The sequence below is a fragment of the Anolis sagrei genome, chromosome Y (assembly GCF_037176765.1).
Source record: "Anolis sagrei isolate rAnoSag1 chromosome Y, rAnoSag1.mat, whole genome shotgun sequence".
Lineage (NCBI taxonomy): Eukaryota > Metazoa > Chordata > Lepidosauria > Squamata > Dactyloidae > Anolis > Anolis sagrei.
Window position 1 is genome coordinate 71,975,344 of NC_090035.1, and position 143,249 is coordinate 72,118,592.

Consider the following 143,249-nt stretch of genomic DNA (forward strand, 5'->3'; position numbering starts at 1 on the left):
ATCAGTTATCAGTGAAGGTCATCAGTTATACTATGGAACAAAATTTGGAAAATGTTCTGTTCCTGGTTTTAAAGGGTTATCTCCTGTTTCATTGTGCAATATTGGCTTTGAAAGTAGTTATTATACTCCGGAAACTTCATTTTTGTGGCTGCCACAAACTATGTTGAATTGGTTGCAACTCTAGAGGATATTTATTGAAAAATGATAGCAAAATGTACTGCAGGGTGTCCTGCAAAAACAAAGTTTTTGAAGTTTAATAAACCTTCTCCTTGTTTTTTAAACAATAAAGCCAATCAGACAAGGACATTTATAATCTAGGATCAAAAATCGTGTTACATAGTATTATTAGTGAACTTCAAATATCCAACTAGGAAAGTCATGACAACATCTCCAAGTGAGTAACGTGAAAAGTGAATCACTGAGGATAATAATAATAATAATAATAATAATAATAATAATAATACTTTATTTATACCCTGCCACCATCTCCCCAAGGGGACTCGGGGCGGCTTACATGAGGCCACGCCCATCAATACAATATACACAATATAACACAAAAACACAACAAAAAATAAAAGAATAAAATAACCTAAAATACAAAACCAATGTATATAAGCGACACAACAATAAAAAGTCAAAAACATTACGACATTTCATTACGACGTTAAAGTGATCCCCATGGGCAGGGCCAAATTCAAGGATAAAAATTTTAAAACACTGGGAGATAGGGCAGTATAAGATATCAGGGACAGACTCCGGGGATGAGGTAGGATTTAATTGCACAAGAAGAGAATAAAGTGCTTCTGAGGGCATTTTATGCAAAGTTTGGTCAGAGATTATCATGTAATCAATCATTGAAGGCACATTGGAATAGCCAAATTTTCAGGCTCCTCCTAAAGATTGCCAGAGTGGGGGCTTGCCTAAGGTCTCTGGGGAGCGAATTCCAGAGCCGAGGGGCTATTACAGAGAATGCACTCTCCCTCATCCCCACCAGTCGCATTTGCGATGGAGGCGGGAGCGAGAGGAGGGTCTCTCCAGAAGATCGAAGAGATCGTGTGGGTTCATAAATGGAAATGTGGTTGCGCGGGTAGGCAGGTCCCAAACTGTTCAGGGCTTTGTAGGTAAGAACCTGCACCTTGAATTGGGACTGGAAAATAAATGGCAGCCAACGGAGCTCCTTAAACAGGAGGATTGACCGCTCTCTGTAATTAGCACCAGTTAGTAATCTGGCTGCCGATTGTTGGACCAGTTTGAATTCCCGGGCCATCTTCAAGGGCAGCCCCATGTAGAGTGCCTTGCAATAGTCCAATCTAGAGGTAACTAAGGCGTGGACCACCATGGTCAAATCCGACTTCACGAGGTATGGTCGCAGCTGGCGCATAAACTTCAATTGCTCAAAGGTCCTTCCAGCCACCGCCGATGCCTGAGCTCCATCAGTCTCCTTGGGCGGACCATCTTAGTAGGTCCACCACCCCTGCAGAGGTTAGAGGTCGCAATGAGCCTGAAACTGATCAGGTGATGGTCAGACCATGAAAATGGAAGAATGTTTTGCTCTTCCACCCTGACCACTCCGCTGTCCGCAGTGGAAACTAGGTCAAGTGTATGTCCAGCCTGATGGGTGGGTCCAGATATTACTTGTGATAGCCCCATGGTCATCATGGCAACCATGAAATCTTGAACCACTCCTGTAAAAGTGGTCTCTGTGTGAATGTTAAAGTCACCCAGCACAACCAAATGCTGGGAGACCAGGGCCAAATTTGAGACCATGTCTGCTAGCTCTGGAAACTGTAAAAGGAATATCCTAACAATGTGTTACAAGATGTATTTATTTACTTATTTATTTTATATGTCCCCTTTTCCTTGAGTAGGACCTAAGATGGATTCGAAGGTCAATATCCAAGGATAACATTTCCCAGCAAAAGTAAGTTCTTACATTTATGTATTTAATCGATTACTTAGCTACTTCATTCTATCATTCTCTTCTCATCCCTCAGGGGACTCAGAGTGGTGTACAATATATTTATTTATCATCCCAAAGGCAACTCAAGGTGGCTTACAAATTGGCAGCAATTTGATGCCATACCAGTCCATAGTATACAATTAAAAACAATTAGAACAACATTATAAAATCCATACAAACCTGTTAAAAATATATACGAAAGTTAATAATAATCATGTGTTGAAGACTCAGGAAGACATCCAAAAATCATACGGCAAATTATCATGGTTTCAATACAGACAATTGAATGAGGTTCTTGTGGGTTTTTTTGGGCTATAGGGCCATGTTCTAGAGGCATTTCTCCTGACGTTTCGCCTGCATCTATGGCAAGCATCCTCAGAGGTAGTGAGGTCTCACTACCTCACTACCTCTGAGGATGCTTGCCATAGATGCAGGCGAAACGTCAGGAGAAATGCCTCTAGAACATGGCCCTATAGCCCGAAAAAACCCACAAAAACCTAGTGATTCCAGCCATGAAAGCCTTCGACAATAAATTGAATGAGGTCTTTAGGAAAGATAAAAAAAATGTTTTTCAAAGAAAAGAATAAACTTTGGGATAGTATCATGACAGTGGAGAGGAAAATAATTACAATACTATATAAGACCCTTTTATTATGGAAAACAGAAAAAGATCAAATTAAAGAATCCATGGTAAAGTGGGCCCAGAATATCGGACACAACATTAGAATATCAGAGTGGGAAAAGATTTGGAATACTAAATTTAAATATATCATCTGTTATGAACTCCGTGAAAACTGGTTTAAGATGACGTACCGCTGGTACATCACTCCAAGCAAGCTGGCGAAATGTTATAAACAACTTTCTGATAAATGTTGGAAATGTCACGCAAATACAGGAACATTTTTCCACCTATGGTGGACATGCGGCAAAACAAAAAAGTTTTGGAAAATGATTCATATTACAATTCAGTCAATTTTAGAGGAAAAAATGGAATTAAAACCAAAGTTTTACCTCTTAAGAATACTGAATAAGGAGATCGATAAAAACAAATACATACTTTTTTTTCATATGGTCACAACAAAGAAATTGAAGTCTAAAGAATCTCCAACGATTGAAGACTGGTTACTCAAAATATCAGACATTGTAAACACAGACTGTTTGACACAATATCTCAAGGGTCAACAAAAGGTTGAGATGGATTGGTCCATACTTAGACGTTACCTTGACACATATAATCCACAAGGCTGCCTGAAAGCAGATATGCCACAGAAGGAGGAAGATAAATAGATACTTGGAGCTCATGCTAGAAACCTACATTTCAACGTGCTTCTCTGTTTTTGTTTTGTTTTGCTTTTTGTTTCTTTTTTCTTATTTGTCTGATTTTATTATATGTAAAATAAGCTTCACAAAAAATGTACCCTCAACCCCCCCCCCCACACACAGACCTTATCAATATATATATATATATATATAGATATAGATATAGATATAGATATATAGATATATATATTCCTGCTTTTGTCTGATGAGATAGGATTGTTTTTCTTGTGTGCTTTCAAGTTGTTTCAGACTTAGGTTGACCCTGAGTGAGGGCCGGGTAAATGACCTGGGGCGGGGGGAACCTGAGCCCCGGGCCTTAGTTTGAGGATCCCTGGTCTATACCAATGGTTCTCAACCTGTGTGTCCTCAGATGTTCTGGCCTTCAACTACCATAAATCCCTATAGCGGCTAAACTGGCTGGGATTTCTGGACGTTGAAGGCCAAAACATCTGGGGACCCACAGGTGAGAAGCACTGGTCTATACTGACCATACAATGCAATTCCAAATTGTATTATTTGGCGCCGTAGATCCAGCCACAGAGATTCAAAAATAGCATCTGAATGCTCCGATAGCCTAGAAAGGAAACTGTAATGCTGGTTTAACTTTGTTTTCTATCCCAATGACAATTGGATTATGAATTGTTTGTGTTGTCATGAAAACAAAGATTGGAGACACCGTTTCCCTATAATATCTTTTGCAGGAGTGAATTTCCTTTCCTGGGAATAGATTTCCTCTCACTTCTTTTTTGTCTCATTTCCACTTGTAACTAGGAGTTATATACTGTTCTGGTACAGCTGTACCAGGAGCTCCAACTTCTTTTTCTTTCTTTGAGTGTTTGCATGTATTCCAAGGTTCCATGCATTTTGCAATAAGGTGGCTTCCCTTGGTTTGCAATTATAGGGCCAATGACTCATCAATCATCATTAGGTTCTTTAGTTCTTCCCCTTTTTCTGGATTAAGGAGGGAAAAGGGAGACCTCTAGTTCAGTTCACACAGATAAGCCTTTCATACAGGACGTGAATCAGTTCCACCTACAGAAAGCTTCATCTTTTACAGCTTTTGCTGGGGGGAATCCAGTCCCACAGCTCTACAGCCAGCCTTCGCTGGGAATTGAAGACCTTCATTCCTCTTGGAAATCTACAAAAGGACTCTGTTTGGTAAGGACCACTCGCGGCAGCCATAACGCAATTTGGACCGGGTGTAGGGGCCCATGCCAGCAGAGCCTAAGACAAATTGCCCAGGTAGAGGTCAAAGATTTCCCTGATAGTGAAGAAACAGTTCATGAAGATAGTTGCCTGTCCCTTGTGGACAAGATTAAGAAAGCCACCAGTTGATTCAAAGCCTTGAAGTATTTGTTTGATTTATTGAAGACCTAAGCAATAATAAAGAACTTTGTTAAACTTTCCAAGTTTCTAAAGACTTTGTTTAGGGAAATCTATAGGGCTTCTAATCCGAGGCACCCCGGGCATCCTGTTGGGCATACAGAAAACACGTCCTGTCTACAGACCTTTTCACAGGCCCAGCACGTGACATCACATATATAACTCAAATGTTTGTAACTTGGGGCAGCTGCACATAGTAAATCAGCATCAGAACGTTTTATCAGTAAGAATGTAACTTCAAAGAAACCGTTTTAAACCTAGTAATTAACCCAAGGCACTTAATTCAAGGTTATTTTCATTCTTCTGAGAATGTGTTATTGTACAATCTTCTCTTTTGTCTGAGGCATGTAACACAACCAGATTCTGCTGGGTTTTTTTTTCACAGCCTCTAAATCCTGCTATGCAGACATGGCATGAATATAAGACTCCTGACAAAAAAAGAATCTGCCTAATTATAGATTATTTATGAAAATCATCATTGTCGATGAAGGTCAAAAACCCAACTAGTAAAGTAACTTCAGCACCTCCACCCTAAATGAGTAACATGTAAACAGGATTGCGGAGGGTCAGAGGACTTAAAAAAGGAATATCCTGCATTTCTTACAAAACTGGCAATGTGGCACAATATTTTATTTATGTGCTTACTGCCTTGCTTATTGTATATGTCATTTATATATCATTTGCACAAAATATCTCCGGTACAAGGAAGAACCCCAACAGGAACATTACATTTGACTATCATACTGGAGATCTCTCATGGGAGAGAGTGTAACTATCTGTCAGCTGCTGCCACAGAAATGGGGATTTGGGGCAATGGGCTGGGAGAGTCAGTGGACCTTAGTGCAAGTACAAATCCCATTCTCACACAACCCCCCCCCCCCTTTTTTTTTCAAGGCTCAGTCTCTAATGCTTTGTGGGTTTCTCCCCTCCAGTGAGATCCAAGCCAACTGTGGGTTTAGCCTGGTGAGAAAAAAGAAGCCAGTATTACAGAATAAATCTCATTGAGTTATTTATTTCTGTTCCAGCTGGAAAAGGATGGCGGCTGCAGTAATCTGCTGAAGAAACTGCCATGCCCCAGTACAAGAAATCACAAATTTTATACAGTTTCCATGTTTGAATTGCTGCAGGAATCTGCTGAAGAAACTGCCAATCACCCAGATCCTCTATCAATGGGCCCAGGAATGGCCAGCCATAATCCAACCGTTAGACAAATATTTCTCTTTGTTGTACCATTGCCAAACCTACATAGTTGCTATTGGCTGGGAGGGGAGGTGGTGTCAGAAGTGGACCTTGGGCTCTCATTGGCTGAAACACACCAGCGCCCATCTGCTCCTCCCAGCCCAATGATGTCAGGGAGTCCTCTGACCAATCACAGAAAAGCCGGTTCTGGAGGCAGGCGCAGAGAATTCAAACATGGAAACTGTATATAATAGGTAATTTCTTGTACTGGGGCATGGCGGTTTATTCAGTAGATTACTGCAGCCATCATCCTTTTCCAGCTGGAACAGAAATAAATACCTCTGTGGCTTCTGCTTCAACTTGGTGAGATTTATTCTGGAATATTGGCTTCTTTTTTTCTCACCAGGTGAAACGCTTTTTTCTCACTATCCACAGCCGTTCTAAATTGCTCGACATCATTAGTAACTGCCAGATCCACCTCCTTTGGATATCAAAACTCATGGATGCTCACATCCCATTATATTCAATAGCATGGTAAAATGATGTCCCTTATATCAAATAGTAAGGTCAAGATTTGCTTTTTATTTAATTTAAATATTTTGAATCTGTGGATGGTTGAATCCATAGATACAAGAGATCATTTGTAGTGTGCAGTTATGGAATTAAGGTGGCTAAACATTAGATAGTCTGAAGGCATCCAAAACACTTCATAAACAATAGCTATAGAGACATACATAAAAATAAAAAGGCATCACCGCTTGTAATTTTTGAGCAGATAGGAAATGGTGGGATGGATCAAAAGCATCCATGTTATCCTGCTGGGATATCAATATGAATCCATTACAACAAGACCTAATCCCAGGGTGAGATATGGATGCTATGTATTATTCTTTTAAAAAAATACAATCCTGTGCATGGGAGCCAAAGAACAGAATATAATTGCACGTCCTTCTCCTAGTGGAGTCTGTAAATGCAGCTATGCAAGAATCCCAAGGTGAAGGAGAAAGGGGTCTTGGGGTCAGCGAGGGATGACGGAGAGCTCATACAAGGGTGGGATGTTGGCAAAGCCACTCTCACAGGGGGTTATGTCAAGGTCCTCTGGAGGCACAAGGGGCTTCAGTTGGAAATTCTGCAGGATGGTGGTGAAGAAGAGGAAAAGCTCCATGAGAGCCAGTGCTTCTCCCAGACAGATTCGTTTCCCTGTAATAAAAATATGAGAATGTGTCAGGAGGCAAGGACAGACACATTTAATTTTATAATTAGATGCCTGTGAGATACAACTAAAAGAGTGTTTCACCTCACTTCCCCCCATGTACCTTGTCCACAGCATCTTTGGCTTTTAATGGTTTTTATATATGTTTTACATTGTTATGTTGATTGTTTTTAACTGCACTTTATGAATGCATGATATCGAATTGTGTCAACCCGTAACTCGCCTTGAGTCGTTGTATGGTTGAGAAAGGTGGGCTAGAAATATTGTAAATAAATAATAATAATTAAATTTTATAGTCTTTCCACTCCAACCAGCAAATCATTGTTTTATATCTATTTGTAAAATATTTCCCTTATCTCCACCTTGTAACTGGTTTCTGGACGGTCTCATTGTTAATTTGAGGAATCCTAAAACTCATAGGTTCCTTTTCCCCAAAGTCCTCTTACCTTGTTAATAACATACTTGGCTTTTCATGGACTTTGCCTTACAACCAACAATCATACTGTCTTATATCTATTTCTAAAATAACCCGCATAATATCAAGGTCCTCAATATACTCCCATAATATGGAGACCTACTGCAATAATTGTAAGTTTGAAAGGAGTTGAGATTTAGGAAGGGGTCAGATGGAAGGAGCAGCTAACGCTATAAAAATATGACAGAGGCTGGATGGACATCTGTCAGGGGTGATTTGAATGCAATATTCCTACTTCTTGGCAGGGGGTTGGACTGGTCTCTTCCAACTCTTTGATTCTATGATTCTATGTCCTCTTGGGAGGAGAGAAATGTCCAGTCTCAATAAAATCGTAAAGAGTAGAGACATCACACTGGCAACAAAGATCCGCCTAGTCAAAGCCATGGTATTCCCTGTAGTAACCTACGGATGAGAGAGCTGGACCTTAGGGAAGGCTGAGCGAAGGAAGATCGATGCTTTTGAGCTGTGGTGCTGGAGGAAACTGCTGAGAGTGCCTTGGACTGCGAGAAGATCCAACCAGTCCATCCTCCAGGAAATAAAGCCCGACTGCTCATTGGAGGGAAGGATACTAGAGACAAAGTTGAAGTACTTTGGCCACATCATGAGGAGACAGCAAAGCCTGGAGAAGACAATTATGCTGGGGAAAGTGGAAGGTAAAAGGAAGAGGGGCCAACCAAGGGCAAGATGGATGGATGGCATCCTTGAAGTGACTGGGCTGACCTTGAAGGAGCTGGGGGTGGTGACAGCTGACAGGGAGCTCTGGTGTGGGCTGGTCCATGAGGTCACGAAGAGTCGGAGACGACTGAACGAATGAACAACATGTCATAGAATCCACAAAGTATATGGGAAAGATCTTAAACCTGGCCCATTTTTGTGTATTTGCTATTGGTGAATAAAGGGACCCACAGTAACAAATTCTGAAAGCAAGCATGGGATATCAAACAAACAAGAATGTGATTATTTAGGAGATTTTTACCTGCGGAAAATGGCACAAAGGCCTCATTCTTCTTGAAGCGTCCATTCTCATCCAAGAAGTTCTCTGGGTTGAAAGCATTAGGGCTTTTAAACATTGTGGGGTCATGCAAGACACTACTGAGCACAGGGCAGACTTCCATCCCCTGGGATAGGAAAATTAAAGAACAATGAGCTCAAAACTGCAAAATTTGAGTTCCGGAAGAGAACTTCCTGCATGGCATTCTTCAATTGGCTCATGGAACCCTAAACTGTGAACTTAGCCATTTTTGCAGGCTGTGAAGTTTCATTTAGGTAATCCATGAGAAGATGACAGAATGTTTGAGATTGCCTGCATTTGACAGCCCTCCTCACTTCTTTTCTGGATTCAAGGCCAAAGCCAGAATTAGTCTATCTACACTAAAGTCCTATGTGTCCCTGGGAAAAGGAAAAAGAGCAGGTTCAGTGGAGCCCTTCACTGTAGGCTCAGGAATAAGCAAACTGCTACAATCTCTCCAAGCATGTGTTCTTCCTCACAAACATTTTTGGCCATCTTAGCCATGCTCCGATATTTCTCATACTTAGGCTACATATATCCTACTTTTCTCCAGTGAAACATTTTATGGTAGGATGACTGCTGCTCATAGTTTCAAGACACCACCTGCCCGGGCCTCCTGCTTTCTTTCCTGGTTACCCCATTACTGTACCTTAGGGAGAATGTATTCTCTGAATTCAGTGTCACGAGTAACCATGTGGGCCACACCCATAGGTAAAATATCACTGCATCTCTGTACTTCATGGATGACGGCATCCGTATATGGCATCTGACTCCGGTCTCCAGTGTTGGGGACACGATTGCGGCCAATCACTCGATCAATTTCCTCATGCACTTTTGCTGTTAAACATATGTATAGAATTAACTCCTTGGGTTTCTGACTTTCAAAAGGAGATGAGGTAGGAGGGAAGCTATAGCGGAGTGGGCACCTCCAAGATCTCCATATTTTGCGGCAATACCCAATTATTCTGGCAGCACGTGTGACAAGACCCTTTGATAATTTCTGAACGTTCTAGTTATTTCTTATACTATCAAGCACACTATTGGTATGCAATGCCTCTGTGGTCATTAAAGTTTTTTTTTTAATCCAGTCGTTCCTCAATGTCCACTGAAACCTGGTTCCAAGATATCCCATGGATACCCAAATCTATGGATGCTGAAATCCTACTATAGACAATGGTGCAATAAAAAACATCCCATATATAAATTGATAAAATACTAAATTGAGTGATGGAGAATGTTTGAGATGGTGGAAGACTACAGCACAGTTTACCTACATACATGGTGCTCGGTAGGTGGCCAAATCAAGGTTCACTTTTTCCCAAGTACTTTCAAACCATGGTTGGCTAAAGCCATAGAGATACAGAACTGATGGAGGCAGAGGACTGACTGACATGTGTGAAGAAGTGGAAAGTAGGGTGATATTTGATCATAAAGCTGATAGAATAGCCCCAGAGGTCCTAGTGATTCCTAGGGAAGTGTTCTGTCTGGGAATCTCTAGGTCTTCCAGTGTGGCTCTATGGTCAACTTCCAACAGAGATAAAGATTCAAAACTGCCAAGGTTAAACCTGCAAATGTGAGCCAATTGTAAGTGATAACAATACCTTGAACCTCAGGATACTTCATAAGAAGCAGGCACCCATATCTCAGGGTTGAACTGGATGTCTCTGTTCCAGCATAGAACAGATTAAGTGTGGTGAGCTCCAAGTTCTTGACGTTAAATTCACTGCCTGGGTTGTCTTTTTCCTAAAAGCAGAAAAGAACATGACATCATGAGTGATTCCAAGAAGAACCACTACCAGGTTGAATGGGAAAGGGCAATCTGTTCTGGACTGAAAATAGTCAAAACATGTGCTCCCTTCTATTAAAACCTGGTTGCCCATCTATGCTTCAGTTGCAAAGTAGGGAAAAGGCAGCCTGGCATTCAAAGATATTTAGGCAGTCAAAGATATTTAACCTAACCTAAGATTCTAGAACCACAATTGCTCCATATTTATTAACAATAACATTTTGAGATAAAATATCCCAAAATTGAGATATAGGAGAATGGTGTATCTGCCAGACCCCTTCTGCCTGGGAGGCCATGACAATCAAATACAGGATCCCTCCTCTATTGCCATGTCATAGCTTTACTCTCTGACAGGAGGCAGAGAGGTGTCATCCAGTAGGTCCAGATCATCAGCAGGACAGTTCTCCATCTACATAGAAGTTGCTTTAAAAAAAACAAACAAACAATATATGCCACAATTAACATATATTCAAAGAGCTACTTTTACTTTGTATCAATGAAGTCCCAAAGCTTGGGAGCAGATACGGAGGAGGCTTCTCTCACCATACTTGCCTGGGAAGGTTGTAGGAGTGATAGAAAGGCCTTATCTAAGAGTCCCGACACATTTATGTTGTTTATTCATTCAGTCCTTTCCAACTCTTCGTGACCTCATAGACCAGTCCACGCCGTCATCACTCCCAGCTCTTTAGAGTCAAGCCAGTCACTTCAAGGATACCATCCATCCATCTTGCCTTTGGTCGGCCCCTCTTTCTTTTTCCTTCCATCTTCCCCAGCATCACTGTTTTCTCTAAGCTTTCCTGTCATCTCATTATGTGGCCAAAGTATTTCACATTTATGTACTGCACATTTATGCCGAAAGGTATTGTCCTGTTCCTATGCTTCCTATTGCCAGTCTCAGTCAATCAACTGACTGAAGTTCTTTGGACAAAATGAAATTTCTGCTCCCTTTCAGAGCACTTTGGAATCATTCAAGATATACATCACTAGGCTTGCTAAATCTCAGAATCTGGCCCTGAATCTACAGGTTTGTTTGGACATCTCCAGGGGTGCAAATTCTCCTGTTTTCTGGGCTCAGATCTGTTCAAGATGTAAAGGGCTTTGTGCCAATCTCTAGCTCTGGCTCGTTCAGCACCAGTTTGTGACAATTTGGAAGGCTTAAGTGATTTGTTAGTCCAACTCTCCAAGAACACTTAAAGTAAACCCTTACCAGCTTCATGTAACAAAAGGTACCTTTTCCATCTGGATGAGGAAGCAGTCAATAAAGTCACGTGGGAAGTTGGGATCAAGGGTCTTTTGGTTCTCCTCGATTCTCTTGCCAATGAAGACCCTCACACCTACCAGCAAGTCATAGACCTTGGTTTGGGGCCCTGGAAAGTATTTCAAGAAGCTGGCATATATGTTGTAGAACTGCACAAGGAGAGAAAAATCGTGGTGTATTACTTGCCATTTCCCAACAATCATTAAAAAAAACCAAATGAGATAGTTACTTGAATTTCTGTACAGTGAGACAACATAAGCAGGGTATCATTTCAAGAAGCTGGCATATATGTTGTAGAACTGCACAAGGAGAGAAAAATCATTGTGGTTTACTTTTCATAGTCCAACCCAGTATCAGCAGCAATTTTAATTTGCTTTGGAAAGGGGATATCCAAGATGGCTGTTTTCTGCAGAAATCAATTTTATTTCATTTTGAATTTTAGATGCCCCTGACCCGCTTTGGGAAGATTCGGAGGGGGTGTTTCTATTCAGAGTTTGAAGTTTGAAATTTTGTGATTGTGTCAGTAAGATTTGGTTGCACTAGCACAAACGGGAAAACTTGCAAGGCATTTTTTTCTATCATTTTTATGGTTATCAGGATGAAACTTACCACACTTGTAGAACATATTTCCAACTGTAAGCCCGCCAAGTTTTAGAATGTTTCAGTCTTACAAAGAAATTTTATTTTTTAAAAAACAACGAGGTGTCTACTTGAATTTCTGCACAATGAGACAACATGAACAGGGTATCATTCCTGCCAAGTTTCATAATGACTTTAAGTTGACTTCAGCAAAACACAGTCTCTCAGTCTCAGAGGAAAGCAAAGGCAACCCCATTCTGATTATATCATTTCAAATTGTCCAAAAGAGACACGTAGAGGCTTTGTGGTGAAAAGGTGTAGTTGGTGATTCCAAGATACAACTCAAAATAATGGATGTGCCTAGCTACACTGTATTATAAAGTATGATTATGGGAGGGATGATTCTCAAAGCTCCTTCCTGGCTACACTGCATAACAGTGTATGATTTATTGATTGATTTGGAGGAGAAGGGAAGAACTCCCCCCCCCCAAAAATGAACAACTATTCACACCTCCCTAGAAGAATTTGGAAAATAAAAGATGTCAGAAAAAAAGAATTCTCAAAAGGCTAGTAGCCAGAGTAGCACTCCTAAACAGGCACTATAGGCAGAAAGAAATTGAACAGAGCTAAGGAAATATTCCCCTTCCAACACCACACCACTCACAGAAAATAGAGGACTTCCACCCAAGCATTTCTAAATGACCTTTGCAGATAGCCACATGATCTGCTTTTTTCTTCTGATTGGCTGACAAGGAAAAATTTGTGTGCAGATGTATGTGTCGATCATGCCAACCAGTCCCCATCCAGGCCGGCAGCATTTTTTTAAAAGTGTGAATCAACAAATTTTCCCATATATACAAAAGATTTGGAGGCTTCTGTTTAAATTCATAAATGCTTTGGAGGGCCCTTCCCACATTATATTTTGGCAGGTTGTTTCACTGACTTGCCAAAATTGTCCAAAATCCGAAACAATGTCTGTAATTTTGCACACTTCTACTAACTGGGTTGTTGTGACAAGAGAAGAGTGAAAGTAGAAAAACAAGAAACCTGTGATAGGAAAGCAGAAGTTCAAAAGATATGAAGAAAAGCATGGAATCCATGAAAAGCATGCCTTTCCTAGGAGCTTTTACTTGCTATTGTGCATCTTGGAGTAAAGATTTTGTTCAAACAGGGAGGAGAAGAAAATGAGGATAGTGATTAAGACTTACTGTTTTCTAAGCAATTTTAAATGGAGCATAACTTTAAGAGGAGGAGCTTTGGAGTACCTGAGACCAGGCTGTGCTAATCTCCCGAAAGTTGTTGCAAAGCATCTCCATGAGAGCCTGGAATTCCTTGTCTTCATAGTCAAAACGATCCCCAAAAACAATGGAGCAAACAATATTAGACAACGCACGGCTGAAGAGGTGTGTTGGATCAAAAGGCTTTTCTGTAGCACAACAGTGAAGAGAATGAATGACGAATCAGTCTACAGAAGGTCCTTCTGGTGCCAAAAATACCACACAAACACACACCGTGTCTGCTAAGGAACTCACCACATGGGAGGAAATCCCCATCATAGAACACTTCACTAACATAGGACAAATTGTACCAGATCTTATCACATTATGCACAGCTGCTTCCGGTGGGGTTTCATAATGGTTGCATTGGCAAAGTGTTCTGCAAGGGGGAATACAGCAGACTACCTGTGTTCATGTAGAAAATATTGAGGACAGCGCAGGAACATGCCAGAAAGGAATTTTTTTGCAGAGAGTGATGGTCAAGTGGCCAATGCAGGCAATGCAGGGTGCTGGGTGACAGATTTGCCCTGGTGCCCCATGATTTCCACCCATGCCCTACAGATTCCCCTGCTGTCCCTCACAACACAAATCTCCATATTATGAGGGCCTAATTGTCAGGCCAAGTGAGATGTTGTCATTCTTCTTGCTTTAAAGATTTTGGTACTTTTACTCATCATAATAAGTTCAACCTGTCTGGCACCTCTCTTACCCTTCGTCTTCCGCAATTCCTCCAGCAGGAATTGGGCTTCCTCTTGGATTCGTTCCTCAATAGACTTTTTCCCCATTCCAAAACTCTTCAAGATGGTGAGGGAGAAGCGGCGCAGTTGCTTCCAGCGGTTTCCATTGGAAAAGATCACCCCTGAGGGACACAGAAAAGAAATGACAAGTGAAGCAGAAGAAAAAGTGGGATCAATTGTTGCCAAGGTTGCTAGGGTGCCTCACCATATCCTTGGAAGGTCTGCTCAAGTACAGGCAAGGTAGACCTTCCGCTGAACTCTTCTGCTTTGTCTATCAGGGCCTCCTTCACAGCTTGATGTCCACATAAGACCAGAACCGGATGTGATCCAAAATAGACTGTGAAAACAGGGCCATATTTTTCCTGCAGCTGTAGGGGAAAATATCCATCAATATCTCTCACAATGCTGATATTTTGTGAGGTTTTCTAAGAAATGCAGAAATGTAGTTCTGCACAACTACAACTATCTCATAAAGGTGTCAGGAGAACCGATGATGATGAAAGAAGACTTAAGGAGACAACTCAGAGTCTTTGTGAATCTTAACCTTTTCGTTATATTTGCCATTAGAACCAAAATGTCCAGGTTGAATTCAGCAGGCATCTTAAGTGGAGATTTATATCAACTTTGTTTATTCCATATATATAGAAAGAGGGAGAGAGAGCGAGAGTAGTAGAAGAAGAAGAAGAAGCAAGAAAGTAAAGAAAATGATATAGAAGATGACTTCTGATCTTCCTTACAGCTGTAATATACACATTTGTAATTGTTCTTACATCTCTTTCTGTTTAACAAATTCACTTCTTTCTGAAACCACTCCTTTTTAATCAGGTCTCCTTTTTCCATAAGAGACCAAAAGAAAGAAAGAAAAAGCCATACCTTGAGAAGAGATTTTAAGGTTTGGGATGCTTTGATCTGCAGGAAGTTCCCAATCAGGGGCAGAGGAGTGGGTCCCGGAGGAAGTCTCCCCTTGTGCCATAGTTTCCTCTTAGATGATATGAGCAGATAGCAAGAAAAATATACAAGAAGGAGAAGGACGATTGTACCAACCCATTCCATGGCATGGGTTATCACTGTCAACTGTCCTTCTCTTTCAGCAGAGTGTGGACATCTGGCTGGGGTTCGACAGTCTTTTCTTAAGGCTGTCTGAGCACTGCCTTCTGCATTACATAATTGAACAGACTTGTTGCACAAGCAGGGGCGGCTCAACGTATTACGCAAAGTAAGCATTTGCTGTATAGTTTATTTTTCCAGGGGTGCTCTTGGGGGAAAATAGACCTTGACATATGCAAGTTGTAGTTATTGGGATGTATAGTTCACCTACAATCAAAGAGCATTCTGAACTCCACCAATGATGGAATTGAACCAAATAGGGCACACAGAACTCCCACAACGAACAGAAAATATATGATTGGTGGGGGGGGGGGGGGGAGGGGCGCCAAAAGTTGGGGGGGGGGATACTGTTTCCTTACCATTGAAAATTACCTAGGGCCGCCTCTGTGCACAAGTCAACAATATGAATAGCTGGGATCTAACCATGTTGACAATAAGGTAGCTGAACCAGTCAACTTCATGGTGCCTGCATTTTTGGGCACATATGCCCTCTTATTCCGGTTCATCATACTTTAACAAGATTGGATTCATCATCAGCTTCAGCAAGATGTAATAATTATTACACCAAGACAAATGTATTGAGAAAGAAGCAAATTCTGCCCAGGTCTTAATAGTACAGTGACTATTTGCTCTGAAGAACATATAGATTAGCAGTTCATCATTTCTTTAGATCTTCAGAATGAAGATCCCAGGCTACAGTGTAAACATAGGTACCACTATAACTTTGCTAGTACTGACTTATATATCAGAGCCTTTATTGGATCTCAGTCTAGACTTGTTGGATTGCATTGTGTTGGTGACATAGCAGCATTCACATGGGGGGGAAAAAAACCATCTGGTGAGACACTCCTGACAGAATATTTCATCTCTAGGCATTTTCTAGGTCCTCCAGCAGAATATAGTATTCTTCGGCAAGGAGTCTTTCATTTCAGTGAGGTTTACCATTATCTAGCTTTGCTGATAAGTCTGGGAACTTATCCCTCATCTGTATGTAGCTTCAAAGAAAGATGTATGAAACCCAGCAGTTCTTAAAATCATAAGCCATGGCACATAATTCAATATTATTTGAAATGTGTTGTCATATGACATTGTCTTGTATCTCAGGCATGTAATAAAATCTGTTTGTGCTGCCAAAACCACCTCTAAATCCTATGCAGACAAGCAATGAATACTGGACTCCTGACAAACCAACACCTGTTATCAGTGAAGGTCATCAGTTACACTATGAAACAAAATTTGGAAAATGTTCTGTTCCTGGTTTTAAAGGGTTATCTCCTGTTTCATTGTGCAATATTGGCTTTGAAAGTAGTCATTACACTCCAGAAACTTCATTTTTGTGGCTGCCATAAACTATGTTGAATTGGTTGAGACACTAAGATATTCATTTAAAAAACTATAGCAAAATGTGTTGCAGAATGTCCCACAAAAACAAAGTTTTTTGCAGTTTAATAAACCTTCTCCATGTTTTTTTAAACAATAAAGCCAATTAGACAATGACATTTATAATCTAGAATCAAAATCGTGTTACATGGTATTATCAGAGAAGTTTAAAAATCCAACTAGTAAAGTAACGGCAACACCTCAAAGTGAGTAACATGTAAGGTGAATTACTGAGGGCCAGGAAACTGTAAAAGGAATATCTTAACAATGTGGTACAAGATGTATTATTTACTTACTTATTTTATATGCCCCCTTTTCCTTGAGTAGGACCTAAGGTGGCTTCCAAGGTCAATATCCAAGGATAACATTTCCCAGCAAAAGTAAGTTCTTACATAGCAGTCAACCCCATAACTAATTAATACCAAGCATGGGGATGGTACCTTATATGAGTAGCGTGGAACCCCAAACAGGTTGTAATTTTTTTGGTGTACCATGCCATTGAAAAGGAGGTGAACATCTAGTTCTTTTGAGAACAATCATCTGATTTTAGACCTCTTCAAAAACAGTGATGCTTGCCAATTTTTTAAAGAGCACATCATAATTTTCATAGGACAATGAAACCTCAAACAAGAACAAGGAGACACTTAATGGCAAAGTCTGACTATGGGGTTTATTTATTTATTTATTTATTTATTTATTTATTTATTTGCGGCATTTGTATACCTCCCTTCTCAATCCTGAAGGGAAGTCAGAGCAGTTCACAGTTGAAACAGGGATTAAAACAGGTATTCAACAATTTCCCAAACAGGATTGAACTTTGGAGTTACTGGCTATTTGGGAATATTTGTAGGAATTAAAAGAGCATGCAGAAGTCTGTTGCTGTTGCTGTTGTTGTTGTTGCTAGTGCTACTGTTGGCACCATGAAACCTGCACTTCAAGGTAGTTAAACCACATCACAGGGACTATATCAGTGGTTCTCAACCTGTGGGTCCCCAGGTGTTTTGGCCTAGAACTCCCAGAAATTCCTGTTGTTTGGATTTCTGGGAGTTGTAGGCCAAAACATCTGGGAACCCAGTTTGAGAACCACTGTTCTATACTGACCATATAATGCAGTTTCAAACTGTATTACATGGCAGATCGAGTCACAGAGATACAAAAACAGCATCTGAATGCTGCGATATCCTAGAAAGGAAATTCTAATGCTGTTTTCGCTTTGTTTTCTATCCCAATGACAATTGGGTTATGAAATTTTTGTGTTGTCATGAAAACAAAGATTGGTGATAAAACTTCAGTGGAGGCACCTTCTCCCCATAATACCTGTTGCAGGAGTGAACCTCCCTTCCTGGGAGTAGATTTCCTCTCACTTCTTTTTGTGTGATTTCCTCTTGCAACTAAGAGTTATATATTACTCAGATGTTTGTAACTTGGGGACAGCTGTACTTAGTAAAACAGCATCAGAAATTTTATCAGTAAGAATGTAACTTCAAAGAAACCTTTTCAAAAATCCTGGTAAAATAACCTATGGCACTTAATTCTGGGTTATTTTCATTCTTCTGAGAATGTGTTATTGTACAAGCGTCTCCTCTATCTGAGGCATGTCACACAACCGGATTCTGCTGGGTTTTTTTCCACAGCCTCTAAATCTTGCAAAGCAGACATGGCATGAATACAAAACTCCAGACAAAAAAGAATCTGCCTAAATAGAGATTATCTGTGAAGATCATCGTTGTCAATGAAGGTCAAAAACCCAACTAGTAAAGTAACTTAACCACCTCCACCCTAAATGAGAAACATGTAAACTGGATTACTGAGGGTCAGAGGACTTTTAAAAAAAGAAATATCCTGCATTTCATACAAAACTGACAATGTGGCACTAAATTTTATGTATATGCTTACTGCCTTACTTATTTTATATGTCCTCGCAAAGTCAAATGGATGGTTCCTGGTTGAACCCCATCATGCCTTGGAACCCTTCCCCTTTCTCAAGAGCTTTTGCTTGCTATTGTGGCCCTTAGAATAAAGGTTTTCCTCAAAGAAGCATAGAAAACACCTCTTTGCATTGCCTGTAATTTTACTTAGACTGCTGAAGTCTACCTACAAATCTCAACACAGGAATTAGACATTTCTTTGGCTGTGGAAAAGGATGACAAGAGGTCTACTGACGTCTGTAGATCTGAGCAAAATAGTCTCTCCTAAGCCATAGATATAGATTGGTTTATTGATTAGCCCACTGACCACATCAAGAATAAAAGACAAAAAACAAAAATACACAAATAGATACTAATCACTATTCTAAAGAAAAGTGGTTTCTTAAGTCTGATGTCTTAAACCCAGGTGTTATTGAAGAAGTAAAAAGGATCCCAGCAATGATGTTTCTTATGTCTGATACCTTAAACCCAGGATATAACGAGAAAGGATCCCAGAAATGATGGTTTCTTAAATCTGATGCCTTAAACCCAGTTCTAGTTGAAGGATATGAGGAGGAAAAAATGAGAGAAAAGGGAGCTTAGGAAGTCCCAGCATTGCTGTCGATGGGCCAGATCTTCCTGCAGCAAAAACAAATCTTTTGGCTGCCAGATCAAAAAACAGAATTTTGTATGCCAAGATTTGGGAGGCTCCCGAAAAAATGGATCAGGGGGCCAACAAAATCCGGATACCAAAAACAGCATGAGGTTTAGCCGAATTGCACACCCCTAACTCAAGAGGTTTCACCCTCTCATGCTTCTCCAAGAAATAGTCAAAATGAGTCAAAAGCATCCCTCTTGCCCAGAAAGGAAATTAATATTATCTCAGGACAACAATCATAAAAAGAGAGATAAATCCTGAAGTCATCTACTTATTTTTCTTTAATGTTTTCTGTTTATGAGTCAGAAAACATAGGAAGTGCCCTTCCTTCTCTTTGTGGAGTCTGTCAAGACAGCTTCTGCAAGAGTCCCAGACTGAAGGAGAAAGGGACCTCAGGATCAGCGTGGGATGACGGAGAGCTGGTAAAAGGGTGGGATGTTGGCAACGCCACTTTCTTGAAAAGTGAGGTCAATATTTTCGGGGGGCACAAGAGACTTCAATTGGAAATTCTGCAGGATGGTGGTGAAGAAGAGGAAAAGCTCCATGCGGGCTAAGGATTCACCCAGACAAATCCGTTTCCCTGAAAGAAAAATACGATCATTTATCAGGAAGTAAAGGCTGGCCCCAGTGATGCAGTGGGTTAAACGGCTGAGCTGCTGAACTTGCTGATCAAAAAGTTGGTGGTTTGAATCTGGGAAGTGGAGTGAGCGCCCACTGTTAGCCTCAGCTCCTGCCTATCTAGCATTTTGAAAACATGCAAATGTGAGTAGATCACTGGACACCACTTTTGTGGGAAGGTAACGGCGCTACATGCAATCATGCTGGCCACATAACCTTGGAGGATCTACAAACAACACCAGCTCTTTGGCTTAGAAATGGAAATTAATACCACTCCCCCCAGAGATGGACATGACTAGACTTAATGTGAGGGGAAATCTTTTCTTTTACTAAAGACAGACGCGTAGGCTATCTAATCAGATGCCTCCTAAGATGCAACCAAAATAGTAATTTCGCATCCTGTTGCCTTGTTCATGGCATTTCTGGCTTTATGTGGTGTTTTCCCTCCAACCAGCAATCTCATTGTCTGCAAAGATTTCTTTCATATCCAACTTGCTAGTGGTTTGTAGCTGATCTTAATCATTTGGAATAATCATTTCTGCCACCTTGTTATGGATATTTGGATGGCCCAATTGTTCATTTTGGGAAACCTGAGTCTGGTGTCTCTAAATAAGGCAGTCAAGATCATTTCTAAATTTGCCAATCTTGATGATACAGATTTTGATGCAATTCTTCACTCAGTTGGGTTTGAAGGGAGCAATGAGAAATTTTAGCAATTTTCTTTTCTCTGCAAGAAATTCTCTCCAAACTCTGCAGTCCATGAATAATACTTGTCCATGGAAGAGGATTAAATGGGCAACAAAGGCTATGCAATTATGAAATATGATGATGATTATGATGATGATGATGATGATAGACTTTATTTGTATTCTGCCCTATCTCTCCGAGGGGACTCAGGGTGGATTCCAACATAATAATGGCAAACATTCAATGCCTTCGTAAAACAAATACTAACATAAAATCTCAGAGAAACCCCCATATGAAAATAACATTAAAACCTAACATCAAATTAAGGCCTAACATCAATAAGTTAAACCTAACATAAATAAATTAAGCAACACGTAGTAAAAAAAATTATATAATAACATGGAATCTAAACAAACACCCACATTAATTTACAACAGCCAACTAGGGTTCAAAAAGGGGGGTGGGCTGTGTAGTCAAACGATTGGGCTGGCATGGACTAGGGGAGTCCAAATACGAAATAGTTCTCAACAAGTAATCTTTCAATATCTAACCCTCCTCCTCTCCATATCCTAGTGAAATGTAATCCAGAGAGTACATGACAAAGCTCTTAACCCCTACATTATTGTGCATGTTTGCTGTGGGAAAATAAGAGACCACAGTAGCAAGCCCAAAAGCAAGCATGGGATATCAAGTAAATCAACTAACAAAACTGAATATTGGAGTTTTTAGTAGATTTCTACCTACGGACCCACCAGAATATTGATCCTGGAAGACTATCCTACTCGGCCAACGAGGGATCGCCTAATGAAAAATGAATCTACCTGAGGAAAAAGGCACAAAGGCATCATTTGTCTTGAAGCATCCATACTCATCCAAGAAGTTCTCTGGGTTGAAAGCATCGGGGTATTTAAACATTGTAGGGTCATGCAAGACAGTGCTCAGCAATGGGAAGACCATCATCCCCTGGGAAAGGAAAGAGTTAGGAGTTCAGAATGGAGTTTGACACCAATTGTAAAAGTACAACTCTCATGATTCCATTGCATTGACTTATGTCAAACTGCATGAATTCTTCTGTGTAAATGCACCCAATATGGGATCTGTTGTTCTTTCTTCTAAAACTTACCAAAGTGTTTCTTCTTAGTTGTATCACCTAGAACTAGTGATTGTAACCTCTAGAGATTTGTTATTGCTATGCAAGTGGAATATAGGCTCAAGAAGTAACTATGTCTAGGTAGAGCTAATGTGCATCCAGCTAGGGGTATGTACGAGATCGTTTTTGTCTACTGGATTCGGGGTATTTGACTGCTGAATCCCCCAAAACAAGCCTGACAGGGGACAGCCAAAGCCTTAGCTGATACAGATCACAGCAGCCAGATCTTTTTGGATAATGGGGGGCTAATGGGGATGAGCAGCACTCTACCTGAAGAAGAGGCGGTGTGTTCGCAGCCTTGCAAATCAAGCATGCGGTTGCTCCTCCTTTCTCCCCCAGCAACCTACTCCATCCCTTCCCAAAGCCCCCCCCCCCCTGTGCCTGCTTGAGGCAAATGGGAACTTGCTTTCCCAGCAGCACTTTGTGTGGTGCAGGCACTGAAGGAGCCTCTGTGTTCCTTCCTGGGTATCATGGCAGCTGAGATTTCAATCTCTCTGTGTTTCAGAAGCCTAGTTTGTGTCCGTTCTCCTACCCTCTTGTGACATGCACTTGGGACTTCAATTCCTAAAACTCTCTCTTGTGGGGTTTTTTTAAAAAAATATATGGTAAATTAAAAAAAATCAAAAATCAGTGGATTTGTGAAACGTTTTGAAACCTGGCAGGCTTGCAGTCAGAACTTTGGCCTAAAAGTGAGGCAAGTTTTATGCTGATAGGCCTAAAAATGATGGCGGAATGAGCCTCTAAAGTTTCCCCATTGGCATCAATGGATCAAATCTTACCAGAACGAAAACAAAACCCCCCTCCGGATTTCTAGAAGGGAGTGATGGGATGAAAATGCAACCCTTCTTCTCCCTCCCCAATATAGAAATAAGGGTCACTGGGACACTAAAGAGGTGGGTTATCATTGCATCATTATAACAGAATATCCAATAAATTTTGTTATATATCTCTGAACCCATCCTATACTGTTTCCAATATTTTAAACAGTGTATGATGGGTTCATAGACTGGACTTATACCATCATGACTCATCTGCAGTATAGTAGTTGAAATGAGGAGATATTCCTATAGGTGGGATAGAATCACAGTGGAATGTCCCATGAATACCTTCAATTACTCATATCCTTGTTGCCCCTTTACTGTACCTGAGGGATATGATATCCTCTGAATTCAGTGTCACAAGTGACCATGTGGGCCACATTCATGGGAATGACATCACTGTATCTTTGCACTTCATGGATCACGGCATCTGTATATGGCATTTGTCGCCGATCTCCAGTGTTTGGGATACTATTACGGCCAATCACTCGATCAATTTCCTCATGCACTTTTTCTGTTAATGATATGAGGATAATTAACTCCTTGGGTTTCTGACTTTCAAAGGGAACTGAGATTCTATTTCCAATGAGACTAAAGGGGAACATGAAGTCCCTTACTATTCATTGCAGGAAGACGGACATCTCATCCCAAGCAATAACCTGCATGCCCTGGTTGAGGCTTCCTCTCATAGAGAGAGCATCATGTACTAGTTTTCCTCATACCTTGCACCTCTTCAATCATCTCTGATTCCCCTTTGGGGAGATGGTGGCAGGGTATAAATAAAGATTTATTATTATTATTATTATTATTATTATTATTATTATTATTGATGGAGAAGATATAGATACAGGGCTGACCATTCTGAAAAGATTATGTGGAAGTGAAAATTAGAGTGAAATTTGACCAGAGAATTTGACCAGATGTTGACCATAGAAATATTAAAGATTCTTAGCAAGAGCATATTATTTGCATCTGTAAAGTTCGATCTGCCACTTTGGCCTAACTGTTAATGATACTAGCAGCAGCAGCAGCAACAACAACAACACCTTGCACTTCAGGATATTTCATAAGAAGCAGGAAGCCATATCTCAAGGTGGAACCTCCTGTCTCTGTTCCTCCGAGGATCAGATTAAGAATGCTGAGCTCCAAGTTCTTCATAATAAATTCACTACCTGGATTGTCTTTTTGCTGAAGGCAGGAAAGAACAAGACATCATGAGACAATTCCAACTCTTATCGCATTTCTATTGGAAGCAAGTAGGATAGATTAAAGATTTCTTATCACATTTCCCTAGTGAGAATTATTAACAGTTTATGCAGATACCTGCTACCTTCATGCACCAACAAGGTACCTTTTCCATCTGGATGAGAAAGCAATCAATATAGTCACGTGGGAAATTGGAGTCAAAGGTTTCTTGATTCTTCTTGATTTTCTTGGCAATGAAGAGCTTCATGTCCATGGCATCATAGATCTTACTGTAGATTCCCGGAATGTAATCCAGGTAGTTGGAATAGATGTCATAGAACTGCACAAGGAGAGAAACCATACTGAACCGATAGATGTTGTATTCCATCTAAGCATCAACAGGATTTCTGCTGCTAGTAACAAAGGAATCATCCAAGACCACAATTTTGTTATGGATAGGATGAAGCAAATACATCCCACTGATTTCAAAAATATGTGAGCCTCCCAGGTTTAGTGGCTGGGTTACTGTGACCGCAAATATTATTTGCAAATATGTCACCTTAGCATTCGGGACTTTTGGCCCCTTGCTAATCTTTGTGGATGGAGCCCTCTGAGCACCATTACATGACACTGGCTTGGCTCCTTCCCACTGGGTTAAAAGGCAATGCTCTTTCCTTAGTCACCTTTTCCCTAGTCTCATCTGTGGCAAGCATCCTCAGAGGTTGTGAGGTTTTGTGGAAGGCTTTGGCAAAATGAACAGGGGACAAGAATGAGCAACAAAATAGCTGGTATGGACAGGAAATGGAGCAGTGAGAAAGAAAAATATTGTGGGTGGAGTGTAGGAGGAGAAAATAGGGGAAAGAGAAAGAACACTAATGTGAAAAGAGAGAAATATTATCCTCATGGAAAGCGCAAGAAGAGGAAGAGCACCTGGATAGGTGTTGGGATGACAAGAGCACGAGGATTGTCAGAGCTGTAGCTGGGGGAGCGGGGAAATGGTAGGGGTTCAACCCCCCCCCCCCAAATTTCAGATTTTTAAAAAACTGGTTTACTCATGAGTTTAAATTGTTCAACCAAATTCCCATGCTAAGTCTATAAGAAGTAGAAAAATTAAATTGATTTAATTAAGTCTATATAAAATACAGAATGAACCATACTATTTAAATTATTTTGTTGTGGAACTACTCTTCATGGTTCTCTAAGACAAATTTCAACAACTTCCTGCCCCCCCCCCCAAAAAAAGAAGAAAAAAAAATCTGTCTATGGCCCTCTGTGAGATGAACATCTAGGTACCTGAGAAAAGAAGAGGAAGAACTCAGGGGAGTTCTGCAAAAGGAGTACCTGGGCCCAGGAGGTGCTCATTTCCCGGAAGAATTTATGTACCATCACCATAAGGGCCTGGAATTCTTTGTCCTCATAGTCAAAACGGTTCCCAAAAGCAATAGAGCAAATGATGTTGGAGAATGCACGGCTGAAGAAGAAGGTAGGATCGAAAGGATTTTCTGCAAGGCAAAGAGAATGAAGAATCAGTCCACAGATGATCTTTCTGGTACCAAGAACAGGACCAAATGCACACTATGTCCACTAAATTAGCATACAATGGGAGCTGTAGTCAGGCCCATAACTAGAAATGAAATTGGGGAGGGTGAGTTGAAACATTCTTTTAAACTAATCATAGCCCAAAATAATTAAAATAGTATTATTCATTCTATATTTTATATAGACTTAATTAAATCATTTTTATTTTAGTTACAAAGTTTCAAATCTTTAAAAAAAACTGAATATGACTCTTAATTGCTAATTTAGTGGTTACAAAAAAATACTACATCATCTGCTGGAAATACTTGAAAACTGTGTCAAGACAGTTTTGCAAAATTCAGACTCCATCAATAGACTTTGATGGACACAGATAATTAAATGAGTAAAAAATGAAACTGCATCATAAAATCTATAATTATGTTCAAATTTCACTTAATGTTGATTAGAATAAGAAATACAGCATTTGGAAATATCACCTATATGGAAACCGGAAGTCCCTTTGCCCCTTCGAAGCTTTTTCCGGCATTTCTGTTACGAAGCAGTATGTGAGTCGGAAATGATTCTGTTTTCCCCCGCTTCTGGTTCCTGGCCTCTTTCAAGCCAGAGAAGCTGTTTTAAACCAGAGTGGATGAATCTCCTCTCTTGATGAACTGAACCACCTAAATTAGACTTTACAGGCCAATGAATACTCCACCTCAGACATCAGAAGAGCTGCAAGTCCGAGAACAAGCCACAAGAGTAAAGACAAAGATCCACCAAGAGGAAAAATTGCCAGGCCATCAAATGCTAATCAAGGTGGTCAGTTGAAACATTCACACCTAGCTCCAACAGACAAGAGTTATTTGTCCCATAGATATATAAACCTAATTTTCCTAGTTCCAACAGACCTCACAACCTCTGAGGATGCTTGCCATAGATGCAGGCGAAACGTCAGGAAGAATGCCTCTAGAACATGGCCATATAGACTGAAAAAAACTACAACCCCAAAAAATGTTTAAAACTATTTTTCGGATGTATGGGGCACTGGTGGTTCAATTCTAAATTTTCACAGAAAAAAATGTTAAAAACTTTTTGAAACATCCAAGATTTCTGAATCCTTTTGCTAATGGTTTGAAAATGTTACTTCCTGTTTCATTTGGTGGTCTTTACTTTGAAAGTAGTTGTTTTACTCCAGAAATGGGGAAAAGCAAGTGAGAGAAATTTCTTCCTTTTAAACTGGCTTCTCTGGCTTTAAAACTGACTTCTCTGGCTTGAGCTGAGGCCAGGAAATTCCTTCCTTCTCTAATTTAAAACTGGCTTCTCTGGCTTCAGCCAAGGCCAGAGACCAGAAGCAGGAATAATTTCCAATTCACTTCATGAGTCATAACAAAAATTGCGGAAAAAGCTTTAGAAGGGTAAAGAGACTTCCAGTTTTTTAAAAAACTTTGAAATCGCTTCAAAAAGATAATTTTTCCAACATTATTCCTAAGATTCCAACGGTACCTGACCATGCCTATTTCTTACTCTTTGTCTTGCAAAATTCCTCCACCAGGAATTGGGCCTCCTCTTGGATTCGCTCTTCAATAGACTTTTTCCCCATTCCAAAACTCCTCAAGACTGTGAGGGAGAACCGGCGCAGTTCCTTCCAGCGTTTTCCATTGGAAAAAGCCACTCCTAAACGCAAAAAGAGATAAATGACATGGCAAGCAGAAACAAGAATGAATCATTATTGTAAATGTAATTGTGATGCCTCACCATATCCTTGGAAGGTAGGCACCATTGAAGGCATGGTAGTCCTTCCACTGAACTCTTCTGCCTTGTCTATCAGGGCCTCCTTCACAGCTTTATGTCCACATAAGACCAGAACTGGACGTGTCCCAAAATAGATGGTGAAAACAGGGCCATATTTCTCACGTAGCTGTAGGGGAAATCAACCTTTCACATCTAGCAAAAATTTTTTGGTAGACAAATATGTTTTAACAGTGACCTTTGAAGTAGATGACTCTCCATCATTTGGGGTCAAGTAGCACACTTCATTGTATGCTGAATCTTGATGCGGTGTACAGTTTTTAAAACAAGCACTTATTCAGAGTAGTGATCCAATGGGACGAACATTTGGTTCCACATGCTCGAGCCATCCCAGTTGAAGTGATGTATGAGTTCTGTGGTACAGATGCGCTCTAAGGCTTCTTCTATACTACAATATAATCCAGGTTATCAAAGCAGATAATCCAAATTATCTTCTTTGAACTGGATTACATAAGTCTATTCTGCAATGTCATTCAGTTAATGTAGATAAATCTGGATTTTATATGGCAGTGTAGAATTGGCCTAAGAGTTTTTAAACATTTTTTTTATACACAAACACAACAGTTACAATTCTCACCACCACTACAAGGATTTTTTTCACATATTAATCCTTTTGGAGACAAGTCTTCTAAATTTACATACTGTATAACATTTGTATTCTGTTTCTTATGACCTGATCTCTAGACTTATTCATAATATAATTCTTGACCTTAAAGATTCAAAATGTAATGAAAATAGAATGCAAGAAGTTGAAGAAAGATGGAACCAGGTCAAGAATTGGCCTAAGAGTTCTCTAGTATTCTCTCCTGAACATGTGGTCATCTGCACTGTAGAACTGATCCAGTTTGACACCACTTTAACTGCAATGACTCAATGCTATGGACTCATGGGAGTTTAGTGAGACACCAGCACTCATTTGCAGAGGAGGCAAAAGACCTTGTAAAACTAAAGCACTGTACCATATCAATTAAATCATAATCACTATCGAATTCTAGCAAATAATTCTAAGTCCCTCACCAAACTATAAATTCCAGCTTTCTATAGAGTGGAGCCATAACAATTAACAAATCTCAGAAACTAATCCAGACAAACAATAGTATTTGCACTGTGTGGTGTTCTTTAGCATAGATGTGAGTCTTACCATAAACAATGCACTACGAGACAGAGGGGAGGGAAGATAGCATTTTGTCCAGAGATATATATATGCAAGAATATCTAGAATATATATATATATATATATATATATATATATAGTGAATAAATCGGGACTATGTCTGTTCTTGTTTTATTGTATTTTAAAGTTAATTGTATTGTTTTAATCTACTGCTGTAAATCGCTTCGAGCCAAATTGGGAGTAGTGGTATACAAGTCAAATAAATAAATAAAAGTTTAGGGTTCCCCTTGGAAAGTAATTTTTCTCATTTCTTATTTGTTACAGATTATAACCATGCAATAGAAAATTGCATGGTTATAAGAGAAAAAAGTAAAGATAAAGATAAAGAGGATAAAGATAGCTACCACTGTTCCAGACATACTGCTTTCCACAACTAATCCTTTCTGATCATTAAACATAAATGTCTTTTCCCCCCATAAAAGGTCTCATAGAGTCCAAAAAAAGTCCATACATTGAGAAGAGATTTTAAGGTTTCGGCTGGCTTGATCTGCAGGAAATTTCCTATCAGGGGCAAGGGAGTGGGTCCCGGAGGAAGTCTCCCTTTGTGCAATTGTTTCTTCCTAGATGATATGAGCAGATAGCAAGAAATGATGAAAATTAGGAGAATGAGTGTAGTAGCCCATTCCATGGTGCAGGTTGTCAACTGTCCTTCTCTTTTGGCACAGTATAAACACCGGCCTCATTGAGCTGGGGCTTTCTAGTATTTTATTGAGGTTGGTCGGGCACCGCCTTCTGTGTTTCATAACTGCTGAGACCAAGTCAGCAGTAAGAGAAGACAGAAACCAACCATATTGACCATTAACCTGTGGAACCAGGAAAAAATATTGTTTATTCCTTTACAGCAAGGGATTGGACATGAAATGAATAGCTCTTGTGGTCTCTTCCAACTCTAAGATTTTGGAACAATTTCTTTCCTCATAAATCAGTGTTGTGGATATTTTGTCCAGAAGGTATATGTGTTTTAATGTTTGTACTGCAGCAGACATTCTAAGATGTCTTAGGCAAATTACCCATTTTAATTAGCTTTAAAATTCTCATAAGATGATAAACCTCTGACAAAAACAAGGAGACATTAATGGCAAAGTCTGGCTGTGTGGGATTTAAAAGGTTTCCCACCCAAGATTGAAATTGGGAATCCTGACCATTTGCTAACAGTTGCAGGAATTTAAAAAGTACTCAGAAGGTTCCTTCAATCTTTTGTTGTTATTGGCACAATAAAACCTGTGCAGTTGTTGAGAACCACAGTTTGAGAAAATGTACAGCTTTCCAAAATCAAATATCCATTGATTTCATTGTCATATTTTCACATACTTTGAATGCCTGGGAGGGAGAATTGCAATGGGGATGATTTGGTGGCTCCCCTCAAAGAAGCACTGAAAGCGTTGTGGGAGCCAGTCCTTCTTTAAGTTTCAGACAAGGTTCATGTCTTAGAGAACAGGGTGAATCCTTTTGTTTTGTAACTGTTGATACTATATATAAAGAAATAGACATAAATACACACATCTGGCCTCAGCTTATACCTGATGCAATAATGCATCAGGTATAAGCTGCAATAACAAGAACAAAGGCTGGCAAAGTACCTGGACCAGATGGTATCACAGCAGCCTATTACAAATGGAGAATTATAGCCTATTACAAATGGAGAATAATCACTTACCTCCTAATGTTTATTCTGATGGCAGAAGTACCACTGAGAGCCATCTGAAATGAAATAATATTAAGGTAAAGAAACAAATGTTCAAATTCAAAGCCTATGCATATGATGTAATCTTGGTTCCAGAAAACCTGGTAGAATGTATGGAAGTATTATTGTTGTTTATTCATTTAGTTGCTTCCGACTCTTCATGGCCTCACGGACCAGCCCATGACAGAGCTCCCTGTTGGCCATCACCACCTCCAGCTCCTTCAGAATCAAGCCAGTATTTTCAAGGATGCCATTCATCCATCTTGCCCTTGGTCAGCCCCTCTTTCTTTTTCCTTCCATTTTCCCCAGTATCATTGTCTTCTCCAAGCTTTCCTGTCTTCTCATTATGTGGCTAAGTACTTCATCTTCGCCTCTAATATCCTTCCCTCTAATGAGCAGTTGGATTGGATCTTCTCGTGGTCCACTCTCAGAATTTTCCTCCAACACCACAGTTCAAAAGCATCTATCTTTCTTCGCTCAGCCTTCCTTATGGTCCTTCCTATATGGGTGGGTTGCCATTACCTTCCCCAGGGATTACATTTGGTCTGACTTCTCTGCCATGACCATCCCATCTAGGGTATCCCTTCACGGTTTCACTCTTGGCATCATTGAAGTGCTCAAGCTCTAGCGCCGCGACAAGGCAGCGATCCTTTGCTGGAGGGTTGTACCGTATTATTAAACCCATCTAAATTGCCAGAAATGTACAAAGGCAGTAATAATACATGTTTGAAGTCTAAACAACAAGGGAAATATTTTTGAGTTGGAGTAATGTGTCCAAAATATCTATTGCTAAATTGGGGTCATTCCAAGATAACTGATAAATGCACAAAGGTCTGTGCAAGAGAAGGAATGGAGATGAAGGGGGAATAAGAAGACAGTCCATTGCCTCAGTGAATCCTGATGGTCTCCTAAGATATAATGCTATTTATGAAATGTCCAGAATGTTTCGAGGAGAGAGTTTATGGTTTCTGATTACTCGATCTGTGGAAATTCCCAAACAAAGGCAGGGGATTGGGTCCCTAAGGAGGACTCCCCTCGCGTGATAGTTTCATTATAGCTGGCAGAATAACAAGAGAGAAAAGGCAGATGACAAAAAAGAAGGTAACTGAACCAGCAAACTCCAAGGTGAAGATTTTGTGGTCATGTATCCACTCTCATTCAGTTCCACATATTTTATCAATTGTGGGTTTCTTTGGTAGGATGTAATGGTTTAGAAGCAAATATGTTGAATGCTTTTCCTGTGAGATGTAAGTCAAATTCACTCAGCTATTCCTTGTCACATCAAGAACTGTGACAATTAGGTCTAGAGGAAAAGATATAGATTTGCAAAATAAAAATAAAAGGATTTGCTTTCATGAATCTTAGGAATGAAGACCCACCATAATGTAACCCTAGATTACATTACAACTCTGCTAATCAAGATTTATATTCTTTTAAAGCCTTTACTGGATCTTAGTATAGATGTGCTGCACTGCATTGCGTTGAGACACAATAGCATTCACATGGGAAAGTATCCAAATCCCATTCTAAGTTGTTGATACATCGAACACTTCAAGGGTATTTTCAGTCAAATATGTTGTTATGCAACTTTCTGCTGTATCCAAGGTATGTAACACAACCTGATTGTTCTGCCCCCGCCCCCCCCCCCCGCCCCGTGACCTCTAAATCCTGCTATGCAGACAACCAATGAATATAGGACTCATAATAGACAAGGATCAGTTATTAGTGAAAGTTATCAGTTGTCAATGATGGTCAAAATTCCAACTAGTAAAGTAGCAACATGTAAGGTGAATTACAGATGATCAGGAGAATGAAAAAGGAGTATCAATGCTATTAAAAAAAACCAAAGTGGTATAACATTTATTTACTTACTTGCTTATTTCATGTACCATCTTGCCCTATAGAAAGAGCTAATATGGTTTCCAAGGTTAATAACCAAAGATAAACTTCAGCAACAAAAGTAATTTCTTACAATAGCCATCACCCATAACAAATTTTTCCCAGGCATGGGGGTGATATATATCCTATGCCACTCTCAATGCAGACGGCACCCAATTTCTGTGAGAACAATGATCTTCCAGGAGTGAGGATAGAATGAAAAGAAAATGTGTCAGCGGCAGGGGAGCATGACACGTAAGAGCCTCCCCTAGTTTGATAGTTTCTTCATAGCTGATGGGATGACAAGATAGGAAAGATAAATAACAAGAAAGAAGGATACAATGATGTGGAAGCAAAAAATGTTGACTGCTCTGCCAGTGAGATAGAAGTCAAATTTGCTCATCTCTCTCCTTGTTTAATCAGAGTTGTTGGTCCATAGGAGATATGGATTTGCAGTTCATTGTTTCTGCAGATAAAAGGCGTACTTTTTGGAGGGGACGGGGACGGGACAATAGGAATGAAGATCCAAGGCTACTATGTAATCCTAAACTATAGTGCAATCATTTAAATACAGATGTATACTACATATGTCAGAGCCTCTATTAGATTTCAGTGCACATAATGGATTGTGTTGTGTTGGAGATACAGCAGCATTTACATGGGGAAATAACTATCTTGTAAAACATTTGGATATTCCAGACCAGCTAAACTCCATTTGGCTTCTTGTTACACCATAAAAATGCTGCTAACATCCTTCTGTCATGCCTTAAACCCAGTTCTAGTTGAAGGATATGAGGAGAAAAAATGATAGAAAAGAGAGTATGGGAAATCCCAGAACTGCTTCCAATGGGCCGGAAATGGGCTCCTGAAAAATTGATCGGGTGGGGGTGGGGGGGGCAACAAAATCCTGACACCAAAAACAGCATGGGGTTTAGCCGAGTTGCACACCCCTAACTCAAGAGGTATCACCCTCTCATGTTACTCCAAGAAATAGTCAAAATGAGTCAAAAGCATCCCTCTTACCCAGATAGGAAATCAATAGTATCTCAGGACAACAAGTCATAGAAAGGGAGATCAATCTTGAAGTCATCTATTTATTTTTCTTTAATCAGCCCTGTTTATGAGTCAGAAAACAGAGGAAGTGCCCTTCCTTCTCCTTGTGTAGTCTGTCAAGGCAGCTTTGGCAAGAGTCCCAGGCTGAAGGAGAAAGGGACCTCAGGGTCAGCGTGGGATGACGGAGAGCTGGTAAAAGGGTGGGATGTTGGCAAAGCCACTTTCTTGAAAAGTGAGGTCAATATTTTCGGGGGGCACAAGGGACTTCAATTGGAATTTCTGCATGATGGTGGTGAAGAAGAGGAAAAGCTCCATGCGGGCTAAGGATTCACCCAGACAGATCCGCTTCCCTGAAAGAAAAATATGATAATTTATTAGGAACTAAAGGCTGGCACCCTGGTGATGCAGCAGGTTAAACCGCTGAGCTGATGAACTTGCTGACCAAGTTCCCCAAGTTTGTGTGGTGTTTCCCCTCCAACCAGCAATCTAATTGTCTCAAAATATTTCCCTCATATCCAACTTGCTAGTGGTTTCTGGTTGATCTCAATCATTTGGAATACCCATTTCAAACACCTTGTTACGGGTATTTGGATGGCCCAATTGTTCATTTAGGGAAACCTGAGTCTGGTGTCTCTAAATCCAAAGGCAATCAATATTATTTCTAAATTTGCCAATCTTGATACAGATTTGGATCCCTAGAGATGCAATTATTCACTCATTTGGGTTTGAAGGGAGCAATGAGAAATTTTAGCAATTTTCTTCTCTGTGCAAGAAATTCTCCCCAAATTGTGCAGTCCATGAATAATACTTGCCCATGGAAGAGGATTACATGGGCAACAAGGGATATACAATTATGAAATTGTATATCCCTGGCGTGGACTAGGAGAATCCAAATACAAAATAGTTCTCAACCAGTAATCTCTCCTTATCTAATCCTCCTCCTCTCCATATCCTAGTGAAATGTAATCCAGAGAGTACAAATATCTTAAGCCCTACATTTTGTGCATGTTTGCACAAAAATAAAAATAAAATAAAATAAATAAAGAGACCATAGTAGCAAGCCCCAAAAGCAAGCATGGGATATCAAGTAAATTAACTAACAAAACTGAATATTGGTGTTTTTAGTAGAGCTCTACCTGAGGAAAAAGGCACAAAGGCATCATTCATCTTGAAGCATCCATACTCATCCAAGAAGTTCTCTGGGTTGAAAGCATTGGGGAATTTAAACATAGTAGGGTCATGCAAGACAGAGCTCAGCAATGGCAAGACTATCATCCCCTGGGAAAAGAAAGAGTTAGGAGCTCATATTGGCAAAAATGGAATTCCAGAACAAGTATCTTGAACAGCATTCTTTCATCCGCTTGCAATCCATCAAGGTGTACTATGTAAAGATCACAAACAGTTGGGTTAATTGGAACTAAGCTTTGCATTTAATGAGCTTGTTTGATGGTTCATGGTACAATCTTCTTTTGAGAAAAAAAAGTAACAGATGCGCAAACAAGCTAACTGTCCTACCAAAACAGAGTTAAGATCAAAACTGGGAAGATTCAAGGAGAGCATCCACAAGGCTCTAATCTGTGGTTGTGGCAAGCCCTGGTGGCTCGTGAGACTCAGTTAGGTGTTAGATGAAAGGAGAACATTTCATATTGCTTGCATTTGATTGCCTTCATCGCTTGTTTCTTAGATTGAAGGCTGACTACATGGAAGCACGTGATTCCATGATGGGTGCATCTACACTATAGAAACAATGGAGTTCGACACCAATTGTAAAAGAACAACTCTCATGATTCCATTGCTTTGACTGATGTCAAACTGCATTAATTCTGCTGTGTAAATGCACCCAATACGGGATCTGTTAATCTTTCTTCTAAAATTTAGTGTTTCTTCTTACTTGTATCATCTAGAACTAGTGACTGTAACCTCTAAAGATTTGTTATTGCTTTGCAAGTGGAATATAGCTTCAAGAACTGACTATGTCAAGGTAGAGCTAAAGTGCATCCAGCTAGGGGTGTGCATGAGATCGTTTTGGTGTACTGGATTTGGGGAATTTGGCTGCTGAATCCCCAAAAACAAGCCTGATAGGGGACAGCCGAAGCCTTAGCTAATACAGATCACAGCAGACAGATCTTTCTGGATAACCGGGGACTAATGGGGATGAGCAGCACTCTACCTGAAGGAGAGGCGATGTGTGGGCAGCCTTGCAAATCAAGCAAGTGGTGGCTCCTCCTCTCCTTTCTCCTCCAGCAGCCTACTCCATCCCTTCTCAAAGCCCCCCCCCCCCCCGCCCCGTGCCTGCTTGAGGCGAATGGGGACTTGCTTTCCCAGCAGCACTTTGTGTGGTGTGGACATTGAAGGAGCCTCTGTGCTCCCTCTCGGGGCATCATGGCAGCTGAGATTTCAGTCTCTCTGTGTTTCAGAAGCCTAGTTGACTGTGTCTGTCCTCCTAATCTCTTGTGACATGCACATGGGACTTCAATTCCTAAAACACTCTTTTGTGGGTTTTTAAAAATAATATGGTAAATTTTTAAAAAATTCAAAAATCAATGGATCTTGTTCTGAAACCTGGCAGGCTTGCAGTCATAAATGTGGCTTAAAAGTGAGGAAAGTTTTATGCTGATAGGCCTAAAAATGATGGAGGAACGAGCCTCTAAAGTTTCCCCATTGGCGTCAATGGACCAAATCTTATCGGAACGAAAACAAAAACCTCCTCCGGATTTCTGGAAGGGAGAGATGGGATGAAAATGCAACCTTTCTTCTCCCTCCCCAACATAGAAATAAGTGTCAGGGGCACTGGGACAATAAAGAGGTGGGTTATCATTGCACCATTATAACAGAATATCCAATATATCCTGTTATATATCGCTGAACCCATCATACACTGTTTCCAATATTTTGAACAGTGTATGATGGGTTCAGAGACTGGAATTATACCATCATGACTCATCTGCAGTATAGTAGTTGAAATGAGGAGATATTCCTATAGGTGGGATTGGATCAGAGTGGAATGTCCCATGGATCCCTTCAATTACTTGTACCCTTGTACTACTGTACCTTAGGGATATGATATCCTCTGAATTCAGTGTCGCAAGTGACCATGTGGGCCACATTCATAGGAATGATATCACTGCATCTTTGCACTTCATGGATCACGGCATCTGTATATGGCATTTGTCGCCGATCTTCAATGTTCGGAACACGATTAGGGCCAATCACTCGATCAATTTCCTCATGCACTTTTTCTGTTAATGATATGAGGATAATTAACTCCTTGGGTTTCTGACTTTCAAAGGGAACTGAGATTCTATTTCCAATGAGACTAAAGGGGAACATGAAGTCCCTTACTATTCATTGCAGGAAGACTGACATCTCATCCCAAGCAATAACCTGCATGGCCTGGTTTTGGCTTCCTCTTGTAGAGAGAGCACTCTGAACTAGTTTTCCTCACACCTTGGACCTCATCAATCCTTTCTCTCCTTTCCAGGTCCTACTATGGACAGTGGTGTAAAATGGCATCTCATACATGAAAAGCCAAACAAAGCTGCTGAGAACCTGAGGATCAGTAAAATGGTGGTAGGATATAACCACGCTTACATCCATGTAAGGTTTGATATGCAGCCAAATCAAGGTTTGCTTTTTCCTAAATATTTTTGAGCCATTATTAACTAAATCTATAACCTCATCTCCTTCCACAAACTTGCATGTTCCCTCCGATCCTCGGGGGAGGCCTTCCTCTCACCTCTTCCTCTATCACAGGCACGACTTGTGGGAACACAGGAGAGAGCCTTCTCCGCTGTAGCCCCCCGGCTATGGAATTCGCTACCTGGTGAGATTAGGCAAGCCCCCACCCTAGCAAAGAAAGATCTAAAGACTTGGCTTTTCCGAAATGCCTTTGGAGAGTGACCATATATTCCAGTCCTGTTGTTTCACCTAAACTGTTTCCCTCATACTGCACTTATTGAAAGTCTAATTCCACTGTTCAGTCTCCTATGAGCTCCACCCCCAAAAATGTACCTTTTCATTGCTATCTCATACAGTGTTCTCTCATTTTATGTCGTGTATTTGGTCCACCCACTGTGTTTTATTCTCCATTATGTTACTTTGTACTGTTTATTTTCCTTGATTGGTTTATTTAATTTATTGTGATGTTATTTTGTTGTTTAAACCGCATTGAGTCACCTATTATAGGTTGAGAAACGCGGTATAGAAATAAAGCAAATAAATAAAATAAATAAATAAATATATTTTATGTTGCTGTAATGTATTGCTGGGCTTGGCCTCATGTAAGCCTCTCTGAGTCCCCTTTGGGGAGATGGTGGCGAGGTATAAATACAGATTATTATTATTATTATTATTATTATTATTATTATTGATGGAGAAGACATAGATACAGGGCTGACCGTTCTCAAAAGATTATGTGGAAGCGGAAACTAGAGTGAAATTTGACCATAGAATTTGACCAGATGTTGACCATAGAATTTCCCTGGAAATATATAAGATTCTTAGCGAAAGCATATTAACCACATCTGTAAAGTTCGACCTGCCACTTTGGCCTAACTGTTAATGATATTAGCAACAGCAACAACAACAACACCTTGCACTTCAGGATATTTCATCAGAAGCAGGAAGCCATATCTGAAGGTGGAACTGCCTGTCTCTGTTCCTCCGAAGATCAGATTAAGAATGTTGGCCACCAAGTTCTCCATAATAAATTCACTGCCTGGATTGTCTTTTTCCTGAAAGCGGGAAAGAACAAGACATCATGAGACAATTCCAACTCTTATCGCATTTCCCTAGTGAGAAAGATTATTAACAGCTAATGCAGATACCTGCTACCTTCATGCGCCAACAAGGTACCTTTTCCATCTGGATGAGGAAGCAATCAATATAGTCACGTGGGAAATTAGGGTCCAAGGTCTCCTGGTTCTTCTTGATTCTCTTGGCAATGAAGAGCTTTATGTCCATGCAATCATAGATCTTACTGTAGATTCCCGGAATGTAATTCAGGTAGTTGGAATAGATGTCATAGAACTGCACAAAGAGAGAAACCATTTTGTAACCAATAGTTGTTGTATTCCATCTATGCATCAACAGGATTTCTGCTGCTAGTAACAAAGGAATAATCCAAGACCTCAATTTTGTTCTGGATAGGATATTATTCATCGTGTCATCAGCAACCATACCATTGTATTACATTTCTAACAGAACAAAACAAACAAACAGATAACAAACCACAAATTTTGCAAACTTGATAGTTGATTAACTGTCCTTTGACCAGTATCTGGCCACTTGGAGTGCCTCTGGTGTTGCCGCAAGAAGGTCCTCCATTGTACATGTGGCAGGGCTCAGGTTGCATTGCAGCAGGTGGTCAGTGGTTTGCTCTTCTCCACACTCGCATGTCGTGGATTCAACTTTGTAGCCCCATTTCTTAAGATTGGCTCTGCATCTCGTGGTGCCAGAGCGCAGTCTGTTCAGCGCCTTTCAAATCTCCCAGTCTTCTGTGTGCCCAGGAGGGAGTCTCTCATCTGGTATCACCCACGGATTGAGGTGCTGGGTTTGAGTCTGCCACTTTTGGACTCTCGCTTGCTGAGGTGTTCCAGCGAGTGTCTCTGTAGATCTAAGAAAACTATTTATTGATTTAAGTTGTTGACGTGCTGGCTGATACCCAAACAAGGGATGAGCTGGAGGTGTCATTGCCTTGGTCCTTTCACTATTGGCTGCTACTTCCCGGCGAATGTCAGGTGGTGCAATACCGGCTAAGCAGTGTAATTTCTCCAGTGGTGTAGGGTGCAAACACCCTGTGATAATGCGGCATGTCTCATTAAGAGCCACATCTACTATTTTATCATGGTGAGATGTGTTCCACACTGGGCATGCATACCCAGCAGCAGAGTAGCATAGCACAAGGGCAGATGTCTTCACTGTGTCTGGTTGTGATCCCCAGGTTGTGCCAGTCAGCTTTCATATGATATTGTTTCTGGATAGGATGAAGCAAATACATCCCACTGATTTCAAAAATATGTGAGCCTCCCAGGTTTAGTGGCTGGGTTACTGTGACCACAAAGATTATTTGCAAATATGCCACCTTAGCATTCAGGACTTTTGGCCCCTTGCTAATCTTTGTGGATGGGGCCCACTGAGCACCATTACATGACACTGGTTTGGCTCCTCCCCACTGATCCCTGAAGTGGCAAGGATGTATTGCAAGATGATTCCTCACCAACAAAGCAAGGTAAGTCTCGTTTTTCTCTCCTTTCCCCCATTTGATGGGTTAAAGGGCAACATCTTTTCCTAGTCTCATGGGGACAGGAACAAGGGTGGCTTGTCACATCCTGCCATGTGATGGTCAAGATTGGGGGAGGGAGGCTCATGTATGTGATTGAGGTCCCAAGACATTGAAAAGCAAAAGCAGGGGAGCAAAGAACCTGGGATAGAAAAGCTAAAGTTCTACAAATATGAAAAAAGTCTTGGAAGTCATTTTTATATCAAAACATAATAGATATAACAGGGGCAAAGGCATGATGTAAAATTATAGAATCATTGAGTTGGAAGAGTCCCCAAGAACCACTTAGATTTGTAGGCTTTTTTTTAATATATCACAACTTAATAGAAGGAGACTCCAGCACATTCTGAGGAGGCGTATTCCACCGCTGAACAGCTTTTACTGTCAGGAATTCTTCCTCATGTTTAAATGGAATCTTTTCCTCTGTCTTCTGAAGCGATTGCTCTGTGTACTGGTCTCCATAGCATGAGAAAACAAGCTTGCCCGCAGATCAATATGGTTTGCCATATCCCTGCTCAGCCTTCATTTCTCTAAACTAAACATACTCCCTAATGCAGTGGTTCTCAACCTTTCTAATACTGCGACCCCTTAATACAGTCCCTCATGTTGTGGTGACCCCCAACCATAACATTGTTTTCGTTGCTACTTCATAACAGTCATTTTACTACTGTTATAAATCATAATGTAAATATCTGATATGCAAGATGTATTTACATTCACTGGACCAAACTGGGCACAAATACCCAATGCAACCACATGTAAATGCTAGTGGGGTTGGGGGAGGATTGATTTTGTAATTTGGGAGTTGTCGTTGCTGGGATTTATAGTTCACCTATAATCAAAGAGCATTCTGAACTGCACCAGCAATAGATTTGAACCTAATTTGCCATACAGAACTCCCATGACCAATGGAAAACACTGGAAGTGTTTGGTGGGTATTGACCTTGAGTTTGGGAGTTGTAGTTCACCTATATCCAGAGAGCACTGTGGACTCACGCAATGGTGGATCTGGACCAAACTTGGCACAAATACTCAATATGTGCAAATGTGAACACTGGTGGAGCCTGGGGAAAATAGACCTTGACTTTTGGGAGTTGTAGTTGCTGGGATTTATAGTTCATTACAATCAAAGAACATTCTGAACTCCACCAACGATAGAATTGGCTCAGACTTCCCACATGGAATCCCCATGACCATCCGAAAATACTATGTTTTCTGATGGTCTTTGGCGACCCCTCTGACACCCCTTTGCGACCCCCTCTGGGGTCCCGACCCCCAGGTTGAGAAACACTGCCCTAATGGGATCCGAATAGGACTCAGATTCCAAATCTTTAATCATTTTGGCAAAACTGGAGAGACTTGGGGACAAGAGATATACCGGGAAGAGTGAAACCAGGATAGAAAGTGAAATAAATGTTCTATTACTGTGTCTGTGAGTCAAGGAAAATGCTACTTCAAGACCATAGAATTGAGAAACCTAAATATGACACATATGAGCAAAGGAAACCACATGTTTTATATTTTAAATTAAATTCAGATCTCTTCATTGACTACAGTATTATCATCAGTCAATAGATGGGAAGTGTTCCTAACCAGGAAAGGGGAATCTGGAATCAAGACCGACTCCTTTATTTTCTCAGAAGGTCAAAATCTTGGTAGTAAAAACAAATTGGCTTGGCTTCCCACACTAAGAATTATGAAATCTTCACAAAGGGAGTCTAGAAAGGGTTGTTGTAGGTTTTTCAGACTGTATGGCCATGTTCTAGAAGCATTCTCTCCTGACATTTTGCCTGCATCTGTGGCAAGCATCCTCAGAGGTTGTGAGGTTTTGTGGAAGGCTTTGGAAAAATGAACAGGGGACAAGAATGAGAAACATAAAAGCTGAATGAGTACTTTGGTAAGGACAGGAAATGGAGCAGTGAGAAAGAAAAATATTGTGGGTGAAGTGTAGGAAGAGAAAATAGGGGAAAGAGAGAGAACACTGATGTGAAAAGAGAGAAAGAATATCTTCATGGAAAGCACAAGGAAGAGGAAGAGCACCTGGATAGGCAATGAGATCAAAAGAGCATGAGGACTGTCAGAGCTCTAGCTGGGGGGGGGGGGGGGGGTATGGTAGGGGTTCAACCCCCCTCCCATTTTTCAGATTTAAAAAAAAACCTGGTTTACTCATGAATTTAAACTGCTTAACCAAATTCTCATACTAAGTCTATAAGAAGCAAAAAATTAAATTGATTTGATTAAGCCTATATATAATACAGAATGAACCATACTATTTAAATTATTTTGTTATGGAACTACTCTTCATGATTCTCTAAGGAAAATTTCAACCCACCCCCCCCCCCCAAAAAAAAATCTGGCTATGGCCAAGGAAGAGGAAGGACTCAGGGGAGTGATGTAGACAAATAGTTTTGTTATAATGTAAACTGAGTATTACTGCAAAAGGAGTACCTGGGCCCAGGAGGTGCTCATCTCCCAGAAGAATTTATGTACCATCACCATGAGAGCCTGGAATTCTTTGTCCTCATAGTCAAAACGCTTCCCAAAAACAATAGAGCAAATGATGTTGGAGAATGCACGGCTGAAGACGAAGGTAGGATCAAAAGGATTTTCTGTGCAGCAAAGAGAATGAATGAAGAATCAGTCCACAGAAGGTCTATCTGGTGCCAAGAACAGGAGCAAATGCACACTGTGTCCACTGATTAACATACAATGAGAGCTGTAGTCAGGCCCATAACCAGAAATTAAATTGGGGAGGGCGAGTTGAAACATTTTTTTTAAACTAATCGTAGCCCAAAATAATTAAAATCAAATATTTTAAAAACTGAATATGACTCTTTATTGCTAATTTAGTGGTTACAAAAAAAAAATACTACATCGTCTGTTGGAAATACTTGAAAACTGTGTCAACACACTTTTGCAGAAATCAGAATTCATCAATAGACTTTGGTGAACACAGATAATTAAATGAGTACAAAATGAAACTACATAATAAAATCTATAATTGTGTTCAAATTTCACTTAAAATGTTGATTAGAATAAGAAATACAGCATTTGGAAATATCACCTATATTGCACGCACACACACACACACACACACACATATATATAGACACACACACACACATACACACACTTTAAATTGGAAGATCTAAAAAATCAAGATCAATGACCCATATTACATATTATCAATTTTTCAGAAACTACGTAAAATACTAGGCATGGTTAGATTCAGTCGGAATCTTTGTAATTTGGAATAAATTCGGAAAGATTTGCTTTTTGAAGCGATTTCAAAGTTTTGAAGGAAACTGGAAGTCCCTTTGCCCCTCCGAAGCTTTTTCCGCCATTTCTGTTACGAAGCAGTAAGTGAGTCGGAAATTATTCTGCTTTTCCCCATTTCTGGTCCCTGGCCTCGATTGAAGCCAGAGAAGCCATTTTAAACAAGAGTGGATGAATTTCCTCCCTTTCCTCTCCCCCCACTTCTGTCTCAAGCCTGGGCAGCCTTTTTAAACCAGAGTGGATGAATTTCCTCCCTTTCCTCTCCCCTGCTTCTCTCTCAAGCCTGGGAAGCGGTTTTAAACCAGAATGGATGAATTTCCTCCGTTTCCTCTCCCCCGCTTCTGTCTCAAGCCTGGGAAGCTGTTTTAAACCTGAGTGTATGAATTTCCTCCCTTTGCCCCCCCTCTCGCTTTTGGAGTAAAACAACTACTTTCAAAGTAAAGACCATCCAATGAAACAGGTAATCACACTTTCAAACCATTAAGGACAGAATCAGATGTCTCTGAAATTTTGAAAAGTTTTGAACTTTTTTTCTGTGAAAATCGGAATTGACTTTAGAATCGAACCACCAGCAACTACATCCGAAACAAGTTTTGAACCATTTTTTAAAATCAAACAAGCCTATAAAATACCTTCAATCTGATATCTAGTTATTCAAAAATACTTGATAGTTTAGGAGAAATTAAAGTGTAAACTTTTAAAACTAGCACAAATTATCAGAGTTGTTATATATCTGGAAGCATCGTAAACTGTATGTAAACTTAAGTTTTTCTTATGGACTGTTTTGAGACTAAAATCACCCAAATGGAAGACAAAAGTACTGCCCTGGAAAACACTGCCAGGATATTCACCATAATTAAGTAATATAATGGAGATTTATATTTAATCTGAGTGTGTATAAGTTACTCTATGGCTGAGAAACTATAACTGCTGAAGTGCTGTGACTTTCAGGGGATTAGACTATGAACCTGTCAACCACCCACACCAAATCAGGTCTCCTTCATGAGGACGTTCTAATTCCCCACAGTGCCTTAGGCGTTGCCTACAAGACAACAGGTCCACTATTACCCAAATAGAATAATACCAAGCATGTATTTCACAGCTTGTACAAGATACAGTAAGCAAAAATCTACAATAAACATAAGTATGTTAAGTTCACAATACTATTACAGTCTTTTAATAGTTTCATGTTTGTATTATATGAACATACTTGCTATTAAGAAACCTTCTTATCTTTTCGTTCCCTTTAGGTCCACTTTATTTTGTATTTCTCCACCTGAAGAAGACTTTGTATAAGTCGAAACCGGTAATGAGGAATAAGAGAGTAAACAAAACTATTACTTTGAAGGAGGAATCTGTTCCATAGAACCTGTGACTGCAAACTCTCTCCTACGAGGAAGATTTACCTTTTGGTACTGTGAATGCAAGATTTTTGCTTGTTGTATCTTGTACAAGCTGTGAAATATATGCTTGGTATTGTTCTACTTTGATAATAGTGGACCTGTTGTCTTGTTGGTTTTAGGGAATGCATTTCTTTTCAATTTGTCGCAACCTTAGGCTTTGCATGCCAGTTATGGTTGGGCCAACTTGCTTGTTTCCATTATATCGGCTATTGCAGTATAAATTAGTTGAAAGGTAGGTAATGACAGTGTGAACAAATTGCCAAAATTTGGTTGAGATAGTGCTTGCAGTTCAGGGGGGTCTTTTAATTTTTTCCTCTCATAGACTTCGCATAGGGATGTGGTTAACCAGTTAAAATCATGAGTGAACCTGGTTTTATTTACCTGATTTTTTTTGGGAGTGGTTTCAACCCCTAACTCTTCTCCCTTGACTACAAGGCCTGGCTGTGGTCCCTCTTGCTTTGATGATTACAGTACTTTTACTGAACAGTATTGCTTCAGTCTGTCTTTGCCACCTTTCTTACTAGGCTTGGTTGATCCAAAATAAATGGTTCAAAATATATTTTTTTATTTATGATTTTTTTGAAACTTCCGAGACTTCTGAATCCTTTTGTTAATGGTTTGAAAATGTTATTTCCTGTTTCATTGGGTGGTCTTTACTTTGAAAGTAGTTGTTTTACTCCAGAAGCAGGGAAAAGCAAGCAGAGGAAATTCCTTCTCTGGTTTAAAACTGGCTTCTCTGGCTTTAAAACCGGTTTCTCTGGCTTTAAACCTGGCTTCTCTGGCTTGAGCCGAGGCCAGGAAATTCCTTCCTTCTCTGGCTTAAAATGGCTTCTTTATTACGACTGAGAAATGGCTTCACTGGCTTGAGCCAGAGAACTCCAACTGACATTATGAGTCGTAATAAAAATGGCAGAAAAAGCTTCAGAAGGGCAAAGGGACTTTCAGTTTTCTTAAAAACGTCAAAAATCGTTTCAAAAAGGTAATTTTTCTGACTTTATTCCAAATTACGAAGATTAATGGTACCTAACCATGTCTATGTCTTACCCTTTGTCTTCCGAAATTCCTCCACCAGGAATTGGGCCTCCTCTTGGATTCGCTCTTCAATAGACTTTTTCCCCATTCCAAAACTCCTCAAGACGGTGAGGGAGAACCGGCGCAGTTCCTTCCAGCGTGCTCCATTGGAAAAACCCATTCCTAAAGGCAACAAGAGATAAATGACATGGCAAGCAGGAACAAGAATGGAACCATTATTGTAAATGTAATTGTGATGCCTCACCATATCCTTGGAAGGTAGGCACCATTGAAGGCATGGTAATCCTTCCACTGAACTCTTCTGCCTTGTCTATCAGGGCCTCCTTCACAGCTTGGTGTCCACATAAGACCAGAACTGGACGTGTCCCAAAATAGACGGTGAAAACAGGGCCATATTTCTCACGTAGCTGTAGGGGAAATCAACCTTTCACATCTAGCAAAATCTTTTTGGTAGGCAAATATGTTGTAACAGTGATCTTTGAGATAGATGACTCTGCATCATTTGGGGTTAGGTAGCACCCTTCAATGTATGCTGAATCTTAATGTGGAGTTTCGTTACAGTTTAAAACAAGCACTGGATCGGAGTAGTGATCCAGTGGGATGAAGATTTGGTTCCACATGCTTGAGCCATCCCAGTTGAAGTGGTGTATGAGTTCTGCAGTATAGATGCACTCTAAGGATTCTTCCACACTGCAATATAATCCAGGTTATCAAAACAGGTAATCCAAATTATCTGCTTTGAACTGGATTATATGAGTCTACTTTGCAATATCATTCAGTTAATGTAGATAAATTTGGATTTTATATGGCAGTGTAGAATTGGTCTAAGAGTGTGTGTATGTATGTATGTATATATATATATATATATATATATATATATATTAGGACATACACAAACACAACAGTTACAATTCCCACCACCATCATGAGGATTATTTTCTTTCACATATTAATCCTTTTGGAGACAAGTCTTCTAAATTGACATACTGTATAACATATGTATTTTATTTCTTATGGCCTGATCTCTAGACTTATTCATAATATAATTCTTGACCTTAAAGATTCAAAATGTAATGAAAATAGAATGCAAGAATAGTTGGCCTAATAGTTCTCAAGTATTCTCTCCTGAACGTGTGGTCATCTACACTGTAGAACTGATCCAGTTTGACACCACTTTAACTGCAATGACTCAATGCTATGTACTCATAGGAGTTTAGTGAGACACTGGCACTCATTGGCAGAGGAGGCAAAAGACCTTGTAAAACTAAAGCCCCCAGGATCCCATAGCATTGTGCTAAACCAGCTCCTTGGTTCACCGAGGAGTAGGCAGTGATGAAGCGAAGGAAGAGGGAACTAGAGAGCGTGTGGCGCTCGGACCCAAGCGAATCAAATCGAACACGGTTTGTGTCCTTTCTAAGGGCATATGCCGTGGCAATAAAAGCCGCAAAGAAAACTTTCTTTGCGGCCACTATTGCGTCCGCAAAAAACCGTCCGGCGGAGTTGTTTCGGATTGTCAGAGGTCTTTTAACTCCCGCCACCTCAGGTGGGAGCCCTGACAATTCGGTCACGCGCTGCGAAGCATTTGCTCGGTTCTTTGCGGACAAAGTCGCCTTGATCCGTTCTGTGCTGGACACCATGTTAAACGCAGTCTCCGAGGATGTGACACGAGCACCTGCTTGTCCTATTTTGATGGATTCTTTTCAGTTCGTGAAGCCCGAGGATGTGGACAAGATACTCGGAGGAATGAGGCCCACCACGTCCATCCTAGACCCCTGCCCATCCTGGCTTCTGAAGGAGGCCAGAGGGGGATTGGCTGAGTGGGTAACGATGGTGGTTAATGCCTCCCTTCGGGAAGGCAAGATTCCAGCGAGCTTAAAGCAAGCTATTATAAAACCGCTGCTGAAGAAACCATCATTGGACCCCACTAAATTCGATAACTTTCGGCCTGTTTCCAATCTCCCCTTCTTGGGCAAAGTCATGGAAAGCGTGGTGGCCTCACAACTCCAGGTATTCTTGAGAGACACAGATTATCTGGATTCGGCACAGTCTGGTTTCAGACCGGGACATGGAACCGAGACGGTCTTGGTCGCCTTAGTGGATGATTTGCGCCGGGAGCTAGACAGGGGGAGTGTGTCCCTGTTGGTGCTCCTGGACCTCTCAGCGGCCTTCGATACCGTCGACCACGGTATCCTTCTGGGGCGCCTTGCGGAAATGGGTCTTGGGGGCACTGCTCTGCAGTGGCTCCAGTCATTTCTGGAGGGTCGTACCCAGAAGGTGTTATTGGGGGACTCCTGTTCAACACCACAGCCTTTGACCTGTGGGGTTCCACAGGGCTCCATACTGTCCCCCATGTTGTTTAATATCTACATGAAGCCGCTGGGTGAGATCATCCGGAGTTTCGGGGTGCGGTGTCATCTGTACGCAGATGATGTCCAACTCTGTCACTCCTTCCCACCTGCTACTAAGGAGGCTGTCGAGGTCCTGAACCGGTGCCTGGCCGCTGTAATGGTCTGGATGAGGGCGAACAAACTGAAATTAAATCCAGACAAGACAGAGGTACTCCTGGTCAGTCGCAAGGCCGAGCAGGGTATAGGGTTACAGCCTGTGCTGGATGGGGTCGCACTCCCCTTGAAGGCGCAGGTTCGCAGCTTGGGTGTGATCCTGGATTCATCGTTGAGCCTGGATCCCCAGGTTTCGGCGGTGACCAGGGGAGCATTTGCACAGCTTCGGCTCGTGCGCCAGCTGCGCCCGTACCTCGGGAAGTCTGACTTGGCCACGGTGGTACACGCTCTGGTCACATCCCGCCTCGACTACTGCAATGCTCTCTACGTGGGGCTGCCCTTAAAGACGGCCCGGAAGCTTCAGCTAGTCCAGCGCGCGGCAGCCATGTTACTAACAGGAGCGGGACGCAGGGAGCACACAACGCCCTTGTTGTTCCAGCTCCACTGGCTGCCGATCTGCTACCGGGCCCAATTTAAGGTGCTGGTGTTATCCTACAAAGCCCTAAACGGTTCCAGCCCAAAATACCTTGCGGACCGCATCTCGGCCTATGAGCCCACGAGGGCCTTGAGATCGTCCGGGGAGGCCCTTCTCTCGATCCCGCCTGCTTCACAGGCACGTCTGGCGGGGACGAGAGAGAGGGCCTTCTCGGTGGTGGCCCCCCGGCTGTGGAACACCCTCCCTGTTGACATCAGACAGGCGCCCTCCCTTATGTCTTTCCGTAAGGGCCTAAAGACGTGGCTATTTGAGAAGGCATTTAACTGAGTGCTACATCTACTGGTAATGACAACTGGAACGGAATATGGTTTACGAGCTTGGTTATGATTCTGTGATAAGTCGGAGCGGATTATTTAGTGTAATATATTATTGTGTATTAGTGGATTATTGCTTATTGTAAATGTGTTTTTATATGTTGTTCACCGCCGTGAGTCGCCCTAGGGCTGAGAACGGCGGTCAACAAATGCAGCAAATAAATAAATAAAATAAATATGTCAATTAAATCATAATCACTAGAGAACACTAGCAAATAATTCTAAGTAGCTCACCAAACTACACATTCCAGGTTTCCACAGTGTGGAGTCATAGCAATTAATGGAGTATCACACTACAAATCCTAGAAACTAATCCAGACAAAAAATAGCATTTGCACTGTGAGGTGTTCTTTAGCATAGGTGTGAGTCTTACCATAAACAATGCACTACAAAACAGAGAGGAGGGAAGATAACATTTTGTCCAGAAATATATATGCAAGAATATCTAGATATGTCTAGGGTTCCCCTTGGAAAGATATTTTTCTCAGTTCTTACTTGTTACAGATTATAACCATGCAATATAACATACAAAGAAAGAAGAAAGACAAAGAAAGTAAAGAAAGAGATAAAGAGGATAAAGATAGCTACCACTGATCCAAGCACACGTCTTTCCACAATCAATCCTTTCTAATCATTAAACATAAAAGTCTTTTTCTCATAAAAGTTCTGAAAGAGTCCAAAAAGAGTCCATACCTTGAGAAGAGATTTTAAGGTTTCGGCTGGCTTGATCTGCAGGAAATTTCCAATCAGAGGCAGGGGAGTGGGTCCAGGAGGAAGTCTCCCCTTCTGCAATTGTTTCTTCCTAGATGATATGAGCAGATAGCAAGAAATGATGACAACAAGGAGGAAAATGAATGTATCAGCCCATTCCATGGTGCAGGTTGTCAACTGCCCTTCTCTTTTGGCAAAGTACGAACTCCGGTCTCATCGAGCTGGGGTTATGATGTTTTATTGAGGTTAGTTGGGCACCGCCTTCTGTTTCATAACTGCTGAGACCTGGAGCACAAGTCAGCAGTAAGAGCAGACAGAAACCGACTATATTGACCATTAACCTGGACATTAACAAGGAAAACATATCATTGTTTATTCCTTCACGGCAAGGGATTGGACACGAAATGAATAGCTCTTATGGTCTCTTCCAACTCTAGGATTTTGTAACAGATTTTTTCCTGGTAAAACAGTGTTGTGGATATTTTGTCCAGAAGGTATATGTGTTTTAATCTTTATCCTGCAGCAGACATTTTAAGATATCTTATGCAAATTACCCATTTTTATTAGCTTTAATTTTTTCATTGGATGATAAACCTCTGACAAAAACAAGGAGACATTAATGACAAAGTCTGACTGTGTGGGATTCAAAAGGTTTCCCACTCAAGGTTGAAATTGTGGTTCCTGACCATTTGCAAACATTTGCAGGAATTTAAAAGGTCCTTTGTTGTTGTTGGCGCAAAAAACCTGTGCATTTTGTGAAAGCCACAGTTTGGGAAGATGTACAACTTTACAAAATAAAATGTGCATTAATTTTACTGTCATATATTCTCTCTCTTTGCTTTGAATGCCTGGGAGGGAAAATGGCAATGGGGACTATTTGGTGGCTCCCCTCAAAGAAGCACTGAAAGCATTGTGGGAGCTAATGCTTCTTTCAGTTTCCAGCAAGGCTCATGTCTTAATAAGAGTTGATACTATATATAAATAAATACACACAAATACATGGTGTGTATATATACATATAGTATTATATCTGCCCTCAGCTTATACCCGAGTGTACCTTAGAATCGCTAATGCAATAACAAGAACAAAGGTTGGCAAAGTACCTGGACCAGATGGTATAATGACAGCTTATTACAAATGGAGAATAATCACTTACCTCCTAATGTTTATTCTGACAGCAGAAGTACCACTGAGAGCCATCTGAAATGAAATAATATTAAGGTAAAGAAACAAACCAAATTCAAAGCATATCAATGATGTAATCTTGGTTCTAGAAAACCTAGTAGAATGTATGGAAGTATTGTTGTTGTTTATTCATTTAGTTGCTTCCAACTCTTCATGACCTCATGGACCAGCCCACGCCAGAGCTCCCTGTTGGCTGTCACCACCCCCAGCTCCTTCAGAGTCAAGCCAGTCTCTTCAAGGATGCCATCCATCCATCTTGCCCTTGGTCAGCTCCTCTTCCTTTTTTTCCCCATTTTCCCCAGCACCATTGTCTTCTCCAAGCTTTCCTGTCTTCTCATTATGTGGCTAAGTACTTCATCTTTGCCTCTAATATCCTTCCCTCTAATGAGCAGTTCCATTGGATCTTCTCACGGTCCACTCTCAGTTCAAAAGCATCTATCTGTCTTCGCTCAGCTTTCCTTGTGGTGCTTCTTTATGGGTGTGTTGCCATTACCTTCCCCAGGGATTGCATTTGGTCTGACATCTCTGCCATGACCATCCCGCCTAGGGTGTCCCTTCACGGTTTCACTCTTGGCATCATTGAAGTGCTCAAGCTCCAGCGCCGCGACAAGGCATCGATCCTTTGCTGGAGGGAAGTACCGTATTATTAAACCCATCTAAATTGTCAATAATAATACATGTTTGAAGTCTAAACAACAAGGGAAATATTTTTGAGTTGGAGTAATGCATCCAAAATATCTATTGCTAAATTGGGGTCATTCCAAGATAACTGATAAATGCACAAAGGTCTGTGCAAGAGAAGGAATGGAGATGAAGGGGGAATAAGAAGACAGTCCATTGCCTCAGTGAATCTTGATGATCTCCTAAGATATAATGCTATTTATGAAATGTCCAGACTGTTTCGAGGAGAGAGTTTATGGTTTCTGATTACTTGATCTGTGAAAATCCCAAACAAAGGCAGGGGATTGGGTCCATAAGGAGGACTTCTCTTGTATGATAGTTTCATTATAGCTGGCAGAATAACAAGAGAGAAAAGGCAGATGACAAAAAAGAAGGTAACTGAACCAGCAAACTCCAAGGTGCAGATTTTGTAGTCATGTATCCACTCTCATTCAGTTCCACATATTTTATCAATTATGGGTTTTTTTGGTAGGATGTAATGCTTTAGAGAAGACAATGATGCTTGGGAAAGTGGAAGGTAAAAGGAAGAGGGGTCGACCTAGGGCAAGATGGATGGATGGCATCCTTGAAGTGACTGGGCTGACCTTGAAGGAGCTGGGGGTGGTGACGGCCGACAGGGAGCTCTGGCGTGGGCTGCTCCACGAGGTCATGAAGAGTCGGAGATGACTGAACAAATGAACAACAACAATGCTTTAGAAGAAAATATGCTGAATACTTTTCCTGTGAGGTGTAAGTCAAATTCACTCAGCTATTCCTTGGCTAGCAAGTACTGTGACAATCAGGTCCAGAGGAAAAGATATAGATTTGCAGTTTGTTGTTTCTGAAAATAAAAGGATTTGCTTTCATGGATCTTAGGAATGAAGACCCACCACAATGTAACCCTGGATTACATTACAACTCTGCTAATCCAGATTTATACTCTTTCAGAGCCTTTACTGGATCTTAGTATAGACGTGCTGCACTGCATTGCGTTGAGACACAGTAGCATTCGCATGGGAAAGTATTCAATTCCCATTCTAAATTGCTGATACTTCAAGGGTATTATCAGTCAAATATGTTGTTATGCAACATTCTGCTGTATCCAAGGTATGTAACCCAACTTGATTGTTCTGCCACCCCCCCCCCCCCGCCCCGTAACCTCTAAATCCTGCTATGCAGATAACCAATGAACACAGGACTCATAAAAGACAAGGATCAGTTATTAGTGAAAGTTATCAGTTGTCAATTATAGTCAAAAATCCAACTAGTAAAGTAACAACATGTAAGGTGAATTACTGATGGTTGGGAGAATTAAAAAGGATCAATGCCATTTTAAAAAAAAAAGTTGTATAACATTTATTTACTTACTTGCTTATTTCATACACTATTCGGCCCTATAGAAAGAGCTAATATGGCTTCCAAGGTTAATAACCAAAAATAAACTTCAGCAACAAAAGTACTTTCTTACAATAGCCATCACACCCATTACAAATTTCTCCCAGGCATGGGGGTGGTACCTTATATAATAGTGGAATCGTCCCTAAAAGAAATGGCAATTTGTAATGTAGTAGTGCTGGTCATTTGAGGACGAGGGCTAAGGAATATATCCCATGCCACTCTCAGAGCACATGAGCACCCAATTCCTTTGAGAACAATGATCTTCCAAGTGTGAGAATAGGTTGAAAAGAAAATGTGTCAGTGGCAGGGGAGTGGGACACCGCAAGAGCCTCCCCTACTGTGATAGTTTCTTCATAGCTGATTTATTTATCGTGTCAGGGGCAACCAGACTATTGTATTACATTCCTAACAGAACAAAACAAACAAACAGACAAAACACAAAATTTGCAAACTTGGTAGTTGATTATCATAGCTGATAGGATGATAAGATAGGAAAGATAAGTGACAAGAAAGATGAATGTAATGATGCAGAAGCAAAAATGTTGATTGCTCTGCCTGTGAGATAGAAGTCAAATTTGCTCAACTCTCTCCCTGTTTAATCAGAGCTGTGGCTATTGGGTCCATAGGAGATATGGATTCACAGTTCATTGTTTCTGCAAATAAAAGACTTTTTTGAATCATAAGATTGAAGATCCAAGATTGCTATGTAATCCTAAACGACAATGCAATTCTTTAAATATAGAAGTATACTATGTCAAAGCCTCTATTAGATCTCACTGCAGATATGCTGGATTGTGTTGTGTTGGAGATATAGGAGCATTTACATAGGGAAACAACTATGTTGTTAAAAATCTGGATATTGCAGACCAACTCAACTCCACTTGGCTTCTTGTTACACCATACAAATGGTGCTAACATCCTCCTGTCAGGCCTTAAACCCAGTTCTAGCTGAAGGATATGAGAAGAAAAAAATGACAGGAGGATGTTGGGCTGGATCTTCATGGATCAAAAACAAATATTTTGTCTGCCAGTTCAAAAAACCAGAATTTTGCATGCCAGGATTCAGGAGGCTCCCGAAAAATGGATCTCGGGGGGGGGGGGGGGGGCAACAAAATCCGGAAACCAAAAACAGCATGGGGTTTAGCCGGGTTGCACACCCCTAACTCAAGAGGTATCACCCCCTCATGCTTCTCTAAGAAATAGTCAAAATGAGTCAAAAGCATCTCTCTTACCCAGACAGGAAATCAATAATATCTCAAGGCAACAAGTCATAAAAAGCCATCTATTTATTTTTCTTTAATCAGCTCTGTTTATGAGTGTGAAAACAGAAGAAGTGCCCTTCCTTCTCCTTGTGGAGTCTGTCAATGCAGCTTCTGCAAGTGTCCCAGGCTGAAGGACAAAGTGACCTCAGGGTCAGCGTGGGATGACGGAGAGCTGGTAAAAGGGTGGGATGTTGGCAAAGCCACTTTCTTGAAAAGTGAGGTCAATATCTTCGGGGGGCACAGGGGACTTCAATTGGAAATTCTGCAAGATGATGGTGAAGAAGAGGAAAAGCTCCATGCGGGCTAAGGATTCACCCAGACAGATCCGTTTCCCTGAAAGAAAAATATGATAATTTATCAGGAAGTAAAGGCTGGCCCCCGGTGATGCAGCAGGTTAAACCGCTGAGCTGCTAAACTTGCTGAGCAAATTCCCCAAGTTTGTGTGGTGTTTCCCTCCAACTAGCAATCTCATTGTCTTAAAAGATTTCCCTCATATTCAATTTGCTCGTGGTTTGTGGTTGATCTCAATCATTTGGAATAACCATTTCAGCCACCTTGTTATGGGTATTTGGATGGCCCAATTGTTCATTTGGGGAAACCTGAGTCTGGTGTCCCTAAATTCAAAGGCAATCAAGATAATTTGTAAATTTGCCAATCTTGATACAGATTTGGATCCCTAGAGATGCAATTTTTCGCTCCTTTGGGTATGAAGGGAGCAATGAGAAATTTTAGCAATTTTCTTCTCTGTGCAGGAAATTCTCCCCAAACTGTGCAGTCCATGAATAATACTTGCCCATGGAAGAGGATTAAATTGTCAACAAAGGTTATACAATTATGAAATATAATAATAATAATAATAAACTTTATTTGTATTCCGCCCTATCTCCCCGAGGAGACTCGGGTCTGATTCCAACATAACAACGGCAAACATTCAATGCCTTCATAAAACAAATAATAACATAAAATCTCAGAGAAATCCCGCATATGAAAATAACATTAAAACCTAACATCAAATTAAAGCCTAACATCAATAAATTAAACCTATCATCAATAAATTAAACTACATGTAGTCAAAAATATATAATAACATAAAATCTAAACAAATATGCACATTAATTTACAACAACCAACTACGGTTCAAAAAAAGGGGGTGGGTTGGGTGGGTTGTGTAGTCAAACAATTTGGCTGGTGTGGACTAGGAGAGTCCAAATACAAAATAGTTCTCAACCAGTAATCTCTCCTTATCTAATCCTCCTCCTCTCCATATCCTAGTGAAATGTAATCCAGAGAGTACATGACAAAGCTCTTAACCCCTATATTTTTGTGCATGTTTGCTGTGGGAAAATAAGGAGACCACAGTAGCAAGCGCCAAAAGCAAGCATGGGATATCAAGTAAATTAACTAACAAAACGGAATATTGGAGTTTTTCGTAGAGTTCTACCTGAGGAAAAAGGCACAAAGGCATCATTTGTCTTGAAGCATCCATACTCATCCAAGAAGTTCTCTGGGTTGAAAGCATTGGGGTATTTAAACATAGTAGGGTCATGCAAGACAGTACTCAGCAATGGCAAGACCATCATCCCCTGGGAAAGGAAAGAGTTGGGAGCTCAGATTACTAAAAATGCAATTCCACCATTATAACAGAATATCCACTATATTCTATTATATATATATATATTCTGTTTCCAATATTTTGAACAGTGTATGATGGGTTCAGAGACTGGAATTATACCATCATGACTCATCTGCAGTATAGTAGTAGAAATGACGAGCTATTCCTATAGGTGGGATTGAATCATAGTGAAATGTCCCATGAATCCCTTCAATTACTCGTACCCTTGTGGCCCCACTACTGTACCTTAGGGATATGATATCCTCTGAATTCAGTGTCACGAGTGACCATGTGGGCCACATTCATAGGAATTACATCACTGTATCTTTGCACTTCGTGGATCATGGCATCTGTGTATGGCATTTGCCGCCGGTCCCCAGTGTTTGGGACACGATTAGGGCCAATCACTCGATCAATTTCCTCATGCACTTTTTCTGTTAAAGATATGAGGATAATTAACTCCTTGGGTTTCTGACTTTCAAAGGGAACTGAGATTCTACTTCCAATGAGACTAAAGGGGAACATGAAATCCCTTACTATTAATTGCAGGAAGACTGACATCTCATCCCAAGCAATAACCTGCATGGCCTGGTTCTGACTTCCTCTTGTAGAGAGACCATCATGTACTAGTTTTCCTCATACCTTGCACCTCATAAATTATTTCTCTCCTTTCCAGTTATTTCTGTAACCAACAACTATTGGAGGGTCTCTTTGTAGTTGTCAAACATGTTAAAGTCCATTGGGCTCTCAGTATTCACCAAAGTTTTCATCCAGGACATTTGGACAGTGGTGTAAAATGGCATCCCATATATAAAAAGCCAAACAAAGTTGCAGAGAACCTGAGGATCAGTGAAATGGTGGGGGAATATAAGACTTGGTATGCAGCCAAAACAAGGCCTGCTTTTTCCTCAATATTTTCAAGTCATTGTTAACTAAATCTATAGATGCAGAAGCCATAGATACAGGGGGCAGACCGTTCTCCAATGATTATGTGGAAGAGAAATTAAAGTGAAATTTGACCATAGAATTTGACCAGATGATGACCATAGAATTTCCCAGGAAATATTAAAGGTTCTTAGCGAGAGCATATTAATCACATCTGTAAAGTTTGAGCTGCCACTTTGGCCTAACTGTTAATAATATTAACACCTTGCACTTCAGGATATTTCATCAGAAGCAGGAAGCCATATCTCAAGGTGAAACTGCCTGTTTCTATTCCTCCGAGGATCAGATTAAGAATGCTGATCTCCAAGTTCTTCATAATAAATTCACTGCTTGGATTGTCTTTTTCCTGAAAGCAGGAAAGAACAAGACATCATGATACAATTCCAACTCTGATTGGAAGCAAGTAGGATAGATTAAAGATTTCTTATCGCATTTCCCTAGTGAGAAAGATTAACTGCATTAACAGTTAATGTAGATGCCTGCTACCTTCATGCGCCAACAAGGTACCTTTTCCATCTGGATGAGAAAGCAATCAATATAGTCACGTGGGAAATTGGAGTCAAAGGTCTCTTGATTCTTCTTGATTTTCTTGGAAATGAAGAGCTTCATGTCCATGGCATCATAGATCTTACTGTAGATTCCCGGAATGTAATTCAGGTAGTTGGAATAGATGTCATAGAACTGCACAAGGAGAGAAACCATGCTGAACCGATAGATGTTGTATTCCATCTAAGCATCAACAGGAGTTTTGGTGCTAGTAACAAAGGGACATCCAAGACCTCAATTTTGTTCTGAATAGGATGAAGCAAATATATCCTACTCATCCTCAAAAATATGTGAGCCTCCCAGGTTTAGTGGCTGAGTTATTGTGGCCTCAAATATTATTTGCAAATATGTCACCTTAGCATATGAGACTTTTGGCCCCTTGCTAATCTTTGTGGATGGGCACCATTACATGACACTGGCTTGGTTCCTCCTCACTGATCCCTGAAGTGGGAGGGATGTATTGCAAGATGATTCAAGGATGTATTGCAAGATGTAATGCAATACATCCTTGAATCAAGGATGTATTGCAAGCAGAGGTGGCCCTAGGTAATTTTCAATGGTAAGCAAACAGTATTTTGCCCCCCCCCCCAACCAATCACTGATACATATTTTCTGTTTGTCGTGGGAGTTCTGTGTGCCATATTTGGTTCAATTCCATCATTGGTGGAGTTCAGAATGCTCTTTGATTGCAGGTGAACTATACATACCAAATGCTTACTTTGAGTAATGGGTTAAGCCGCCCCTGATTGCAAGATGATGACCGACAATGCAATTGGACTACTATTTCAGTAAGGGGACGCTGAGGATTTTGTTTTTATCGATATTACTGTTTCTTTTATATTACATTTTTAATGTTGAATTGGTTTTATAATTGTTTTTAACTCTACTCTGATATTTGTTGTGGCATCAAATTGCTGCCAACTGTGAACCGCCTTGAGTCACCTCTGGCTGAGAAAGGCAGTATGCAATGCAGTAAATAAATAAATAAACAAACAAACAATTCCTCACCGACAAAGCAAGGTAAGTCATGTTTCTCTCTCCCTTTCCCTAACTAATGGGTTAAAGATCAATGCCTTTTCCTTAGTCACCTTTTCCCTAGTCTCATGGGGACATGAACAGGGGCACCTTGTCACGTTCTGCCATGTGATGGTCATTGCCGGTGAAATGGAACAAGATGGGGGGGGGGGCAGGCTCATGTATATGATTGAGGTCCCAAGACATGGAAAAGCAAAAGCAGGGAACCTGGGATAGAAAAGCTAATGTTCTACAAATATGAAAATAGTCTTGGAAGCCATGACTTTTTGTTTTCTTTATTTTTTGCATCAAAACATAACAGATATAACAGGGGGAAGGGCATGATGTAAAATTGGAGAATCATCGGGTTGGAAGAGACCCCAAGAACCACCCAGACTTGTAGGTTTTTTATTTTTATTTCACAACTTAACAGAAGGAGACTCCAGAACATTTTGAGGAGGCATATTCCACTGCTGAACAGCTTTTACTGTCAGAAATGTTTAAATTGAATCTTTTTCCTGTCTTTTGAAGTGACTGCTCTGTGTACTGGTCTCTATAGCATGAGAAAACAAGTTTGCCCTCCTTTCAAATATTTAAACCTGGCTCACCATATCCCTGCTCAGCCTTCATTTCTCCAAACTAGACATACTCAACTCCCTAATGAGATCCTCATAGGACTCAGTTTCCAAATCTTTTATCATTTTGGCAGAAACTGGAGAGACTTGGGGACAATAGATATACCGGGAAAAGTGAAACCAGGATAGAAAGTGAAGTAAATGTTCTATCACTGTGTCTGTGAGTCAAAGAAAATGCTACTTCAAGACCATAGAATTGAGAAACCTAAATATGACACATACAAGCAAAGGAAACCACATGTTTTATATTTTAAATTTAATATAAATCTCTTCGCTGACTACAGTATCATCATCAGTCAATAGATGGGAAGTGTTCCTAGCCAGGAAAGGGAAGCTGGAATCAAGACTGACTCCTTTATTTTCTCAGAAGGTCAAAATCTTGGTAGTAAAAACAAATTGACTTGGCTTCCCACACTAAGAATTATGAGATCTTCACAAAGGGAGCTAGGAAGGGTTGTTGTAGTTTTTTCGGACTGTATGGCCATGTTCTAGAAGCATTCTCCCCTGACGTTTCGCCTGCATCTGTGGCAAGCATCCTCAGAGGTTGTGAGGTTTTGTGGAAGGTTTTGGCAAAATGAACAGGGGACAAAAATGAGCAACAAAAAAAGCTGAATGAGTACTTTCGTAAGGACAGGAAATGGAACTGTGAGAAAGAAAAATATTGTAGGTGAAGTGTAGGAAAGCAAAAGAAGAGGAAGAGCACCTGGATAGGCGATGGGATCACAAGAGCATGAGGATTGTCAGAGCGGTAGCTGGGGGGGGGGGGGGAGTAATAGAGGTTCAAACCCCCTCCCAAATTTCAGATTTTTAAAAAACCTGCTTTACTCATGAGTTTAAATTGTTTAACCAAATTCCCATGCTAAGTCTATTAGAAGCAAAAATTAAATTGATTTAATTAAGTCTATATAAAATATAGAATGAACCATACTATTTAAATTACTACTCATCATGATTCTCTAAGACAAATTTCAACCACTACCACCCCCCCCCCCCAAAAAAAAAAGAAAAAAATCTCGCTATGGCCCTGTGTGAGATGAACATCTAGGTACGTGAGAAAGGAAGAGGAAAAACTCAGGGGAGTAATGAAGAAAAATAGATTTGTTATAATTTAAACTGAGCATTACTGCAAAAGGAGTACCTGGGCCCAAGAGGTGCTGATCTCCCGGAAAAATTTATGTACCATCCCTACGAGGGCCTGGAATTCTTTGTCCTCATAGTCAAAACGCTTCCCAAAAGCAATAGAGCAAATGATGTTGGAGAATGCACGGCTGAAGAAAAAGGTAGGATCAAAAGGATTTTCTGCACAGCAAAGAGAATGAATGAAGAATCAGTCCACAGAAGGTCTATCTGGTGCCAAGAACAGGAGCAAATGCACACTGTGTCCACTAATTAACATACAATGGGAGCTGTAGTCAGGCCCATAACCAGAAATGATATTGGAGAGGGAGAGTTGAAACGTTCTTTCAACTAGGCTTTCTTACTAGACTTGGTTGATCTAATCATAGCCCAAAATAATTAAAATAGTATTATTCATTCTATATTTTATATAGACTTAATTAAATCAATTTTTATTTTAGTTACAAAGTTTCAAATCTTAAAAAACTGAATATGAATCTTAATTGCTAATTTTGTGGTTACAAAAGAATACTACATCATCTGTTGGAATACTTGAAAACTGTGTCAACACACTTTTGCAGAAATCAGACTCCATCAATAGACTTTAGTGGACACAGATAATTAAATTAGTAAAAAATTAAACTACTTCATAAAATCTATAATTGTGTTCAAATTTAACTTAAAATGTTGATTAGAATAAGAAATACAGCATTTGGAAATATCACCTATACTGAGTAATACTATTATTCCAACATGTTCCACCACATTATCCCACAACATCACCTATATATTCCACAATATCACCTATGAGCAGACTTTCTCATTTCCATACCACCAGACTGTGCCTCCACAGCACGTGGCCGGGTACAGCTATATATATATATATATATATATATATATATATATATATATATCTGCACCCGGTCATGCGCTGCTGTGGCACAGTCTGGTGGTATGGAAATGAGAAAGTCTGCTTAATAATAATAATAATAACAACAACAATAGTATTAGTAATAATGAATCCTAGGGTAGGAAGAGACCTCCAAGGGCCATTCAGTCCTGCCCCACAATCAAAGCACTGCTGACAGATGGACATTTAGTATTGTGAACACAACATACTAATGTTTATTGTAGATTTTTTGCTTGTTGTATCTTGTACAAGCTGTGAAATATATACTTGGTATTGTTCTACTTTGGTAATAGTGGACCTGTTGTCTTGTTGGTTTTAGGGAATACATTTCTTCTCAGTTTGTTGCAAACTTAGGCTTTGCCTGCCAGTTGGGTGGGACAACTTGCTTGTTTCCACTATATCGGCTATTGCAGTGTAAAAGGTAGGTAATGACAGTGTGAACAAATTGTCAAAATGTGGTTGAGATAGTGCTTGCTGTTCTGGAGGGTCTTTTATTTTTTTTCCTCTCATAAACTTAGCATAGGGATGTGGTTAACCAGTTAAAAATCATGAGTTAACCTGGTTTTTTTTTAAGTGAAAATTTTTGAGAGTGGTTTCAACCCCTAACTCTCCTCCCTTGACTACAAGGCCTGGCTGTGGTCCCTCTTGCTTTGATGATTAGAGTACTATTATTGAACGGTATTCGTTCAGTCTGTCTTTGCCACCTTTCTTACTAGGCTTGGTTGATCAAAAAAAAAAAAACGTTTCAAAATTTGTTTCAGATGTAGGGGGCTCTGGTGGTTCAATTCTAAACTCAATTCCGATTTTCACAGAAAAAAATGTTCAAAACTTTTTGAAACTTCCAAGACTTCCGAATCCTTTTGTTAATGGTTTGAAAATGTTATTTCCTGTTTCATTGGGTGGTCTTTACTTTGAAAGTAGTTCTTTTACTCCAGAAGCGGGGGAAAGCAAGCAGAGGAAATTCCTTCCTTCTCTGGTTTAAAACTGGCTTCTCTGGCTTGAGCCGAGGCCAGGAAATTCCTTCTTTCTCTGGTTTAAAATTGGCTTCACTGACTTGAGCCAGAGAACTCCAACTCACTTCATGAGTAATAACAAACATGGTAGAAAAAGCTTCAGAAGGGCAAAGGGACTTCCGGTTTTCTTACAAACTTCAAAGTTGCTTCAAAAAGGTAATTTTTCTTACTTTATTCCAAATTACGAAGGTTCCGACGATACCTAGCCATGCCTATTTCTTACCCTTTGTCTTCCGAAATTCCTCCAGCAGGAATTGGACCTCCTCTTGTATTCGCTCTTCACTAGACTTTTTCCCCATTCCAAAACTCCTCAAGACGGTGAGGGAGAACCGGCGCAGTTCCTTCCAGCGTGCTCCATTGGAAAAACCCACTCCTGAAGGCAAAAGGAGATAAATGACATGGCAAGCAGGAACATGAATGGAACCATTATTGTAAACGTAACTGTGATGCCTCACCATATCCTTGGAAGGTAGGCACCATTGAAGGCATGGTAGTCCTTCCACTGAACTCTTCCGCCTTGTCTATCAGGGCCTCCTTCACAGCTTGGTGTCCACATAAGACCAGAACTGGACGTGTCCCAAAATAGACAGTAAAAACTGGGCCATATTTTTCACGTAGCTGTAGGGGAAATCAACCTTTCACATGTAGCAAAATCTTTTTGGTAGACAAATATGTTTTAACAGTGACCGTTGAGGTAGATGACTGCATCATTTGGGGTCAGGTAGCACCCTTCAATGTATGCTGAATCTTAATGTGGAAGTTTTTTAAAAATTTTAAACAAGCACTTAATCAGAGTAGTGATCCAATGGGAAGATTTGGTTCCACATGCTTGAGCCATCCCAGTTGAAGTGATGTATGTGTTCTGCAGTATAGATGCGCTCATACATACATAAACACAACAGTTACATTTCCCACCACCATCATGAGGATGATTTTCTTTCACATATTAATCCTTTTGGAGACAAGTCTTCTAGATTTACATACTGTAAAACATTTGTATTCTATTTCTTATGGCCCGATCTCTAGACTTATTCATAATATAATTCTTGACCTTAAACTATTCAAAATATAATGAAAATAGAATGCAAGAAGTTGAAGAAAGATGAAACTTGATCAAGAATTGGCCTAAGAGTTCTCTAGTATTCTCTCCTGAATGTGTGGTCATCTACAGTATAGAATTCATCCAGTTTGACACCACTTTAATTGCCCTGCAAAAGTATAGGGTTGGTTAAAAAATCCTCCTAGAGCATAAGAGGGGAAAAATTCCTTCCTGGCTCCTTAACGGTAATCCTAATATACTGTTTGATGGGCAGGAGTGGTGGGTCGATTCTCGGCTCCAGAATAAATAAGGGGGAAGGTCAGTGCAGTGGGCCTGGCTCCGCCCCATTCAAAGTAATACCACAGGACCTAATTGTTCTCTACTCGGGGGAAGAGGCAAACGTCTCTCTCTCTCCCCAGCTGTGGTGGGGTGGGAAAGTATCATGCTATGAATTTATAGGAGTTTAGTGAGACACTGGCAGTCACTGGCAGAGGAGGCAAAAGATGTTGTAAAATTAAAGCCCCCAGGACCCCATAACATTATACCATGTCAATTAAATCATGATCACTAGAGAACTCTAGCAAATGATTCTAAGTCCCTCACCAAACTATAAATTCCAGGTTTCCACAGAGTAGAGCCATAGAAATTAATGGAGTGTCACACTACAAATCCTAGAAACTAATCCAGACAAAAAATAGCATTTGCACTGTGTGGTGTTCTTTAGCATAGATGTGAGTCCTACCATAAACAACACACTACGAGACAGAGGGAAGGGAAGATAACATTTTGTTCAGAGAAATATATGCAAGAATATCTAGAAAACTTTAGGGTTCACCTTAGAAAGACATTTTTCTCAGTTCTTCTTTGTTACAGATTATAACCATGCAATAGAACATACAAAGAAAGAAGAAAGACAAAGAAAGTAAAGAAAAAGATAAAGAGGATAAAGATAGCTACCACTGATCCAAGCGCACTTCTTTCCACAATAAATCCTTTCGGATCATTAAACATAAATGTCTTTTTTCCCCATAAAAGGTCTGATAGAGTCCAAAAAGAGTCCATACCTTGAGAAGAGATTTTAAGGTTTCAGCTGGCTTGATTTGCAGGAAATTCCCAATCAGGGGCAGGGGAGTGGGTCCCGGAGGAAGTCTCCCCTTGTGCAATTGTTTCCTCCTAGATGATATGAGCAGATAGCAAGAAATGATGACAACAAGGAGGAGAATGAGTGTACCAGCCCATTCCATGGTGCAGGTTGTCAACTGTCCTTCTCTTTTGGCACAGTACAAACACCGGCCTCATTGAGCTGGGGCTTTCTGGTGTTTTATTGAGGTTGGTTGGGCACCGCCTTCTGTTTCATAACTGCTGAGACCTGGAGCACAAGTCAGCAATAAGAGAAGACAGAAACCAATCATACTTATCATTAACCTGTCGAGCAAGGAAAAAATATTGTTTATTCCTTCATGGCATGGGAATGGACATGAAATGAATAGCTCTTGTGGTCTCTTCCAACTTTAGGATTTTGTAACAGTTTATTTGTTGTGGATATTTTGTCCCCTTATGCAATTGTTTCCTCTTAGATGATATGAGCAGATAGCAAGGAATGAAGACAACAAGGAGGAGAATGAGTGTAGCAGCCCATTCCATGATGCAGGTTGTCAACTGACCTTCTCTTTTGGTACAGTGCGAACACCGGCCTGATCTAGCTGGAGCTTTATGGACTTTCATTGGGGTTGGTTATGTGTTTCATAACTGCTCACACCTGGAGCACAGGTCAGCAGTATGAGAAGACAGAAACCAACCATATTGACCATTAACCTGTGGAACAAGGAAAAAAATATTGTTTATTCCTTCATGGCAAGGGATTGGACACGAAATGAATAGCTCTTGTAGTCTCTTCCAACTTTAGGATTTTGTAACAGTTTCTTTCCTGGTAAATCAGTGTTGTGGGTATTTTGTCCAGAAGGCATATGTGTTTTAATGTTTGTACTGCAGCAGACATTCTAAGATATCTTAGGCAAATTACCAATTTTATTAGCTTTAAAACACCCAAGGCACCATTAAATATATCCAGTTGTTCCTCCATAGCCACAGATTTTGCATCCATAGATTCAACCAACCATGGATCAAAAATATTTGGGGACAAAAACTCCAAAATGTAAATCTTGGTTTTGCCTTCTGCCAATTCAAAGACTCTCAAACTATCTCTGGCATTCATGTGAGTTGTTTTTGGAAGCCGCCCTGAGTCCCATCAGGGAGAGAGGCCAGGTTATAAATAAATACGTTGTTGTTGTTGTTGTTGTTGTTGTTGTTTCTCATCTTATATTTGGGTTGTCATTCTGCTCCATCATTAAAAAAAATTGGACTTGAACATCTATAATTTTGGTATCCATGGGGAGGGCTCTTGAACCAGACTCTGGTGGATACTGGTGGTCCGATGTATATATTTAACCCATCACTGAAAGCAGATGCAATGTTCGCTGATTTTTGGGCTCTAAAAAATTGCTCTTTTTCTATTAGTTGAGAATACTTTTCATAGGATGATAAACCTCTGACAAAAACAAGGAGACATTAATGGCAAAGTCTGACTGTGGGATTTAAAAGGTTTTCCACCCAAGATTGAAATTGGGGTTTTTGACTCTTTGCTAACATTTGGAGGAATTTAAAAAGTACTCAGAAGGTTCCTTCAATCTTTTGTTGTTGTTGGCACAATAAAACCTGTGCATTTGGTGAGAGCCACAGTTTGAGAAAATGTACAGCTTTCCAAAATAAAATGTGCATTGATTTCATCGTCATATTTTCACATACTTTATTTATTTGTCGTGTCAGAGCGACCAGTCCATTATATTACATTTCTAGCAGAACAAAGCAAACAAACAGACAAATACAAAACTTGTGAGTTTGGTAGTTGGTTAAATGTCCTTTGACCAGTATCTGGCCACTTGGAGTGCCTCCGGTGTTGCTGCAAGAAGGTCCTCCATTGTGCATGTGGCAGGGCTCAGGTTGCATTGCAGCAGGTGGTCAGTGGTTTGCTCTTCTCCACACTCACATGTCGAGGATTCCACTTTGTAGCCCCATTTCTGACGGTTGGCTCTGCATCTTGTGGTGCCAGAGCACAGTCTGTTCAGCGCCTTCCAAGTCGCCCAGTCTTCTGTGTGCCCAGGAGGGAGTTTCTCATTTGGTATCAGCCATTGGTTGAGGTGCTGGGTTTGAGCCTGCCACTTTTGGACTCTCGCTTGCTGAGGTGTTCCAGCGAGTGTCTCTGTAGATCTTAGAAAACTATGTCTAGATTTAAGTCGTTGACGTGCTGGCTGATACCCAAACAGGGGATGAGCTGGAGATTCACATACTTAGAATGCCTGGGAGGGAAAATGGCAATAGGGATTATTGTATTATATAATTATTATTATAATACTATTTCTGACTGCTATGTCCAGACTGTTTCCAAAAGACAGTCACTCACCTTGAGAAGAGAGTTTATGGTTTCTGATTAAATGATCTGTGGAAATTCCCAAACAAAAGGGAATTTTGGGTCCCTAAGGAGGATTCCCCTTGTGTGATAGTTTCATTATAGCTGGCAGAATAACAAGAGAGAAAAGGCAGATGACAAAAAAGAAGGTAACTGTATCACCAAACTCCAAGTTGCAGGTTTTGTGGTCATGTATCCACTCTAATTCAGTTCCACATATTTTATCAATTGTGGGTTTCTTTGGTAGGGTGTAATGGTTTAGAAGAAAATATGATGAATGCTTTGCCTGTGAGATATAAGTAAAATGCATTCAGCTATTCCTTGGTTTGCAAGTACTGTGACAGTTGTGCCCATTCTAAATATGTTGTTATGTAGCATTCTCCTGTATCCATGGTATGTAACACAACCTGATTGTTCTGCCCCCCCACCCCCACCCCGTGACCTCTAAATCCTGCTATGCAGACAACCAATGAATATAGGACTCATGGCAGACAGGGATCAGTTATTAGTGAAAGTTATCAGTTGTCAATGATGGTCAAAACTCCATATAGTAAAGTAACAATATGTAAGGTGAATTACTGATGGTCAGGAGAATAAAAAAGGAATATCAATGCCATTTAAAAAAAACAAAGTGGTATAACATTTATTTACTTACTTGCTTATTTCATATACCATTTTGCCGTATAGAAAAAAACTAAGATGGTGTGCTGTCGCATGCTGGGCCTGTGCATATGACTGTAGACAGAACATAAATTCTGTGTGCCCAACGGGACGCTGGGGCTGCCTCAGATTAAAGGCCCTTAGATTCCCCCAAACAGAGTCTTTAGAATGCTTAAAGTAAATCCAACAAAGTTTTTATTGATGACAAACAGGTACTTTCAAGCTTTCTTAACAGTCTATTGGCTCTTGCAATCTTGTTCACTGGGAACAGGCACTATCTTCTTAACTGTAATTAACTAATGGGGAAATCCTAACTTCTAATCTGGGCAGCCTGTACTTGCCTCTGTTGAAGTGGAGCCCCTGCACCCGGTACCAACTGCGTGTGGCTTCCGCGAGCGACCCTTGCCAAGCAGAGCTTTGTAGACTTCCAGGGAAAAAGGAGGAGTTCAGGTTTCTGTGATGGCTGGCTGAAGTCCCTCAGTAAAGGAGCTGTAAGGCTGCAAAGTCCACAGCCAAGCTGTGGGGCCTTTTCTCCCCGGCCAAGCTGTAGGCTGTAGGCTGTATATCTCCCCGACCAAGCCGTAGAAGACAAAGCTTTCTACAGGAGCTCTTTGTTTTATGTCCTGTGCAAAAGCTGCTCTGTGTAGACTGATTCAAAAAGGCTTCCATTCCCTCCAAAACTCAAAAAGGGGCGGGACCAGGGAACCTAACGATAATTGACAGGAGGCTTACCCTATGATTGCAGCCTATAACAGGAAGCCACCCTGCTGCAAAATCCCAAGCCTGGGATTGCAAACAAACATTAAATGCAAAGCAAACAGAATTGGAGCTCCTGGTACAGCTGTACCAGCACAGATGGCTTCCAAGGTTAATAACCAAAGATAAATTTCAGCAACAAAAGTAATTTCTTACAATAGCAAGAAATAAGGATGTAATGATGTGGAAGCAAAAAATGTTGACTGCTCTGTCTGTGAGATAGAAATCAAATTTGCTCAGCTCTCTCCCTGTTTAATCAGAGCTGTGGCTATTGGGTCCATAGGAGATATGGATTCCCAGTTTATTGTTTCTGCAGATAAAAGACTTACATTTTTTGATTCATAGGAATGAAGATCCAACGCTGCTATGTAATACTAAACTACAGTGCAGTTATTTAAATACAGATGTATACTACATATGTCAAAGCCTCTATTAGATCTCAGTGCACATAATGTATGCTGGATTGTGTTGTGTTGGAGATACAGCAGCATTTACATGGGGAAATAACTATCTTGTAAAACCGCTTGGCTTCTTGTTCCACCATATGAGGAGAAAAAAAATGACAGAAAAGTGAGTCTGGGAAGTCCTGGCATTGCTGCCAATGGGCCGGATCTTCCTGGAGCAAAAACAAATCTTTCGTCTGCCAGTTCAAAAACAGAATTTTGCATGCCAGGATTCAGGAGGCTCTCGAAAATGGATCGGGGGTGGGGGTGGGGAGGGGGCAATAGATTTCAGACATCAAAAACAGTGTGGGGTTTAGTTGAGTTGCACACCCCTATCTCAAGAGGTATCACCCTCTTATGCTTCTCCAAGAAATAGTCAAAATTTATTTATTTATTTATTTATTTATTTACTATATTTCTATACTACCCATCTCAGCCCGATGGTGACTCAGGGTGGTTTACAAAACCGGCACAATTCGATGCCACAATAATATAAACAATTAAAAACATATAAACATCCATAAAATTCCATAAACAATAAAATCAATAAAACATAAAAACATAAATCCTTCGTATCTAATTTCCAGAATCTTTATCCGATTGCAATTGTCCAGCCGTTCCGAGGTCAAGTAATTATTTACTACATTGCATTTGAGAAAGCCTGCTCATGAAGCCAGGTTTTGATTTTTTTTTTCAGAATGTTAGGAGAGTGGGAGACAATCTAATATCTCTGGGGAGGGCATTCCATAGCCGAGGGGCCACCACTGAAAAGGCCCTATCTCTCATCCCCGCCAACCGAACCTGTGAAGAAAGCAGAACAGAGAGCAGGGCCTCTCCAGATCTTAAATTCCTGTTTGGTTCATAAGGAGAGATACGTCCAGATAGTTAAACAGGGCCAGAAAATGAGTCGAAAGCATCCCTCTTACCCCTATAGGAAATCAATAGTATCTCACGACAAGTCATAAAAAGGGAGATAAATCTTGAAGTCATAAATTTGTCTTTAATCAGCCCTGTTTATGAGTCAGAAAACAGAGGGAGTGCCCTTCCTTCTCCTTGTGGAGTCTGTCAAGACAGCTTCTGCAAGAGTCCCAGGCTGAAGGAGAAAGGGACCTCGGGATCAGCGTGGGATGACGGAGAGCTGGTAAAAGGGTGGGATGTTGGCAAAGCCACTTTTTTGAAAAGCAAGGTCAATATCTTCGGGAGGCACAAGGGACTTCAATTGGAAATTCTGCAGGATGGTGGTGAAGAAGAGGAAAAGCTCCATGCGGGCTAAGGATTCACCCAGACAGATCCGTTTCCCTGAAAGAAAAATATGATAATTTATCAGGAAATAAGGGCTGGCCCCAGGTGATGCAGCAGGTTAAACCGCTGAGCTGCCGAACTTGCTGAGCAAGTTCCCTAAGTTTGTGTGGTGTTTTCCCTCCAACCAGCAATCTCATTGTTTTAAAAGTTTTCCCTTATAGCCAACTTGCTAGTGGTTTGTGGTTGATCTCAATCATTTGGAATACCCATTTCAAACACCTTGTTAGTAGGGCTGGGCGGTTTCATTTCGTAATTTCGTAATTCGTTAAAAATTCGTTATTTTTTTATAACGAAGTGATAACGAACCATTCAGGAGCAACTAAAAAACGAAATGAATTTTTAAATTCGTTTCGTAATTGTTTCGAATTCGTTTTGTATTCGTTTCGTTATCGTTTTGAAATCGTTTCGTTATTATTTCCACATGTCTGGGGCAAGTTTTATAGTAGTTGTTTGTTTAATCAGTGAAAAAAATTATAAATATCACACCAACAGTCAACAACAGAGGGAGAGGGAAGCTTCAGAAGTTCCCCCTGTCCCATTTGGAGGTTTTTTAGCGTATTGCGCGGTCGCGTCCGCCATTAACGAATCGATTCGTAATTGTTTCGTAATTGTTTTGTAATTGTTTCATATTGTATTGTAATTTACGAAATTTTGAACTTTTTAAAAGAAAAATTTCGGAATTCTTTTAAAAATTGAAACACAAAACCCCCCCAAAAAATGAATCGATTTTAGAAACAAATTTTTCCGTTGTTACCCAGGCCTATTTGTTAGGGGTATTTGAATGGCCCAATTGTTCATATGAGGAAACCTGAGTCTGGTGTCTCTAAAATCAAAGGCAATCAAGATAATTTCTAAATTTGCCAATCTTGATGATGCAGATTTTGATCCCTAGAGATGCAATTCTTCGCTCCTTTGGGTTTGAAGGGAGCAATGGGAAATTTTAGCAATTTTCTTCCCACTGCAAGAAATTCTCCCCAAAGTGTGCAGTCCATGAATAATACTTGCCTGTGGAAGAGGATTGAATGGGTAACAAAGGTTACACAATTATGAAATATAATTATTATTATTTGTATTCCACCCTATCTCCTCGAGGAGATTCAGGTCGGATTCCAACATAACAACGGCAAACATTCAATGCCGTTGAATGTTTTCAGAGAAACCCCACATATGAAAACAACATTAAGAACTAACATCAAATTAAAGCCTAACACCAATAAATTAAACCCAACATCATTAAATTAAACTACACGTAGTAAAAAAATATAATAACATAAAATCTAAACAAATTCCTACATTAATTTACAACAGCTTACTAGGGTTCACAAAACAGTGTGGTTGGTTGTTTAGTCAAACAATGGTCATTGGACTTGTGTGGACTAGGAGAGTCCAAATACAAAATAGTTCTCAACCAGTATTTTCTCGTTATCTAATCCTCCTCGTTTCCATACACTAGTGAAATGTAATCCAGAGAGTACAAGACAAAGCTCTTAACCCCTATATTTTTGTGCATGTTTGCTGTGGGAAAATAAGAGACCGCAGTAGCAAGCGCCAAAAGCAAGCATGGGATATCAAGTAAATTAACTAACAAAACGGAATATTGGAGTTTTTAGTAGAGCTCTACCTGAGGAAAAAGGCACAAAGGCATCATTCATCTTGAAGCATCCATACTCATCCAAGAAGTTCTCTGGGTTGAAAGCATTGGGGTATTTAAACATAGTAGGGTCATGCAAGACAGTGCTCAGCAATGGCAAGACCATCATCCCCTGGGAAAGGAAAGAGTTCGGAGCTCAGAGTGGAGTTCGACACCAATTGTAAAAGTACAACTCTCATAATTTCATTGCATTGACTGATGTCAAACTGCATTAATTCTGCTGTGTAGATGCACCCAATATGGGATCTGTTGATCTTTCTTCTAAAAATTACCAAAGCGTTTCTTCTTAGTTGTATCACATAGAACTTGTGGCTGTAACCTCTAGAGATTTGTTATTGCTTTTCAAGTGCACAATATCATTTTGGTGTACTGTATTTGGGAAATTTGGGTGCTGAACCCGGAAAAACAAGCCTGGGGGGGGGGGGGGGACAGCCGAAGCGTTAGCTGATCCAGATCACAGGAGCCATTTCTTTTTGGATACTGGGGGCCTAATGGGGATTAGCAGCACTCTACCTGAAGCAGAGGCGGTGTGTGGGCAACCTTGGAAATCAAGCAAACAGTGGCTCCTCCTCTCCTTTCTCCCCCAGCAGCCTACTCCATCCCTTCCCACAGTCCCCCCCCCCCCCCCGCCCAGAGTGCCTGCTTGAGGCAAATGGAGACTTGCTTTCCCAGCAGCCCTTTGTGTGGCGTGGGCATTGAAGGAGCCTCTGTGCTCCTTCCTGGGGCATCATGGCAGCTGAGATTTCAGTCTCTCTGTGTTTGAGAAGCTAGTTGACTGTGTCCATTCTCCTACCCTTTTGTGACTTGGGACTTCAATTCCTAAAACACTGTCTTATGTGTTTTTAAAAAAATATTATGATTTTTTTTTAAAAAATCCAAAAATCAGTGGATTTGTGAAATGTTCTGAAACCTGGCAGGCTTGCAGTCATAAATGTGGCCTAAAAGTAAGGCAAGTTTTATGATGATAAGCGTAAAAATGATGGAGAACAAGCCTCTAAAGTTTCCCCATTGGCATCAATGGACCAAAACCTACCAGAACGAAAACAAAAACCCTCTCCAGATTTCACGAGGGGGAGGGAGGGATGAAATTGTGAGCCTTCTTCTCCCTCCCCATTATAGAAATAAGTATTAGGGGCACTGGAACACTAAAGAGGTAGGTTATCATTACACCATTATAACAGAATATCTATCTTTCCAATATTGTATATATTGTATGATGGGTTCAGAGACTGGACTTATACCATCATGACTCATCTGCAGTATAGTAGTTGAAATGAGGAGATATTCCTATAGGTGGGATTGGATCAGAGTGGAATGTCCCATGGATCCCTTCAATTACTCATACCCTTGTGGCCCCACTACTGTACCTTAGGGATATGATATCCTCTGAATTCAGTGTCACAAGTGACCATGTGGGCCATATTCATAGGAATGACATCACTGTATCTTTGCACTTCATGGATCACGGCATCTGTATATGGCATTTGTCGCCGATCTCCAGTGTTTGGGATACGATTACGGCCAATCACTCGATCAATTTCCTCATGCACTTTTGCTGTTAAAGGTATAAGGATAATTAACTCCTTGGGTTTCTGACTTTCAAAAGTAACTGAACTTCTATTTCCAATTAGACTAAAGGGGAACATGAAATCCCTTACTATTCATTGCAGGAAGACTGACATCTCATCCCAAGCAATAACCTGCATGGCCTGGTTGTGGTTTCCTCTTGTAGAGAGAGCACCATGTACTAGTTTTCCTCATACCTTGCACCTCTTCAATCATTTCTCTCCTTTCCGGTTATTTCTGAAATCACCAACTATTGGCAGGTCTCTGTAGTTTTCAAATACGATTAAGTCCAATGGGCTCTCAGTATTTGCCAAAGTTTTTATAAGCTTTGTTTGGATTTTTATATAAAAATCCAAGCAATGCAAACAAATGCTGCAGAGAACCTGAGGGTCAGCGAAATGGTGGTAGGATATAACCAGGTTTACATCCATGTAAGACTTGGTTTACAGCCAAATCAAGGTGTGCTTTTTCCTAAATATTTTCAAGTCATTATTGACTCAATCTATAGATGCAGAAGATACAGGGGCTGACCTTTCTCAAATGATTATGGGGAAATGGAAATTAGGGTGAAATTTGACCATTGAATTTGACCAGATATTGACCATGGTATCTCCTTGGAAATGTTAAAGATTCCTAGCTAGAACATATTAATCAAATCTGTAAAATTCGACATGCCTCTCTGGCCTAACTGTTAATGATATTAGCAGCACCAGCAATAATAACAACAGCAGCAGAAATACCTTGGACTTCAGAATATTTCATCAGAAGCAGAAAGCCATATCTCAAGGTGGAAGCGCCCGTCTCTGTTCCTCCAATGAACAGATTAAGAATATTGCCCTCTAAATTCTGCATAATAAATTCACTTCCTGGATTGTCTTTTTCCTGAAAGCAGGAAAGAACAAGACATAATGAGAAAATTCCAACTCTGGAAGCAAGTAGGATAGATTAAATGTTTCTTATCACATTTCCTCCAGTGAGAAAGATTATTAACAGTTAATGCAGGGCCCTGCTTCCTTCATGCGCCAACAAGGTACCTTTTCCATCTGGATGAGAAAGCAATCAATATAGTCACGTAGTAAATTAGGGTCCAAGGTCTCTTGGTTCTTCTTGATTCTCTTGGCAATGAAGAGCTTCATGTCCATGGCATCATAGATCGTATTGGAGATTCCCGGAATGTAATTCAGGTAGTTGCCATAGATGTTATAGAACTACACAAGGAGAGAAACCATGCTGAATGGATAGTTGCTATATTACATCTAAGCATCAACAGGGTTTCTGTGCTAGTAGCAAAGGGAACATCCAAGACCTCAATTTTGTTCTGAATAGGATGAAACAAATATACTCTATTCAATGTATTGTCTAAGGCTGTTGTGGCCAGAATCACTGGGTTGTTGTAGGTTTTTTACCTGCATCTATGGCAGGCATCCTCAGAGGAGCCCCCGGTGGTGTAGTGGGTTAAACCCCTGTGCTGGCAGAACTGAAGACCAACAGGTCGCATGTTCGAATCTGGGGAGAGGCGGATGAGCTCCCTCTATCAGCTCCAGCTCCTCATACGGGGACATGAGAGAAGCCTCCCACAAGGATGATAAAAACATCAAATCATCCAGGCGTCCCCTGGGCAACGTCCTTGCAGATGGCCAATTCTCTCACACCAGAAGCAACTTGCAGTTTTTCACATCGCTCCTGACATAACAAAAAAAATCCTCAGAGGTTGCGAGGTCTGTAGGAAAATGGGGTTTATGTATCTGTGGAAAGTCTGAGGTGGGAGAAAGAACTCTTGTGTGTTGGAGCTAGGTGTGAATGTTTCATGTTATTTCAGAACACAAAAATGCTGGACCACTCTAACAACTACCATGTCAGGCTATACAGAGAAGCCATTAAAATGCACAAGCATGTGAACAGTTTCAACAGGAAGGAAGAAACCATGAAAATGAACAAAATCTGGCTCCTTGTACTAAAAAACTCTTGTTATAACATTAAATAAAGAACAAAACGCAAACACAGGGGAACTCCAGAGAAGAAACAATCAGGAACAGCTCATTGCATCTCAACAAAGAATTCCCCCAGGCAGTAATGGGGCACACCTAAAAACTATCAGATCATCAAATGCTAATCAAGGTGGCTAATTGAAACATTCACACCCAGCTGAAATTCTTTCACATATTCTGTGCCCATTGCACCAGCTTTTTCTAACAGACTGTTGACATGTTGCAGGCTATAGAAAATGCACATATCTACTGTTTGTAGTGGGGGTTATGTATGCCAAGTTTGGTCCATCATTTGTGGGGCATGCAGTGGCCTGTAAAAGTGGCAGCAAATCAGAAAGCTGCCACATGCACACATACACCACCCACATGCCACATACAGTGGAGTGAGAGCAGTGAGAAAGAAAAATATTGTGGGTGAGGTGTAGGAGGATAAAGTAAGGGAAAAAGAGAGAATACTCATATAGAAAGAGAGAAATATTATCGTGGAAAGCAAAAGAAGAGGAAGAGCACCTGGATAGGCGATGGGATCACAAGAGCATGAGGATTTGTGGCATGAGGATTTTTTTAAGTGAATCATTATATTTTAAATTAAACTTATTTTGAATCTGTTGGCTACAGTATCACCATCAGTCAATAAAATGGAAGCTGGAATTGAGACCTACTCCTTTATTATCCCAGAAGGTCAAAATTATGGTAGTGAAAACTAGTTGACTTGGCTTTCCGCACCAAGAATTACAAGATCGTCACAAAGGGAGCCTTTGGCAAAATGAACGGGACAAGAATGAGCAACAAAAAAGGTGAATGAGTGCTTAGATGAGAACAGGAAACGGAGCAGTGAGAAAAAATATTGTGGGTGAGGAGGAGAAAATACAATAAAGAGAGAGGACATACATGTGGAAAGACAGAAAGATTATCTTCATAGAAAGCAAAAGAAGAAGAAGAGCACCTGGATAGGTGATTGAATCACAAGGCCATAAGGATTTGTGGCTGAATACCTGAGATGAACATCTAGGTATGTGAGAAAGGAACAGGAAAACCTCAGGGAAATGATGAAGACAAATGATTTTGTAATCATTTAACCTGAGCATTACGGCAAAAGGAGTACCTGGGCCCACGAGGTGCTCATCTCCCATACAAATTTGTTTGTCATCACCATGAGTGCCTGGAATTCTTTGTCCTCATAGTCAAAACGCTTCCCAAAAATAATAGAGCAAATGATGTTGGAGAATGCACGGCTAAGGAAGAAGGTTGGATCGAAAGGATTTTCTGTGCAGCAAAGAAAATGAATGAACAATCAGTCCACAGAAGGTCTTTCTGATGACAAGAATAAAACCAAATACACACTATGTCCACTAATTAACATGCAATGGGAGCTGTAGTCAGGCCCATAGCCAGACATAAAATTGGGGAGGGGGAGTTGAAACATTTTTAGTGAATCATGAAGAGTAGGTCCATAACCCAAAATAATTGAAATTATACTATTCATGCTATATTTTATTAAGACTTAATTAAATCAAATTTGTATTTCAGTTACAAAGTTTCAAGTCTTTAAAAAACCTGAAAATGGCTCTTAATTGGTAATTAGAAAATGACTCTTAATTTCTGCCCAAGTGTATTATCACAGTTTTCAAGTATTTCCAACAGACGATGTTGGAAATTGTCTGTTGGAAATACTTGAAAACTGTGTCAATACACTTAGGCAGAAATCAGACTCTATCGATAGACTTCAGTGGACACTCAAGAGTGCAAGTCCAGTGAGTCTTTCTTGCCCCATTGTGCTTCTTATATGTGTTTTCAAGTGTTTCAGAGTTGAAAATGACCTTTCATGCTTTGACAAGTCTGCCTTGAACAGATGCGAGGAATCCTAACTTCTCCACCCATAGATTTAACCATTGATCTTGCTGTGTTAAAGATCTCCTGAAATTCTTTCACATATTCTGTGCCCATCTCCCCAGCTTTTTCTAAGAGACTGTCGACATGTTGCAGACTATAGAAAATGCACATATCTACTGTTTGTAATGTTTTGGCAAGCTGAAAGGATGATGACAGAAGCTTTCTTAGGATGTGTGTTGTTACTACAAATTCAGAACAGCTAAAGAAGGTTTCAATCTTGGGAAGAAGTTTCACTGTAATATAGAGGACTCTCTTTTAGTTCTTCAAGTGTTCTCACCAACACGCCATACAACAAAACATAAAACTACATCACATCACTCAACCCAACAGGTTTCACAAAGCAGTAACAGGCTGTTTTCTGTTGACTCAGGGAAAAAGTTTTTCTATATTTTTATAGGCCTTTAATATTTTTCTTCAATAGTTCAAGTCTGATGGATGATGCTATGAAGAAATTGCACACAGATGATATTGTTCCTTGGTAGTTTCTGATGGGTAGAATGCTGAAAGTCTTTGCTAAGGTTAGATTTAGTGAGTGAGCATGGCAGTAGATGTGGTCAGCCATCAAATACTTATGTGGTATAATTGCCTCTGCACCACTAATATGACCACTGATATTAGCAGCTCCATCATAACCCTGTCCACACAAATATTGCAGGTTCAGCCCATTTTTTCCAGTGTTTTCAAAATAATGCCTTCAAGTCCTCCACCCGTCATATCACTGATCTTCTCAAAGCCTTTAAAGTCTTTAAAGGCTTTGAGAAGATCAGTGATATGACGGGTGGAGGACTTGAAGGCATTATTTTAAAGTCTTTAAAGGCTTCTCTTAATCCTGCAACTTTAACAACAACATACCTTACCGAAAGCGATAACTGTTCTGAGGTACTCACATCCAAAATTTCATCTGTGAAACAGCATTTCAACTTTTGATTTTGGACTATTTTGCCACCACAGATACCTATTTAGTTCAGTCTGTATTTGAGGACTAGTATACTGGGCATTCATAGAGATGACTTTTCAGGTCATTTTCTCCTGATCTGTCATGAGGTCTCAACAAAGCCCTGAAATTACCATCTTTGTACAAAGGTTCTTCACAGCTAATAGGGTCTCAATCATTGCTCCCTCTTAAAGCCAGTTCTTATCAGCCACAAAGGACAATAGATTCCACAATTGCAAGAAGTTTTTTTCTGTTTTCTTCTGCTTTCCTTTATTGTGATGATGGGTTACATCAGGATGTTTTCCAGTGTGAATTAACAAGAGGTTTTTAGCCAAGCACAACTTGTTCCGGTGGTACTCTGTTTTTTTTAGTTTTTTTAATGTCTATTGAAAATTTCTGTTGCATTTTCCCATCACACAAATGGTTTAGCAACCAATGCACCAAGATTCTGATGGCCACCTTTACCATTAACTTCTCCTCCAAACATCACACATTACTTACAGAGTGCACCTTGTAAATGAAATAAGTAGGCTAACCAGGGAAATCTGCTGAACCATTTGGGTTGAAAACTTAGATGCCTCTTCTTATCCACACAAAATACATATCCTGGCAAGGGAGTCTATGGATTTGCACTAACTGAGTTTTCATTTGGTCATCAGAAACAGTCTTGTTCACATAAAGTCCAAGATCTAACAATGCCACAGATTCTTGTCTTTGCTCCTCTCCCATGGTTTCTTTGACAGTGCTTGGATTAGACATATCAGTGGTAGGCACTTCAGTTTCCAGAGTTTCCTCAGTTTTCATCTGGTGTGCATGTTCTGGGGTCTTTATCAGTACCATTTTCTGCAATGGCTCTCAACCTGCTGCCTTAATGGCCTTCAATATTTTTCTTTTTTGCCACGAACTCAAAAATGCTCAGTTGCTTTGATAGACATTTATGCATCTTCTGGAGTCAGCTGGATGATGGGAAACACTAATCACTAGGCCTGGGTAACAACGGAAAAATTTGTTTCTAAAATCGATTTGTATTTGGGGGTTTTTTTTGTTTCGATATTTAAAATAATTACAAAATTTTCCCTTAAAAAAGTTCGATATTTACGAAATTTCATAAATGGTAAAAAATTAACGAATCGATTTCCGAAACAATAACGAATCGATTCGTTAATGGCGGACGCGACCGCGAAATACGCTAAAAAACCTCCAAAAACTTCTGAAGCTTCCCTCTCCCTCTGTTGTTGACTGTTGGTGTGATATTATAATTTTTTTTCACTAATTAAACCATAAAACTGGCCCAGACATGCGGAAATAATAACGAAACGACCTCAAAACAATAACGAAACGAACACAATAATGAAATACGAAGCATTTACAAAACGTATTTAAAAATTCGTTTTTTTAAATAATTGCTCCAGAATGGTTCGTTATTGTTTTGTAATTGAAAAAATTAACGAATTATTAACGAATTACAAATTAACGAAACGAAACCGCCCAGGCCTACTAATCACAATTAACAGAGCTTTAAGTCCAGAACAGCAACTCAAGCTAGCAGACAAATTGCACAGTAAGGAATGACCCACATCTGCTTTCGAAAAGAAAGCTCTGAAAGGGGGAAGAGCAAGAGAGCAGTGACATGACAACTTTCAGGTGGTTTTTAAAATTATATTTCAAAATTATTAAAGGTAATTACATGGGTAAAATTGAAACTACATAATAAAATCTATAATTGTGTTCAAATTTCACTAAAAATGTTGATTAGAATAAGAAATACAGCATTTGGAACTATCACTTATATTGCTTATATCCACTCTAAATTGGAATATAACAACAACAACAACAACAACAACAACAACAATATTTATTTCTACCCTGCCACCATCTTCCCAAGGGGGTTCGGGTCGGCTAACATGAGGCCAAGCCCAGGAAATACAGTAATGCAAAGTAAAATACAAACAAGCAAATAATAGCATCAAAGTTAAATGCAAACAATAACAAAATATACAATAAACAAATGCAAAATAAAATGCTTGAGGAATTAAAACACAGTGGGCGGACCAAATGGAAAGGGTAAAGTTATAAAACTTTGGGTGAGATGGATAAATAAATAGAGTAATGTATCTGAGGGGAGATTCAGAAAGGGCAAACTATGAGGTTAATGTTCACTAAGGGGTGAGAGAAAGTGCATCAATAGGACAGATTTACACTGGGATGGACATGGTTTGGGGATTTGTTATTCATTCGTCAAAGGCACACCGGAAGAGCCAGGTCTTTAGGCCAGGTCTTTAGGCCTTTCTTAAAGGCTGTCAGGGTAGGAGCTTGCCTAATTTCACTGGGTAGTGAGCTCTAAAGCTGAGGGGCCACCACAGAAAAGGCCCTCTCTCTTGTCCCCACAAGTCGAGCTTGTGATAGAGGTGGGAGCGAGAGAAGGGCCTCCCTGGAGGATCGAAGAGATCATGCAAGTTTATAGAAGGAAATGCAGTCAGGTGGGTCTCAAATCAAATATCTAAAAATCAAGATCAGTGATGTATACATATGAGGGTTGAATGAAAATAATGCCTCCACCTTCGTAACTCCTCAACAGATGGCAGTACTAGTATGTGGCAGACACTGGCTTGTTCAGTAGACTCTCCTCTACAGTTCCATTTTGGCGGGAAGCCTTAGCATTGAACAGTAGTGTTGCTAAAGTGCGAAGTATGGAACCCTGCACAGACGGTCGGTCAATGAGACTTAAGCAACATGCAGGCGAGTTTCAGACGTCAGCATCCTGGGTACCCATTGTGTACAGATCTTCCGATAGCCAAGCAAAGCAATAATGTGACCCACATGTTCTTGTGAAATGTTGATTATGCTTGAAATTTCTCTCTGAGTGATACTTTGTCCTGATTTGTTACTCATTTGAATCTCCCTCCACTGAAACTTCAGCCAAAATCCCCTCATTGTTCCTATATCCTAGCACCAAGAAAATCCGGATCTGGCAGGCTTGCCAGACATCAACGTTTATTACAGCCAATTAAAGACAATAGAAATGGCTGGCTCGCAGGCCCCTTGGACATTTCCTATCTCCATAATCCTCTCAAGAATCCATTGTTTCCCTCTCGTCCCATCTCTCTCTCTCCTGATTTGTCAGTGAGCCAAGGCGACAGAAGCTCAGGGCAAGACCCTTTGAAATTCCTCCTCGATTTCACTGACATGAGGCTTGCAATAGAATGTACACCTCAGTATGAGATGACAAAGTTAATGAGTGGAATTGCCTGTGCCTTTCCACTCCAATTTCAGGGGTACATTTTAAACCCTAATTCCCCCCCCCCCCCAACCGACTACAAGGCCTTGCTTGCTTTGGTGATTACAGTCCTTTCACTGAACAGAATGAGTTCAAGCTGTCTTTGGCACATCTCTCACCCTTTGTCTTCCGAAATTCCTCCAGCAGGAATTGGCCCTCCTCTTGGATTCGCTCTTCAATAGACCTTTTCCCCATTCCAAAACTCCTCAAGACTGTGAGGGAGAACTGGCGCATTTCCTTCCAGCGTGCTCCATTGGAAAAAGACACTCCTGAAGGCAACAAGAGATGAATGACATGACAAGCAGAAACAAGAATGGAACCATTATTGTAAATGTAATTGTGATGCCTCACCATATTCTTGGAAGGCAGGCACCAATGAAGGCGTGGTAATCCTTCCACTGAACTCTTCTGCCTTGTCTATCAGGGCCTCCTTCACAGCTTGGTGTCCACATAAGACCAGAACTGGATGTGGCCCAAAATAGACAGTGAGAACAGGGCCATATTTTTCACGTAGCTGTAGGGGAAATCAACCTTTCACATGTAGCAAAATCTTTTTGGTAGGCAAATAGGTTGTAACAGTGATCTTTGAGGTAGATGACTCTGTATCATTTGGGGTCAGGTAGCTCCCTTCAATGTATGCTGAATCTTAAAGTTTCATTATAGTTTAAAACAAGCACTTGATCAGAGTAGTGATCCAATGGGATGAACATTTGGTTCCACATGCTTGAGCCATCCCAGTTGAAGTGGTGTATGAGTTCTGCAGTATAGATGCACTCCAAGGCTCCTTCTACACTGCAATATAATGCAGGTTATCAAAGCAGATAATCCACATAATCTTTTTTGAACTGGATTATATGAGTCTACTTTGCAATATCATTCAGCTAATGTAGCTAAATCTGGATTTAATTTGGCAGTGTAGAATTGGCCTAAGAGTTTTTAATATATATATTTATTTATTTTAGGATATACACATACATAAACACAACAGTTACAAGTCTCACCACCACCACGAGGATTATTTTCTTTCACATATTAATCCTTTTGGAGAGAAGTCTTCTAGATTTATGTACTGTATAACATTTGTATTCTATTTCTTATGGCCTGATCTCTAGACTTCTTCATAATATAATTCTTGACCTTAAAGACTCAAAATGTAATGAAAATAGAATGCAAGAAGTTGAAGAAAGATGGAACCAGGTCTAGAATGGGCATAAGAGTTCTCTAATATTCTCTCCTGAACATGTGGTCATCTACAGTGTAGAACTGATCCAGTTTGACACCACTTTAACTGCAATGACTCAATGCTATGGACTCAAGGGAGTTTATTGAGACACCAGCACTCATTAGCAGAGGAGGCAAAAGACCTTGTAAAACTAAAGCCCCCAAGATCCCATAGCATGTCAATTAAATCATAATCACTAGAGAACTCTAGCAAATAATTCTAAGTCCCTCACCAAACTACAAATTCCAGCTTTCCGCAGAGTGGAGCCATAGCAATTAATGGAGTATCACACTACAAATCTCAGATACTAATCCAGACAAAGAATAGTATTTGCACTGTGAGGTGTTCTTTAGTAGATGTGAGTCTTACCATAAACAACGCACTACAAGACAGAGGGGAGGGAAGATAACATTTTGTCCATAGATATATATGCAAGAATATCTAGAAAAGTTTAGGGTTACCCTTGGAAAGACGTTCTTCTCAGTTCTTATTTGTTACAGATTATAACCGTGCAATAGAAGATACAAAGAAAGAAGAAAGACAAAGAAAGTAAAGTAAAAGATAAAGAGGATAAAGATAGGTTCCACTCTTCCAAGCACACTTCTTTACACAAGAAATCCTTTCGGATCATTAAACATAAATGTCTCTTTTCCCCATAAAAGGTCTGATAGAGTCCAAAAAGAGTCCATACCTTGAGAAGAGATTTTAAGGTTTCAGTTGGCTTGATCTGCAGGAAATTCCCAATCAGGGGCAAGGGAGTGGGTCCTGGAGGAAGTCTCCCCTTGTGCAGTTGTTTCCTCTTAGATGATATGAGCAGATAGCAAGAAATAAAGACAACAAGAAGGAGAATGAATGTACCAGCCCATTCCATGGTTGTCAACTGTTCTTCTCTTTTGGCAGAGTACAAACACCAGCCTCACTGAGCTGGGGCTTTCTGGCGTTGTTTTGAGGTTGGTTGGGCAACGCCTTCTGTGTTTCGTAACTGCTGAGACCTGGAGCACAAGTCAGCAGTAAGAGAAGACAGAAACCAACCATATTGACCATTAACCTGTGGAACCAGGAAAAATATTGTTTATTCCTTCACGTGAAGGGATTGGACATGAAAGCTCTTGTGGTTTCTTCCAACTCTAGGATTTTGTAACAGTTTCTTTCCTGATAAATCAGTGTTGTGGATATTTTGTCCAGAAGGTATATGTGTTTTAATGTTTGTGCTACCCATTTTCATTAGCTTTAAATTTTTCATAGGATGATAAACCTCTGACAAAAACAAGGAGACATTAATGGCAAAGTCTGGCTGTGTGAGATTTAAAAGGTTTCCCACTCAAGGTTGAAATTGAGGTTCCTGACCCTTTGCTAATATTTGCAGGAATTTAAAAAATACTCAGAAGGTTCCTTCAATCTTTTGTTGTTGTTGGCACAATAAAACCTGTGCACTTGTCGAGAGCCACAGTTTTAGAAAATGTACAGCTTTCCAAAATAAAATGTGCATTGATTTCATTGTCATATTTTCACTCTCTCTGCTTTGAACGCCTGGGAGGGAAAATTGCAATGGGGATTATTTGGTGGCTCCCCTCAAAGAAGCACTGAAAGCATCGTGGGAGCCAGTGGTTCTTTAAGTTTCAGACAAGGTTCATGTCTTAGAGAACAGGGTGAATCCTTTTGTTTTGTAAGAGTTGATACTATATAAAAAGAAATACACATAAATACACACATCTGCCCTCACCTTATACCTGAGGGTACCTTAGAATCTCTAAAGCAATAACAAGAACAAAGGTTGGCAAAGTACCTGGACCAGATGGTATCATGACAGCCTATTACAAATGGAGAATAATCACTTACCTCCTAATGTTAATTCTGATGGCAGAAGTACCACTGACAGCCATCTGAAATGAAATAATATTAAGGTAAAGAAATAAATGTTCAAACTCAAAGCCTATGCATATGATGTAATCTTGGTTCTAGAAAACCTTGTAGAATGTATGGAAGTACTGTGTTATTGTTGTTCTTTATTCATTTAGTTGCTTCTGACTCTTCATGACATCATGGACCAGCCCACGCCATAGCTCCCTGTTGGCCGTCACCATCCCCAGCTCCTTCAGAGTCAAGCCAGTCTCTTCAAGGATGCCATCCATCCATCTTGTCCTTGGTTGGCCCCTCTTCCTTTTTCCTTCCCTTTTCCCAAGCATCATTGTCTTCTCTATGCTTTCCTGACTTCTCACTATGTGCCCAAAATACTTCATCTTTGCCTCTAATATAGTTCCCTCTAATGAGCAGTCGGGCTTTATTTTCTGAAGTATGGGATGGTTGGATCTTCTCGTGGTCCATGGCACTTTCAGAATTTTCATCCAACATCACAGCTCAAAAGTATCTATCTTCCTTTGCTCAGCCTTCCTTGTGGTCCAACTCTCATATCCATAGGTTACTATGGGGAATACCATTGCTTTAACTATGTGAATCTTCGTTGCCAGTGTGATGTCTCTATTCTTTACTATTTTATCGAGATTAATCATTGTTCTCCTCCCAAGAAGTAAACATCTTCTGATTTCCTGGCTGCAGTCTGCATCTGCAGTAATCTTTGCACCTAGAAATACAAAGTCTTTCACTGCCTTCACATTTTCTCCCTCTATTTGCCAGTTGTCAACCAGATAGGATTTGAGCTAGCTGCGTCATCATATCTGGGGCTAGTTGAACTTATCCTCTGCTCATGCCCAGTAGCATTTTGACCATCTTCTGACTTGGGAGTCCCATCTTCAGATGGCATACTGACATATCTCTCGTTGTGCTAATCCATTCGGTTTACTGGGGTGGGTTGCCATTACTTTCCCCAGGGATCGCGTTTGGTCCGACCTCTCTTCCATGACCGTCCCGTCTAGGGTGTCCCTTCACGGTTTCGCTCGTGGCATCATTGAGGTTCTCAAGCCACAGTGCCTCGACAAGGCAGTGATCCTTTGCTGGAGGAAAGTACTGTATTATTAAACCCATCTAAATTGCCCCAAACGTACAAAGGCAATAATAATACATGTTTGAAGTCTAAACATCAAGGGAAATATTTTTGAGTTGGAGTAGTGTGTGCAAAAATATCTATTCCTAAATTGGGTTCATTCTAAGAAAACTGATAAATGCACAAAGGTCTGAGCAAGAGAAGAAATGGAGATGAAGGGGGAATAAGAAGGCAGTCCATTGCCTCAGTGAATTTTGATGGTCTCCTTAGATATAATGCTATTTCTAAAATGTCCAGACTGTTTCCAAAAGACAATCGCTCACCTCGAGAAGAGAGTTTATGGTTTGTGATTACATGATCTGTGGAAATTCCCAAAGGCAGGGGAGTGGGTCCCTAAGGAAGACTCCCCTTGTGTGATATCCATTCTAATTCAGTTCCACATATTTTATTAATTGTGGGTTTCTTTGGTAGGATGTAATGGTTTAGAAGCAAAGATGTTGTACAGTATATTCTGCCTGTGAGATGTAAATCAAATTCGCTCAGATCTTCTCTGATTAGCAAGTACTTTGACAGTTGTGTCCAGAAGAAAAGGTATGGATTTGCAGTTTGTTGTTTCTGAAGAGAAAAGGATTTGCTTTCATGGATCTTAGGAATGAAGACCCACCACAATGTAACCATAGATTACATTACAACTCTGCTAATCCAGATTTATACTCTGTCAGAGCCTTTACTGGATCTTTGTATAGACGTGCTGCACTGCATTGCGTTGAGACACAGTAGCATTTGCATGAGAAAGTATCCAAATCCCATTCTAAATTGTTGAACACTTCAAGGGTATTTTCAGTCAAATATGTTGTTATGCAGCATTGTCCTGTATCCATGGTATGTAACACAACCTGATTGTTCTGGATTCCCCCCCCCCCCCCCCCGTGACCTCTAAATCCGCTATGCAGACAACCAATGAACACAGGACTCATGATAGACACGGATCAGTTATTAGTGAAAGTTATCAGTTGTCAATGATGGTCAGAAATCCAAGTAGTAAAGTAACAACATGTAAGGTGAATTAATGATGGTCTGGAGAATGAAAAAGGAATATCTATACCATTAAAAAAGTGGTATAACATTTATTTACTTAATTGCTTATTTCATATACCATTTTGCCCTATAGAAAGAACTAAGATGGCTTCCAAGGTTAATAACCAAAGACAAACTTCAGCAACAAAAGTAATTTCCTACAATAGCCATCACACCCATAACAAATTTCTCCCAGGCATGGGGGTGGTACCTTATATAATAGTGGCATGATAACTAAAAGAAATGGCAATTTGTAATGTAGTAGTGCTGGTCCTTTGAGGATGAGAGCTAAGGAATATATCCTGTGCCACTCTCAGAGCAGATGAGCACCCAATTCCTTTGAGAACAGTGATTATCCAGGTGTGAGGATAGAATGAAAAGAAAATGTGTCAGTGGCAGGGGAGTGGGTCACAGCAAGAGTCTCCCTTAGTGTGATAGTCCCTTCATAGCTGATTGGATGACAAGATAGGAAAGATAAATAAAAAGAAAGAAGTATGTAATGATGTGGAAGCAAATATGTTGACTGCTCTGCCTGTGAGATAGAAGTCAAATTTGCTCAGTTCTCTCCCTGGTTAATCAGCTGTGGTTATTGGGTCCATAGGAGATATGGATTCACAGTTCATTGTTTCCGCAGATAAAAGGCTTACTTTTTTTGAATTATAGGAATGAAGATCCAAGGCTGTGTAATCCTAAACTACAATGCAATTCTTTAAATACATAAATATACTATGTCAAAACAACTATTAGATCTCAGTGCAGATATGCTGGATTGTGTTGTGATGGAGATACAGCAACATTTACATGGGGAAATAACTATGTTGTAAAACATTTGGATATTGCTGACCAGCTTAAGACCGCTTGGCTTCTTGTTACACCATACAAATGTTGCTAACATCCTCCTGTCATGGCACACAACCTAACACTTCTTGTTGTTAGATAGCAACATTGCAAGTTTCTCAGATGTACATTGATCAGATTGGTATAGAGTATAAGGGGGGGTGGGGACATCAGATGTATATACCTAAGATTAAGGTACATTTGGCTGTAAGTTGGCGATAGCCACTTTTTCTCACTATACTTGTATATTTATAATTTTACTCGGACTAGATGTATAGTATATGTTGTGTTTATGTCAGTGGTTCCCAACCTGTGGTCCATGGACCACCAATGTCTGCAAGAATGAAAATATGTCCACGGCCTCACCATTACTACACCATTGCCTCAAAACAAGAGCGACTGTTCTCACGAAACACTCTTATGGTGCTGAGGCAATGGGGAAGTCAGGAGGGGGGAGCCCGACAACCTACTATTACCACATCAGCTCTAAATTAGTAAATACAATTTTCTGTGAGTAAGCAGATGGTGACTACTGGATGGCATATGTTCTGTATCAGAAACGAGAGTTAGAACTAGAATCAGCAATTTTCTGAATCAGCACACTAAATAACCAAACTGAATGTAAAGTTGACCAAAAACTAATTTCTTACTCTTTTGGTAGTAACGTTGGGGAGTTGTCATTGTGGTTATTTTGCTTAATGGTTTGATTTGCTTTGTTTATTGCTGTGTTATGTTTTCTATTGTATTGTGTTTTGTGGCTTCGGCCCGTGTAAGCCGCATCGAGTCCTTCGGGAGATGCTAGCGGGGTACAAATAAAGTTAATAATAATAATAATAATTGTCCCTGGCCAAAGTGGCCCCTGTTCAAGTGATCCCTAGTGGTAAAAAAAAAAGGCTGGGAACCACTGATTTAATATTGTCTGTTTTGATAAAGCCAATTGACTGATCAATAAAATCATTTTCTTTTTGTATTAAACTTAAGTTTTTCTTATGGAATTTAACCTTGGGAGTCGGATTCTGGTGTCAGTTTCAGTTGATTATTTCATTTTCACATAAAAAAGTATTGACTAAACATCTCTGATGTCAAAACTTTCTCACTTCCATTATATCAGCTATTGCAATGCAAATTGGTGGAAAGGTAGGTAAAGATAGTGTGAATAAATAGTCAAAATTTGGTTGAGATAGTGCTTGTGGTTCTGGAGGGACTCTTAATTTTTGCTTCTCATAGACTTCGCATGGGGATTTGGTTAACCAGTTAAAATTCAGGAGTAAACCCTTTTTTTAAAACCTGAAAATTTTCAGTGGTGGTTTGAACCCGTAAACCATCCCCACCCCCTGTCCCGGTTTGGCCACAGACTTGTCTGGAACAGTATATCTTGAATGCCCAACCAACCTGAATGTTTGGATGGGCCCAAATGACACTAACGCTGTTAATCAAATATAGGACAAAGGAAGGCTTTTAAAAGAGCTATGTTGTGTGTTCGCACAAAGCCAAACAAGGCATAGCATAAATACTGGTGTAAGCTTTGAGTGAGTCTGTTTAAGGCTCCTTGCTTATAGTTTGAGTTCCATAATAATAAATGAATTAATTGAAGGTGAATACCCAGGGAATTTTACATACATGGCCGGGGCTAAAACAAGTACTATATGATTTTTGTTCCTTGGTTATAAATGTCATTTAATAATTGGTTCTATCATGAATACATGGAACAGGTTTGTTAAACTACAAAAACTTTGTCAATGAAGGTCAAAACCCAACTGGTAAAGAAACTTCACCACCTCCACCCTAAATGAGTAACATGTAAACTGAAACAGAGGACTTTAAAAAGGAATATCCTGCATTTTATATAGAAATGACAATGTAGCACAATATTTATTTATTTACATGTTTACTGCCTCACCTACTTATTGTATATGTTACATTTTCCTGGAGCAAGACCTAAGGTGGTTTCTAAGGACAGGATCCAAAGACAACATTCTCTGACAAAAGTAAGATTCCAATCACCCAAATAAGAAATTACTCCAAAGCATAGGGTTGGTAACATATACATTGGTGGAATGGGACTCCCAAAAATTGCAATTTGTAATGTGGAAGTACATCCCATGCCACCCCAAAAATAGGTTTCTTTGGGGTCAATCATATTCGTTGTGTGAGGGGAAGAAACCTCAGGGTCAGCGTGGGATGGCACACAGCTGATAAAAGGGTGGGATGTTGCCCAAGCCAATCATCTGAGGAGTGAGGTCAAGATCTTCAGGGGGCACAAGGGACTTCAATTGGAAATTTTGCAGGATGGTGGTGAAGAAAAGGAACAGTTCCATGCGGGCCAAGGCTTCACCAAGGCAGCTCCGTTTCCCTGAAAGAAAAATATGGGAATTTTTCAGTAGGCAAGTATAGACACATCCCACTATCTCTAACCAGATGCCTCCTAAGATACAACCAAAAGAGTTATTTCACCCCCAATCCCCTTGGCTTGTCCATATCATCTCTGGCTTAGTATGATGTTTCCCCTCCAATCAGCCATCTCACTGTCTTATATCTACTCCTAAAATATTTCCTTTGTATCCAACTTGCTATGGGTTTGTGATTTATCTCTTGCTATGAGATTGTGGATGGCCCATTGTCCATTTGGGAAAACCTAAGTTTGGTGTCTCTAAATCAAAAGGCAGCCAAGATCATTTTGAAATTTGTCAATCTTGCTGTTAAGGATTTTGATTTCTAGAGCTCCTTGTAAGTAGGGATGCAATTCTTCAGATGACATTACTCTAAGATCGGAAGATCCACAGAAGGAATTTCATAAAATGATGAACCAAGTTAATTAATTTGAACTGGTTGCTGGACTCCTGGTAAATTTACACAAAACAAAAATATCCCAAGGGAAACAGAAGATTAGCCTATGTGGATTTCCTCAAGATGGCATGAGACAATCTCCAACTAAAAATAAGGACAGAAATAAATCAAGGCTACAACCTGAACTGGTTTGAATTTACACAAATTCACTATCAGTACCAACAAGACATACACATAAGATTTGAGGAAGAAAAGACTGATTTCAACAAAAGATTACAAGCATGAAATACATTACTACCCAACATTTATGCTCTTTTGGTAAAATGAAGTTGAAAATATCAAAAAATGGGCCATTAATATTAACTGTACAATTACTCTAGAGAAGTGAGAATGTCTCCGGAAAGTAAAAAATAAAAACATTTAGAAATTACTCACTGATGGAAATCTTTTTCAAAATTACATGACACCTGTAATAATAGCCAAAATACAGCCACAATGGAAAGGAGAATAAGGAGACCACAGAAGCAAGCTCTAAAATCAACCATTGGATATCAAGCTAATAAACTAACAACAAAATGTGAAAGTGATTCTTCTCTTCATTGGTGTTTTTAGGAGAGTTCTACCTGCAGAGAAAGGCACAAAGGCATCATTCTTCTTGAAGCGTCCATTCTCATCCAAGAAGTTCTCTGGGTTGAAAGCATTGGGGCTTTTAAACATTGTGGGGTCATGCAAGACAGTGCTGAGTATTGCATAGACAGTTATCCCCTGGGAAATAAATGAGTTATGAACTCAGAATAGCAAAATGGAGTTCCAGAACAAGTATCTTGCACAGCAGTCTTTTGATGGAAAGATTGCGGAACAGTTGGGTTTATTAGAACCAGGTTTTGCATTTCAACATGTTTGATGATTCAGGGTACAACCTTCTTTTGAGAGAGCAACAGATGAGCAAGCCAACACTCTGTTCTACCAAAAAACAGACAAGATCAGAACTGCGAAGATTTCAGTTACCATCCATAAGGCACTAAAAATGTGATTGTGGCAACCCCTGGTATTTATTTTTATTTGTCGTGTCAGAACAACCAGTCTAACAGAACAAAGCAAACAAACAGAAAAATACACAACTTGTGAGTTTGGTAGCTGGTTAAATGTCCTTTGACCAGTATCTGGCCACTTGGAGTGCTTCCGGTGTTGCTGCAAGAAGGTCCTCCATTGTGCATGTGGCAGGGCTCAGGTTGCATTGCAGCAGGTGGTCTGTGGTTTGTTCTTCTCCACACTCACATGTCGAGGATTCTACTTTGTAGCCCCATTTCTGAAGGTTGGCTCTGCATCTCGTGGTGCCAGAGCGCAGTCTGTTCAATGCCTTCCAAGTCGCCCAGTCTTCTGTGTGCCCAGGAGGGAGTCTCTCATTTGGTATCAGCCATTGGTTGAGGTGCTGGGTTTGAGCCTGCCACTTTTGGACTCTCGCTTGCTGGGGTGTTCCAGCGAGGGTCTCTGTAGCACAGTGCAAGGGCAGATGTCTTCACTGTATCTGGTTGTGATCCCCAGGTTGTGCCAGTCAGCTTTCGTATGATATTGTTTCTAGCACCCACTTTTTGCTTGATGTTCAGGCAGTGCTTCTTGTAGGTAAGAGCACGGTCCAGAGTGACTCCCAGGTATTTGGGTGTGCTGCAATGCTCCAGTGGGATTCCTTCCCAGGTGATCTTCAGAGCTCGGGATGCTTCTCTGTTCTTGAGATGAAAGGCACATGTCTGTGTTTTAGATGGGTTAGGGATCAGCTGGTTTTCCCTGTAGTAGGCAGTAAGAGCACCTAGAGCTTCAGAGAGCTTCTGTTCTACAGTCTCAAAGCTCCCTGCTTGAGCAATAATGGCACGATCATCAGCATAGATGAAGCTCTCTGTCCCTTCTGGCAGTGGCTGGTCATTTGTGTAGATGTTGAACATGGATGGAGCGAGCACGCTCCCCTGAGGCAGGCCATTCTTCTGTTTCCGCCATCTGCTTCTCTGGCCCTGAAACTCAACAAAAAAGCTCTTGTTTTGGAGCAGGTTTCCTATGAGGCGGGTGAGGTGGTAGTCCTTTGTGATATTATACATTTTTCTCAGGAGGAGGCGGTGGTTCACAGTATCATAGGCTGCTGACAGGTCTATGAAGACAGCTCCTGTGATCTGCTGCCTTTCAAAGCCATCTTTGAAGCGACCAGCATGCAAGCAAACCCCTGGTGGCTCATGGGATTCATTTAAGTAGCCCATGAGATGAATGGAGAACACTATTATGGCCTGAATTTAATTTCCTTTGCTTGTTTCTCAGGAACCATCTGCACTGCTATATAAAATCCAGATTATCTGCTTTCAACTTGATTATATGGCAATATAGACTCATATAGTTGAGTCCAAAGCAGATAATGTGGATTATCTACTTTGTTAATCTGGATTATATGGCAGCGCAGATGCAGCCTTAGATTCATGGTCATAATTCTGTAGTGTGTGCATCTACACTACATAAAGAATGGAGTTTGCTACCAACTGCAACTTCCATGATTCCATAGCATTAATTGATGTCAGACTTCATCAGTTCTGCTTTGTAAATTGGCCCATTACAGAATTAAGGGATCTATTAATCTTTCTTCTAAAATTTACCAAAGAATCTCTTCATAGTTGTATCACATAGAACCTGTGGCCTTAACCTCCAGAAATTTGTAATTGCTTCTCAAGTGGAATGTGGCTTCGAGAACTGAATATGTCAATGTAGGACTCGAGTGTATCCAGATAAGAACTGAATGCTACCTTTCTGTTCCCTCCCCAGCATAGAAATAGGTGTCAGGTGGAACTGGACACAAAATAGGTGGTGGTTCTTGTCCCATTGTAATGGAATCCCTACCTTTTCAATATTTTAAAAAGTGGATAATGGTGGCAGAGACTGGGCTTACACCATCTGGACCAGGGGTCCTCAAACTTTTTAAACAGAGGGTCAGGTCACAGTACCTCAAACTGTTGGAGGGCCGGATTATAATTTGAAAAAAATATGAATTCCTATGTACACTGCACATATGTTATTTTAAACTTATTAGTGTTGTTGTTGTTGTGGTTGTTGTTGTGTGCTTTCAAGTCAATTCAGACTTATGTTGACCCTGAGTGAGGACTGGGTAAATGACCATGGAGGGCCATATCAAGCCCCCGGGCCTTAGTTTGAGGACCCCTGACCTAGACTCATCTGCCATCTGGTAACTGTAGGATTGAATCACAATGGAATGTCCCATGAATACCTTCAATTACTCGTATCCTTGTTGCCCCACTACTGTACCTTTGGGATATGATATCCTCTGAATTCAGTGTCACGAGTGACCATGTGGGCCAAACTCATAGGAAGAACATCACTGCATCTCTGCACTTCGTGGATAACGGCATCTGTATACGGCATCTGCCGCCGATCTTCAGTGTTTGGGACACGATTAGGGCCAATCACTCGATCAATTTCTTCATGCACTTTTGCTGTTAAAGATATGATAATTAACTCCTTGGTTTTCTAACTCTTAAAGGAATTGAGATTCTACTCCCAATTAGGCTGAATGAGAACATGAAGGCGTCAATATTTGTTGCAGGAAGACTTGGCATCTGATCCCTAACAACAACCTGCATGGTTTGATTGTGCCTTCCTCTTGTGGGGGGAACACTAGTTTTTCTCATATCTTGATCTCTTCAGTCATTTCTCTCATTTCCAGTTATTTCTGAAATCACCAAATATTGGCATGTCTCTTTGTCGTTTTCAAGCATTATTAAGTCCAATGGGCCCTCAATATTTGCCAAAGTTTTTACCCAGGACACTTGGATGCTGAGGTCCTATTATACACCTCAGCATCCAAGGTGTATAATAGGTGGTGTAGTAAATGGCATCCAAGGTGTATAAATGGCATCCAAGGTGTAGTAAATGGCATCCAAGGTGTATAATAGTGGTGTAGTAAAATGGCATCTCATATATAAAAAGCCAAACAATGCAAACAAATGCTGTAGAGAACCTGAGGATCAGTGAACTGGCGGGAGCTGACTATAGCAGGATTTACATGCGCGTAAGGCTTGGTATGCAGTGAAATCAAGGTTGCTTCTTTCTAAATATTTTCAAGGCACGATTGGCTAAATCTATAGGTGCAAAACCCATAGATACAAAGGGCTGGCTGTTCTCAAATGATTATGGAGAGGTGGAAATTAGGGTGCAATCTGACAATAGAATTTGACCAGAAGCTGACTGTAGAATTCCCCTGGAAAAACTAAACATTTTTAGATAGAACATATCTTCAAATATGTAAAAGTTCACCATGCCACTTTGTGCTAACAACAACAACAACACCTTGCACTTCTGGATATTTCATCAGAAACAGGAAGCCATATCTGAAGGTAGAACTGCCTGGCTCTGTTCCTCCAATGAGCAGACTAAGAATGTTGCGTTCCAAGTTCTTTGTATTATATTCACTGTCTGGATTGTCTTTTTCCTGAAAGCAGGAAAGAACAAGACATCATGAGACAATTCCAACACTGACTGGAGGCAAGTAGGATATATTAAAGGTTTCTTATCGCATTTCCCTAAATGAGAAGGATTATTGGACAGTTTAAGCAGAGCTTTTCATGTGTCAACAAGGTACCTTTCTCATCTGAATGAGGAAGCAATCAATATAGTCACGTGGGAAATTAGGGTCAAAGGTCTCTTGGTTCTTCTTGATTCTCTTGGCAATAAGGAGCCTTCCTTCCATGCAATCATACATCTTATTGTAGATTCCAGGAATGTAATTCAGGTAGTTGGCATAGATGTCATAGAACTGCACAAAGAGAGAAACCATACTGAATGGATAGTTGTTGCATTTCATGTATGCATCAACAGCAATTCCTTATTTTGCTTTTGATGGATTTTTGGTGCTACTAGTAGCAAAGGGAGCATCCAAGACTTCCCTTTTGTTCAGAGTAGAATGAAGCAACTACAACTCATCCACCTTCTAAAACAGGGGTCCTCAAACTAAGGCCTGGGGGGCGAATGCGGCCCTCCAAGGTCATTTACCCGGCCTCGCTTAGGGTCAACCTAAGTCTGTTATGACTTGAAAGCACACAACAATCCTATCCAAAAGCAGGCCCAAACTCCCCATTGAAATACTAATAAATTTATATTTGTTAAAATTGTTCTTCATTTTAATTATTGTATTGTTTATAAGTGGGTTTTGCACTACAAATAAGATATGTGCATAGGAATTCATTCATGTTTTTTTTAAATTATAATCCGGCCCTCCAACAGTTTGAGGGACAGTGACCTGGCCCTCTGTTTAAAAAGTTTGAGGACCCCTATTCTAAAATATGTGAGCCTCCCAGGTTTAGTGGCTGGGTTATTGTGACTTCAAAGATTATTTGCAAATATTCAATATTGCTGGTGATAAACATTAAGAATGAATGTAACTTAGGCACACACAGCTGAAAAAATCCAAATTGACCTTAATTGTATGGCAGTGTGGACTCAAATAATCCAGTTCAAAGCAAATATTGTGGATTATCTGTCTTGATATTCTGGATTATATGGCTGTGTGGAAGGGCCCTAAATTGCTGAATGACTGCAGGAATTTGTTGGTAGAGGGGGTTTGGAGTGAAGTAATGAAGAGGCCTACTAAGCAAAAGCAGGAGAGCAAAGAAGGTGAGATAGGAAAGCAGAAGTTTGAAAAATATGATGAAAGGCTTGGAAGCCATGACTTGTATGTTTGTTTATATCACAACTTAACAGAAAGGGAATTCACCAAATTCTGAGGTAGCATATTCCACTGCTCAACAACTTTTACTTTTACATGTTTAAGTGGAATCTTTTTTCCTGTCTCTTGAAGCCACTACTCTGTGTACTGGTCTCCATAGCATGGGAAAACAAGCTTGCTCACTCCTCAATATGACCTCCTATCAAATATTTAAACATGGCTCACCATATCCCTGCTCAGCCTTCATTTCTCTAAACTAAACATACTCAGTTCCTCATAGGCGTGTGTAGTGAATTCCCTCCCTGTTAGGCTAGGAAAAGCCTGGAAAAGTAGGCCCAAGAAGTTCGGCAGCCATTTGGGAAAGGGTGCCGGGAGAAAATCCATTTTAGTTACTTATTTCCTGAAGGGGACATGTTTAGAAAGAACAGTTTTGGAGGGAAATGAGGGAAGACTGTAATTGGCTGAGTTAGAGTGGGTGGAACCTAACTTGGCAAAAGAAAAAAATGACTTTAAAGGAAGGTTTTAAAACCCTGTCGGGAAGATTGAATCAGGGGGTGAAAGGAGATTGACTGGGGGAGTCAAGGAAGAAGCAGCTGGGAGTTAGGAGATGGTGAAGGGTTAGTGAGAGAGGCCTGAAATTGGTCAATTGGCTAGCAGTGATAGCTAGTGAGAAGATTTTTACAGCTATCAGGGAGGTAGTTGGTGGAGGTGTGAAGAGATAGATCCAGGATAGGACTATCTGAGCTGTGTTTAGAATTACTTTCAGAGAATAAATCCTGTCCGTAACTTAGGTGGAGGGAGATTGAAGTGTTCCTGTTTAACTAAGTCTGAATGCTTAATGTAACCACGCGCTTTTAAATCAATATTTTGAAACCAGCTAAGCTTTATACCTGAATTGTTCAAGTTCTCTTAAATAAACATCATGCTTTGTTGTTCACAACATCTGCCTCGTGTGTGCCTCTGTGGGTTAAATTTTAAAAGCAGTTTCCTGCAGCAAACAAGATTCTAATGGTAGCAGTGTATAATTTAAAGAATAATCTTTTGGTGTTACCTCAGAAGACAAGCATTAGGGCTAATCCAACACACTCTTGCCTAAGATTCTTCCAGTAAGCCAATGGCTTATTAGTGCTTTTAATTTTGGTGGTGGCCAGGGAGTTTTCAAAAGGTTTTCAGCTTAGTGCAGCTTTTGTTTTTGGGCTTTTAATCACAGAAGCCACATTCCAATCACAAGTGCTGTTCTGCCTTTTTAGGGATTTTTATTCCTCGAATAAAGCCTCCATCATTATAGCGTGGCTTCTAAAACTTTGATCATTTTGGTGGGAAATGGAGAATCTTGGGAACAACAGATATACCACAAACAGTGAGACCGGGATAGAAAGTTAAAGAAATGTTCTATCACTGTGTCTGTGAGTCAAAGAAAAACATTACTTCAAGACAATAGAGTTTAGAAGCCTAAAAATGACACACATGAGCAAAGGAAACTACATGTTTTATATTTTAAATTAAAATTATTTTAAATCTCTGTTGGCTACAGTATCATCATCAATCAATAGGTGGGGAGTGTCCCTAACCAGGAAAGTGGAAGCTGGGATCAAGAACAACATCTTTATTTTCCCAGAAGATCAAAATCATGGTACTTAAAACAAGCTGACTTGGCTTCCCGCACCAAAAATTATGAGATCTTCACAAAGAGAACCTACAAAGGCTTTGGCAAAATTAACAGGGGACAAAAATGAGCAACAAAAAGGCTGAATTAGTACTTACTTAGGTGAGGACAGGAAATGGAGCAAGAAATGGAGAAAGAAAAATATTGTGGAAAGAGAGAAAGATTATCTTCATGGAAAGTGAAAGAAGAGCACCTGGATAAGCAATGGGAGCAAAGGAGCATGACTTTTTGTGGTTGAATATGTGAGATGAATATCTAAGTATGTGAGAAAGGAAGAGGAAAAACACAGGGGTATGATGAAGACAAATGGTTTTGTAATAATTCCAACTAAGCATTACTTTAAAAGGAGTAAAGGAGTACCTGGGCCCAGGATGTGCTCATCTCCCATACGAATTTGTTTACCATCACCACGAGGGTCTGGAATTCCTTGTCCTCATAGTCAAAGCGCTTCCCAAAACAAATAGAGCAAATTATATTGGAGAATAGACGGCTGAGGAGGAAGGTAGGATCAAAAGGATTTTCTGCAGCACAGCAAGGAGAATGAATGTATGAATAATGATGATGAAGATGATGATGATGATGATGATGATTATGTTATTAAAATAAATAAATAAATGAACAAATAAACTTTGACAAAACTACAATCTGTCAACAGAAAAAATCCACCTTACTTGGATCTGTGACTTTTCTCCCAGCATGGGGATCCAAAATGTTAAAATACAGTACAAAGTCAAACAACAGTCAACATTAAGGAACACTATAACAGTCATGCAAAACATAAACATAAATTAAAACCAAATCAGGCCACAGAAGGACTACATCGTCTGTTGGAAATATTTGAAAACTATGTCAATACACTTTGACAGAAATCAGACTCCATTGATAAACTTCGGTGGACACACTCAAGAGTGCAAGTCCAGTCAGTCTTTCTTGCCCCATTGTGCTTCTTATGTATCTTTTCAAATGTTTCAACCTGTCTTTGGCGCCTCTCTTACCCTTTGTCTTCTGAAATTCCTCCACCAGGAATTGGGCCTCCTCTTGGATTCGCTCTTCAATAGACTTTTTCCCCATTCCAAAACTCCTCAAGACGGTGAGGGTGAACCGGCGCATTTCCTTCCAGCGAGCTCCATTGGACTCAGACACTCCTGAAGGCAACAGGAGATAAATGACATGGCAAGCAGAAACAAGAATGGAGCAATTCTTGTAAATGTAAGTGGGATGCCTCACCATATCCTTCAAAGGAAGGCACTATTGAAGGCGTGGTAGTCCTTCCACTGAACTCTTCTGCCTTGTCTATCAGGGCCTCCTTCACAGCTTGGTGTCCACATAAGACCAGAACTGGATGTGGCCCAAAATAGACAGTAAAAACAGAGCCATATTTTTCATGTAGCTGTAGGGGAAATCAATCTTTTACATCTAGCAGAAAAAAATGGTAGGCAAACATTTTGTAATGGTGTCCTTTGATGTACACGATTCTGCATCATTTGCGGTAGCACCTTTCAACACATGCTGAATTTTTATGCGGAGTTTAGATTTTAGTTTTAAACAAGCACTTGATCATAGTACTGATCCAATGGGATGAACATTTGGTTCCACATGTTTGAGCCGTCCCAGTTCAAGTGGTGTGTGAGTTCTGCAGTATAGATGCACTCTAAGGCACTCTAAGGCACCTTCTACACTGCCATACAATCCAGGTTATCAAAGCAGATAAAACATATTATCTGCTTGGAACTGGATTATATGAGTCTACACTGCCATATAATTTAGTTAATGTATATAATCTGGGTGGCACAGCAGGTGAAACCGCTGAGCTGCTGAACTAGCTGGCCAAAAGGTTTTCAGTTCAAATCTGGGGACTGGGATGAGCTCCAGCTGTTAGCCCCAGCTTCTGTCAACCTAGCAGTTCAAAATCATACAAACGTGAGTAGATCAATAGTAGATCAATAGGTACCGCTCCATGCAGTCATATGACCACATGACCTTGGAGATGTCTACGGACAATGCTGGCTCTTCGGCTCTTCAGCTTAGAAATTGAGATAAGCACCACCCCCCAGAGTCAGACATGACTACACTTAATGTTATCTTTACCTAGATTATCTGGATTTTATATGGCAGTGTACAATTGTCTAAGAGTTCTTTAGTATTCTCTTCTGAACTTGTAGTCATGTACACTGTAGAATTGATCCAGTTTGGCACCACTTTAACTGCCATGGCTCAATGCTACAGAGTCGTGGGAGTTGTAGTTTGGTGAGACACCGTCACTCATGGGCAGAGGCTAAAGACCCTGTAAAACTAAAGCCCCAGGATGCAATAGCATTGTGCCATGTCAATGGCACTCTACCAAAGAATTCCAAGTTCCTTAATCAAACTACAAGTTCCAGCTTTCTATAGAGTGGAGCCATAGCAATTAATGGAGCATCACACTCCAAATCCCAGAAACTAATCCAGACAAAGAATATCGTTTGGGCTGTCTGGTATTCTTTAGCATAGATGTGAGTCCCACCATCAACTAACACATAGCAAGGCAGAGGGGAACAAAGATAATATTTTGTCCAGAGATATATATCCAAAAATATCTAGAAAAGTTTAGCATTCATCTTGGAAAGACATTTTTCTCAGTTCTTATTTGTTACAGATTATAACAAAGCAATAGAAGATACAAAGAAAGAAAGAAAGAAGACAATGAAAGTAAAGAAAAAGATAGAGAATAAAAATAGCTTCCACTTCTCCAGACATACTGCTTTCCATAAACATTCCTTTCTGAACAATAAACATAAAAGTCTTTTCCCCCTGAAAAAGTCCAAAAAAGTCCATACCTCGAGAAGAGATTTTAATATTTTGGTTGGCTTAATCTGCAGTACATTCCCAATCAGGGGCAGGGGAGTGGGTCCCGGAGGAAGTCTCCCCTTATGTTTCCTCTTAGACGATATGAGCAGATAGCAAGTAATGAAGACAAGAATGAGGAGAATGACTGTAGCAGCCCATTCCATGCTGCAGGTTGTCAACTGTCTTTCTCTTTTGGTACAGTGAGAACACCGGCCTGATCTAGCTGGAGCTATATGGACTTTCATTGGGCTGGTTGGGCACCGCCTTCTGTGTTTCATAACTTCTCAGACCTGGAGCACAGGACAACAGTAAGAGCAGAAAGAAACCAACCATATTGACCATTAAACTGTGGAACAAGGAAAACATAATGTTTATTCCTTCATGGCAAGGGATTGGACATGAAATGAATAGCCCCTGTGGTCTCTTCCAACTCTAGGATTTGGTAATAGTTTGTTTCCTGGTAAATTAGTGTTGTGGATATTTTGTCCAGAAGGCATATGTGTTTTAATGTTTGCACCACAGCAAACCTTCTAAGGTGAACTTACATAAGTTATCAATTTTTTTTAGCTGTAAAACACCTAAGGTATCATTTACTATATACAGCTGGTCCTCTGTAGCCACAGGTTTTGTATCCATGGATTCAGTCAACCATGGATCAAAAATATTTGGGGACAAAAATGCCAAAATGTAAATCTTGGTTTCGCCCGCACACCAAGCATTTTGCAGACGTGTAGTCTTTGCCACTTCAAAGACCCTCAAACTCTCTCTGGCATTCATGTGAGTTATTTACTATCTTATATTTGCAAAGGATGCCCCCAGGCAGTAAGAAGCCACACTTTGAAAACTGCTATGCCATTAAATGCTAATCAAGGTGGCCAATTGAAACATTCACACCTCCAACAGACAAGAGTTCTTTTCCCCACCCTGAACATTCTAGAAATATATAAACCCAATTTTCCTAGTTCCCAACAGACCTCACAACCTCTGAGGATGCCTGCCATAGATGCAGGCAAAACATCAGGAAAGAATGCTTCTGGAACATGGGCATACAGCCTGAAAAACCTACAGCCACCCAGTGATTACAGCTATGAAAGCCTTCTACAATGTACATTATATTTGGGTTATAATTCTATCATTAAAATAATGGGACTTGGACACTTATGATTTGGTATACATGGGGGAGGGGCTTGAACCAAACTCTGGTGGATACTGGGGATCCGATGTATATATTTAACCCATCACTGAAAACATATGCAATGTTGGCTGACCACTTTACAAATAGTGGTTTTAACATTTGTTTATAGCACTTTATAATTTTCATTGGATGATAAACCTCAGATAAAAACAAGGAGATGTGTAATGGCAAAGTCTGACCGTGTTTTCCCACCCAAGATTCAAATTTGAGGTTCCTGACCATTTACTAACATTTGCAGGAATTTAAAAAGTACCGAGAAGGTTCCTTCAATCTTTTGTTGTTGTTACCACAATAAAACCTGTGCACTTGGTGAAAGCCACAGTTTGAGAAAAAGAAATGTACATTGATTTCATCGTCATATTTTCACTCCCTCTGCTTCAGTCTAGTTTCTGGACTCTTTGAATGCCTGGGAGGGAAAATGTCAATGGAGATTATTTGATGGCTCCCCTCAATGAAGCACTGAAAGAGTTGAGGGACCAGTGCTTCTTTCAGTTTCAGACAAGGCTCTTGCCTTAGAGAACAGGATGAATCATTTTGCTTGGTTAATACTATATGTAAATAAACATACATATATACATGCTGTGTATATATATTTGTTCATTCGTTCAGTCGTCTCCGACTCTTCGTGACCTCATGGACCAGTCCACACCAGAGCTCCCTGTCGGCCGTCACCACCCCCAGCTCCTTCAAGGTCAGTCCAGTCACTTCAAGTGTATATATATACACACACATATAGTATAACCTATAATATAGCATTTATTTACTTACTTGCTTATTTCATATACCATTTTGCCCTATAGGAAGAGCTAATAAGGCTTCCAAGGTTAATAACCAAAGACAAACTTCAGCAACAAAAGTAATTTCTTACAATAGTCGCCACATCCATAACAAATTTCTCCCAGGCATAGGGGTGGTACCTTATATAATAGTGGAATCGTCCCTAAAAGAAATGGCAATTTGTAATGTAGTAGTGCTGGTCATTTGAGGATGAGGGCAAAGGAATATATACTATGCCACTCTCAGAGCAGATGAGCACCCAATTCCTTTGAGAACAATGATCTTCCAAGTGTGAGGATAGATTGAAAAGAAAATGTGTCAGTGGCAGGGGAGTGGGACACCGCAGGAGCCTCCCCTAGTGTGAAAGTTTCTCCACAGGCGATTAGATGACAAGATAGGAAAGGTAGATAACAAGAAAGTAGGATGTAATGATGTGGAAGCAAATATGTTGACTGCTCTGCCTGTGAGATAGAAGTCAAATTTGCTCAGCTCTCTCCCTGTCTAATCAGAGTAGTGGCTATTGGGTCCATAGGAGATATGGATTCCTGGTTCATTGTTTCTGCAGGTAAAAGGCTTACTTTTTTTGAATCATAGGAATGAAGATCCAAGGCTGCTACGTAATCCTAAACTGCAATCCAGTTCTTTAAATGCATAAGTATACTATGTCAGAAGCTCTATTAGATCTCAGTGCAGATATGCTGGATTGTGTTGTGATGGAGATACAACAGCATTTACATGGGGAAATAACTAACCTGTAAAACATTTGGATATTGCAGACCAGCCGAAGGCTGCTTGGCTTCTTGTTTGTCAGGATTTATTGAGATATATTGTGTGTGTGATTTAAATGTAATTCTTGTATTGCCAATATGGATGCCACTTAGAATGTAATGCTACGCTGAAATGTTTATGTTGAGGCTGTGATTGAGTGATCTTAAGATAAGCTCTTTGCTGCTGAGAAAATTTAGGGAGTTGCTGTTTGGAGCAGAAGAGCTTAGCAGCTGCAAAGAACTGTTTTGACTTTCAGTTTTCCTGTGTGTTATCCTGTGTGTCGCTCGCTGAAGATGGATGTGCTTTTGCTCTGTGCTTAGTAAACTGAGTTTTCCTTGTAACCTGATGTCTCCAGAGTCCATGATTTTACAGAGCTGTATCTGGTGTATCTAGCATTTGTTTATGTCAAGTTGCGCCTTAGCACCATACAAACGCTGCTAACATCCTCCTGTCATGGCGCACAACCCAACCCTTCTTGTTAGATAGCAACATTGCAAGTTTCTCAGATGTACACTGATCAGATTGGTAAAGAGTATAATGGGGATGGGGACATCAGATGTATATACCTAAGATTAAGGTACATTTGGTTGTAAGTTGGCAATACCCACTTTTTCTCTCTATACTTGTATATTTACAATTTTACTTGGACTAGATGTATAGTGTATGTTGTGTTTATGTCCGCGGCCTCACCATTACTACACCATTGCCTCAAAACAAGAGCGACTGTTCTCGCAAAACCCTCTTATGGTGCTGAGGCAATGGGGATGTCAGGAGGGGAGAGGCCGACGACCTATGAAAGATTACTACCACCACATCAGCTCTAAATTAGTAAATATGATTTTCTGTGGGTGAGCAGATGGCGAGTACTGAGGCATATGTTCTCTATCAGAAGCTAGAGCTAGAAATAGAATCAGCACACCAAATAATCAAACCGAAGGTAAAGTTGACCAAAAACTAATTTGTTACTCTTTTGATTCTAACATTGGAGAGTGGTCCCTGGCCAAAGTGGTCCCTGTTCAAGTGATCCCTAGTCAAGAGGTACTTGGTCAAAAAAAAAAAAAAAAAAGGCTGGGAACCACTGATTTAATATTGTCTGTTTTGATAAAGCCAATTGGCCGATCAATAAAATCATTTTGTTTTTGTATTAAACTTAAGTTTTTTTTAATGGAATTTAACCTTGGGAGTCTGATTCTGGTGTCAGTTTCAGTTTCAGTTCATCTTCACATCAAAAATATTGATTAAACATCTCTGACGTCAAAATTTTATCACTTCCTCTATATCTACTATTGCAATGCAAATTGGTGGAAACGTAGGTAATGAAAGTGTTAATAAATAGTCAAAATTTGGTTGAGATGGTGCTTGCGGTTCTTGAGGGACTCTTAATTTTTGCTTCTCATAGACTTCACATGGGGATTTGGTTAACCAGTTAAAATTCAGGTGTGATGGCGCGTCAGGCCCCACTTGTATGTGAATGTATAGCTTAATTGTTTGGTTAGCTGTCAATCAATGTTATTTTGCACCGGTTGAATTGCTCCCCCTGCTCAATTGTTTGACTCCACCCCTTCCTGGGGAAGAGGGCAGGGCTTTCTTTTCATTCTACCATCAAACATCTCAGCAGATGGACATGAGAAAGGCTTGGCTCTAAAAACCCTCAGTTAAGTCATCTCTCATCACCAATTCTTAAATGTGTACTCTTAAGATTCATTCTTCATATCCAGCTCACCTGGAAGACATTGCGGAATCTTAAGCGCCTTCAAACCAGTCCTCTGGCCTTCAATATAGGTCATTGGACTGGGGTTGTGAATGATCAGGCCGGGGTATAGGGTGGTTACCTGTGTTGGACGGGGTTACACTCCCCCTGAAGCCACAGGTCCGCAGTTTGGGTGTCCTCTTGGATTCTTCGCTCACACTTGAGGCCCAGGTGTCGGCGGTATCCGGGAGGGCCTTTGCACAATTGAGACTTGTGCGCCAACTGCGACCATACCTCGTGAAGGCTGATCTGGCCGGGGTGGTCCACGCCTTGGTCACCTCTAGAATGGACTACTGCAATGCGCTCTACGTGGGGCTGCCCTTGAAGACGGCCCGGAAACTTCAATTGGTCCAGCGGGCAGCAGCTAGGATGCTAACTGGGGCTCATTATCAAGAGAGGTCTACCCCTCTGTTTAAGGAGCTCCACTGGCTGCCATTTCTTTTCCGGGCCCAATTCAAGGTGCAGGTGCTCACCTACAAAGCCCTAAACGGTTTGGGACCACCCTACCTGCGTGACCGCATTTCCATCTACGAACCCACACGCTCGCTCCGATCATCGGGGGAGGCCCTGCTCGTGATCCCACCCACGTCGCAAGCGCGCTTGGTGGGGACACGGGACAGGGCTTTCTCTGTGGCGGCCCCCCGACTCTGGAATGCCCTCCCAAAAGATCTCCGACAGGCCCCTACCTTAGTAGTTTTCAGAAGGAATTTAAAAACCTGGCTGTTCCGTTGTGCCTTCTCAGATTAGGAATCCCCAGCCCAAGTCCTAGTAGCACTTTAGCACAACTAATGTTGCTGCACACCGCACTTTTAATCCACGTTCCTCCTACCATTTCAGCACTTTTAATCCCTATACCCCATTGCACCGGCCGAACCAGTTTTTAATAATGTCTTGATGTATTGTCGTTGTTTTGCTTAACTGTTTTGATTTGCTTTGTTTATTGTTGTGTTATGTTTCTATTGCATTGTGTTTTGAGGCTTCGGCCTGTGTGAGCCGCATCGAGTCCCTCGGGAGTTGCTAGCGGGGTACAAATAAAGTTAATAATAATAATAATAATAATAATAATAATAATAATAAGAAAGAATGAACTTGGAAAGCTGTAAAACTCCTTGGACCCAAGACTTTAGAGACTGTAATGTATGTTTTCTTTACCCCTGTTGAAATATCAAGTTAATGCCCAAGGAAGATAGCTCATTGTGAACAATAAAGACTATTTTGAGTTACCTATAGTGTCTTGATCCTTGAGAGTTCCAGTTCTCTAAAGGAAGGCAAGAAGCAATCCCCTGGGGAGAGATGTCATCTTCTTTCACTAAGATCTATAGACCCCAGGTGTGACGGCACATCAGTAGTAAACCCTTTTTTTTAACCTGTGGTGGTTTGAACCAGTAAACCATCCCCAGACTTGTCTGGAACAGTATATCTTGAATGCCCAGCCAACCTGAATTCTCGGATGGGCCCTAATGACACTGATGCTGTTAATCAAATATAGGACAAAGGAAGGCTTTTAAAAGAGCTATGTTGTGTGTTTGCAAAGCCAAGCAAGGCATAGTATAAATACTGGTGTAAGCTTTGTGGGAGTCTGTTTAAGGCTCCTTGCTTATAGATTGCGTTCCATAATAATAAATGAAGGTGACTCCCAGGGAAATTTACATGCATGGCAGGGGCTAAAACAAGTGCTATATGATTTTTGTTCCTTGGTTATAAATGTCATTTAATAATTGGTTCTATCAAAAAACATGGAACAGGCTTATTAAACTGCAAAAACTTTGTCAATGAAGTTTCTTTACCAACTGGTAAAGAAACTTCACCACCTCCACCCTAAATGAGTAACATGTAAATTGGATCAGAGCACTTTAAAAAGGATTATTATGCATTTTATACAGAAATGACAATGTAGCACAATACTTATTTATTTATTTATTTACATGTTTACTGCCTCACCTACTTATTTTATATATTCCGTTTTCCTGGATCAAGACCTAAGGTGACTTCTAAAGCCAGGATCCAAAGACAACATTCTCTGCAATCACCCAAATAAGAAATTACTCCAAAGCATAGGGTTGGTAACATATACATTGGTGGAATGGGATTTGTAATGCGGAAGTACTGGTGATTTGAGTTTGGGGCTGGGTAAAGTACATGCCACCCCCAAAATAGGTTCCTTTGGGATCAATCATATTCGATGTGTGACGGGAAGAGACCTCAGGGTCAGCGTGGGATGGCACAGAGCTGATAAAAGGGTGGGATGTTGCCCAAGCCACTCATCTGAGGAGTGAGGTCAATATCTTCAGGGGGCACAAGGGACTTCAATTGGAAATTCTGCAGGATGGCGGTGAAGAAAAGGAACAGCTCCATGCGGGACAAGGATTCACCCAGGCAGTTCCGTTTCCCTGCAAGAAAAATATGGGTATTTTTCAAGAAGTAAGGACAGACACATCCCACTATCTCTAATCAGATGACTCCTAAGATACAACCAAAACAGTTATTTCACCTTCAATCCTTTTGGCTTGTCCATATAATCTCTGGCTTAGTATGATGTTTCTCCTCCAACCAGCCATATCACTGTCTTATATCTACTCCTAAAAAAAATCCTTTGTATCCAACTTGCTATGGGTTTGTGATTCATCTCAATAAACATTTCAGCTGCCTTGCTATGAGATTGTGGATGGCCCATTGTCCATTTGGGAAAACCTAAGTTTGGTGTCTCTAAATCAAAAGGCAGTCAAGATCATTTCGAAATTTGTCAGTCTTGATGTTATGGATTTTGATATCTAGAGCTCCTTGTAAATAGGGATGCAATTCTTCAGATGACATTACCCTAATATTGGAAGACCCACAGAAGGAATTTCATAAAATGATGAACCAAGTTAGTTAATTTGAACTGGTTGCTGGACTCCTGGTAAATTTACACAAAACAAAAATATCCCAGATTAGCCTATGTGGATTTCCTCAAGATGGCATGAGACAATCTCCGACTAAAAATAAGGACAGGAATAAATCAAGGCTACAACCTGAACTGGTTTGAATTTACACAAATGCACTATCAGTACCAACAAGACATACACATAGGATCTGAGGAAGAAAATACAGATTTCAATAAAATATTACAAGCATGAAATACATTGCTACCTAAAAATTACGCTCTGCTGGTAAAATGAAGATGAATATATCAAAAAAAATGAATGCTAAAACGGGCCATTAATATTAACTGTACAATTTATTTATTTATTTATTTATTTATTTATTTATTTATTTATATTACTCAAGTGAGAATGCCTCTGGAAAGTAAAAAAAATAAAAACATTTAGAAATTACTCACTGATGGAAATCTTTTTCAAAATCACATGACACTTGTAAAAATAGCCAAAATACAGCCACAATGGAAAGGAGAATAAGGAGACCACAGAAGCCAGCTCTAAAATCAAGCATGGGATATCAACTAACAAAATTTGAGAGTGATCCTTCTCCTTATTGGTGTTTTTAGGAGAGTTCTACCTGAGGAGAAAGGCACAAAGGCCTCATTCTTCTTGAAGCGTCCATTCTCATCCAAGAAGTTCTCTGGGTTGAAAGCATTGGGGCTTTTAAACATTGTAGGGTCATGCAAGACAGTGCTGAGTATTGGGTAGACCGTCATCCCCTGGGAAAAGAAAGAGTTAGGAGCACAGAATAGCAAAATGCAGTTCCAGAACAAGTATCTGGCGCAGCAGTCTTTTGATGGAAAGATTGCGGAGCAGTTGGGTATATTGGAACTAAGCTTTACACTTGAACATGTTTGATGCTTCAGGGTACAATCTTCTTTTGAGAGAGAAAAAACAGTAACAGATGAGCAAACAAGCAAGCTAACTGTTCTACCAAAAAAGAGATAAAATGACAACTGCAAAGATTCGAGCTGAGCATCCGTAAGGCACTAAAACTGTGATTGTGGCAACCCCTGGTGGCACATGAGACTCATTTAAGTAGCCCATGAGATGAATGGAGAACACATTTATTGCCTGAGTTTAATTGCCGTCTTTGCTTGTTTCTCAGGAATCATCTGCACTGCTATATAAAATCCAGATTATCTGCTTTCAACTCGATTATACGGCTCTGAACTTTGGTGCTCATCTCCATTTCTAAGCCTAAGAGTAGACACCTCCAAGGTCATGTGGCCCGCATGACTGCATGGAGTGCTGTTACCTTCCCTCCAGAACGGTACCTATTGATCTACTCACATTTGCATGTTTTCGAACTGCTAGGTTGGCAGAAGCTGGGGCTGACTGCAGGAGCTCACAACACTCCCCATATTCGAACGTGCAACCTTTCAGTCAACAAGCTCAGCAGTTCAGTGCCTTTAATCCACTGTGCCTCCGGAGGCTCCAATATGACAATGTAGACTCATATAATTGAGTCCAAAGCAGATAATGTGGATTATCTACTTTGTTAATCTGGATTATATGGCAGTGTAGATCCAGCCTTCGATTCATGGTCATCATTCTGTAATGTGTGCATCTACACTACAGAAAGAATGGAGTTTGCTACCAATTGTAAAATTGCAACTTCCATGACTCCATTGCATTGATTGATGTCAGACTCCATCAGTTCTGCTTTGTAAATGAACCCATTGCAGAATTAAGGGATCTATTAATTTTCTTCTAAAATTTACCAAATAATCTCTTCATAGTTATATCACATAGAACCTGTGACCTTAACCTCCAGAAATTTGTAATTGCTTTTCAAGTGGAATGTGGCTTCAAAAACAGAATATGTCAAGGTAGGAACCAAGTGTATCCAGATATAAGCTAAATGCTTCCCTTCTGTTCCCTCCCCAGCATAGAAATAGGTGTCAGGTGGAACTGGACACAACATAGGTGGGTGGTTCTTGTCCCATTGTATCAGAATTCCTACCTTTTCAATATTTTAAAAAGTAAATAATCGTGGCAGAGACTGGACTTATACCATCTAGACCAGAGGTCCCTCAAACTGTTGGAGAGCCGGATTATAATTTGAAAAAAACATGAATGAATTCCTATGTACACTGCACATATCTTATTTATAGTGCAACCCTCCCCCCCTTTAAAACAATACAATAATTAAAATTGAGAACAATTTTAAACTTATTAGTATTTCAATGGGAAGTGTGGACCTACTTTTGGCTGATGAGATAGGATTGTTGTTGTTATTGTTGTTGTTGTTGTGTGCTTTCAAGTCATTTCAGACTTATGTTGACCCTGAGTGAGGGCCGGGTAAATGACCTTGGAGGGCCGTATCAAGCCTCCGGGCCTTAGTTTGAGGACCCCTGACTCATCTGCTAACTGTAGGGAGGATTGTATCACAATGGTATGTCCCATGAATACCTTCAATTACTCATATCCTTGTTGCCCCACAACTGTACCTTCGGGATATGATACCCTCTGAATTCAGTGTCACGAGTGACCATGTGGGCCAAACTCATAGGAAGAACATCACTGCATCTCTGCACTTCGTGGATAACGGCATCTGTATACGGCATCTGCCGCCGATCTTCAGTGTTTGGGACACGATTAGGGCCAATCACTCGATCAATTTCTTCATGCACTTTTGCTGTTAAAGATATGATAATTAACTCCTTGGGTTTCTGACTCTTAAAGGAACTGAGATACTACTCCCAATTAGGCTAAACGAGAACATGAAAGCCTTAATATTTGTTGCAGGAAGACTGACATCGCATTCCTAACAACAACCTGCATAACTTCATTATGCCTTCCTTTTGTAGAGAGATCACTCGTTTTTCTCATACTTTAACTTCTTCAGTCATTTCTCTCCTTTCCAGTTATTTCTGAAATCACCAACTATTGGCAGGTCTCTTTGTAGTTTTCAAACATTTTAAAGTCCTATGGGCCCTCAGTATATGCCAAAGCTTTTACCCAGGACATTTGGATGCTGAGGTCCTACTACAGACAGTGGTGTAGTAAAATGGCATCTCATATATAAAAAGCCAAACAATGCAAACAAATGCTGCAGAGAACCTGAGGATCAGTGAATTGGTGGAAGTCAACTATAGCAGGATTTACATCCGTGTAAGACTTGGTATGCAGTGAAATCAAGGTTGCTTCTTTCTAAATACTTTCAAGGCACGATTGGCTAAATCTATAGGTGCAGAACCCATAGATACAAAGGGCTGGCTGTTCTCAAATGATTGTAGTAAAGGTAAAGATAGTCCCCTAACATTAAGTCCAGTCATCTCTGACTCTGGGGTGTGGTGCTCATCTCCATTTCTAAGCCGAAGAGCCAGCGTTGTCCGTAGACACCTCCAAGGTCATGTGGCCGGCATGACTGCATGGAGCGCCGTTACCTTCCCGCTGGAGTGGTACCTATTGATCTACTCACATTTGCATGTTTTCGAACTGCAAATGATTATGGAGAGGTGGAAATTAGGGTGCAGTCTGACAATAGAATTTGACCAGAAGTTGACTGTAGAATTCCCCTGGAAAGACTAAACATTTTTAGAGCGAAGATATTTATCAAATCTGTAAAAGTTCAACCTGCCACTTTGTGCAAACAACAACAACAACACCTTGCACTTCTGGATATTTCATCAGAAACAGGAAGCCATATCTGAAGGTAGAACTGCCCGTCTCTGTTCCTCCAATGAGTAGACTAAGAATGTTGCCTTCCAAGTTCTTTGTATTATATTCACTGTCTGGATTGTCTTTTTCCTGAAAGCAGGAAAGAACAAGACATCATGAGAGAATTCCAACTCTGACTGGAAGCAAGTAGGATATATTAAAGGTTTCTTATCACATTTCCCTAAATGAGAAGGATTATTGGACAGTTAATGCAGAGCTTGTTATGTGCCAACAAGGTACCTTTTCCATCTGAATGAGGAAGCAATCAATATAGTCACGTGGGAAATTAGGGTCAAATGTCTCTTGGTTTTCCTTTATTCTCTTGACAATAAGGAGCCTTCCTTCCATGCAATCATACATCTTATTGTAGATTTCCGGAATGTAATTCAGGTAGTTGGCATAGATGTCATAGAACTGCACAAAGAGAGAAACCATACTGAATAGATAGTTGCTGCATTCCATCTAAGTATCAACAGCAATTCTTTATTTTGCTTTTGAAGGATTTTTGGTAATTCTAGTAGCAAAGGGAGCATTCAAGACTTCCATTTTGTTCAGAGTAGAATGAAGCAACTACAACTCATTCATCTTCTAAAATATGTGAGCCTCCCAGGTTTAGTGGCTGGGTTATTGTGACTTCAAAGATTATTTGCAAATATTCAGTATTGCTGGTGATAAACATCAAGAATGACTGCAACTTAGGCACACACAGCTGTATAAAATCCACATTGAACTGGAATATATGGCAGTGTGGACTCAAATAATCCAGTTCAAAACAAATATTGTGCATTATCTGCCTTGATATTCCAGATAATATAGCTGTGTGGAAGGGCTCTAAATTGCTGAATGGCTGCAGGAATTTGTTGGTAGAGAAGGTATGGAGTGAAGTAATGTAATGAAGAAATCTAGAAAGCAAAAGCAGGGGAACAAAGAACCTGGTTGGAAAGCAGAAGTTCGAAAAATATGGAGAAAGCCTTGGAAGCCATGACTGGTAGTTTTTTTAAAATTTTTGTACATAACTTAATTGATGGAGACTCCACCACATTCTGAGGAAGCATATTCCACTGCTGAACAGCTTTTCTTGTTGGGATTTTTTCCTCATGTTTAAATGAAATCTTTTTTTCCTGTCTTTTGAAGCCACTTCTTTGTGTACTCATCTCCATAGCATGAGAAAACAAGCTTGCTCGCTCCTCAAAATGACCTCCTTTCAAATATTTAAACATGGCTCACTATATCCCTGCTCAGCCTTCATTTCTCTAAATGAAACATACTCAACTCCCTCATTGGTTGTTCATAGGGCGTGGCTTCCAAATCTTTAATCATTTTGGTGGGAAATGGAGAACCTTGGGAACAACAGATATACAGTGAGACCAGGATAGAAAGTGAAAGAAATCTTCTATCACTGTGTCTGTGAGTCAAAGAAAAACATTACTTCAAGACCATAGAGTTTAGAAGCCTAAATATGACACACGTAAGCAAAGGAAACTACATGTTTTATATTTTAAATTAAATTTATTTTAAATCTCTCTGTTGGCTACGGTATCATCATCAATCAATAGGTGGGGAGTGTTCCTAAACAGGAAAGTGGAAGCTGGAATCAAGGTCAACATCTTTATTTTCCCAGAAGGTCAAAATCATGGTACTTAAAACAAGGTGACTTGGTTTCCCGCACCAAAAATTATGAGATCTTAACAAAGAGAACCTACGAAGGCTTTGGCAAAATTAGCAGGGGACAAGAATGAACAACAAAAAGACTGAATTAGTACTTACTTAGGTGAGGACAGGAAATGGAGCAGTGAGAAAGAAAAATATTGTGGAAAGAGAGAAAGATTATCTTCATGGAAAGTGAAAGAAGAAGAGCACCTGGATAAGCAATGGGAGCAAAGGAGCATGATTATTTGTGGTTGAATATGTGAGATGAATATCTAAGTATGTGAGTAAGGAAGAGGAAAAACATAGGGGTATGATGAAGACAAATGGTTTTGTAATAATTTCAACTAAGCATTGACATTGACATGCGACATCACGACAAGCGAGTGTGGAGAAGAGCAAACCACTGAACACCTGCTGCAATGCAACCTGAGCCCTGCCACATGCACGATGGAGGACCTTCTTGCAGCAACACCAGAGGCACTCCAAGTGGCCAGATACTGGTCAAATGAGATTTAATCAGCTACCAAGTTAGCAAAATTTGTGTTTGTTTTTTTTATCTGTTTGTTTGTTCTGTTCTGTTAGAAATGTAATACAATGTTCTGGTTGCGGATGACACGATAAATAAATAAATAAATAAGCATTACTTTAAAAGCAGTAAAGAAATACCTGGGCCCAGGACGTGCTCATCTCCCATAAGAATTTGTTTACCATCACCACGAGGGTCTGGAATTCCTTGTCCTCATAGTCAAAGCGCTTCCCAAAACAAATAGAGCAAATAATATTGCAGAATAGACGGCTGAGAAGGAAGGTAGGATCAAAAGGATTTTCTGCAGCACAGCAAGGAGAATGAATGTATGAATAATAATAATAATATTTTAAAAAATAAATATTTTATTATAATAATAAGTAAATAAATAAATAAATAAACTTTGACAAAACCACAATCTGTCAACTGCAAAAAGCCACCTTACTTGGATCTGCATGCATCATTCGAAAATAGATCACACAGTCCTAGATGCTTGGGAAGTATTCGACTTGTGATTTTGTGATACGAAATCCAGCATATAGATCTCTATTGCTGTGACATACTGTGTTTTTGTGTCAGTAAAATAATAAATATTTATATGCCACCTTTCTCCCAGCATGGGGATCCAAAATGTTAAAATCAAACAACAGTACAAAGTCAAACAACAGTCAACATATAAAAATAAAACACTATAACAGTCATGCAAAACATAAACAATCAAAAACAAATCAGGTCACAGAAGGACTAAATGCACATGGGAGCTGTAGTCAGGCCCATAGCCAGAAAAACAATGGGGGAGGGGGGAATTGAAACATCTTTTCAGCAAATCATGAAGAATAAAATTGTATTATTCATTCTATGCCTTTATATAGACTTAATTACATCACATTTCTATTTTAGTTACAAAGTTTCAAGTCTTATAAAACCTGAAAATTATTATTAATTGGAAATTTAGTGGTTACAAAAGAATACTACATCGTCTGTTGGAAATATTTGAAAACTGTGTCAATACACTTAGAGAGAAATCAGACTCCATTGATAAACTTCAGTGGACACACTCAAGAGTACAAGTCCAGTCAGTCTTTCTTGCCCCATTGTGCTTCTTATGTATGTTTTCAAACGTTTCAGAGTTGAAAATAACCTTTCATTGGTAGCTGTTGACATTGGCAAAGCTGCAGAAATCTAAGTTTCTTCATATTCGGAAATCACAGACAATATATGCTTCCAGTACATTTGATGGTTTTTCTGCAGGTAAAATCTTTTTTCATATTCTACATCACAGGTCAAATTCTTCCATCAGTGTGTCGGTATCTTGAAGGCAGTTCTGTGCACTTGTTCAAGTTGGATTTTAAAGGGCCGCAATTAATAGCAGTTCCTGAACTACTTCCCTGTGCCTTGTAAACATTTCCTGATCGTGAAAGCAGTAAAAGTCCAGAAATGGGATTTAGCCTATAGTATTCCATTGGTGTTGGTGAAGTTGCTTGGATGTTGCTTTGACAAGTCTGCTTTGAGCAGATGGTGAGGAATCCTAACTTCTCCACCCATAGACTCCACCACTGATCTTGCTGTGTTAAAGATTTGCTGAAATTATTTCACAGATTCTGTGAGCACCTCCTAGCTTTTTCTAAGAGACTGTTGACATGTTGCAGACTACAGAAAATGTCCATGTCATCTATTCTTTGTAATGTCTTCAGTCAATCAGTAGCCTTTATTTCAGTCAACAAACTATCGGCTAAGTTTGTAATGTTTTGCTACTCTGAAGGGATGCTGACAGAAGCTTTCTTGGGATGTGTGTGGTTACTACAAAATTCAGAACAGCTAAAAGGTGTCCAGCTTGGGAAGAAGTTTCACTGCGGTATAGAGGACTCTCTTTTAGTTCTTCAAGTGTTCTCACCGCCACACTGTACAGCAAAACATAAAACTGCATCATGTCGCTCAACCCAACGAGTTTCACAAAGCGGCAACAGGCTGTTTGCTTTTGACTCAGGGAAAAGATCTTTTATATTTTTTTCAACAGTAACAGTCTGGTGGATAATGCTATGAAGAAATTTCACACAGATGCTATTGTTCCTTGGTAGTTTCTGACAGGTGAAATGCTGCAAGTCTTTGCTAAGGCTAGATGTATTGAGTGAGCATGGCGGTAGATGTACACAGCTATCGGATACTTCTGTGATATAATTGCCTCTGCACCACTAATATGACCATTGATATTAGCAGCTCCAACATAACCCTGTCCACACAAGTATTGTAGGTTCATCCCAATTTTTCCAGTGTTTTCAAAATAATGCCTGCAAGTCCTCCACCTGTCATATTATAATATTCCTTATTAGGATCTTGCCTCCTTCCTCAAGCTGAAGCAAAGATCACAGCGGGTGTTTGGAGAAGCCTTAAATAAATAGCCTGTCAACTGCCCACAACCAGTCAGTTCTCCTTCATGGGGGCCTTAACCCCCCCCCCCCCGGTACCTTCGGTTTTGCCTGCCAGTGGTGGGTGGGCCAACTTGGTTGCTTCCACTATATTGGCTATTGCAGCTATAGCAGTGCAAATTAGTGGAAAGGTAGGTAATGACAGTGTGAATTGTCAAAATGTGGTTGCAATAGTGCTTGCAGTTCTGGAGCATGGGTCCTCAAACTAAGGTCATTTACCTGGCCCTCGCTCAGGATCAACCTAAGTCTGAAACGACTTGAAAGCACACCACAACAACAAAAAATCCTATCTCATCAACCAAAAGCAGGTCCACACTTCTCACTGAAATACTAATAAGTTTATATTTGTTGAAATTGTTCTTCATTTTAATTATTATATTGTTTTTAACTGTTTTTTCCCCACTACAAATAAGATATGTGCACTGTGCATAGGAATTCATACATTTTTTTTCCTTCAAATTATAATCCGGCCCTCCAAGAGTTTGAGGGACTGTGACTTGGCCCTCTGTTTGTTCTGGAGGGACTTTTAATTTTTTGTCTCATAGACTTAGCATAGGGATTTGGTTAACCAGTCAAAATTAACAAGTAAACCTGTTTTTTTAAACACCATAAAATTTTGGGGTGGTTTTACCCCTAACCCTCCTCCCTTGACTACAGACCTGCTGTGGTCTCTCTTGCTTTGAGAATTGCAGTACTTTCACTAAACAGAATGAGTTCAACCTGTCTTTGGCACCTCTCTTACCCTTTGTCTTCCGAAATTCCTCCACCAGGCATTGGGCCTCCTCTTGGATTCGCTCTTCAATAGACTTTTTCCCCATTCCAAAACTCCTCAAGACAGTGAGGGTGAACCGGCGCATTTCCTTCCAGCGAGCTCCATTGGACTCAGACACTCCTGAAGGCAACAGGAGATAAATGACATGACAAGTAGAAACAAGAATGGAATAATTCTTGTAAATGTATGTGGGATGCCTCACCATATCCTTCGAAGGAAGGCACTATTGAAGGTGTGGTAGTCCTTCCACTGAACTCTTCTGCCTTGTCTATCAGGGCCTCCTTCACAGCTTGGTGTCCACATAAGACCAGAACTGGATGTGGCCCAAAATAGACAGTAAAAACAGAGCCATATTTTTCACGTAGCTGTAGGGAAAATCAACCTTTTACATCTAGCAAAAAAATGGTAGGCAATAGGCCTGGGTAACAACGGAAAAAATTGTTTCTAAAATCGATTCGTTTTTTGGGGTTTTTTGCGTTTCGATATTTAAAAGAATTCCGATTTTTTTTAAAAAAAATTCGATATTTACAAAATTTCGTAAATGGTAAAAAAATTACAAAACAATAACGAAACAATAACGAATCGATTCGTTAATGGCGGACGCGACCGCGCAATACGCTAAAAAACCTCCAAATGGGACAGGGGGAACTTCTGAAGCTTCCCTCTCCCTCTGTTGTTGACTGTTGGTGTGATATTATAATTTTTTTTCACTAATTAAACAAAAAACAACTATAAAACTTGCCCCAGACATGCGGAAATAATAACGAAACGACCTCAAACCAATAACGAAACGAATACATAACGAAATACGAAGCATTTACGAAACGAATTGAAAAATTCATTTCATTTTTAAGCTGCTCCAGAATGGTTCGTTATCGCTTCGTTAACAAAAAAAGTAACAAATTTTTAACGAATTACGAATTAACGAAACGAAACCTCCCAGCCCTAGTAGGCAAACATTTTGTAATGGTGTCTTTTGATGTAGATGACTCTGCATCATTTGGGGTAGCACCTTTCAACAAATGCTGAATCTTAATGCGGAGTTTCGATTTTAGTGTAAAACAAGCACTTGATCAGAGTAGTGATCCAATGGGATGAACATTTGGTTCCACATGTTTGAGCCATCCCAGTTCAAGTGGTGTATTAGTTCTGCAGTATAGATACACTCTAAGGCACCTTCTACGCTGCCATACAATCCAAGTTATCAAAGCAGATAATCCATATTATCTGCTTGGAACTCGATTATATGAGTCTACACTGCCATATAATTTAGTTAATGTACACAGCAGGTTAAATCACTGAGCTGCTGAACTTGCTGACCAAAAGGTTGGCGGATCAAATCTTGGGACTGGGATGAGCTCCCGCTGTTAGCCCCAGCTTCTGTCAGCCTAGCAGTTCGAAAACATGAAAATGTGAGTAGATCAATAGCAGATCAATAGGTACCACTCCATACAGTCATGTGGCCACATGAACTTGGAGATGTCAATAGACAATGCCGGCTTTTCGGCTTAGAAATGGGAATGTGCACCACCCCCCAGAGTTGGACATGACTAGACTTAATGTCAGGGTAAACCTTTACCTTTACCTAGATAATCTGGAATTTATATGGCAGTGTACAATTGTCTACGAATTCTTTAGTATTCTCTTCTGAACTTGTGGACATCTACACTGTAGAATTGATACAGTTTGACACCACTTTAACTGCCATGGCTCAATGCTAAAGAGTCATGGGAGTTGTGTGAGACACCATCACTCATGGGCAGAGGCTAAAGACCCTGTAAAACTAAAGCCCCAGGATGCAATAGCATGTCAATGGTACTCCAACAAAGAATTCCAAGTTCCTTCACCAAACTACAAGTTCTAGGTTTCTACAGAGTGGAGTCATATCAATTAATGGAGCATCATACTTCAAATCCCAGAAACTAATCCAGACAAAGAATATCGTTTGGGCTGTCTGGTGATCTTTAGCATAGATGTGAGTCGCACCATCAACTAACAGATAGCAAGACAGAAGAGAGGAAAGATAATATTTTGTCCAGAGATATATATCCAAAAATATCTAGAAAAGTTTAGCGTTCATCTTGAAAAGACGTTTTTCTCAGTTCTTATTTGTCACAGATTATAACAAAGCAATAGAAGATACAAAAAAAGAAGGAAGACAGAAAGTAAAGAAAATTATAGAGTATAAAAATAGCTTCCACTTTTCCAGACATACTGCTTTCCATAAACAATCTTTTCTGATCATTAAACATAGAAGTCTTTTCCCATAAAAGGTCTGAAAGAGTCCAAAAAGTCCATACCTTGAGAAGAGATTTTAATACTTTGGTTGGCTTGATCTGCAGTAAATTCCCAATCAGGGGCAGGGGAGTGGGTCCCGGAGGAAGTCTCCCCTTGTGCAACTGTTGCCTTTTAGATGATATGAGCAGATGGCATGAAATGAAGACAACGAGGAGGAGAATGAGTGTAGCAACCCATTCCATGGTGGAGGTTGTCAACTGTCCTTCTCTTTTGGTACAGTGTGAACACTGGCCTCATCTAGCTGGAGCTTTATGGACTTTCCTTTGGGGTTGGTTGGGCACCGCCTTCTGTATTTCATAACTTCTCAGACCTGGAGCACATGTCAACAGTAAGACCAGAAAGAAATCAACCATATTGAACATTAACCTGTGGAACAAGGAAAACATATTGTTTATTCCTTCATGGCAAGGGATTGGACATGAAATGAATAGCCCCCGTGGTCTCTTCCAACTCTAGGATTTAGTAATAGTTTGTTTCCTGGTAGATCAGCATTGTGGATATTTTGTCCAGAAGGCATATGTGTTTTAATGTTTGCACCACAGCAAACCTTCTAAGGTGAACTTACATAAGTTATCCATTTTTGTTAGCTGTACAACACCTAAGGTATCATTTACTATTTACAGTCAATCCTCCGTAGACACAGGTTTTGCACCCATGGATTCAGTCAACCATTGATCAAAAATATTTGGGGACAAAAACGCCAAAATGTAAATCTTGGTTTTGACCGCACACCAAGCATTTTTCTGATGTGTAGCCTTCACCACTTCAAAGACCCTCAAACTCTCTCTAGCATTCATGTGAGTTGTTTGCTATCTTATATTTGCAAAGGATGCCCCCAAGCAGTAAGAAGAAAACTGCTATGCCATTAAATGCTAATCAAAGTGGACAACTGAAACATTCACACCTACCTCCAACAGACAAGAGTTGTTTTTCCCAACCTGAATATTCCAGAAATATTTTCCTAGTTTCCAACAGACCTCACAACCTCTGAGGGTGCCTGCCAGAGATGCAGGTGAAACATCAGGAGAGAATGCTTCTGGAGCTTACAGCAATCTAGTGATTCCAGCCATGAAAGCCTTCGGCAACATATCTTATATTTGGGTTATCATTCTACTCCATCATTAAAATAATGGGACTTGAGCACCTATGATTTTGGTATACATGGGACGGGGGCTTGAATCAAACTCTGGTAGATACCGGGGGTCTGATGTATATATTTAACACATCACTGAAAACAGATGTGATGTTGGCTGACCTCTTCGTAATTCTCATAGGATGATAAATCTCAGATAAAAACAAGGAAGTGCTGTTAAATCCATCTAAATTTCCCAAAATATACAAATTCAATAATAATACATGTTTGAAGTCTAAACAACAAGAAAGGAAATATTTTTGAGTTGGAATAATGTGTACAATAATATCTATTGCTAAGTTGGGTCATTCCCAAAAAAAGAAAAAGAAAAAGAAGGATGAATACACAAAGGTCTGTGTGAGACAAGGAATGGAAATGAAAGGGGGAAAAGAAGACAGTACATTGCCTCGGTGAATCTGATGGTCTCCTCAGATACTGTTTCCAAGGGACAGTTGCTCACCTTGAGAAGAGAGTTTATGGTTTCTGCTTACTTGATCTGTATGAACTTCCCAAATAGAGCAGGAGAGTGGGTCCCTTAGGAGAACTTCCCTTGTGTGATAGTTTCATCATAGCTGGTGGAATAACAAGAGAGAAAAGGTAGATGACAAAACAAGAAGGTAACAGCACCACCCGACTCCAAGGTGCAGATTTTCTGGTCATGTATCCACTCTAATCCAGTTCCATGTATTTTACCAACTGTGGATTTCTTTGGTAGGATGTAATGGTGCAGAAGCAAATATATTGAATGTTCTGCCTATGAGATGCAAGTCAAATACACTCAGCTATTCCTTGGTGAGCCAGTACTGTGGCTGTTGGGTTCAGAAGATATGGATTTGCAGTTCATGGTTTTGCAGATAAAAGAATTAGCTTTCATGGATCTCAGGAATGAAGATCCACCACAATGTAACCATAGACTACATTACAACTCTGCTAATCCAGATTTATACTCTGTCAGAGCCTTTACTGTATCTTAGTGTAGATGTTTAGCCCTGCAGCATTCGCATGGTAAAGTATCCAAATCCCATTCTATAATTGTTTATACCTCAAGGGTATTTTCAGTCAAATATGTTGTTATTCAGAACTCTCTTGTATCTGAGGTATGTAATACAACCTGACTGTTCTGGATTTTTCCCTCTGTGACTTCTAAATCTTGCTATGCAGACAACCAATAAATACAGGACCTGTGACAGACAAGGATCAGTTATTAGTGAAAATTACTAGTTGGTCAAAACTCTAACTAGTAAAGTAACAGTGCCTCCAAATTATTAACATGTAAGGTGAGTTACAGATGGTCTGGAGACTGAGAAAGTTATATCTTTTCACTTTTTAAAAAAGTCATATCTTTTCACTTTTAACATTGGAAGGTAGTTTCCAAGGTTATTAACCAAAAGCAAGCTTCAGCAACAAAAGTAATTTCTTACGTTACCCATCACACCCCTAACAAATTTCTCCCAGGCATGGGGGTGGTACCTTATACCATGGTGGCATGGTACCTAAAAGAAATGGCAAATTGTAGTGTCCTAGTGCTGGTCATTTGAGGCTGAGGGCTAAAGAATATATCCTATGCCACCCTCAGAGCAGATGAGCACCCGATTCCTTTGAGAACAATGTTATTCCACGTGGGAGGATAGATTTAAAACACGTATCAATGGTAGGGGAGTGGGACACTTCATAGTTTCTTCATAGCTGATTGGATGACAAGAAAGGAAAGGTAGATAACAAGAAAGAAGGATGTAATGATGCAAAAGCAAAATTATTGACTGTTCTGCCTGTGAGATAGAAATCAAATTTGCTCAACTCTCTCCCTATTTCATCAGTGCTGTGACTACTGGGTCCTTAGGAGATATAGATTTGCAGTTAATTGTTTCTGCAGATAAGAGACTTAGTTTTTTGGATCATAGGAATGAAGATCTAAGGCCCAGGTCAATTTTACTTGGCTTCTTGTTCATCATGCAAATGCTGCTAATATCCTTCTCTCATGGTACACAGCCCAACACTTCTTGTGTTAGATTGCAACATTGCAAGTTTCTTAGATAGGTGTCAGTCCCGGTGGACTATGTCTTCTTCACAGCAAAAATATTGGTTAAACATCTACAACATCAAAACCTGGTAACTTCCATTGTGTTGGCTTTTAATGCTATTGCAATGTAATAAATTGGTGGAAAGGTAGGTAATGATAGGGTGAATAAATTGTCAAAATTTGGTTGAGATAGTGCTTGTAGTTCTGAAGGGACTCTTAATTTTTGCTTCTCATAGACTTAGCATTGGGATTTGGTTCGCCAGTTAATATTCAGGAGTAAACCAGGTTTTTTTTTTTTCAATCTGAAAATTTTCAGTGGTGGTTTCAACCCGTAAACCTTTGCCACCCCCACCCCTGTCTTGGCTACAAACTTGGCTGGATAAGCATATCTTGTCTCTCACTTTGGGATTCCTCAGCTCATGGATACTATTGGTTGGGGGCCTGAATGCTTGGATGGTCCCAAATGAGACTAACGCTGTTATTCAAATATAGGACAAAACTGGACTTTTTAGAGAGATATATTGTGATTTGCAAAGCCCATCAAAGCATAGTACAAACAATGGTGTAAACTTTGTGGGAGCCTGTTTAAGGCTCCTTGCTTATAGACTGAATTTCATAATAATACATGGATTAGTTGAAAGTGACTACCCAGGGCATTTTACATACATGGCAGGGACTAAGACAAGTTGATTACATTATGTAATATGATTTTTGTTCCTCAGTTATATATATCATTTCATAATTGGTTCTATCATTAAAACATGGAACAGGTTTATTAAACTGCAAAAAAAAATTCAATGAAGGTCAAAACCCAATTGGTAAAGAAACATCACCACCTCCACCCTAAATGAGTAACATGTAAACTGGATCAGAGGATCAGAGGACTTTAAAAAGGAACATCCTACATTTTATACAAAACTGAAAATGTGACACAATATTTATATATTTGGGTGCTTACTGCCTTATCTACTTATTTTATATGTCACCTTTTCCTGCAGCAAGACCTGAGTTGGCTTCTAAGGACAGAATCCAAAGACAACATTCTCTGACAAAAGTACGGTTGTAGTCACCTAAATAAGACATGGTTCCATTGCATACAATTAGAACAATGGTTTAAAAATTGGGGGAAAAATAATAGAAATGGAAGCAAACTTAACCAATTTGAACAAATAATACAGAAGGGAAGGGCTGTAGAAGAGCATGAAAACTTAAGAGGAATTACTAGTAAAATTTATAAGATATTAATTGAAATGAAGGAAGGAAAACCAAAATATAACACCCTTAAAGAGGTTTGGGAAGAAGATTTAGGGATAAAAATAAGTGAAATAGAGTGGCAACAATTATGGGGACAAAGACATTTAAAAATTTATCAATACGTGTTAAAGAAAATTATTACAAGCTAATATGGAAGTGGTATCTGACACCAGTAAGAATAGCATATATGAATAAAAATAATTCAAAAAATTGTTGGAGAGGGTGTCAAGAGCCAGGAACATATATACTAGGGCTGGGCGGTTTCGTTCGTTAATTTCGTAATTCGTTATTGATTCGTATTTAAATTAGCTTACGATCCGATATTGAGCCATGCAAGAGCAACTAAAAATCGAAACGAATTTTTCAATTTATTTCATAATTGTTTCGTAATTGGTTCGAAATCGTTTCGAAATTGTTTCGTTATTATTTCCGTATGTCTGGTGCAAGTTTTAAAGTTGTTGTTTGTTTTATCAGTGATAAAAAAAATACATTATCACACCAACAGTCAACAACAGAGGGAGAGGGAAGCTTCAGAAGCTTCCCTGTCCCATTTGGAAGTTTTTTTAGCGTATTGCGCAATTGCGTCCGCCATTAACGAATCAATTCGAAATTTACGAAATTTCGTAAATAACGAAAAAATTTTAAAGAAAAATTCAGAATTCTTTTTAAAAACAAAACACAATGGACCCCCTAAAAACGAAACGAGTTTAGAAACAAATTTTTCCGTTGTTACCCAGGCCTAATATATACATATGTGGTGGCAATGTAAATATGTAAATAATTTTTGGGAGAAAGTATTTAGAGAAATAGAAGATATAATGAATATGAAAATTGAGAAAAGTCCTAGTATAGCCTTATTATCATTATATAATAACAAGCAATTGAAAAAGGAGGATAAAGAAGCAATAACAAATTTATTAACAATAGCAAGACTGCTCATAGCAAGGAACTGGAAAAAAGAAATGAATATACAAATAGAGGAGTGGTACAAGGAAGCATGGAAATTAGCAATAAATGATAAGCTGACATGTATATTAAAGGTTAAAAAAGGTATATGGAAACAAAGCGACTTTGATGCTGTATGGGGAAAATTTGTTGTAAATGGTTTAAAAAACAAAGAAGGAAAGTTACCGTCACAAAAAGAAATGAGATTTTGGACAGATGACATGTAAAAATTGTGGCTTGAGATGGGGGGAGGGGAGCACAGTGGTGAAAAAAGGGGGGGAAATGCTTAAGCAGAATAATAAGGTTATATGTTAAAGAGTGTGTTGAATAATATGTAACTGCAATAACAAATGTATAACAAATGTAGTAATAATGATAATAAAAATAATAATAATAAAAAAATTAAGAAATTACTCCAAAGTATAGGGCTGGTAACTTATTCATTGGTGGATTGGTGCCCCAAACAAATTGCAATTTGTAATGTAGAAGTACTAGTGATTTGAGTCTGAGGCTGGGCTGTACATCCCATGTCACCCCAAAAGAAGGTGACAGCCAGTTCCTTTCAGAACAATCATGTTCCATGTGTGGGGGAAAGCAACTTCAAAGTCAGTGTGAGATGGCGCAGAGGTGATAAAAGGGTGGGATGTTGGCAAAACCAGTCATCTGAGGAGTGAGGTCAATATCTTCAGGGAGCGTAAGGGATTTGAATTGGAAATTCTGCAGGATGGTGGTGAAGAAGAGCTCCATGCGGCCCAAACCTTTACCCAAACAGACTTCTAAGCATTAAATAAACTAAGCTCATTTCAGAATAAACTCTAAAATTCTTTTGGGGTGACTGTGCAACTTGAACTCAGAATTTTGGCTTTCTCTTGCTCTCAATGGCTTATGTGCCTATGTATGCTGAAGCTACCAACCTAACAAGCATTTGGGACTGTTTCCTTACTATGTTGGGACTTTCTTTGAGTCTTCAGTTGCTAGGGAGATCTTTGTTTGTTTAACCAGAACTTGGCATAACACAACAATTGGATTAAATTTGAAACCAAAAAGACCTAACCTTCTGAGGAGGAATGGTGACACGAACCTTGCATGGAGGTATAACACTAGGGAGTGCTCATGGGAGAAAGTGGAACAATCAGTGTGCTGCTGTCACAGAAATGGGGACTTGAAACACTGGGCTGGGAGATGCTATCAGCTGGGTTTTGGTTAAGGACCCCCTTGTGGATATCACACTCTATGGGTGCTCAAGCCCCATTGCATTCATTGGTGTAATAAAATGATGTCCCTTACATAAAACAATCAAATCCAGATTTACTTTTTGGAATTTCTTTAATTTGCAAGTTTTGGATGGTTGAATCCATGGATACAGAGGGCCAACTGGACTGCCTAACTCCAGAATCAAAGTGGTTATGAACTTATAACTGTTCTCACAAATTCTAAATTTCAAATTAGATAATTTCAAGGCAACTTAAATACTTCATAAACAATAAATAGACATAACTAAATTAAGAGTCATCACCATCTTGTGATTCTTCAGAAAATAGAAGGAATGCTAGAAAAGAATCTTTGTTACTCAGCTGAGAATACAATAGTACCTCAGGACAAGAAGACCTAAAAAGGAGGTAAAATCGAGAAACCATATATATTTCTTTATACCAAAAATCAGCCCTCTTTACGAGAGACAGAAAACAGAGAAAATCCCCTTCTTTCTTGTGGAGTCTGTCAATGCAGCTTCTGCAAGAGTCCCAGGCTGAAGGAGAAAGGGACTTCAGGGTCAGCGTGGGATGGCACAGAGCTGGTAAAAGGGTGGGATGTTGGAAAAGCCACTTTCTTGAAAAGTGAGGTCAATATCTTCAGGGGGCACAAAGGACTTCAAATGGAAATTCTGCAGGATGGTGGTGAAGAAGAGGAAAAGCTCCATGCGGGCCAAGGCTTCACCCAAGCAGTTCCGCTTCCCTGAAATAAAAATATGAGAATTTCCCAGGCGGTAAGGACAGGCACATTTAGCTATCTGTAATCAGATGCCTCCTAAGATGCAACAAAAAAGAGTTATTTCACCTCAAATCCCCTTGCCTTGTCCATATCATATCTAGTTCAGTATGATGTTTCCCCTCCAACCAGCAATCTCATTGTCTTATATCTACTCAGAAAAGATTTCCTTTCTATCCAACTTGCTATGGGTTTGCATTTGATCTCAACCATCTCCAATAACCATTTCAGCCATCTTTCTATGGTATTTTGGATGTCCCATTGTTCATTTAGGGAAACCTAAGTGTGGTGTCTCTAAATCTAAAGGCAGCCAAAATAATTTCTAAATGTGTCGAGCTTGATGTTACAGATTTTGATTTCTAGAGCTACTTGCAAGTAGGGATGTGTTTCTTCAATCATTTTGGGTTTGAAGAAAGCAATTAGTAATTTTAGCTGTGACCTTTACCTCCATAAATTTATATTTGCTTTTTAAGTGGAATGTGGCTTTGAGAAGTGAATATGTCAAAGTAGGGCTAAACTGCATTCAGATAAGAATGCTTCCCTTCTCTTTCCTCCCCAGCATAGCAATAGTTAATAATTTGAAAATTCTATTACTGCCGTTTTGATGACAACGGCAGGAAGAATTGTGTATGTGTAGATGAGGAGGCAAGAAGAAACAACAAAAATGGAAGACTAGATAGTAAAAATAATAGCAAAATAGCAAAAATTGACTTTTTAACAATATATCTTCAGAAAAATGACCCTTTGCTATTCAAGCAAGACCAGGAACTCTTGGAGGAGGAAGAAGTGGGCAACAAAGGTTATACAATTATGAAATGAAATCCAGAGAGTACATGACAAAGTTCTTAATCCCTTCATAATTTTGCATGTTTGCTGTGGGAGAATAAGGAGACCACTGTAGCAAGGTCTGAAAGCAAGCATGGGACATCAAGCTAATAAACGAACAAAATGTGAAAGTGATTCTTCTCCTCATTGGTGTTTCTGGAGAGTTCTACCTGAGGAGAAAGGCACAAAGGCATCATTCTTCTTGAAGCGCTCATTCTCATCCAAGAAGTTCTCTGGGTTGAAAGCATTGGGGCTTTTAAACATTGTAGGGTCATGCAAGACAGTGCTGAGTAATGGGTAGACTGCCATCCCCTGGAAAAGAAAAGAGGTATGAGCTCAGAAAGGCAAAAATGCAGTTCCAGAACAAGTATCTTGCACAACATTCTTTTGATGTAAAGACTGCGGAATACTTGGGTTTATTGGAATGAGGCTTTGCACTTCAACCTTATGATGCTTCAGGGTACAATCGTCTTTTGAGAGAGAAAAAACAGTAACAGATGAGTAAGAAGCAAAATAACTGTTCTACCAAAAATGAGATAAGATCAGAACTCTTCAGATTCAAGTTGAGCATCTGCAAGGCACTAAGCCAGCGGTTCTCAACCTGGAGGTCGCAACCCCCAGGGGGTTCGCCTGGCCATTTCAGAGGGGTCGCGAGGCCCCCTCTACTGGCCTCGTCCCAAGGGTGCAGGCCAGGCATGGGCTCCTTCACGTGAGGCCTGGCCTCGCACAAAGCCCTCCTCGCCTGCCTCGCGCTCTCACCATCCGGCGAGGGAGCGAGGCATGCAAGGGGTCCTCCGCGCGAGGCAACTACAACTCCCAGTTGTCAGGGTCTATTTTCCCCAAATGTCTCTAGTATTTTCTGTTGGTCACAGGAGTTCTGTATGCACAGTTTAGTTCAATTCAATTGTTGGTGAAGTTCTGATTGCTCTTTGATGGCAGGTGAACTATACATCCAAGCAACTACAACTCCCAAATGTCAGGGTCTATTTTCCCTAAACTCCACTAGTGTTCAAATTTGGGCATATTGAGTATTTGTGCCACGTTTGGTTCAGATCCATAGTTGTTTGGGTTAACAATGCTTTCCAGATGTAGGTGAACTACATCTCCCCTAAATCACTGTCAATTCCTCCCAAAGCTCTCAAGTATTTTTGTTTCACATTAGAGTTCTGTGTGGAGGTCTCAGTGGTCTGTGGAAGTCAGCGCTGAATCGGTTGAAGGTATTGCATATCCCATCATCTGTTTTCCATACTCCCCCAAACATATTTTTTCTGATTAATCATGATGCTTTAATTATGTTGAATTTGTAACAATGAAAACACATCCACATATTAGATATTTACATTACGATTTGTAACAGTAGCAAAATTACAGTTATAAAGGAGCAACAAAAATAATTTTATGGTTGGGGGTCACCACAACATGAGGAACTGTATTAAAGGGTCGGAGCAACCATATTTAGGGGTCCCGGTGTTAGAAAGGTTGAGAACCACTGCACTAAGCTGTGGTTGTGGCAACCCCTGGTGGTTCATGAGACTCAATTAGGTAGTCCTCGAGATGAATGGAGAACGGTTTTATTTGCCTGTGTTTATTTGTCTTCTTTGCTTGTTTCTTAAGCCCCATCTACACCACCGTATAAAATCTGCTTTCAACTCGATTATATGGCAGTGTAGACTCATATATAATCGAGTTCAAAGCAGTGTAAATCCAGCCTTAAAATCATGGTCATAATTCCGTAATGGATGCATGTACACAACAAAAACAATGGAGTTTGACAAAAGTTATAAATCTGCAACTTCCGTGATCCCATTGCATTGATTGCTATCAAACCGCATCAGTTCTGCTGTGTAAATGAACCCATTACGGAATTATGGAATCTATTAATCTTTCTTCTAAAATCTACCAAAGAGTCTCTTCGTAGTTGTATCACATAGGACCTGTGACCTTAACCTCCAAAAATTTGGTATTGCTTTTCAAGTGGAATGTGGCTTCAAGAACTCTGACATTAAGTCTAATCGTTTCCGATTGCAGAGGTTGGTGCTCATCTCCATATCTAAGCCGAAGAGCTGGCGTTGTCCGTAAACACCAGGGTCATGTGACAAGCATGACTCTATGGAGCACCATTACCTTCCTGCAGAAGCGGTACCTACTGACCTATTTATTTATTATTATTTATTTACTTCATTTATATACTGCTTTTCTCAGCCCTCAGGCGACTCAAAGCGGTTAACAACAGCAAAATTCAATGCAAAAACATCACAAAACGAATATGGGGCAGTTAAAAACCATAGCATCATCAATGATTAAACATCAATATAACAATCATTAGCGTCTCATCAGTAAAATCAGAATCCAGTCTCATCATCCATTATTCCATATTCCTATATTCAATTACATTGCTTAATCAAATGCTTGTTCGAACAGCCAGGTCTTCGCTTTCCTCCGAAACGCCAACAGGGAGGGGGCCGATCTGATATCTGTAAGAAGGGCATTCCACAGCCAAGGGACCACCACTGAGAAGGCCCTGTCTCTCATCCCCGTCAGGCACGCCTGTGATGCAGGTGGGACAGAGAGCAGGGCCTCCCCAGATGATCTTAATGTCCTAGTTGGTTCATAGGAGGAGATGCGTTCGGAGAGGTAAGTAGGGCCAGAACCATTTAGGGCTTTATAGGCTAACGCCAGCACTTTGAATTGTGCCTGGTAGCAAACTGGCAGCCAGTGGAGCTGGCACAATAGAGGAGTAGTATGCTCCCTGAGTGCCGTTCCTGTTAGCAACCTGGCTGCCGAACGCTGGACCATTTGAAGCTTCCGAGCAGTCTTCAAAGGCAACCCCACGTAGAGAGCGTTGCTCTACTCATATTTGCATGTTTTCAAACTGCTAGGTTGGCAGAAGCTGCTCCTAACAGCAGGAGCTCACCCTGCCCCTTGGATTTGAGCCACCAACCTTTTGGTCAGCAAGTTCAGCAACTCAGCGGTTTAACCCGTTGCACCAATATGTCAAGGTAGGACTAAAGTGCATTCAGATAAGAATGCTTCCTTTCTGTTTTCTCCCCAGCATAAATATAGTTATCAGTGGGCACCGGAAGACAAAATAGTTGGGTTGTTGTTGCACCGTTATAACAGAATTTCCACCTTTCCAGTATTTTAAGAAATGGATAATGGTAGCAGAAATTGGACTTACACCATCTTGACTCTTCTACAGTCTGGCAACTGTAGGTGGGATTGAATCACAGTGGAATGTCCCATGAATACCTTGAATTACTCATATTCTCGTTGCCCTGCTACTGTACCTTAGGGATATGATATCCTCTGAATTCAGTGTCACGAGTGACCATGTGGGCTGCACTCATAGGAAAGACATCACTGCATCTCTGCACTTCGTGGATCACAGCATTTGTATACGGCATCTGCCGCCGATCTTCAGTGTTTGGGAAACGATTATGGCCAATCACTCGATTAATTTCCTCATGCACTTTTGCTGTAAAAATATGAGGATAATTAACGCCTTCGGTTTCTGACTCTCAAAAGGGAACTGAGGTTCTACTTCCAATTACGCTAAACAGCAACATGAAATCCCATACTATTTGTTGCAGGAAGACTGACATCTCATCCCTAGCAACAACCTGCATGGCTTGATTGCGCCTTCCTCTTGTAAAGAGAGCACTATGAACTAATTTTTATCATACCTTGCACTTCTTCAGTCATCTCTCTCCTTTCCACTTATTTCTGAAATCACGAACTAGTAATCTTGTAGTCTTCAAACCTTATTAATGGGCTCTCAGAATTTGCCATAGTTTTTTTCCCAGGACACTTGGATGCTGAGCTTCCACTATAGACAGTGCTGTAGTAAAATGGCATTTAATGTATAAAAAGCCAAGCAACGTTGCAAAGAACCTGAGGATCAGTGAAATGGCAGGATATAACCTCCCATATTAATAATCAAAGTTTCTAAGATCTTCTGGAGGGAGCCTGCTCTCAGTCCCACCACTTTTGCAGTTGCGTCTGGTGGGAATGAGAGACAGGGTCTTCTCTGTGGTGGCCCCCTTGGCTATGGCACTCTCTCCCTCCTGACCTTCAGGAAGCTAGTAAAATCATGGCTATGGAACGAGGCATTCCCAGAATTATGGCTGAGACTGGCAATTGACTAAAGTATGGACCACAAGACGCAGATTGAATTGGACATGATTTTATCTTGGCAAATTGGCTTATATGTATTTTACTCTATTTTAATTCACTGTTTATGTTTGTTGTTAGACTGTTTTGATTTTAGATTGTACTACTAGCATTGCTGTTAGCAAGTCTGAGTCCCTCTACGGTGGTAGAGAAGATCGGAATATAAAAGTTTTAAATAATAATAATAATAGCGCGTCTGGTGGGGACGAGGGACAGGGCCTTCTGGGTGGTGGCCCCTCGACTCTGGAACTCTCTCCCACTGGAGATCATAACCGCCCCTTCTATCCTGACATTTAGGAAACAGGTGAAGACTTGGTTATGGAGACAGGCATTCGACGAGTGAGCCAACACCCTGAGATATGGATGGAGGATGATGAGCAACGATTTTAGTGTGACGACTGACCATTATAGTTATTGATTGTAATTGCTGTTTTAATGTTTTACTGTAATATGTATTATGTTATTTTATTGGTTGTATGTGATATTATGGTTGGAAACCGGTCTGAGTCCCTCAAGAGAGGTGAGAAGGCCGGTATACAAAACTTTTAAATAAATAAATAAATAAATGAATAATCTTTATAATAATAATAATCGAGGACTTAGGGCAGCTTACCTCATGCCAAGCCCAGACAACATATTACAGCAAGATAAAACCAAAAACATAAGCAACAAGCAACAACCATCATAATTACATAAAAACATATGAATGCATTAATAATATAACATTATAATAAACAATCACAGTGACAATGTGCGGGCCACATGTGCTGGATAATATGTTAAAAAAATAAAAATAACGGGGTTTACATCTGTGTAAGGCTTGATATGCAGCCAAATCAAGATTTTCTTTTTCCTAAACATTTTCAAGCCACTACTGACTAAATATATACATACAGAAGACATAGATACAGGGGGCTGAACACTCTCAAATGATTATGGGGAAGTGAAATTTGACCATAGAATTTGACCAGAAGTTGACTATAGAATTTCCCTGGAAATATTAAAGATTCCTAGCGAGAACATATTGATCAAATCTGTCAAACTCAACCTGCCAATTTGGGCACACTGTTAATGATATTAGCATCATCAGCAACGACAACAACAAAACCTTGCACTTCAGGATATTTCATCAGAAGCAGGAAGCCATATTTCAAGGTGGAACTGCCCGACTCTGTTCCACCACGGATCAGATTAAGAATGGTGTGCTCCAAGTTCTGCATAATAAATTCACTGCCTGGATTGTCTTTTTCCTGAAAGCAGGAAAGAATAAAACATCATGAGACAATTCCATTTCTGATTGGAAGCAAGTAAAGATAAAGGTTTTCCCTGACATTAAGTCTAGTTGTGTCCGACTCTTGGGGGTGGTGCTCATCTCCATTTCTAAGCCGAAGAGCCAGGGTTGTTCATAGACACCTCCAAGGTCATGTGGCCAGCATGATTTCATGGAGCTCCATTACCTTTCCGCAGAAGCAATGCCTATTGATCTAATCCCGTTTGCATGTTTTTGAACTGCTAGGTCGACAGAAGCTGCCCCAATAGTGGGAGCTCAGCCCGCTCCCTGAATTCAAACCACCAACCCTTCGGTCAGCAAGTTCAGCAGCTCAGTGGTTTAACACTCTTCGACAGGGGTCCTCAAACTAAGGCTCAGGGGCCGGATACGGCCCTCTAAGGTCATTTACCCAGCCCTCGCTCAGGGTCAACCTAAGTCTGAAACGACATGAAAGCTCACAACAACAACAACAATCCTATCGCATCAGCCAAAAGCAGGCCCACACTTCCCATTGAAATACTAATAAATTTATATTTGTTGAAATTGTTTTACATTTTAATTATTGTTTGTTTTTAAGTTTTTTTTGCACTACAAATAATGTGATGACTAGGCTTTGGCGGTTTTGTTCGTTAATTTTGTAATTCGTTATTAATTCGTATTTAAATTAGCTTACAATCCAATATTGAGCCATGCAGGAATAGTGTGAGGAGTAAATTAGATTCGAAACAATTTTTTCAATTTATTTCATAATTGTTTCATAATTGTTTCGTTATTATTTCGAAATTATTTCGAAATTATTTCGTAATTATTTTCGCATGTCTGGTGCAAGTTTTATAGTTGTTGTTTGTTTTATCACACCAACAGTCAACAACAGAGGGAGAGGGAAGCTTCAGAAGTTCCCCCTGTCCCATTTGGAGGTTTTTTTAGCATATTGCGCAATCGCATCCGCCATTAACGAATCGATTCGCAATTATACAAAATTTTGTAAATTTCAAAATTTTTAAAAGGAAAATTTCGGAATTCTTTTAAAAAACGAAATGCGATGGACCCCTAAAAACGAAACGAGTTTAGAAACAAATTTTTCCGTTGTTACCCAAGCCTAGTGATGGCATGTCTGGCCCCACTTGTATGTGAATGTACAGTTGAATTGTTTGGCTATCTACTGCTTTCTATCAATGTTGTTTGCATCTTTTGAATTGCCTCCCCTGCTTAATTGTTTGGCTCCTCCCCTTCCTGGGGGAGAGGACAGGGCTTTCCTTTCATTCTACCATCAAACATCTCAGCAGATGGACATGAGAAAAGGCCTAGCTCCAAAAACCCTCAGTTAAGTCATCTTTCTTCACCAATTTTTAAGTTTGTACTCTTAAGATTCATTCTTCATATCCAGCTCACCTGGATGACGTTGCGGAATCTTAAGCGCCTTCAAACCAGTCCCTTGGCATCAAGAGGAAGACTTTGTGCCTTCAATTATAGGTCATTGGACTGGGGGTTGCGAAAGCTCAGGCCTTCACAGCCATTGAGAAAAGAGGGCTCTTGGAAAGCTTCTCAGCTGCGAAACCCCTTGGGCCCAAGACTTCAGAGACTGTAACGTATATTTTCTTTACCCCCTGTTGAAACATCAAGTTTGTGCCTAAGGAAGATAACTCATTGTGAACAATAAAGCCTATTTCGAGTTATCTGTAGTGTCTTGATCCTTGGAAGTTCCAGTTCTCTAAAAGGAGGGCAAGAAGCAATCCCCTGGGGAGAGATGTCATGTCCATGTTTCTTTCACTAAGATCTACAGACCCCAGGCGCGACGGCACAAATAAGATATGTGCAGTGTGCATAGGAATTCATTCATATTTTTTTTCAAATTATAATCCGGCCCTCCAACAGTTTGAGGGATGGTCACCTGGCCCTCTGTTTAAAACGTTTGAGGACCCCTGCTCTATGCCACCGGGAGGAAGCAAGTAGGATAGATTAAAGGTTTCTTATCACATTTCCCTAAGTGAGAAAGATTACTAACAGTTAATGCAGAGCCCTGCTACCTTCATGCGCCAACAATGTACCTTTTCCATCCGGATGAGGAAGCAATCAATATAGTCACGTGGGAAATTAAGGTCCAAGGTCTCTTGGTTCTTCTTGATTCTTTTGGCAACGAAGAGTTTCATGTCCATGGCATCATAGATCTTACTGTAGATTCCCGGAATGTAATTCAAGTAGTTGGCATAGATGTCATAGAACTGCACAAGGAGAGAAACCATGCTGAACTGATAGTTGTTGTATTCCATCTAAGCATCAACAGGATTTCTGCTGCTAGTAATAAAGGGAACATCCAATAACTCAATTTAGTTCTGAATAGGATGGAGCAAATGTATCCCATTTATCCTGAAAACTATGTGAGCCTCTTAAGTTTAGTAACTGGGTTATTGTGACTTCAAAGATTATTTGCAAACGCACCATCTTATTACACTTGACGCAAAGTAAGTTGTGTTTTCTCCCCTTTTCCAACCTGATGGGTTAAAGGGCAACACGTATTGCCACCCTTCTCCAATCTGATGGAGACAGGAGCGGGGGTGCCTTGTCCCATTCCCCCATGTGATGGTGATTGCCGGTGAAAGGAAACAAGATGTGGGGAGGGCTCATGTGTATGATGAGGTCCCTAGACATGGAAAAGCCAAAGTGTGGGAGCAAAGAACCTGGGATAGGAAAATAGAAATTCAAAAAAATATGAAGAAAGGCTTGGGAGTCATGATTTGTAGGTTTTTTAAATTTTATATCACAACATAACAGATATAATAGGAGCAAAGGCATGATGTAAAATCAGAGAATCATCGAGTTGGAAGAGACCACAAGGACCATCCAGTCCAACTCCCTGCCATGCAAGAACATGCAATGAAAGCACTCCTGACAGATGATCATCCAGCCTCTGCTTAAAACTTTCCAGAGAAGGAGACTCCACCACATTCTGAGGTGGCGTATTCCACTACTGAACAGATTTTACTGTCAGGAATTTTTCCTAATGTTTAAATGGATTTTTCCCTTGTCTATTGAAACCGCTGCTCTGTGTACTGGTCTCTACAGCATGAGAAAACAAGCTTTAAACATGGCTCACCATATCCCTGCTCAGCCTTCATTTCTCCTGTCTAAACATACTCAACTCCCTAATCGGCTTCTTTTGGTGGAAAATGGAGAGATTTGGGGACAACAGATGCAGCAAGAACAGTGAGATCAGGATAGAAAGTGAAAGAAACGTTCTATCACTGTGTCTGTGAGTCGAAGAAAAATGTTACTTCAAGACGATAGAATTGAGAAACCTAAATATGACACATATGAGCAAAGAAAACCATGTGTTTTATATTTTAAATAAAATTTAAATCTCTCTGTTGGCTACAGTATAATCATTAGGCTTGGGTGATCAAAAAAAAGGTTCAAAACTCATTTCATATATAGTGGGCGCTGGCGATTCGATTTTGAAATGATTTTCGAAACTTTAATGAAAAAAAGATTGGAAATATCAGGAAATCCGAATTGCTTCATTTGCTTCATTAATGGAAGGTGCCCCTCCCTCCCTCCCTCCCTCCCTCCCTCCAGAACCATTAGGCAATTTTGGCAAAGCCTAACAAACAGTTTTAAAATCTCGCAGTTTTCCTTCCCTTGCAGTGAGCTGTGGTGCAGAGGGATGGGGTGGGCTGACTAAGCACAGCTCTTCTTGAAGGCCACTGGGGTGTGACCTTCAAGAAGAGCTGTGCTTAGCCATGCCCACCTCATCCTTCTGCATCGCAGCTCGCTGCCAGGGAAAGAAGGGAAACCGTGAGATTTTAAAACCATTTGTTAGGCTTTGCCAAAATTGCTTAATGGTCTTAAAATCAAAATAACTGTGGGAGGCACCTGAAAATAATTCTGAACAATGGGTAAGTGGTTTCAATTTGGAATTACTCCTCCCACTATTCCTGCATGGCTCAAAATTGATTCAAAAGGGACTTTAATCCAAATTAATTATGATTTTAGAAGCTTCCAAACGAACTTGCCCAAGCCTAATAATCATCAATCAATAGATGGGAAGTGTTCCTAACCAGGAAAGGGGAAATTGGAATCAAGGCTGACTCCTTTATTTTCCGAAAAGGTCAAAATCGTGGTAGTGAAAACAAGCTGACTTGGCTTCCCTCACCAAGAATTATGAGATCTTCACAAAGGGAGCCGAAGAAGGCTTTGGCAAAACGAAAAAAGAAAAAAAAACCCTAAATGAGTACTTAGGTGAGGACAGAAAATGAAGAAAGAAAAATATTGTGAGTGAGGTGTAGGAGGGGAAAATAGGGGAAAGAGAGAGAACACTCATGTGGAAAGAGAGAAAGATTATCTTCATGGAAAGCAAAAGAAGAGGAAGAGCAGCTGGATAGGCGATGGGATCACAAGAGCATGAGGATTTGTGGCTGGACATGGAATCTGAACATCTAGGTATGTGAGAAAGGAAGAGGAAAAACTCAGGGGAGTGATGAAGACAAATGGTTTTGTTATTATTTAACCTGAGCATTACTGCAAAAGGAGTACCTGGGCCCAGGCGGTGCTCATTTCCCTGAAGAATTTATGTACCATCCCTACGAAAGCCTGGAATTCTTTGTCCTCATAGTCAAAGCGGTTCCCAAAAACAATAGAGCAAATGATGTTGGAGAATGCACAGCCGAGGAAGAAGGTAGGATCAAAAGGATTTTCTGCACAGAAAAGAGAATGAATGAAGAATCAGTTCACAGCAGGTCTTTCTGGTGCAAAGAACAGGACCAAATGCACCCTGTGTCCACTAATTAACATGCAATGGGAGCTGTAGTCAGGCCCATAGCCAGAGATAAATTTGGGGAGAGAGAGTTGAAACATGTTTTTAGCAAATCAAAAAGACTAGGTCCATAACCCAAAATAATTTAAATTATATTATTCATTCTATACTTTGTATAGACTTAATTAAATCAAATTTGTATTTTAGTTACAATGTTTCAAGTCTTTTAAACACCTGAAAATGATTCTTAATTGGTAATTTAGTGGTTACAAAAGAATACTACATTGTCTGTAGGTAATACTTGAAAACTTTGTCAATACACTTTGGCAGAAATCAGGCTCCATCGATAGACTTCAGCAGACACCCAAGAGTGCAAGTCCAGTCAGTCTTCATTGTCCCATTGTGCTTCTAATATATGTTTTCAAATATTTCAGCGTTGAAAATGACTTTTCATGTTTGACAAGTCTGTTTTGAACATATGCGAGGAATCCTAACTTTTCCACCCATAGATTCAACCATTGATCGAGGAATCATAACTTCTCCACCCACAGATTCAACCATTGATCTTCTTGTGTTAAAAATCTCCTGAAATACTTTCACATACTTACTTACTTACGTAGGCAATCCCTTGTTGTCCAAGTAAGATAATCCTCTAAGTCAGTGGTTCTCAATCTGTGGGTCCCCAGGTGTTTTGGCCTACAACTCCCAGAAATCCCAGCGAGTTTACCAGCTGTTAGGATTTCTGGGAGTTGAAGGCCAAAAACATCTGGGGATCCACAGGTTGAGAACCACTACTCTAAGTGCAGTGTCCTGGCAGAGAGTACAAATGTGACTGTGGAGCCCTATTCTTGACCTCCAGTCTCCTCCAGTGAAAGCGTCGGTTTCCAGGAGGAAGGTGGTCCCGGCCGGGTTGATTTGATTTGCCTTCCTCTTGTCTCATTTCTCCATTTTGCCCTCCATTCATGCCTCTTCAAATTCCACAGCACTGCTAGTCACAGCTGACCTCCAGCTACAATGCTCAAGGAGCAGGGCTTCCCAGTTCTCTGTATCTATACGACAGTTTTTTCGACACAGGCATTTGACATAGTGAATAGCAGTGCTCTCTGGACCATCCTCCAAAAAATCAGGTGCCCTAATAAATTTGTGAATATCCTGTGGCTCCTCCATGATGACATGATGGCAACAGTCTTGGACAGCAGTGGCTCCCAAAGTGACCCATTTAAGGTGGAATCAGGTGTCAAACAGGGATGTGTTATTGCCCCAACTTAATTCTCCATCTTCATCACTATGATACTTCATCTTGTTGATGGGAAGCTTCCCATCAGAGTGGAAATCATTAATCGGACAGATGGCAAGCTATTTAACCTCAGCAGAGTGAAACCCAAAACGAAGGTTACAACAACATCTGTGATAGAACTCCAGTATGCTGATGACAACATCACCTGTGCACATTCAGAAGAAGACCTACAAGCCACTCTAAATACCTTTGCAGAAACATATGAGAAGCTCGACCTGTAATTGAACATCAAGAAAACCAAAGTGATCTTCTAGCAGTCACCAGCCAATCCATCTTCAATGCCAGAGATGCAGTTTAATGGTGTAACATTAGAAATGTTGACCATTTCTGCTATCTTGGCAGCCACCTCTCCACCAAAGTCAACATTGACACTGAAATTCAACACCTCCTGAGCTCTGTGGGTGCAGCATTTTTCCAAATGAAGCAGAGAGTGTTGAGGACCAGGACATCCGTAGGGATACCAAGGTGCTTGTTTATAAAGCTATGGTCCTCCCAATCCTGCTATATGCCTGCAAAACGTGGACTGTCTACAGACGTCACATACAACTCCTAGAACAATTCCATCCGCCTCCGGAAAATCCTGCAAATCTCTTGGGAAAACAAGCGGACAAATGTCAGCATGCAATTGATTTTTTTATCCTTCAGAAGTTTGGTTCCATCTGATGAGAGTAGAGGGTGTGTGCCATGATTTCTTCGTCCGTAGATGACTTTGTGGCTTTAAAAAATCCCTGAGTATCATGGATGTCTGCAAAGTGTTCGATTTCTTCAGCCTTCTTTGTTAACCAGATGTTCTTGAGTTCTCTGGTCTTTCTTTGGACCTCAGCTTTTGCACTGGCATAGATCTTTTTCTTAGCAGTGCAGTTGGTGTCTCTCTGCCATATTTTGAAGACTTTCCTTTTCTTATGAATTAACTGTTGGATCTCTTTGTCATTTTCATCAAACCAATCGTGATGTTTCTTAGTTTCGGATACTTCTGTGATATAATTGCCTGTGCACCACTAATATGACCACTCATATTAGCAGCTCCATCATAACTCTGTCCACACAAATATTGCAGGCTCAGCCCATTTTTTCCAGTGTTTTCAAAATAATGCCTTCAAGTCCTCCACCCGTCATATCACTGATCTTCTCAAAGACTTTAAAGTCTTTAAAGTCTTCTCTTATTCCTGCAACTTTGACAACAACATACCTTACCAAGAACGATAACTGTTCTGAGCTACTCACATCCAAAGTTATATCTGTCAAATTGCATGGCAACTTTCGATTTTGGACTATCTTGTCACAACAGATGTCTATTAGTTCATTCTGTATTTGAAGACTAGAATATTGGGCATTCATAGCAAAATGACTTTTCAGGTAATTTTCTCCTGATCTGGCAAGAGATCTCAACAAAGCCATGAAATTACTATCTTTGTGCAAAGGTTCTGAAGGACAATCGTTTCTATAATTGCCAGAAGTTTATTTCTGTTTTCTTCTGTTTTCTTCTGCTTTCCTTTATCGTGATGATGGGTTACATCAGGATGTTTTCCATTATTAGCAAGAGGTTTTCAGCCAAGCACAAGTTGTTATGTTGGTACTTTGGTTTTTTTGGTGTCCATTGAAAATTTCTATTGCATTTTCCCATCACACAAATGGTCAGACAACCAATGCACTAAGCTTCTGATGACCACCTTTACCCCTAACTTCTCCTCCAAACACCACACATTACTTACAGAGTGCACCTTGTAGATTAAATGAGTAGGCTAACCAGGGAAGTCTGCTGAACCATTTGGGTTGAAAACTTAGATGCCTCTTCTTAGCCACAGGAAATACATATTGTTCTGTCGCCACTGGGCCTGTAATTAGTTGACTTTAAAAATAGGATGTGTAACCTTTGCCCAGTGGGAAGCCAGGATCCTAAGGAGAAGTTCTCAGAGGTTTCCACTACAAAGAATCTTCAGATGGCTAGAGAAGTACAACAAAGGCCTTTATTAATGAAATCAAACAGGAACTTCAAGGCTTTCTTGATAAAGTATTGGTTCTCTCAATCTTGTCCACAGGGCAGGCCCGTAGCCAGGATTTCGTTTCGGGGGGGCTAAAAAATTTTCAGGGGGGGTTTCGGGGGGGGCTGAGTTTCGGGGGGGGGGCTGAGTCTGAGTGAAAGAGGGTCTAACCTAGCAAACCTTTTGTATCATTACCCCAATACCCCCATACATATGGGATATATTGAGAATGGTGATCAAATCATGATATTAATAAACATAACAGTTTAAATAATGCACCAGTAAGGCCTTTTCGCGAACCACCATGAGAATTTCGGGGGGGGCTGAAGCCCCCCGAGCCCCCCCCCCTGGCTACATGCCTGCCACAGGGGACAGGCACTATCTTCAATAACATTTTCTTTAAAGGAAAATTCCCATTTTTAACTTCTCCCAGGCTGATTGAAATCCAACCCTCACTGATGTGTGCTCCACTACGGGGCCGAACTGCTTCTCGGACGCTGAGTGGACCAACCAGCAAGACAGTGGATATTCTGCAGCTGGAGTTCTTTAGTCTTTAAGGCTGTTTTCCTGGAAATTCCCAAAGCTGTGGGAATGCTTCCCTGGAGTTCTTAGGAGACTCTTAAAACTGTTCTCCTCTGGATTTCTTTCCTTTCTGTTTCTGTTGGAATTTCTGTAACCCTGGAAATTCTTAAAGCTTGAAGCCTTTGTACAGGGGAAGTTACACACATCCTATACAAAAGCTAACCTGGCTGATACTAACTAACAAAATGGCTCACTTCCAATCCAAAGCCCAAAAAAGGGGGCGGGACTAGGGAACCTAATGATAATTGACAAGCAATTGACCCAATAACTGCAAAGTAAGGAAAGCCATCTAACTGCAAAGGCATAGAACTTTAAAATACATGCAGTAATCAACAAATAGCAAGGGAAAGTGGAGCTCCTGGTGCGGCTGTACCAGAACACATATCCTGCCTATCATGAGGCCAAAATTTAACTCCTAACATGAGGCATGCAATAAAAGGTAGACCTCAGTATGTGATGACAAAGTTAATGAGTGAAATTGCCTGTGCCTTTCCACTCCAATTTCGAGGGTGGTTTCAACCCCTAACCCTCCTCCCTTCACTACAAGGCCTGGTTATGGTCCCTTGTGGTTGAGTGAGGATTACAGTCCTTTCACTGAACAGAATGAGTCCAAGCTCTCTTTGGCACATCTCTTACCCTTTGTCTTCCGAAATTCCTCCACCAGGAATTGGGCCTCCTCTTGGATTCGCTCTTCAATAGACTTTTTCCCCATTCCAAAACTCCTCAAGACGGTGAGGGAGAACCGGCGCAGTTCCTTCCAACGTGTTCCATTGGAAAAACTCACTCCTGAAGGCAAAAGGAGATAAATGACATGGGTTATTGTAGGTTTTCCACAGATATATAAACCCTATTTTCCTAGTTTCCAACAGACCTCACAACCTCAATATGCTTTCCATAGATGCAAGCGAAACGTCAGGAGAGAATTCTTCTAGAACATGGTTATATAGCTCGAAAAACCTACAACAACCCAGTGATTCTGGCCATGAAAGCCTTCTGCAATAAATAAATGACATGGCAAGCAGAAACAAGAATGGGACCATTATTGTAAATGTAGTTGTGATGCCTCACCATATCCCTGGAAACTAGGCTCCAATGAAGGCATGGTAGTCCTTCCACTGAACTCTTCTGCCTTGTCTATGAGGGCCTCCTTCACAGCTTGGTGTCCACATAAGACCAGAACTGGACGTGTCCCAAAATAGACGGTGAAAACAGGGCCATATTTTTCACGTAGCTGTAGGGGAAATCAATCTTTCACATCTAGCACAACCTTTTTGATAGGCAAACATTTTGTAATGGTGTCCTTTGAGAGAGATGACTGCATCATTTGCGGTCAAGTAGCACCTTTCAACATATGGTGAATCTTAATGTGGATTCTCGATTTCAGTTGAAAACAAGCACTTGATCAGAGTAGTGATCCAATGGGTTGAACATTTGGTTCCACATGCTTGAGCCATCCCAGTTGAAGTGGTCTATGAGTTCTGCAGTACAGACACACTCTAAGGCAGTGGTTCTCAACCTTCCTAATGCCGTGACCCCTTAATACAGTTCCCCATGTTGTTTTGACCCCCAACCATAACATTATTTTCATTGCCACTTCATAACTGTTATTTTGCTACGGTTATGAATCATCATGTAAACTATCTGATCTGCAGGATGTATTTACATTCACTGGACCAAATTTGGCACAAATACCCAATATGCTGGGATTTATAGTTCACTTACAATGAAAAGCATTCTGAACTCCACCAATGATGGAATTGAACCAAACTTGGCACACTGAACTCCCATGATCAACAGAAAACACTGGAATGATCTGGTGGGCATTAATCTTGAGTTTTGGAGTTGTAGTTCACCTACATCCAGAGAGCACTGTGGACTCAAACAATTATGGATCTGGACCAAACTTTGCACAAATACTTAATATGCCCAAATGTTAACATTGGTGGAGTTTGGGGGAAATAGACTTGACATCTATGACAGCCTGAAGAAGAAAAGGCTGAGAAGAGATATGATAACCATGTATAATTATGTGAGAGGAAGCCACAGGGAGGAGGGAGCAAGCTTGTTTTCTGCTTCCCTGGAGACTAGGACGCGGAACAATGGCTTCAAACTACAAGAGAGGAGATTCCATCTGAACACGAGGAAGAACTTCATTACTGTGAGAGCCGTTCAGCAGTGGAAATCTCTGCCCCGGAGTGTGGTGGAGGCTCCTTCTTTGGAGGCTTTTAAACAGAGGATGGCCATCTGTCAGGAGTTATTTGAGTGCAATATTCCTGCTTCTTGGCAGAATGGAGTTGGACTGGATGGCCCATGAGGTCTCTTCCAACTCTTTGATTCTATGATTCTATAATTCTATGACATTTGGGAAATGAAATTGCTGGGATTTACTTACAATCAAAGAGCATTCTGAATCACACCAACAATAGAATTGGGCCAAACATCCCAAAAAAAAAAAAAACCCGCCCATGATCAACAAAAAGTACTGTGTTTTCTGATGATCTTTGGTAACCCCTCTGACATCTCCTCGCGATCCCCCCAGGGGTCCTGTCTCCCAGGTTGAGAAACACTGCTCCAAGGCTTCTTCGACACTGCCATATAATCCAGGTTATCAATGCACATAATCCAAATTATCTGCTTTGAACTGGATTATATGAGTTTACACTGCAATATCATTCAGTTAATGTATATAAATCTGGATTTTATATGACAGTGTAGAATTAGCCTAAGGGTTCTCTAGTATTCTCTCCTCTATGTGTAGTCATCTACACTGTGCAAATAATCCAGTTTGATACTACTTTAACTGCCATGGCTCAATGTTATGGAGTCATGGGAGTTGTAGTTTAGTGAGACACCAGCACTCATGGTCAGAGGAGGCGAAAGACCTTGTAAAACTAAAGCCCCCAGGATCCCGTAGCATTGTGCCATGTGAATTAAATCATTATCACTAGATAACTCTAGCAAAGAATTCTAAGTCCCTCACCAAACTACGAATTCCAGGTTTCACAGAGTGGAGCCATAGCAATTAATGGAGAATCACACACCACAAATCTCAGAAACGAATCCAGACAAAGAATAGCATTTGCGGTGTCTGGTGTACTTTAGCGTAGATGTGAGTCCTACCATAAACAACAAACT

At 40.3% G+C, this 143,249-nt stretch overlaps 8 protein-coding genes across 8 annotated transcripts in view; all 8 read right to left on the reverse strand.

Annotated features, from left to right (window-relative positions):
* Positions 1–6,860: 6,860 nt before the first annotated feature.
* On the reverse strand, positions 6,861–15,411 carry LOC132780086 (cytochrome P450 2G1-like). Its single transcript, XM_067462266.1, has 9 exons — positions 15,050–15,411; positions 14,382–14,544; positions 14,149–14,298; positions 13,428–13,588; positions 11,556–11,732; positions 10,141–10,282; positions 9,189–9,376; positions 8,507–8,648; positions 6,861–7,042 (listed from the first exon to the last, which is right to left on the reverse strand). Exons 1-9 carry the CDS (start codon positions 15,398–15,400, stop codon positions 6,861–6,863), a joined length of 1,656 nt encoding a protein of 551 aa, XP_067318367.1. The 5' UTR covers positions 15,401–15,411.
* Positions 15,412–18,122: 2,711 nt separating this feature from the next.
* LOC137095400 (cytochrome P450 2G1-like) lies at positions 18,123–28,846 on the reverse strand. Its single transcript, XM_067462026.1, has 9 exons — positions 28,639–28,846; positions 26,960–27,122; positions 26,729–26,878; positions 25,028–25,188; positions 23,853–24,026; positions 23,548–23,689; positions 22,828–23,015; positions 21,355–21,496; positions 18,123–19,808 (listed from the first exon to the last, which is right to left on the reverse strand). The coding sequence occupies exons 1-9, from the start codon at positions 28,813–28,815 to the stop codon at positions 19,627–19,629; spliced, it is 1,479 nt and encodes a 492-aa protein (XP_067318127.1). The 5' UTR covers positions 28,816–28,846; the 3' UTR covers positions 18,123–19,626.
* Positions 28,847–32,829: 3,983 nt separating this feature from the next.
* Positions 32,830–52,080, reverse strand: LOC132780075 (cytochrome P450 2G1-like). The gene is made up of 11 exons (XM_067462017.1): positions 52,029–52,080; positions 49,972–50,015; positions 48,798–49,100; positions 45,038–45,200; positions 44,806–44,955; positions 41,531–41,691; positions 37,657–37,830; positions 37,394–37,535; positions 35,854–36,041; positions 33,939–34,080; positions 32,830–33,152 (listed from the first exon to the last, which is right to left on the reverse strand). The coding sequence occupies exons 3-11, from the start codon at positions 48,975–48,977 to the stop codon at positions 32,971–32,973; spliced, it is 1,482 nt and encodes a 493-aa protein (XP_067318118.1). The 5' UTR covers positions 48,978–49,100; positions 49,972–50,015; positions 52,029–52,080; the 3' UTR covers positions 32,830–32,970.
* Positions 52,081–53,341: 1,261 nt separating this feature from the next.
* LOC132780074 (cytochrome P450 2G1-like) lies at positions 53,342–63,435 on the reverse strand. Its single transcript, XM_067462019.1, has 9 exons — positions 63,215–63,435; positions 61,567–61,729; positions 61,335–61,484; positions 59,211–59,371; positions 56,385–56,558; positions 56,082–56,223; positions 55,179–55,366; positions 54,762–54,903; positions 53,342–53,653 (listed from the first exon to the last, which is right to left on the reverse strand). Exons 1-9 carry the CDS (start codon positions 63,392–63,394, stop codon positions 53,472–53,474), a joined length of 1,482 nt encoding a protein of 493 aa, XP_067318120.1. The 5' UTR covers positions 63,395–63,435; the 3' UTR covers positions 53,342–53,471.
* Positions 63,436–67,907: 4,472 nt separating this feature from the next.
* On the reverse strand, positions 67,908–82,227 carry LOC132780080 (cytochrome P450 2G1-like). The gene is made up of 9 exons (XM_067462018.1): positions 82,000–82,227; positions 80,438–80,600; positions 80,206–80,355; positions 75,088–75,248; positions 73,029–73,202; positions 72,735–72,876; positions 71,796–71,983; positions 70,399–70,540; positions 67,908–68,774 (listed from the first exon to the last, which is right to left on the reverse strand). The coding sequence occupies exons 1-9, from the start codon at positions 82,177–82,179 to the stop codon at positions 68,593–68,595; spliced, it is 1,482 nt and encodes a 493-aa protein (XP_067318119.1). The 5' UTR covers positions 82,180–82,227; the 3' UTR covers positions 67,908–68,592.
* A 5,605-nt stretch (positions 82,228–87,832) lies between these two features.
* Positions 87,833–99,344, reverse strand: LOC137095398 (cytochrome P450 2G1-like). The gene is made up of 9 exons (XM_067462020.1): positions 99,146–99,344; positions 97,557–97,719; positions 97,325–97,474; positions 96,690–96,850; positions 93,581–93,754; positions 93,289–93,430; positions 92,248–92,435; positions 89,574–89,715; positions 87,833–88,516 (listed from the first exon to the last, which is right to left on the reverse strand). Exons 1-9 carry the CDS (start codon positions 99,317–99,319, stop codon positions 88,335–88,337), a joined length of 1,476 nt encoding a protein of 491 aa, XP_067318121.1. The 5' UTR covers positions 99,320–99,344; the 3' UTR covers positions 87,833–88,334.
* A 6,509-nt stretch (positions 99,345–105,853) lies between these two features.
* Positions 105,854–107,279, reverse strand: LOC132780568 (putative inactive cytochrome P450 2G1). The gene is made up of 2 exons (XM_060784293.2): positions 107,141–107,279; positions 105,854–106,035 (listed from the first exon to the last, which is right to left on the reverse strand). The coding sequence occupies exons 1-2, from the start codon at positions 107,277–107,279 to the stop codon at positions 105,854–105,856; spliced, it is 321 nt and encodes a 106-aa protein (XP_060640276.2).
* Positions 107,280–125,023: 17,744 nt separating this feature from the next.
* LOC137095045 (cytochrome P450 2G1-like) overlaps positions 125,024–143,249 on the reverse strand; it is an 18,718-nt gene continuing 492 nt past the window's right edge. Inside the window, exons 2-9 of the mRNA XM_067461222.1 lie at positions 141,183–141,345; positions 140,751–140,900; positions 136,034–136,194; positions 133,552–133,725; positions 131,342–131,483; positions 129,351–129,538; positions 126,234–126,375; positions 125,024–125,205 (exon numbers count right to left, since the gene is read on the reverse strand). Of these exons, the coding sequence (XP_067317323.1) occupies positions 125,024–125,205; positions 126,234–126,375; positions 129,351–129,538; positions 131,342–131,483; positions 133,552–133,725; positions 136,034–136,194; positions 140,751–140,900; positions 141,183–141,345 (1,302 nt within the window). The remainder of the gene's footprint in view (positions 125,206–126,233; positions 126,376–129,350; positions 129,539–131,341; positions 131,484–133,551; positions 133,726–136,033; positions 136,195–140,750; positions 140,901–141,182; positions 141,346–143,249) is intronic.

What these genes read in the sequence shown, in the direction of transcription:
- LOC132780086 (XM_067462266.1), bottom strand. Translation starts at nt 15,400, where the DNA reads ATGCTTACTTTGCGTAATACGTTGAGCCGCCCCTGCTTGTGCAACAAG. An exon ending in GAGAATACATTCTCCCTAAG is followed by an intron (nt 8,649 to 9,188) that starts GTACAGTAATGG and finishes TTCCTATCCCAG; the next exon opens with GGGATGGAAGTCTGCCCTGT. An exon ending in CTTTGTGCCATTTTCCGCAG is followed by an intron (nt 7,043 to 8,506) that starts GTAAAAATCTCC and finishes TTTTTATTACAG; the next exon opens with GGAAACGAATCTGTCTGGGA.
- LOC137095400 (XM_067462026.1), bottom strand. Translation starts at nt 28,815, where the DNA reads ATGGAATGGGCTACTACACTCATTCTCCTAATTTTCATCATTTCTTGC. An exon ending in TTCTCATCCAGATGGAAAAG is followed by an intron (nt 23,690 to 23,852) that starts GTACCTTGTTGG and finishes TCCTGCCTTCAG; the next exon opens with CAAAAAGACAATCCAGGTAG. An exon ending in GAGGATATCATATCCCTCAG is followed by an intron (nt 21,497 to 22,827) that starts GTACAGTAAAGG and finishes TTCCTTTCCCAG; the next exon opens with GGGATGATGGTCTTCCCATT.
- LOC132780075 (XM_067462017.1), bottom strand. Translation starts at nt 48,977, where the DNA reads ATGGAATGGGCTGATACATTCATTTTCCTCCTTGTTGTCATCATTTCT. An exon ending in TGAGCACCTCCTGGGCCCAG is followed by an intron (nt 37,831 to 41,530) that starts GTACTCCTTTTG and finishes CTCTTTGTGCAG; the next exon opens with TTCTATGACATCTATTCCAA. An exon ending in CTTTGTGCCTTTTTCCTCAG is followed by an intron (nt 33,153 to 33,938) that starts GTAGAGCTCTAC and finishes TTTTTCTTTCAG; the next exon opens with GGAAGCGGATCTGTCTGGGT.
- LOC132780074 (XM_067462019.1), bottom strand. Translation starts at nt 63,394, where the DNA reads ATGGAATGGGCTGGTACACTCATTCTCCTCCTTGTTGTCATCATTTCT. An exon ending in GAAATATCCTGAAGTGCAAG is followed by an intron (nt 55,367 to 56,081) that starts GTGTTAATATTA and finishes TATCTTTAACAG; the next exon opens with AAAAAGTGCATGAGGAAATT. An exon ending in CTTTGTGCCTTTTTCCTCAG is followed by an intron (nt 53,654 to 54,761) that starts GTAGAACTCTAC and finishes TTTTTCTTTCAG; the next exon opens with GGAAACGGATCTGTCTGGGT.
- LOC132780080 (XM_067462018.1), bottom strand. Translation starts at nt 82,179, where the DNA reads ATGGAATGGGCTGGTACATTCATTCTCCTTCTTGTTGTCTTTATTTCT. An exon ending in CCTTAAAATCTCTTCTCAAG is followed by an intron (nt 80,601 to 81,999) that starts GTATGGACTCTT and finishes TTTCCCCTACAG; the next exon opens with CTACGTGAAAAATATGGCCC. An exon ending in GAAATATTCTGAAGTCCAAG is followed by an intron (nt 71,984 to 72,734) that starts GTATTTCTGCTG and finishes TACCTTTAACAG; the next exon opens with CAAAAGTGCATGAGGAAATT.
- LOC137095398 (XM_067462020.1), bottom strand. Translation starts at nt 99,319, where the DNA reads ATGGAATGGGCTGCTACAGTCATTCTCCTCATTCTTGTCTTCATTACT. An exon ending in GGAATTTCAGAAGACAAAGG is followed by an intron (nt 96,851 to 97,324) that starts GTAAGAGAGGCG and finishes GCTGTGCTGCAG; the next exon opens with AAAATCCTTTTGATCCTACC. An exon ending in TGAGCACATCCTGGGCCCAG is followed by an intron (nt 93,755 to 96,689) that starts GTACTCCTTTAC and finishes CTCTTTGTGCAG; the next exon opens with TTCTATGACATCTATGCCAA.
- LOC132780568 (XM_060784293.2), bottom strand. Translation starts at nt 107,279, where the DNA reads ATGACGGTCTACCCAATACTCAGCACTGTCTTGCATGACCCTACAATG. An exon ending in CTTTGTGCCTTTCTCCTCAG is followed by an intron (nt 106,036 to 107,140) that starts GTAGAACTCTCC and finishes TTTTTCTTGCAG; the next exon opens with GGAAACGGAACTGCCTGGGT.